Below are 105,460 nucleotides of genomic sequence, written 5' to 3' on the forward strand. Positions count from 1 at the left end.
CCTCAAACCAGATGTTGGACTGGATTTTATTTCAATGTCATTTGTGAATGTTAGAGCCTCATTTTCAACAGTGGAGCTATAAAGTTATTATTTTGGAGAAAATCTCATCAACATCAATATTTCCACTAAATAATATATATTATTTGAAAAAGGAAAAAGCCTCTCAGAATCTGAACCCGACAGCACCGAACAATTTTTTTTATATTAGACAATTAAATATCAATTATCGCGGTAGAAGACATTTGTTTGTTGAATACTTAATGAAACATATTTACAGTGTTTGATGCTTGTTGTAAATGACATATAGTCTAAAGAACGAGGTAATTAGTCCAAGTTTGTCGTTTACTTGTTCAGAAACTACAGTGGCTGTAAAGAGCCACAGCAAAGACAAACAAAGGTAAAACAACCTGAACAGGTGATCAACTCTAAACCACTCGCACCTTTTTACTCTCCGTCTTTCTCTGTCGTTTAAGCACACCCGTTGCCATGGCAACCTCATGCACTCCACAAACTGACCAAAGATTACGTTAAAAACAAAACAGTCGTTACGATATCAGGTTTTCAGGCTTGATATTTATTTTGCTATCATTAATAATCCTCTCTTGAACACAGCGGTGGTTGATTAGTTAATTTTAAACTCCTGCTCTGCTGGTTATTTTGGTAATGGAACCAAAACGCACAGAATTGCGCAACACCATGTTGAAACAATAATCACGGAGATCCTCAGACAAGAAGAAGTTCCAGCTGACAGAGAATAAAACCATCCGAGCAGCAGGTAACTCACCAGGTTGCTTCAATCTGATGTTTATGATTGGTGTTTTTGCTTGATCAAGATTTCAGGAGAAGAAAACTTTGTCTTGGAAGTTCGTTCACTTAAAGACAACATCGGACGTCTAAATGTGGAGAAAAAGTTAAAGATGCTTCCTGTTATATATCTAATTCAACACAATAAGAATAAAATCAACTGGAATAAGTTAAATGGTCTTCATCAGAACAGTAACTTGGTATCAAGTGATGAAGAAGAAAGACTCAGACTGGCTGAAATATTTGCCAGCCTCTATGAAAGTTCAGGAGCCGAGTCCAGTGTGTTCAATCTTCACCGCTACCTGACAGTGGACAGCACGTCTCTTTAGCGGCTTGTTCTGGAAGGGGATGTTTGTCAACCACTTCTGCTGGAAACTGATGGGTTTCAACACAATGAACAAAGATGATGAACATGTAGAGATGTTCAGGAAGGTTTATGAAGCTCAGTATGCAGCCATAGACTTCTGCCTGCAGAACTATACAGATTACATGAAGAAAGATGTGGAGGAGACAGCCAAAGGACTCAGTGCTGATGACAAAATGGCCATTGCTCTTAAGGTGAAAACATTTCTGGACAGTAAGTATCACTGATATAACTGACTGGTGATGGTAACAACAAGGCAGACAAAAACAATCATGTTGTGTTTGATGCAACTGAGATTACAGCGGGAGAAATCAATTTGCTTGTGAGCCTCACACTGCTAATCTGTCAAATGAAACATGTATTAGGAAAACTACAGAAACAAGTTTCAGCAATAAATACTCCACAGAAATCAAAATAGACCAATGTGTGGAACGCTATGGAGCCGCATATCCCGAATTCACTGAATATGCCAAGGCAACACATGTCACCTACAATGAGGACTTTGCAGAGGTGCCGATGCCTCTGCATCAGGTGGGATGTGTAAGGATTTCCATACATTTCTCCAGGAAGTTGCCCACCTGCACAGATTATCTATGCCATATCAACAGACGGTGCGACAGTCAGACTTCTGGATTCAAACGAATATGTTTGTCGATGTCCCACTGGATTCTATGGAGAATATTGTGAGCAGTGCATCGACAAAAGCATAATCCAGAAACCGGACGCCATCTTTCCCCCCATTAAAACTGTACAGGACAGGCTGAAAATCCTAGAGGACGGCCTGAAAGAACTCAGATGTCACAATTTTTAGAAGATTTTCACAAAATCCTGGAAGAAGAAAGAAACCATGGCTCGACAGAATCCTAGCGCATCCCACTGTGATTCAATACATCACCACCAGATGGCGCCAAACTTCAGTCCTGCCAGTTGGAATATAGTCACGTTTCAGATTATGTTAATATTCACCAACAACTGAAATCTTTTGTTTTTTTGTTGACAGGAACCACTCATGTTTCTGAATAAATTCTGAATAAATGACTGAATTGATGATTTACTGCTTATTCTGAATAAAAACACATTTAAATGCAAATATTTAAGTTGAATGTCTCTTTGCTCACCTGGTTTTGGTTCTGTTTAAGTTTATAAGACGGAGTTAATAAACCAGATCTTTAATAGAATTACTCCAGAGTAGAAAAAATATGTAAACAAATCACATTTTGTTCAATAATAACAACGATAAAGGAAAATTAAACAAAAATAAATTAATTAATTTCCCGAAATGTTTACTCTCAATAAATGAACAAAAAACTAGTGCTTATTTAATGTTTCAATTATGAATCATTAAATTATTTTTTTAAAAAGCTGATTTAAAAAAGAAAAAAAATCACAGAAGAATGTATTTCGCTTGTAACAAACCAGGTGACAAACGAACCTGCAGTGCCATCAAGTGGTTAAACTGCAGCACTGCAGGACATTTTCAGATGAAATAACAAAAATGTAAGTTTGAACTTTGTTATGTATATTTTATAAATATTGAAACCTTAATAAGTGGAGCTGGATGAATCCGTCCAAAGCAGTTTAGCGTCTGGATAAGAAAGACTTTCCCCCCTCCACCAATCACAGCCGCTCTGTGAGGAAAAACCCGCCTGATAAAAGACACTTTGCGGCCGCATTTGCGCAGAATCGCGGTGCCGCGGCTGCGCAAATGATCCATTTTCTGGATCGTTTGTAGTAAGTTCGGTTATTGAAGTAATCTGAAAACAATCCTGCTTGTGTTTACTGCTGCTGTGTGTCAGTCTTGTCTCAGTCAAGCACTTAAATCTTTTTTTCGCGCTACATCATGGAAAGAGTGGAAGTATTCAGCGAGTGGCGGAGTCCTTCTCAGCCTCAGAGCCTCTAAAACATGTAAACTTTCACTTTCCCCCTGTTGAGAAAAATTATTATTTTGAGTGTTTAACACAGTTTAAACCTTTTTAGAACGAATTTCTTAAGTTTGAACAGGTTTGTGTTAGTGATTTAAAACCCGAAGAACTATAGGATCTGCAGGAGAGCTTCGGCTCAGACCCCTGGAGTCTTATCATTAAAGACAGGAGGTCATAAATTAACATATGCAGGAAGGTGGAGGACATTATCACTTGAATTACTGTGAGAAAGGGAACTTTGGTCGGTTCACGTAACCAGGATGAGAAGTCTTCCAAACTAACATCTGACATGGTGCAAAAACTGAATATAACATAAAATGTTTTAAATCACTAACATTTAATTTGTAAGACATTTTTCTTAGTTATTAATAACATGTTTTGACTAAAAATTCTATTATCTTGTTTTAGAATTAATTTAGTTAATGATGAATGTATTTGAAATTGTATTATTTCTGACTATATTAGAATCACATGAAAATGTTTTGTTTAGTATTAGAAAATACTTAGGTTTATGGTGAATGAATGTCTTAATTCTTATTTGTTTCTAATTCCTAATTAGAAACAGGAATTGTACTTCATTATTTTCCGTTGATATTATATCTATTGCTTTTGGTTTGATATCAGGACTAAACTTTGGAGATGCTGAGTGCAGAAGAACAAATTGGGTTTTTGGAGAACTTTTCATTGAATTAAAATACAGTATTAAAGGTTTGTTCCTGGCAGAGCAGAAGAGAAACCAGAATTTCACAGCTACCTGTGAGGTTCCTGCATCTGTTTCTCTTTGCCCAGATGGCTGTAGAGCCGGATAGTGTTAAGAAAATAAATTTAAAATAAGTTAGTTTTAGAATTTATCATGACTTGATTGAAATACCATAATTATAGTTTTAAAATTTATAACATATTCTGACCTATTGATATATTTTACTGTAGTTAAAGCAGATTGTTTGCCAAGATCTTCTGATCTGCTCTTTGTCTGTTGGGAAACAATCAGTAGGAAGTTCTAGCTTTTCACACTGATCTGTGAAAGCCATAAACCACCATGAATTCGGAGAGTCTGCTTCCACCTTATTTAACAAAAGGTGTTTGATCTTGCGACCAAACTGCGGGACTTTTTCTAAAATTTAAAAGGGCCAGAGATGCCTTCCAATTGGTCAAGTAGAGATACGCCTTATTTGAATACATTAAAGAGGTAAACACACCTACAGGTATAAAAGTTTGTGCACAAGGGAAACAATTCAGAAAAAAGCTGATTTATTTTACTTCTGCACCAGCTCTTTCTCCAAGGACGTCCTTGATATTTCTTTGTCTTCTTGTCTCAGGTAACAATGTTTGTATCTGTCTTTCTTTAGTTTCCTGTACTATCTTATTTACTTATTATCTTATTTACTTCTGATTGGATTAAATCCTGTAATTCTGTGACGTCAACACGCATTGTTGTGTTTTTGTCCCCGCACGTGGCCACGCGAGAAAACCCGGGATCAAAAGGAAGTATCAGAGCCAGAGTTTTGCTAAATTTACCAGTACTATAAAATTCTTCCTTAACACCCCCTTTAAATTAGACTTTATTTCTCTGAGCTGCACACAGCTGGTGACACCTAGCAACGGTTGCTGAGGTGACGCAACGTTCTTGGATGGAATCTGGTCCTTTATGACATCACAGAGTTTTCTGAGTATTTTGTCTTTCCTTCTGCCACTTTCTTTGTGAGAGACAGTTGAAGTTTGGTGAGAGACTGAGATAGTTTGCGATTTAAACAAAATTTGCTTTACCTTCCGTTACAAATCCAAGAAGCTATGAGCCACTTAAAGAATCCAAAGCCTCTTGGATTACCGGCTTTAACCGGGAATATGATCACACCGATGATGGAAGAGTTTCTTTTGTCCTTTTCATTGAATCGGATAATGGATTTGGCCATGGGGAAACCTGATTGTGACACAAAGTCCAGCTTGAAGGATCTGTTGTTGAAGTTACTGGATAAATGTTACACTTTTATTCTCTGCAATATCCCTAAACAGGACATCAGATCCCAAGATGTGGACACGATCTTGGGCAATGCGCTCCTAACATCATTTTCAGACATCTTTTCGATTACAGGGAAGATTCATCCCATGAGCTTTGACATTTTCAATGAGTTATTCATTAAATATGTCAAAGAATCGTTGAGCTCTGTCTGCTCCACGCACGATCCTGATACTTCTGTGGTCTGCCACTTGTCTTGGTCGGAGGCCGTGGATTCCATCTTTCCACATGCACTCCAGCTGATAGAGGAATTATCACTGATTTACTTTGAAGAAAATAGTGAGACAGAACCAGAATTTGCTGAATACCTGCAGCGGAGAAACGACCACCCAGGTGCCGGCTCTGATGTTGGTAATGTCCAAGCTGTGGAGAAATTTCCAAGCCCTGAGAAATTAGACTCTGAGGAGACAACGGATGAGACGTGTGACAGAAATCTTGTTTCTGAAAATCAGGAATCTGACTTGAAGATGGTGGATGAATTCATTTTGGAGGAACTTTCAAAGACCGCGAAAGCAAATGATTTGATCTCTAATGAGAGGGAATCAGATTTAAAGATGGTTGATGAATTTATTTCTCAAGAGTTTTCAGACCTGACAAAGACAACTCATCTTACGCTTAAGGAAAAGGAGTCATGTCTGGAAATGGTGGATGACGTTATCTTTGATGTGCTACCAAATATCAGGGAAGTGAAAAAGTCAATCTCTGACCAACACCATTTAGAGATCCCAGATGATTCATTGGATGCTCTTCTACCAGCTGATAACCAAGGGTCCAGAGATGAAGAGGCTTCTGTTGTGCCTCTTCCCATAGCACAACAACAGAACGAAGCAGCTGGAGTCGAAACGAAGAACCACCTTCAAAATGACAGCAAAGATCAATGCAAGGGAGTTTCACCAGCACCAGGACATAAAGAAACAAGAGTTTCATCAGTGGAAAACATTGTTTCCACTGAGCAGAATCACTCAGAGGAATCAACCCTCTCAAAAGGGAGACAGTTAGTTGATGCAGAGCTGGAGTCAGTGGTTACCACAGAGCTTGAGGAACCGCTGCCAGTGACCTCAGACGCAGAAAAGGAGGAGCAGCAGTCATCCATCATGCTGCTAGTTAATACCATCATTACCAAGGCCCTAACAAAATCTAGGATAACCTGCAAGTACAAACACCTCCAAAAAATCACAGAGAGGTTGTCTGAGAAAATCTGGGCCGAGGTCAAGGAGCAAGAACTGAAGATTATTCAAAGTAAACTGGACAGTCTCAGCAAAGACATTCTGAGAGAAGTCACCAAAAAGATAGGCTGCTCAAGAAAAGACATTTTCTTACTGTTGGGCTTAAACAACTCAGTGGTAGACGAGACATTAATTTCCATCTGCAAAGAGAAAATAGTAAAAAAAGCCAAGAAACCCAACCTCATCAAACGTTTCTGGACCTCTATAGGCAAGACTTTCAAGTCCCTATAGATAATTTTCTTATTTTTATCCCATCCATAATACAAATGTATGTTGGTGTTTACTGTTTCCCCTGAGACAGACTGGCGACCTGTTATGTAGCGACTTGTTATGTTTTTCTCATTTGCACAATATTTTGGTCAATTCAAACACAAAGGGTTAAATTGTTAGGGGCTGCACAGTGGCACAGTTGTCTTGCAGCAAGAAGGTCCTGAGTTTGCATGCGTGGGTTCTCTCCGGGTACTCCGGCTTCCTCCCACAGTAAAAAAAAAAAAGCCTGTCAGGTTAATTGGTCTGTATAAATTCTCAGTGTGTGTGTGGACATTTGTCCAGACTGTCTCTGTGTTGCCCAGAGACAGACTGGTGACCTGTTATTATATAAATCTAATTTGCCCAATTTTTTGGTCAATTCAAACAAAAAGGGTTCAATTGTTAGGGGCTGCACAGTGATGCAGTAGAAAGAGCTGCTGCATTGCAGCAAGAAGGTCATGGGTTCAAATCCTGGGCCGGTGTATTTCTGCATGGAGTTTGCATGCGTGGGTTCTCTCCGGGTACTCCGGCTTCCTCCCACAGTAAAAAAGAAAAAAGCCTGTCAGGTTAATTGGTCTGTATAAATTCTCAGTGTGTGTGTGGACATTTGTCCAGACTGTCTCTGTGTTGCCCTGAGACAGACTGGTGACCTGTTATTATATAAATCTAATTTGGTCAATTCAAACAAAAAGGGTTACAACTTAAGGGGCTGCACAGCGGTGCAGTAGGTAGAGCTGTTGCCTTGCAGCAAGAAGGTCCTGAGTTTCATGCGTGGGTTCTCTCCGGGTACTCCGGCTTCCTCCCACAGTAAAAAAAAAAAGCCTGTCAGGTTAATTGGTCTGTATAAATGATCAGTGTGTGTGTGGACATTTGTCCAGACTGTCTCTGTGTTGCCCAGAGACAGACTGGTGACCTGTTATTATATAAATCTAATTTGCCCAATTTCTTTGATCAATTCAAACAAAAAGGGTTACAATTTAAGGGGCTGCACAGTGGTGCAGTAGAAAGAGCTGTTGCATTGCAGCAAGAAGGTCATGGGTTCAAATCCTGGGCCAGTGTCTTTCTGCATGGAGTTTTCATGTTCTCCCTGTGCATGCGTGGGTTCTCTCCAGGTGCTCCAGTTTCCTCCCACAGTCCAAAAACATGATTGGCAGGTTAATCAGTCTCTCTAAAATACTCCCCAGGTGTGTGTGTGTATGGCTGTTTGTCCAGACTGTCTCTGTGTTGCCCTGAGACAGACCGGTGACCTGTTACTTATATAATTCCAATTTTTTGGTCAATTCAAACAAAAAGGGTTACAACTTAAGGGGCTGCACAGTGGTGCAGTTGGTAGAGCTGTTGCCTTGCAGCAAGAAGGTCATGGGTTCAATTGCCAGGCCAGCCTTTCTCCATGGAGTTTGCATGCGTGGGTTCTCTCCGGGTGCTCCGGCTTCCTCCCACAGTAAAAAAGAAAAAAGCCTGTCAGGTTAATTGGTCTGTATAAATTCTCCCTGTGTGTGTGTGTGTATATGGCTGTCTGTGACCTGTTATTATATAAAACCAATTTGCCCAATTTTTTGATAAATTCAAACAAAAAAGGTTACAACTTAAAGGGCTGCACAGTGGTGCAGTTGGTAGAGCTGTTGCCTTGCAGTAAGAAGGTCATGGGTTCAATTCCTGGCCAGGGTCCTTCTGCATGAAGTTTTCATGTTCTCCCTGTGCATGGTGGGTTTTCTCCTGGTACTCCGGTTTCCTCCCACAGTCCAAAAACATGACTGTCAAGTTAATTGGTCTCTCTAAAATATGCAGTAAGAGAGGGGAGCAGCGGCCACTAATCAGCCATGACTGATTAGTTTATCTAAAACATGACGAATCAGTTAATAAATAGCTTCTTTTTTTTCATTTTCTATTGTTTATGAACAGTTTGTGCTTTGCTAGAGTAGGTGACAAACTGAACGCCACCAGGACGCTGAGAGCAGCACGTCCTCATCTAACTCCTTATCAAAAGGTTTGTAACTTTATTAAATAACAACAAAAAAATCAACAAAACGTTTTCAAATTAATGACCCAACAACAATAATAATCTCAGTGATTATTGTTTCTACATGGTGTTGCGCAATTCTGTGCGTTTCGGTTCCATTTCCAAAATAACGAGCAGAGCAGGAGTTTAAAATTAACTAATCAACCACCGCTGTGTTTATGAGACGATTATTAATGACCGCAAAATAAATATCAAGTCTGAAAACCTGATATCGTAAAGACTGAATGTTATGTTTTTAATGTAATCTCTGCTGGGCTTGCGCAGGCGGTTGCCACGGCAACGTGCGTGCTTGAATGACAGAGAGAGAATAAAAAAGTAGAAGTGGTTTTGAGTTGATCACGTGTTCGGGTTCCATGTTTCATTAAGTATTTAACAAACAAATGGCTTCTACCTCGATAATTATGTGAAATTAAATCAATTGTCTAATGTTAAAAAAAATAGTTTGATGCTTTCTGGCATCTCTCTTTGAGCTCAGAGTCTGAGAGGCTTTTCCTCCATCAAACAATTTTTTTTGCCTCTTAATTAGTGAAAATATTGCTGTTGATTAGATTTAATAAGTTTTTTCAACCTTTGTAGCTCCACTATTGAAGATGATGCTCTAACATTCATACATTACAATGAAATAAAATCTAGTCCAACATCTGGTTTGAGGTGATTCCTCTGGAACCTGTTGGAGGAAAAACATCCCAACTTCAGAAGATGAGCTTTAACCTAACAGAGCTCTGTGGTTCCTCCTGTCAGTATTAGAGTCAGGGTGAGGAGGCGCCATGTTAGGAAGAGAAGTGGAAGCTGCAGGATCTTCAGAACAAACAGGTCATGATGCTGGGCTACTGATTATCCCTCTGTCTGGACACAGGATCAATATAACCAGTTCAAAAGCTAAAATGAATGGTTATATGCCAGACATGGAAAACTGGGATGCTCTCCATGCCATGATGTTCAGGATTTAGGTCTCATGGCATCTCAAGGTGTCAACATTGCAGTCAGTGGGCTGAGGGAGGAAAATACAGCTTTATTTTGTAGCAATTCAAGAGCTACAAGATTTTATCGTTTCGCAAAAATTTAATCAGCACAGAAACTCCAAAGCACACAAAGAAGCAATACAGATGCAACACATGCATTTTTTTTGGTCACAGTACCCCCAAGAATTTAAAACTACTTTCAACCCTGTATATATATGTATATATATGTACAATGCCATTATCCTGGCACAATGCTGCCAGGAAAATGTATTCTTCTCATAACTGCCGCAGGAATTTTCCCGGCACGCAAAAAGATAATCTCGCGTGGTCTCGTGTGATTTCCCATGATCTCGCGTGATCTTCCGTGATCTCTCTAGTCGTCTTCAGCACAAGATCAGTCTGACTAAAATGACTCATGTTATCTCAACATGATTAAATTTCATAAAAATTAAGTTGTTGAATTTCTTGTTTATCCAACATTATTTTATCACGTTTTTGTTTGAAACATGAAGTTATTGTTAATGTAATAACCCTCTTAGTTCATTTTTTTTGAGTGTTGGTCTGCTTTAACACGAAAACTATTCCCTCAGTCCCCGAGTCATCACCCGGTTGACTGGAAACGATGCGTCTCTTTCCACAGGCGATAATAACAAGCTGTGATGTCATCTCCTGACGTTTATTTTTATTCTGTTTTAGCTGAATGAAACAAGTTCACAAAACATATCCAGTTGCAGCCAAATCTTATCACTCGTTCAGTAAGAGTGATATTTTGTTGTATTTTATAAAATAAAAAATATCCCAACTTCAGAAGATGAGCTTTATATATATATATATATATATATATATATATATATATATATATATATATATATATATATATATATATATATATATATATATAAATTGTGTAAAAGTACTTCATTGCAAGCAGATATTACTACATCTGCTCTTGAGTATTAATTTTTCTGAAGACCTTTTACTTTCCCTCCAATGTCAAGAGAAATAAATGTATTTTGTATTCTTTTTCCTTTTGCAAATGGCACTAAGTTACATTATGATAAATAATTATGCAATGCAACCTGCCAAACTACACTAGTGTATTAGGACCACTGTCCAAAAAAATGAGTAAATTTCAGCCAAAAAGTCAAATTTTTAGATTAATCTTGGAAATTTTTTGGGGTTTCAAAAGTTGAAAATTTCCTTGAAAAAAATACTTGAGATTAATCTCAGAATTTTCTTTCCTTTCCTTTTAGAAAAAAATAAAATTTCTGAGATTCAAAAGTCGAAATTTTGCTAGAAAAACAATCTGAAATTTTGAGCTTAATCACAAATTTTGTAATTTCTGAGTTTCAAAGTTGAACATTTTTGACTTTTGAAACTAAGTAAATAAAGTAGAAAACTTCCAACTTTTGAAATGTATATGTTTTTCCAGATATTTTCTTAGATTAATCTCAAAATCTATGACGTCTTTGTTGAGTATTTGCCCCTAGTTTTTCCATCTGCAGTGACGCTAACACGACCTCATAAAAGCCATAAAAAAAACCATTCAGTTGGAAACCATTAGCTAAGAACTCTGAGGTTCTGGACTTCAAGAATTTTGCTCAAAACTAAAAAACAAAAAAAAAAAATCAAAAACAAAACACTCATACAGGTAAGCTTGTATTTTTATCTAATAGTAAGAACTAATTTAGCATGTGCTGTTGCTCACTTTATAACGTTTATAATGGTTTTGAAACATGCTAACAGTAGCAGCCGTCAAACTAAGCTAATGCTAATTAGCTTCGGATAGCACTCAATTCGTTGCCGCTGTTCTGATAGTTATAAGGTTTACCGGGGAAAATGTTATACAATTTTAAAAGACTAACATTTTACAGTACTTATGTTCGATTAACTACTATTACTTTGTTTGTATGTCGGTGCCTAGCCTTGAAGAGGATTGTTCATAAGAAAACACAGAAGAAGCCATTACAGCTTTCCGCAGTGCACTAAAAATTACAGTGTAAGTACAATAACTTTTAATTTTCATAACTTCGTGACTTAATTGCCGTAATACTATTAATACATATTCCAGTCTGTGTTTGCATGTTGAACAAGTGCTAATAATATCCAAAATCTGGGTAAGGTTTAAAAAAATGCGTTTAATGCTTACTGAAAAAATAATGGTAGACAAAATTATGCATAGAATATTGGATAACTACAATAACAAGTTAAAACCACATGCATTTCTGCAAACCTCAACAACTGCTAAAGGATTTATGACAAAGTAATTGCTTAATTATTGGAGGGTAGGTAGCTAAATATGACAAAATTCCATTAACAAACAAGTTACTATGACTTCACATGATTAGTTCACAATTAGCTGCGTATGAATTAAAGGTGTAAAGTTATAAACTAAAAGAATAGGTGAATACTGTCCTTTAAGTCCAAGAGAACCACTGATTAAGGCATTATGAAGGTGGGTCATCTGGTGAGAAATCATACAATTGTTTGTTTTTTTTGTCATACGTCTTGCATTCAACAAAAAACATCAGAAAACAAAATGCACAGTTACAAAGCGACACAATTTTCTATATATAAAAAAAACAGATATAAAGTTTATATGTTAATCAAAATGTGTTAACTTCTTGCTAAAATGGAGAAGTGGTTTAAATCAATATTGTTATGGTGTGGGGTTGTAGGCGGTCAGAGAGACGCTCGTAGGCCCAGGCTGACATTTTAATAGATATTTAATGAATAATCCAGCACAGGAATCCAGAAACACAGGACGCACCGAGGAGACAAAACGTGCAGCAACGAGAGACGTATTGACATTAGACAAGGACCCGACAATGAACAAAGACAACAGGTGGACTTAAACACACAAGGAGGGTAATCACAGGAACGAGACAAACCTGGGAACAATCAGGACAGGACGTCACAGAGACTCACAGGGAACAGAACTAAATAAGCACAGAAACACCTAGAAATAAACACAGAAAACACAGATCTCAACAGACACAACGTCTGTTAAATACAAGTTTGGTGGAGTATCAAATTTTTCAAAAAGTATCCTGCTGGTTACATGTGCATTTCAATTTGGTTTGAAGGAAAACTGGAATGTATCAGTAATTTAAAAAATCTAACAGGTTGTGAGCAAAAAATAAAAGCTAATGTATTTTGTATGATTTTAACTTTTTTTTTTTAGTTTACTAGACCTCTGAAGCCCTTTTGTGCCATTGGAGGTGAAAATATATTTTTTACTTTTGTACTTAAGTACCTTTTTAAAAGCTATACTTTTTTTTTACTTTAACTCAAGTTAAGGAGTACAATCTATACTTTAACTTTTATTCTTTCTTAATATATATGAAAATTAGGGTTGATACCGATATCCGATATATCGCCACTGTCGTATATATTTCACTCAAAAAATACGACCACACTGCTGACTTCAATTAAACTTCCTATAATCCTTTGCTGCATCACTATCATTGTCATCTGACCAAACCCACACTAAATGGCCAAACTCCTCCACTTCCCTTCCAGAAACAAGATGGAAATAAATATTGGTTATTAATATCGGTGCAGTTTTATATGTCTATCAGCCAATACCAATATTAGAGCTGATATATTTAAATCTAAAAAAATCTAATTTCGTGATTTTTAGTGGTAAGAGGTGAAATCGCAATATGACAAGTATCTTCAACATTTCTTCGAATTATTGTTGATGAGAGCTGAAGTTAATTGAATTTGTGGAAAATTGTGTAAATCAATTGGTACAAGAAAGAGTGTTTGTCATTAGGTCACTGCTTAATGTTTGTTTTCACTTTATTTAAGTGTGATATACCAATATCTGCCTTATTGCAATATCATTCTCTGGTGGAGACAGATTGTCCCCCTGGCCGCCCGTCCCTCTGTCTTTTCTCTTTACTGGTAGGACTCCTGCTTGTTCACTCGCTGCTGAACGTGTCTCCTGTAGGCTCTGCCATCTCCTCGTGTTTCTTTCGAAAGGTGCTGACAATTGGTCTTAAACTCTCCTGAAAAAGGAAATAACTATATAATGCAGTTGCATGAATGATCTTTTAAATATTATGTACTCCATGAAAAATAACTTAGATAAGTCAAGACTGAAACGGAAATAAGATTTTGATAAAACCTCTGAAGCAATGTTGGCCATGAACTTCCACTCCATGGTAGACTTCAGTTCGTCTGTTGCCTGGGATTCACCAAAAACCTGAAATTATTACAAAAAGAATGTTCACAGAACAATCTGTCACACTTTTTAGTTCCCAATTTTTACAGAAGTATAATTTTATTGTCACAAGATTTTTAACCACAAATTCAGACCGACTGCAAGTGCAAGTTAAAACTTGATATTGATCAAACTGAGTACCCAGAATTGTATTGATTTTGCCTGGGAATCAGTAAAATTACAGATCTATCTCAATTAATCAATTAGTCAGTCAATGAAAGATATTCCTGACTTCATGTGTCCAAAGAATCAGTTTACCAATCACTTCTACAAGATCAAGAAAGTTGTTGAAGGACAAGGTATGTGGTCTTCACAAAGCATCAACGATCTAGAATATAATCAACTAGTGCGGAGAAAAGTGGGGGCTTTGAAGGGTTGCTACTCTACAATGCACTGCACTGCACTACGCTATGTTACTCTACATTATACTACTCCCCACAACACCGCAGTCACTAAGAGACCCACCTCTAACTGCTGCAAAGGTCCTGAAAATCCCAGATACAGAAGCACACACAAGTGTTATACCCTTACATTTCCTGCAAAAGTACATACAGGTTAGCATGGGTATGTTAAGCTCCAATCAGTCTTAAAGGAGCAGCAGTATGTTTTTCCCAGGCACATAGTGCCATTTTGTAGCATAACCAAATAGCTCGATTCCCACCTCTATTGTTTTCACACCTGATTGTCCGATAGACTCGGTTCAGTTACAACATTAGTTACATTTTCAACCACTGCATTTTTTTTTCACGCTGCAATGTAAAAAAGAGCAAATCTGTTTTCTAGAGAAAATATTATATCAGTGATGTTACCTCTTCAGTGAGAGCTATCAGGACATCCAGACAGTGGACCCTGTCTCCTTGAACCAAAGGCAGGTCCATTTGTAACAGGTTGATGGTGTTGGGTTTGGGAATCCTGAGAGGATACGGTAGCGCATCACAGAGGTCTGACAGCTCACTGCGAAACAAATCAGATTACAATCAGGTTCACCAGGACAAGAAGCCAAGTCTCACAAGAGGTCATTCACCTGATGGGACTCACCTGTAGTGTATGAATTGCGAAGCTTGTGGGTCAAACTTCTCCCAGGTTTTATAGAACATATCAAAGTCATCCTCAGAAAGTGGGTCGGCGCTCTCCTCTGTGGCTATGTTAAATATCTCCAGGATGATGGTGATGTATATATTGATCACCACCAGAAAGGACATGATGATATATGAAGTAAAGAAGACAATGCCCATTGCCGGACTGCCGCAGTTTCCTCTGACAGATGTGCCTGGGTTTTCAAAGTCTGGATCACAGTCTGGAGGTGTGTTCATGATGGGATAGAGAAGACTGTCCCATCCAGCTAATGTGGTGATCGTAAACATGGAGATCATACTGTTCCCAAAGGTCTCAAAGTTAACAATGTCATCAATCATGGCCCCCTTCTTCACGTAAGCAAAATTAGACATCCCAAAGATGGAGAAGACAAACATGATGATGAAGAGGAGGATGCATAGGTTGAAAACAGCAGGAAGAGACTTTCTTAATGCAAACAACAGCTTTCTAATTCCCTTCGCTCTGCGAATGAGACGAAGGATCAGGCCAATGCGAGCCCCACTGAAGAGAGCGGGAAAAACAAAGTACTTCTCGATGATATCAGCAAAAGGAATGCCTGAGAAAGAGAAAAGACAAAAGAAAGGAAGGTGGAAATATATTGTTTTTTCTCTAATTGAAGCAAAAGTTTAACAAAACCTTGAAATGTGCTTCCTCCTTACCAACAATAGACAGTAGAACCACCACAAGGTCAAATATGTTCCATCCGACATTAAAGTAGTGCTTTCGTAGAGCGATCATTTTGAGACAGCACTCTATGCTGAAGATCATGATGAAAACGAAGTTGACCCAGTAGAGGATTTCTTCCATCTGAGGACTCTGCTCGTCTGTTTCCACCATCATCGTCAACGTATAAAGGCCGATCAACACCATGATGAGAATATCAAAAAATGGATTGGTCACAAGGTCGAAGACTAGACCCTGAAACTTGTTCTATAGAGAAACAGAAGTTGTTCAAAATTCTACCAATGTTAACAGTTTAGTTTTATTCAAGCTCCGTAAACATACTGTCGGTCGGGAAGGAGGCTCTCTGGGGATCCATTTTATCGGGGGTTCTATTTCTATAGGGTAAACACACAGACATAAATATTAAATGACTGACAGAGGGAAACAGAGAAAATAAAAATATTCATTATTGGGTCATTAGCCGTTTCTCCACTGCCAAGTCTCGATCTAACCGGTACTATCCCGGTCAGTTCTACCCCAGACTCCATTAGGGACGTGTGCCTCACTGTTTTGGGCGGGCAGCGAGTAAGCATCAGTTATCGTCGACTTTCCAATGAGGATTTTTGTTGCAACGCTTAGCAATGCAGAACCTCGAGCTTGTGGTTTGATAAACTCAAATAATCCTAGGTATTTCATTTTGTCTTATAGAAACAAAATGTAATGAAAATAATTCAGTTCAACTGATTATTTTTCATATGTGTACAAATCTATCTATAGTGTGGCATTTAATTCTTTTAGTTGTTCAACCTTTTGGATTTTGGTGATGCAGTCAAAAAATGCACACCAATATCCACGCTTGAACTTTATTTCAAGGAAAATTCCAAACAAAGAATAAAATGCACATCACGGAATACTAATATTAGGGAGTTGGAGATTTTCACACTGACTGGCACAAAACTGTAACTCTGACAGATTGCTGACTAGAGCGGCATAGTTTCTTGCTTCTTCATTGCTATCGTTCATTAGAGAGCTCTGCTACTTACACGGTTATTGAATCCAAAAGATTAAACTCAAACTTCACTTCTCCAAACTGTGGCGCTCTCTTTCAGTCAATGACATGTCCACTGTTCCTCTATTTGGACCAATCAACGAATGCCATTTGTGTCAATTAAATCGCTTCTGCGTGACTTGTACTACCCCCTTAAGTGGGTGTGAAAAATGGAGGACAGCTGCATAGGATCTGCAAATGAAGATGAATCTGGTCAAGGCTGACTGGGACAGAACCGGTTAGAGCTGCTCTAGTGGAGAAGCACCCATAGAGAAGAAACTTATCTTTGGTTTACGCTGGTTGAAGTTGATGAGTGAGGTGATGAAGAGGCAGAAGGGAAAGAAGGAGCCAAAGATGACGAAGCAGATAAAGTACATGTACTTGTACAGGCTGTGCTCATACGCTGGCTGGTCCTCCACCTAAATCCCCATAGCCATCGACAACATAGAAGTTAGAACACCTTCAACGGTTTTACCATGTTCCACACCAATTCCAGTGTGAATAAAGCTATAGCATTAACATCAATATATCATCAAGTCCTGGTGAAACTTGGAGTAACAAGTGGCGTGGATAATCCATTACAAAATTTACAGGTGCATGACCAGGCTTCATAATATGGAAATTGTCCAACAGGCTTATGATATACTGGGGGAAATGCTAAGCAAGACCAGGAACTGTACCAGCACCAGTACGAGAAGTTCTGACCATTCTGGAGTCCACCGCTGCATACATGATGTCCATCCAGCCTTTAAATGTGGACTGAAGAAAAACAAAAACAGCAATTTTTCAAATTTCAAGCCATGTGAGTTCAGTAAACCAGTATATTTCCCTTAATGTTGGCCTTCTTACTGACCACTTGCAGCAGAGACAGGAAGCCCATTCCAACATTGTCAAAGTTGAGTTTTGTGTTCTTCCAACGGACCTCGGGGAAGTTTGTCTGAATCAGATCGAAACACTGGGTTTTATTGTTGACTTCCTCAGGAGAGAAATACTCCTCTGATGTTTCGTTGAAGCAGTAATAAAACTTCCCTGCAAACAGGTTCACACCCATGATGCTAAAGATGAGCCAGAGGACCAGACAGATTAGCAGCACGTTGAAGATGGAGGGGATGGCACCAACCAGTGCATTAACCATCACCTACAGGTCAGTAGATATGGCAGCAGTGAGTGAAATGCTAAATCATTCAGACAGTAATCTATCTATCACTATTTTAACTGCCAGTCTTACCCTCAGGCCCTCAAAGCAAGACAAGACTCTCAGGGGCCTTAAAGCTCTCAGAGTCCTCAGAGATTGGATTGCTCCCAGCTCAGAGTATCCCAGGATGCTTGCTGACAGCAACACCAGAGACACCTAAAAAACAACATCTGTAGATGAGCTAAACCTTTACAGGAAGGCTCTTGGTGAAGGTATGAAGGAGTATGTATGCCTTCACAGAAGGATTAATCACAGTTCTTACATCTGCAATGAGGAAGTCCAGCCAGCACCAGGCATTGGAGAAGAAGGTTTTACACCCATAGGCAACCAACTTGAGAATTACCTCCACCACAAACACAAAGTTGAAAACCTGATCTGCATAGTCAAGAATTATCTTGATGTCCCGGCGCTGGTCAATGTAGATGTCCTCAAAGGCCTGTTAATGATACTTGGTGTTACCAGCTGGACAGTTAGTGCATTAAATGGATAAATCTCATTCATTTATGGTTTGATTTTCACAATCATCATCTAATAGAGGGATCAGTTGAAGTGTCAGAGATAGATGCTAAATGAAAGACACATTGGAGTGAGGAGGTTCTATCAGACCCATGTTATGAGAATTGGTACCAAGCTCTATTGAAAATCCCTAAAGATATTTAATTTAAGGAAGGGTGACCTGAGAGCCAATCACGAACCTACAACAAGACTAAGAAATAAAAAAATATCCTGAACATTTGTTGATGCAGTTAAGGCCAAACCTATTTATACCCTTGGCATATTTAGGTCTACAATACAGTTAGACCTAAATATAGTCATTGGTTCGAACTCATTATCTTAATCATCTTTATGTTTAGATTTTAATCTGTGAATTCAATCATGACCCCTCTCTAAAATCTCAGTTGCCTGTTATAATTGTTCAAACACCAAACATACCTTAATATGTATGAATGCATGCAGTGGGAACCAGGGGTTCACAGATTTCTGTTTTCTGGACAATTGCAGATTACCGATTTTTAAAAAGTTTGAAATCCAATTTTTATTTTGTTCAACACCCATTTTTTTGGTCTGAAATATTGCTAAATATAGCAAGGAAGTCACTGCAACAGTGGGGTTACAAAAGAGGACAGTGGTACATGTTTAGATCCTTGCTGAAGTAGATAAGATCGGCTTCACATGTAAGTATCAGCTGATCACCAAACTCCAAAAATGAAGCAAATTGGCTGGCCGATAAATTGGTGCACCCCAGGTGGGAACCCTCTTAGCACTACTGCAGAAGGTAAGATCGGCAGTCTTCCCTAAACAGGCAATTGGTTCCAAAGAAAAGGAATACTGCTCCTGGGCTGGGTGCTTTGCAAACTCCAGCCAATAAAAAGTCAAGTAGCATTAAATTTTAGAGTTTCCATTACACAGAAAAATAGAAGGATCAGATGGGTCTTAGTCTACTGTTATTTGTTTTTATAACATTCTCCCTTTTTTAGAAGGGGTTAATAGTCAAATCTCACATGTGTCTGTTTAGCAGCCATGTTAGTAGTCACACTGTCAGCCATGCTTGTAGTCCACAGCTAGTTAAAGACATCAACACATCAACTACAAGGGATTAGATCAGCTAAAATTATCTTAAACATTGTCTGATGGAGTTTACCAGGACTGCACTGCTCAGCAGGATCACGATGATGATAAATGACTTAAAGTACTTGGACTCTACGATGGCGATGGAAGTTTTCCTGATATATAACCAGATCCTTCCTATGCTCTGGGACGTGTCTATGTCCAGGCATGGACAGCAACTGTAACACTCTGAAATAAAAACATAGAGTTTAAAAATATTATTGTTTATGGGGCTAAACGACTGGATAGAATGGGTCTTCATACTGCTGTTAAAATACCAGCTGAGGACCAGTCCACACACAAGCCCAGTGGTAGGGGCACTACGACAGTCCACCAGCCCACTGCTTTTGTGTTAAAAAATGTTACGGCCAACGGGCAGGTTCAGGGACGACGCAGTTGGTGTTCCTGGACCTGCCTCAGGCCAGTTCAATGCCTCAACTATAATCTTTACTATAATCTTTACTGTCAATGTTACTGGTGTATAAAAAACCCTAAACAAACAATGCTTCGCTTGTTGAGGGAGCAGGTAAAGCCTGATGGCCCACCAGACTGATAATACAATGGGGCATTCTCTGAATTATTTCTGCAAATAAGTTAATGTTCTCATTCTATAGATAATCCACTAGGTCCAGTTAATTTTAAATTCAATGATCACATTCTAAGGTAGAAGGTATTTTTCTTTCAGTGCACTTACTTTCTGTGAAACAATCATCAGGAGTGTCTTCTACCTCTTTTATGACTGAGATTACAGGAAATCTCTCGGTGTCGCTGCAGTCCAAAGACTTGCCACCCTAAGCAAAGCATGAACATCACACAGTATTTATTAAGAGGTTCTTCCTGAATGCATTTAAAAGACTCCACAGGCATTTATTCTCTATGAATGTGAAGGGAAACCACTGCAGCACAATCAAGACTGTAACAGAACCAAAAACCTCAAATTTTACTTGTGCAAGCTGTTCATCTTGGTCGTCCTCCTCATTATCTTCATCATCTTTATGTTTAGATATCTCAGAGTCACACTTGGCTTCGGAGCAGATTTTGGTTACTGTGGAGTCTTGGACTTTTACCACCGACTGCTCTGAATTCACGATTGTCAGAGGTAAAACTTCCTTTGATTTGTTGCCTTCTTCACAGGTTACATCTAAAATCATAAAATACAAATAAAAAATTACTATGAAGACCAAAAGATAAACCTTAAACTAATGTTTATGCTTTAACAAGTATCTGTTCCCACCATTTACATCTGAGTTTACATTTGTTTTCTTTCCCACTAAAGTCCAGAACCAGGCCTTGGTCCTTGCTGTACCCTTGCTGATCCGGTTTATCACAATCTGGAGATTGTTTTCTCCTTCATCTTCTGTAACTGCAAGATTGTCCCCACTGAATGAGCTTAGCAGCAAGGCCAGGAACAGATTCAGGACCTGAAACAATGTCAGAAACATATTCATATCTTGAAAGTGTTTAGCAATTGACCAAACTCAGATTAGAGAGAGACTTAGACTTACCACTAGTTTTCCAATCACCAGTACCATAATGTAGAAAATTAGACACATAGGTTCCCCTGCAACTTCCATACAGTCCCACATTGTCTCGATCCACTCGCCACACAGAATCCTGAAGATGACGAGGAAGGCATGAAAGAAGTCGTTCATGTGCCAGCGAGGAAGCTCACAGTTCAGGCTGATGCGGCAGACTCTGTCTTTGTAGCTATTTGCAAAAAACTGCATCCCAAATACAGTGAAGAGGAAGACAATGATGGCGAGAACCAGCGTCAAGTTCACCAAGGCTCTCAAAGAGTTGCGGATGATCTTTATCAACATGTTGAAAGCCGGCCACGACTTGGCTAGCTTAAACACTCTTATCTGGACATGGCATAAGGAGGCAAACAGAGACATTAGGACAGAGTAATACAGAAGCAAGGTCACTTTTTAATCAAGCTGAGAAAATGATGAACGAACCAATCTGAGGGGCTGCCACACAGCTACACTATGAACATCCAGCAGTCCTAGATTCACCAGACTCATGGTGACAATGATGCTATCAAAGATGTTCCAGCCTTCCTGTAACCAAGACAACAAGAGACTGTAACCACGGGAGTTTCCGCACACCATCACAACTGTGCCATTAGTTTTGAAATGTAATCCTGACCTGAAAGTAATGATATGGATCCATCGCCAGAATTTTGAGAAGCATCTCAGCTATTAAGATCCCTGTAAGCACCTGGGGGTCAAATATCACGTTAGATCATTTCTCTACCTCTTTAACACTAACATTACAAGCTTGTTAGCCTAATGTGTTACCCAATTTCTTTCCCTTATCATAATGCCAGAACCTGCTACCCTGCTACCCTGACCTAATCAACCCCACATGTCAGCTCTATCTACTACCTAAACTTGCTACCCAAACCTGCAACTCAAACTTGCCATCACAACCTATTACCTAAACCCACTATTAAAGTCTGTTATTAGGACCCAGCACCCCATCTCCCACTCTCCTCTTACCCTAACATCCCACCTTAACCCAATAGATTAACCTTTTACTTGAGTTTATACGTGCTGGTGAAAGTGTCTGAACCTACTATGTTAGTGTTTGGTTCTAAGTCGCACACAAAACTAAATAACTTTGTTAAATATTACACCGAAACCTAACATCAGTCTTGGCCTCACTACATGCACTCTGACTCAGTTTCTTCTCTCTGTTACTGACCAGGTTTCCAATGCTGATAATCTCTTCAAACTCCCCAGTCATCGGATAGTGCTCTGTGGCCATCAAGATAGTGTAGAGGACAATGCACATGGTGATGGCGACGTCCATAAATGGATCCATGACAATCGTATGCAGAAGCTTTTTCAACCATCTCCAACAGCCACAACAATCCCACTTCAGGAAGGTGTCAGCAATGACGTGCCGGCATGAAGAACGTGGCTCCTGGTTGTCCTCAAGGTCTGAAACACAAAGCTGCTGAGTAAGTTAACGTTTACATCCCGTGCTCTGAATAATTAAGTGTTTCTTAATCTGTTTATTGTTACTTTTCAGTTTATTTCATCTTTGGGATTTTTCCAGAAAACTTGAGATAAACATAACTGAATGGCTAAGTTTTAAAGTACTTGTAATTGAGATGAAGCCAGTTGACAAATGATTGATTTCACAGATTTCCCCCATCTTGACCAAGCTTAAGTAGGGTGGACTTCTTTCCTTTTAACAAGAAGAAACCTCCTGCAGAACCAGAACCAGGCTTAGTACAAGTCCCAAAAATAGAGACAATAAGTCCAGTGTTGGATTTCCAGGAATGGAATAATGACAGGAGGTTCAACAGGAAGAGGAATCTCAGTGATGTCATGAAAACTTATGTCAAGGAAAAATCAAAAATCATATTCCTCTTTCACTTATTGCTTGGGAGAGCAGCATTGGAGAGAAGGCACACTACCTTAAAACTTTCCAGCAGAGAAAACGCTGCTGCATGTCCCAGGAGCTTTGGGTCCATTATTAGGTATTTTATTGAACTCAGAAGTCTGCAGAAGGAACCTTATGAATGCAGGTTGTATAGATTTTTTATGTATTTATATATTTGAGAAATGTTTTTGTATTTATGCATAATTATGCCTTCACCTATTACTTTAAAATCTATGACTTATCAGTCAACAATAACCGAGACTGAACTATTTAGCGAACATTTTTTTCTGATGTTGAGGTCTTGCCCTGTCTCAGTAGTTTAAATTACTAATTTATAAATAATTGTTATTGTTAGTTATATGCAAAACTAGACACCGATTGCTGCACAACACCAAAATGATCAGTGTGTCTGTGTACCATCCGTGGTAGTATCTTCCTCATGGCTCTGAGATGCAGAGCCGTTTTTCTCCAAGGGCGCCGCCCTCTTGACCTTCTGATGTAAAGAAAGCAAACAAACATTCAGCTTTGTACTGAAACGTGATGGAAGCTTTCTCTTCATCACATTGTACCTTCTCTTCTCTCTTCTTTAACTCCTTAAGGATGCGGGCATGCTCCTTTTCTCTCTGTTTGGCCTTGGCGATGTTAGCCCTGTTTTGCTCAGCGTACGCCATGGCAACCACCGCCAGGATGAGATTAATGAGGTAGAAGGAACCAAGGAAGATGACGACCATGAAGAAGATGGTGTAGGTTTTACCTGCAGCTCGCAGCGTCTACGCAGACAAACAAAGGTGAGATGATGCTAGGACTAGCCTCAGCATTAGGGAGCTGCAGGGTACTGACCAGGTGGAAGAGGTTTTCCCAGAAGTCCTGGGTTATGAGTCTGAACAGAGATAGAAACGCCCAACCAAAACTGTCGTAGCTGGTATACCCATAGTTTGGGTTTCTCCCTGCCTTCAGACACATGTATCCATCTGGACAGGTCCTGGATACACCATCATCATCATTATCACCATAATTAATAATGTTAATAATAGTAGTAATATTTACTTGAAGCTACCCTGCATCAGAGCCGTTTCCACACAGCAGAGCATCAAGTTGACCAGGTAGGTGGTAATAATTATCTGTGAGACACAAGGACAGGTTGATGTTTGCATCTGAGCAGGTGGATGATTACGATTTGTGAGGTAAAATACTCAACATGCTACCTGAGTCGTTAATGTGTGTGTAGAAATCAAAGTCACTGATGTTTTCGTTGGAATTGATGTTGAAAGCTCCCTCTGATGTGTTGCTATTGCTTGATAGGGTCAAAACACATTTGTGTCTGAGGTCTCCCATAAAAAGCTGAAGACCAATCAGAGCAAAGACACTGACAAAAAAGACAATCAGAATCATGACATCACGCAGCTTCTTCATTGACTGGATGACGGCGCCAAAGGTTGTCCTTAAGCCTGCAGAGAAAGTTACAGAACAATTAGTTACAATTAGTCAGTTCATCATGAAGGGTTTAGTTTATGAATGATATGTTTTTTTCTAGGTGCAGTTGTATATAAAAAATATATAAAATGATCTGCACAAAGTAGTAATCATATGCTTAGCCACATTATATAATTTATCAACAGGTTGTTTAGATGGCTTCTGGAAAACACGCTGCCCTAAAGTGATAATTGAACATTTTGCAAAACGCCTGTTCTGATCTAAATGCCCTGGCTTTATTTACAGAAAGCAAGAGAATATTCTTGTTATGCTCCTCTGTGGAGTGTTTGAATTCACTGGATAATTCAGGGGTGTTGTGAGTTTGGTGAGTTTCACGCTGTGCGCTGACGAGGGGTAGCTTTTAGTGCTAATGATGATCTGGTGAACTGTGTACATCTCCTGGCAGGACACCAACTACAGGCTGCTACGCTACAAAATGGAGTTTCTCTGATTGATTGACACTCCAAACCCAGCTGCAAAAGTTCTGATTTTCCACCCCCAGCGTCGGCCGTCTTGTAGCTGACCACTCAAATGCTTCAAGCGCGCAACGCCAGATGCTTAAAACGCTCAGCGAGACGAGCCGTAGATCTGCCTCCACATAGACTTTGCATGTAAATCAAACCCCCCCGACACTCAGATTGTATTCGTTCTGAACGCAGCATTTATTCTGTCAGTTCCAACAACTTCATGACTCCTACAGACAGGCTTGTTTCTGTAATGAAACGGACATACTGACCAGAGAATACTGTGATGATTTTCAGGACTCGAAGAACTCTGAATGGCCTCAGTGCTGATACATTTCCAAAGTGGACAAACTCTGCCAGGTATCTATAAAACAGAGACATTCCTCATTATCTTGTCATTTATCTTCAGCATCATAACTAAGTTAATATCAACAAATCGGAGTGGGATGCAACGTGTCCAAGAATGTTTTAATTCTTACATCATGCTGATGACCATGAAGTCCAGCCAGTTCCACGGGTTTCTGAGGAAGGTGAAGTTTCCCACACAGAACCCTCTGGATAAAACTTTGATGATTACCTCAAACGTGTAGATCACCATGACCACATATCTGTCCAACAACAGGAAGACATGATCTGAGACAAGACCCCAACATACTGAGCATCTGTTCACATGTTCTGCATAGGTCATAGGTCACCTTTGGCGTTTAATTACTGATAGTAATGATATTATGGCGGATAACCAATATTAACTGATATGATATATATTATGGTAGAAATGAGCTTCCATAAATTGAGCCTATGTGTTTCAGTGTGTGCGTGCGTGTGTGTGCTTACTCCACTGTCTTGCGCCATTCTGGGGGGTTACTCATGCTCAGGAACACACAGTCGGTCAGGATAGTCGCCATGATGAAAAAACTGAATAAGGTTTTAGTTTTAAGGAAAAGGATCCGTTTTCAGCTCATCAAGAGCCTTTCTGCTTCTTTCAGTGGGTTCTGAATGCTGATTGGTTACTCTAAGTCACATGGTGCTTTTATTTTGTCATTTCTTTCAGGTTTCTTGGTTCTGGCTCTTTCCAGTTCTGCCCCTGGTTCTCCTGTGACTTTGATTCTGACTCCATTCTGGCTTTTTGTGGTTTATTAAAGGTCTGTTGCGGTTTAGTTCTTACCCTTACCTGGTTCTGTTTTGGCTCCATCTTTTAGGGATTATTATTTGTTGTGGCTCTGCTCATGTTTTTCACAATAGAGCACAATAATATATCACATCTCTACAAACTTAGATGGTCTCCATAATGGTTTCAGTAACGACCAACATTCTAGAGGTAAAGTAGGTTAAACTATCCTGAAATGCGGCGGTCCAAATCTGCAGTTTCATGACGCTCCTATCACAACTCTACGGAATTTACCTTGGAAAGTTTTTACAATATATATGTCAGTTGGTCAACTGATGATTAGAGCTCATTATATCATCTTCTGTCCATTTCTTTTGCTCTTCAGCATGTTTATTTATCTCAGATAAAATCAGAAATCAAAACCATGTTTCTTTCCACAGGAACAACCTGCACTGAAAAAAGCACAAATCTTACCACGTATTTTGGGTCTAATTTTTAGTTAAAATATTTTAGTACACTTGAAGTAAGATAAAACTAGCTTACAAATGACATTTCAGCAATATTCTAAATTTTGATGAAAATGTTCCTGTTCCATTGGCAGATTATTTCTCGTATAACATGGGAAAAATGTCTTGTTATAAGTTAAATAATCTGCCAGTGTAACTAGAACTTTTTCATCAATATTTAGAAATGATTGACTGAAAACAATCTCCTACCTGTGAGTTAGTTTTGTCTTATTTCAAGTGTATTGAGATATTTGCTCTAGACAAATTTTACTCAGCAAGATTCTGTGTTTTTCAGTGCGCAAGTGCTCTCTTTAAAATGTAACTATTGGCTTATTAAGGAAAGGAAAGAATCATAGTTACATGATAAAGACATAAAGGATATGAATGGATGAGGATCCTGATGGAGAAGATCCTCAGAGGGTTGAAGGGACTCAGCAGGTAACAAGCTGGTTCCGCGTTGAACCTGTAGATGATTTTGTCTTTACTGAGAACGATGAAGGTCTGCAAAGACACAGAGGAAAAGCAGAATTACATCCTAATTCAACTCAAATCATTTATTTGTATAAACCAAAACCAGAGTTATTTTCATCTTTGAAAGTCAACCTTATACAGGCTGACTGAAAACCATCACAGGTAATTTGATTGCAGTTTTAAAAATCATATGAAGTGAGTTTAAATTGACTCTCCGGATAATTTTGTAAAGTTTCTTAATTATTAAATGTAACTTTTGAACATCATTGTGATCAGAAAGTAAGAAAGTGCAGAAGTCAAATGAAAAAGATCAGATTTGACAGATAATGGGAAGTTCAATTTGTTGAACTTCGATATTGTCTAACAGTTATTGATTTTGTAAAATAATTATGTTTTAGGAAAAAAGAAAAGCATTGTTTTTTTTCCAGTTGCCAGAAAATAACAATAACTAAAGATTGAGTTTTGTGCTTTTATTTTCTGTCAGAGGAAGTCACACACTAGGAAGCCGCTTGCACAATACTGTTCGGTTTTCAGAGCAGAAATGCTCATTTAGGTTTGGAACATTTTGGAATTGCTCTGATTTTTTTAAGAGAACTATTTCTGATTTCTCAGAACATTTCAGTGGAGAGTGCCACCTTGTGTGATTGGTAGAAGGGATCCATGTCCTCCAACGGGATGTTGAGAAACTCCTGGGCCCGGTCTCCAAAGAACAACGGGAGGGGCTTCCCATCCTCCAGATCACCTGCTGGTTTAGGAAGATACTTCTTTGCTATCTGTAAGAGAGAAACCAGTCAGATCAGGATTAGGGTTTGTTATTGTCATAGTACTCTGATCGATTGACTATCCATACCTTGATGTTCTTATCCTTTCTGATTTGCTGCTGCTTCGCTTCAGCTTCATGCTTTCGCTGAATTTCCTCCAGTGAGGCTGGTGTGAAGCGTCTAAACACCTCCGTACCAACTGGGGGCAGCAGAGGGGCCATATTGACATTTTTCGAGTACCACCCGAACTTCTGTGCTGCCTAGCAACCGCCTCCTGACAAAAGGAACGGAAAGGGTTTAAAATATCCCATAAGACACATGTTGGTGCTGTTTTCCACACAACTGAGCAAAAGAAATAATCTAAGAACGTCGACAAAATCTTAAATGTTAAGGAAGGAGAGGAGTGGGTAATTTTATCGATGCTGTTGCAGCCAATAGGAGGGGATGCGTTGGTCCTTCATCACCTGAATCACTAATAACACTGGTCACCTGATTCATCTGATCACATGACTCTCGTTTAGTCATGTAATTTAAGACATGCAGTTCTTAGAGATCTGCCGATTGGTTCTTCCAGTTTTGGTGTAGTAGACTCAGTCCGGTATTCGAGTAATAGGTACAGTTCTGATGGGTTTGGTCTGATATGCAGCCCGGTTCTCGTACGGTCAGTCCAGTTTTGGTGTGATTGGTACATTTGAGTCTCATGACAGTACAGCACCCACTCGAATAAAAACACTTGGTGACACAGAGCACATTGTTGAATTTCATATGATTTGGGAATATAAGAGCTCTCTTTGTCTCTGCCAGAAGTCGCAGTGAGGATTGGGAGTGAGGAAAATAGGAATTTTGTTTCTCTGGCCAGATGTGGATTGTGAAATTACTGCAGATCCCTTCTGTTTCGAAATAACAGGAAATGACTGAGGAGTTGGACGTTCAAGAAGACAAAGTTTCAGTTGTTCTGATCTACAACAGATGTTCACCAGCGATGAGCCTTCCTGCTGTGTTTTCTCCCATGAGCATCAGAAACAGCTACAGGACCTTTGATGCAGTTGTATTTCAATTCACAGTGTAAAATTATGGGAAAAGTTAAATGAGGAGTTGAAACAAACATTTTATACATTTTTAAAGGAAATATAAGAGGTCATTTTCACAACATATAGAAATATGGGCAGGAGTTGGCACCAATGTGTAAATTGAGGCTAACGCATATGAGTGTGTGTGTATGGATGCACCACACACTGTAAACACAGATAAAATGGAAACTTAATTAACCTATGTTTGTTATTTTTTGATTTAATAATGAGGGTCCGTCTGAAAATATGGCATGAGTTTATGGGGTAGGAGTTCATAAGCTTTACTTCTTCCTGCTCCTTTTCGAGCTTGTTAAGATTATTGTAGTAGAAAATATGAGGTTTTTTTTTTTTGCATTCCTTGCTCATGTGCGATTTTATACTTCTATCATGTTCAAAATAAATCAAATTCATTCAAATAAATTAATTAATTCAAAGCAGAATTAGTAGTTTATCAAAGAAAGTTTAGGTTGAGTTCTGGTAAAATTCACCCAAGTTTGTCCCCATGGTAGCTTAACAAAACCCTATCATGCTCCATTGCAAGTTAGATTTTTCCAAAATCAAGGTACACAATCTTGCTCAGAGATTAAGACAGAGCTTTTCTCTGATGTGCTACATCAGACGTCTGAATCATTTACTGCAGTTTTCATCCTGGAGCTCCACGTCTGCCCCCCTTTATTCTTACTTAACATTTTAGACATTTTCCTTTTGTCCCAGCTGAAGCCTGCACTGATTCCAGTAGGAGTTTAAGATAAATCACTTCGACATCCCTGCAAATGCTCTTTAATAATGACTCAGTCAGGAACCAGAAACTTTAACTATAGCGCAGAGGACACTCACCAAACAAAACTCCTAGATGCAAGGATTTGTAGATATACAAAGAAAAATGAAGGAAAATTTATCAAAAGCAAAAAACAATTACAATTCCAGGAACGTCCTTAAAATCCACCTCCTTAAAAAGTGTCAACCATTCTAGAAGTCTGTCTAACATTTGTTTTCTAAGCTTTTATATGAGTAAATATGCATGATTACCATAAAGGAGGGATTCGAGTGAAATATGAGAATTGAAGGCAGAGTCTCTGAGCTGATATACACTGTGCTGATTTCTCAATCCCTAATCCTGCTGCCTTATATGGAGTTTCTTTCCATCTATTCTGGCCGGATCTCACTTCCACCCTTCTACTTGGATATGAGTTGTGGGAAGATCCTCGGTCTACGACTCCATAACTCCCTTTTGTCATTCAGCTCCCTCTCTGCGGCCTCTCCTTGAACAAAAGCAGCTTTATCCAAATGTCAGAAGAGCACCTATAGATTCAAAAAGCATATCGTCACCTGGTTTTTTTTTAATCTCTACACTCTGGATCTGCCAATGTTGTGGGGGCTGCGGCACCTGAGTGAAGTTGGCCCCCCCACCTTCATCAAATCAGACAAAATTGGTGACGTTCGTGCAGCAACATTTTTTTTTGTGCTACTTTGGTTTTGAAAATATTAAAGTTTAAATATCAAAACTTTAAACCTAATCTCAAATCACACATTAGTCCTAAACCTAATTCAAACCCAAAAAACAGGACCTCTGCTTTGGGCCCCTTAAGAAGCTGTCGCTCCTCATAACGCAGTATTTGTTGAACAAATTGTCCTTACAATGTATGAAATACAAGGCCATACACACACACACACACACCTTTGTCCTTGATTCAGTGTGTTCCTACATGGCTGTCATGCAGCTTCCCCTCACATCCCTCTAACATCCTCTGACCTCTTCAACATCCCTCCTTCCTTCCTCAATTTAATCTGTTGATGGTTTCTCTGAAAAACATCCTCCAACCGTCCCGTCAGGGTTCAAAATAAGTTCTATTCACTTGTGGAGAAAACATGATTTGATATCGAAGCAATATCAAATTGCTTCGATATCAAATCATCGATATCGAAAAGAACTGTCAAAAGATTCAGATTTCTTTCTTTTCCTTTTTTTTCGAATCTAAACTACTTTAGGTGGTTTTAACGATGATGATGGTGGTTATTGTTGTAACCCGAAAGGTACATTTTGTGTGATTTATAAAAACACATGGCGTGCTTAAACTGCGTCTAATTTAAAACTAAGTCAAGATTCTCTATTTTATTTTTTTTTTAGCAGAATACCTAAAAAAATACTTAACACGTACATTATGCACTTGACACAGCAGCATATATGCATATCACTTTATTTTAATTTTCGCTTTGGGAAAATTTCCTTTCAGCAAGGTTAGAGAAAAAAATCAATTTAAACAAACAGAAGCAATCACTCAACACTGTGAAAACAATGAATTGAAAATAAATTATTATTTTTTAATATTGGTATCGAAGCAATTGGAATCGAAGCAATACCTGTCCATGGGGGGGCTTAGCGCCCCCCCCATGGACAGATTTGTGTGCTATTGTGTGTTGGAGTACCGTCAAGAAACTGTGGTGGCACATGCGTGTTTGTTTTGTTTGTATCTACCCAGAATGCCCTGCATTATGGTCCACTTCCTGTCTTGGAGCGGGTTCCAAGACTTTCGCACCAGACTTCATTCCAACTGAAACGAGTCAAACGTCTTTAGAGTTGTTTTCACACCTGGTAGTTCGGTGGACCTGGTTCTTTAAGAAATAATTTAATATTAGTAATACTTTGCCTGCATAATATCAAATTATCCAGAGGACAGCTATCAGACGCACACACAATGGAGGGGGATGGGGGACCGAGGCTGTGCCAATTGCAAAAACATGAGGCTACATTAAAAATTATATTTACATTATTTACCTCTGCAGCTTTCATCCAGTTGGAAGAAACAATCTGAAAGGGTTTCTGCTCACTGAGTAGAAAGCCCAGGAGTTTTCATTCCTCATCACTCTGAGGGAACATGCTAATAACACCAACATCCTTCCTTTTCTCTGGGATGTTGCTTCACATACTCATGCATGTGAGAGTAATTGTAGATGGCAGAATGCTGGCAGACGAGGTCAGAAATGTTTGGTCTTTACAGTACAACTTGTGTCTCAGTCCATGACTGAGACACCCAGGACAAATTACAATACACGATGCACACACTCACACCTAATTAACCTGAAAGTCTTCTGAGATGAAGCCGGGTGCATGCACAGGGAGAACATCCAGGATCCATACAGAAAGACTCACAATGCATCACATGACCACGTCACATAAAAACCTATCAATTCAGACAAAGTGTGGACCAGTTTGGTGGTTTGACTGGACTAAACTTTGACACCACTGTTTATCTTTTTGACAATTAAATACATCTTACCCCTTTAAGCCTTTTAACAACTTTATGCTCATGCTAGTCAAACAATCTGGAAACAAACCTTCAGCTTGATGAGGTCTGGAGAAAACCACTGATTCCCAGTCAACTCCTTCTCTCTCCTTCTGTTGAAGCCAAATATCTGCAGTATAAACAGCCAAGCAAAGAATTTGTGCTGAACTGACCCAACACCATGTGTATCAAACAGCTGCAGATGGTGTTCTCAGGAGGGTTGTCATCTAAATGCTGGAGCTGGATTTTGCTGGATTTGCCTCTGAGGTGGCGTGAGAGACAAACACTCTGACAGTCCATGCCTGTTTCCCCAGCTTCCCTTGGAAATCTCTGTGGAGAGAAACGATCTGCAGCGCAGAACTGCTGCCAAACAGGAAAACACACACACACACATTCACTCACACAGACTTGGTGCTGCAATCACATGTGTGTTGGAGAGACTCCAGATCAGTTTTGCCTCTGAAGCATAAAACTTTAGGTCTGCTGGAGCAAAAACAGAAAGAAAAAAAACTTTCTGAGACTCTATTCAAACTCCACTTGGGACTTCATGTCAGGAAGAAGTTAGAGTCAGACAGGAAATGTTTGTCTTTTTATTGGAACACACAAATTATTCTGGGAAAGTTGTCAATGTTTTGTTCAGTTAACAGAAAACAATTGAAAACAACTCAACTGTTAAAAATATCTGAGCTCTTATAGTATGTAGACTAGTTCTAGGTCCATATGTGTCAGATGAGCATCACTTTCCCCTCTTTTAAAAATTAAATCTTGTTTCATCGTCTTCTCAGCAGATAACTTTCTGCTGAGAAGCACGTCCACTTCGTAACATATTTGTATATTTTAGAGATAACAGAACAATTCCATCCTGATTAATTGTATTACATCAATTAGACTGAATTGACCAGCATAAGTGAGCTGGAGTGAATCGTGGTTAATGGCAGAATTGAACTGCAGTAAGTCTGTGTTTAACACTATATGGAGGGCAAATGGTGCAAACATATGGTCTTCTGTTTTTTAAAGCGAGTTTGCATCGCTGTATACTTCCTCTTGTTTTTTCTTGTTTCTGCATTTTTCTTTTTGCTTCTATCTGTGGTTGCATTTTTTGCACTCGTTGACACATTTTTATTTGAGATTGTTTTTTATATTGGTTGTATGTTTTTACTTCTATTTTCTGTGACTGCAGCATTTAATTTGCTGTATTTTCTGAGCAGAGCAGAGTTGAAGAAAACCACCTTTTTTTTCTTCAGATATCAGTTTCCAGATACAAACTTTCCCTTGGGATACCTCAGGGGTCAGTTCTTGGTCCTCCTCTGTTCACTCTTTGTTTTTAACAAATATAACTCCAGCTGTGAGACTTCTGTTAATTCTTTTGTTTTTTGTTTTTAATTCAAAATCACTCAATTAGGTGTTATTGCGCAATAGTTAACCACACCTGCATCCTCACTGACTAACTACTGACCAGCTCTCCAACTACTGGGTCCAGAATGTCTGTAACTCCTGAGTGTTACTCCAGCTAAGTATGTAGAGAACAATCTGTTTACGCTGGCGTAGGGAGAGCTGCGTCCTGACTCTAACTACCTCCTATTCCGAAGCTCTGACCTTTTTCAGTTAAAGAAACAGTCAGTTGAGTAGCCCCGCAACTGCATAGTTTCAGAAACCGCTTCTCTTAACAGTAGCTCTCTCTCTCTTTCAACAACGTGCACTTGTTACAGTCTGGATACATTTTAGAGACTCGGCGTGAGTCCCAAGGTCAGTTTTTTATAGTCACCAAAGAAACGTTCGAAGCACCCTAATTTATGGAATCATGACCACTGATTTTACTTTAATCAGAAGAAGTAACTCATAAATTGACTCAATTAATTTAACTGTCCACAACATCGATCAGGGGCTGCACAGTGGTGCAGTTGGTAGAGCTGTTGCCTTGCAGCAAAAAGGTTCTGGGTTTGATTCCCAGCCTGGGGTCTTTCTGCATGGAGTTTGCATGTTCTCCCTGTGCATGGTGGGTTTTCTCCGGGTACTCCGGTTTCCTCCCACAGTCCAACAACATGACTGTCAGGTTAATTGGCCTCTCCAAATTGCCCCTAGGTGTGAGTGTGTGTGTGCATTGTTGTGTGTCCTGTGTGTCTCTGCATTGCCCTGCGACAGACTGGCGACCTGTCCAGGTGACCCCGCCTCTCGCCCGGAACGTTAGCTGGAGAGGCACCAGCACCCCTCCCGACCCCACTAAAGGATACGGGTGCAAGAAAATGGATGGAACATCAATCAGACCTTATTATTTTATTAGCAAGCTTTAGAAGGGGAAGATTGACATACAGCATCTATTAATAATGGAATTATAATTGAAATACCAGGTGTGGCAAGATCCTTTTTAGAACAGAACGAAGTTGAACTGCAGACTGTCCTCCGTGGACTCAGTTCCTTATCACTGCGTGATCTCCGTCTGTTCTCCAAGTCTGCTGTAGCATGGGGGTGATCCTTGGGTTGAGCGTAGGACAGCTGTCTGATCAGAAACCCGGGGTGTGGGCTAACGGATCTGGTTCCGTACTGAGCAGAGTGAAGTCTTCACCTCCCCGGGGTTTCAGGGCGCGGCCCTCCGTGGGTTCAGCATCCTCATGTGGCTGCTGACTCTAGCACTGCGGAACAAAGAACGCCTGATTCCGCTTTCTCATAATCTTTATACTCTCTGGGCTTTCTATTTTAAGAGTGGGCGGTTATCTGTATCATCCGATTCAGTGGAAAGGAGTGATGGATGCCTGTGTCATCAGACTCCATGGCAACAGTTAACCTCGTTTCCTGCTTGTCCCTCTCACTCCTCCATCCATGAGCTCATGACACAACATAAGGGATCTAAGTTCAGCTCCAGTAACTTAATTCCTATCTGCTACAGTTGAATCATCATCTTCACTAAATCAGATTTTATTCAGTACTGGAACAAAAATAACCTCCTTCAATCATCCTTAAATCAGAATGCAAGATTACTTAAATCAGATTATAATCATTACATGACAATGCTGAAAAGAAAATATCACACTTCAATCATCTTTAAATCAGAATGCAAGATTACTTTTCCACTCTCAGGTTTCTTGACGACCTGTTTTCTGCGAGTCCTGGAAAGATCTGACCAGCCCTAGCCAGGTTTCACGACCAGGTGTAGAAATAATGCCCAGTCCAAAACTTGAGTCATTTGTCAGTGCTGTGGTTCAGTGCTCTTTTTTTAATTGAGGTGGCCCGTCCGACGCTTTTATCATGTCACGACTGGGTTACTGTAACTCTCATTTGACTGGATTTAATCATGCAATGTTCAAAATGCTACTTTTTAACTGGAACAAGGAAAGAAAAGCTCACAACTCTGCTTTTAGCATTCCTTCACCAACGTCCCCAGTAATTAAGTAAGATTTTTTTTATATCAGCGTGATTTTGTGCTTGTTTCTGATTGTCTGCTTCAGTTCATAATGAGTCCTTCCTTTTGCTGCTTAAACAGCTGCATTTGAGCTCTAAATCACTGTTAAATTATCTCACATAAAGCCCAAATATAATCGCATCTTTCATAAATTGGAGTTTTCATTAGGAGCACAGCTGAACCAGAACTAGTTCTTCCTGGTTAGTCTTAAAAACCAGGGATGCTTTTCTACTTTTACATCAATAAAATGTAAAAATAACAATCCATACCTGTGGAAAACAAGTGATTGACCTAAAATAAGGTGTAAATTGGAGAGAAGGTTTCCGGATGAAAGTGGAGAAGCTGTTTTTAGAAACCACAATTATCAAAAACAGATAAAGGTTTGACCCCACTGTGTAATCTCAGCTCTGCATGCTCCTCCACACACACACACACACACACATGGTTCATATCACACCTCGCTTCCATCTGAAACACTTGACTCAAGCTTACCTTCTTCTGCTTTTTCCAAACTAAATCCGGTAAACATCCGATTCCCGGCAGGGAAAACAGACCTATCGGTCTGCCGTCTTCAGCTTTGCTTCTTCTGACTGAAACATGAGAGGTCAGGTAGTGTGTCTCCTCAGACGCGCACACAGAAACACACACACACACATACAGGAAGCAACATAATCATCAGTTCCCAACTAAAAGGTTTTATTTCCTCCAGTCTGATGCAACCTTGGAGTTGTGTTCTTATGAATTCATAAATACAGGCACATATTTATTCTCTTCAAGAAAATATTTTGTGAATTATTTGGAAAATATGAATGTGGCTCTGCCACTGACTAGTGTGTGTTTCTTCAGGTGTAGCGCTGTGTGTTAAAGTGTTGGAAGGAGGAGCTTCTTAAGGAGACATCGGCTAATTTTAAGGTGTCAAGTTGCAAAGTTGAATTACTTTCAATTCATATTTGATATACTGTATATAACATTTCAACCGAAAGCATCATTGTTGCTTGTGCTATAAAGTGATACTATGTTCCTGGAAAATACATAATATTACCCCTGCAGACAAATTGCAGCTCTCACTGGAGCGGTTCGCAGCTGAGTGTGAAGCGGCCGGGATGAGGCTCAGTGCCTCCAAATCCGAGGCCATGGTCTTGAGCCAGCGCTGTACCGGTCCGTTGTGGTGAAGAGAGAGCTGAGCCAAAAAGCGAAGCTCTCGATTTACCGGTCGATCTACGTTCCCACCCTCATCTATGGTCATGAGCTTTGGGTCATGACCGAAAGAATGAGGTCACGGGTACAAGCGGCCGGAATGGGTTTCCTCCTCCGCAGGGTGGCTGGGCTCTCCCTTAGAGAGAGAAGCTCGGTCATCCGGGAGGGACTCAGAGTAGAGCCGCTGCTCCTCCACGTCGAGAGGAGCCAGTTGAGGCTCGGGCATCTGGTAAGGATGCCTCCTGGACGCCTCCCTGGTGAGGTGTTCCGGGCACGTCCCACCGGGAGGAGGCCTCGGGGAAGACCCAGGACACGCTGGAGGGACTATGTCTCTCGGCTGGCCTGGGAACGCCTTGGGATTCATGGAGGAGCTGGAAGAAGTGGCTGGGGAGAGGGAAGTCTGGGCCTCCCTTCTGAAGCTGCTGCCCCCGCGACCCGACCCCGGATAAGCGGAAGAAAATGGATGGATGGATGGACAGACAAACTGCAGCAGCTACAGTTTGTCTGCAGCTCCTTCAGATTGTGTTTCTCCAGAAGAACATAACCTCCTCCACTGATTTACCAGACCAGCTCCGGCACATTTGTGTTGGACAGAATCTTATTTAACAGAACCTTTAGTCAGCAATAAAACTATTATTTTAAATATGAGTTCAGGTCAGAGATGAAAGTAAAGGCAGGTTCAGTATCCATGATGCACACAAAACTATTTAAACAAAAACTCCAGAAATCATGCTCAATACAATCTGAAGCTTTAATCGCATAGATGTTATTGCAGGTGAAATCTTTCAAATATACTGATTCATCCGTTAAAGTCAACAGTTGCATGATGCAACATTATTTCATAGGGGAAAAAAGGTTGAATTCCTTTACAGAACAAAAGGACAAACATTTAATCTGAGTACAGATTCGTGCACTGAAGCAAGAAAGAAAAGGGAAGGAAGAATAAAGCGCAGTAACATTGTCATAACATTCACAGTAACATTCTTTGGTTTAACCTTTATTCAGCTACGAATGGCCCACATTTTACACTTGTGATGACATCGCAGTCAGTTATCGTCACCTCCAGCTTGCAGTCTGCTAGGTGACAACTTGGGGACTGATGGAGGAGTTTTCCTCCTTCATGCAGGGCTGGGTGTCTGCCGGTGGACGGAGGTGCCTCACCTTAAACCAGGTGTGAGCTGTCACAACTCTCTGTGTTCATTTCATTATTACTGTACGGAAACAAAATCCCAAACACCTGCTGATTAACCCACTGCCTGGATCTCCTGCTTTCCAGCAGATTAACTGACTTTACTCGTTAATTTAAGACATTTAGGTTCTGCATTAAGCAGCCTGGTTATATGAATATGAGTGACATGGTAAAAGTGGGCGTTCATGCAGCCCATGCTCCAAAGCTCCAACTAGCCGATGCTCCACTGGCTGGTTAATGGTACATAACCACTTTCTTCACCTAATCCAAACCTTTCTGAATGGCTGTTTGCTACTTCAGTTTTAGCAGCCATTGATTTCTTCAGCTTTTCATCACATCAATATCCACCAATCAGAAGAAAGAAACAAGGAAGGATAAGTACAGATGTCTTGGCTTTGAAGTGATGAGCAGTGAAGTGAAGAGCTGTTTGGAAACATTATTATTTGTTTCTTTTGTGGCATTAATAACCCAGAGTCACTTTCCTAGTGGGTTTCCGTGTCGAACTGAACTGAAGAAAGTTCTGTTAAAACAGAAGAGTCATCTGGGTTAGTCAGTCTGCTGCTCCTTTGACAGGAAACACTCCTGATTTGAGTTTGTCTGCAGCTGTATCATCGTCTCTGTCAGGCTCTCATCGTGTAGGAAGTTGCAGTCGCTGTGCGGAGGAGCAGAGTGGAGGAGAATGTCCCTCTGTGGTTCCACCTGGACAGTCCGGTCCTCAGCTGGAGCAGCCAGAGCCGTCTCACTGTCTCCATACAGCTGGTCCATTCGTTTACAGAGAAATCCTTCCGTCTCTGGTGGAGACAGATCGTCTCGCTGTCCCCCTGTCCTCTCTCTGTACTTGTAGGACGCCAGTTTGATCACTCGCTGCAGAAGATGTCTCCTGTAGGCTCTCTGGATCACTGCTGCTGCCAGATCCTCGTGTTTCTTACGCAAAGTGTTGCTGATTGGTTCATACAACTTCTGCAAAAATGAATAACAACATTAAGTGCAGTTACTTTCAATATACAAGGGCTATCTTTTGGAGATTATATTGGTATTTTTTTCAGGGGTCTTCAATGTGTTGGTCAGGTCCCTTTAGTGAGGTCACTGAGATTTTTTTGTTTTTGTTTTTTTTTCATTCAAAGTTATACATCACATGAATCCAACATAAAACAAACTGATAAAGGCATAAAATAATGTATAGACACACACATTCTAGCTCTGAACATTTTGCCAAATAACAGCTTGTTAATGGCAGTGTCATTATTAGGCCATAACTAGGGCTGAGAAAACATTAAAGACCCCTGACTTTGACTATGACAAAAAAATAAGGATAAAAACCTTTGTGGGGTTGTTGGCCATGAACTTATCCTCTATTGTGGCCTTTAGAGCGTCCATTGCCTCAGATTCACCCAAAACCTGGAAATATTCAAAGAAAATATGTATACAGAGGTGTTCAAAGATCTCACACATTAGTTTAATTCTGTTGTTGAGAGAGAAATCCAGACCAACTAGAAGTTCAAACTTGATACGGATGACCGTAAGCGGAAAAGGTATTTAATCCTAACCGCATCTGTCCAGAGAATTGGTTCTACTAAATACTTCTTCAAAACCCAAAGAGACAGACAAGGCAGATCAGCTAGTAGCTTTGATCAACTTTGTGAGTGTCGGTGGCAGGGGTGAAGTGGCACATTTATGACTTGAAGATACCTGGAATGACAAGAGAACCAAGAGACCCACTGCTAACTGCTGCAGTGGACTGATCTGCAGCCCCCACAGCTCCTGCTGGTTTGGGTTCAGAAAATACTAAAATCGACATGTCTATCCATCTGTTATCTACCGCTTATCTGGTGTTGGGTTGTGGAGGAAGCAGCCTAACCAATGAGGACGAGACTTCCTTCTCTCCAGCCACTTGGGCCAGCACCTTCGGAGGAATCCAAAGGCATTCCTGGGCCAGCCAAGAAACATAGTCCCCTCAACCTGTCCTGTGTCTTTCTCAGGGTCTCCTTCAGGTGGGACATTCCCAGAACACCTCACCAGTGAGGTGTCCAGGTGAGAGCCACCTCAATTGGCTCCTTTCAGTGTGGAGAAGTAGTGGCTCTACTCTGAGTTGCTTCCAGATGACCAAGCTTATCATCCTATCTCTGACAGGCGAGACACTCTTCAGAGGAAACTCACTTTGGCCGCTTGTGTTTGCAAAAGAATGAGATCAACATGTCTCAACGTGTCTCGCTTGTAATCAACCAAAATAAAAGAGGAGCATACACCCAAAGCAACTTTCTTCAGCTAAGCATGTAGATGGAAACACTGTACTATATGGATTTTAATACTGTGCTCTTTTTATGTGTTGTGTAATGCCCCCTGTTGATGATGCATGCTTGGTTCCTACAACGGATGGAAGTAGATGTGGGCTCTTAACAAAACACCAACATTCAAAGGCACAGGAACGTAACTACTCAGAGTATCCTTTTGTGGAAAAACATTACATATGTCTCCAAGAAAAAAGATAATATGGGTGATATTACCTCTGCAGTGAGAGCAAGCAGGATGTCCATACAGTGGATCTTGTCTCCGGGAACCAAAGGCAAGTCCATTTGTATCAGTTTGATGGTGTTGGGTTTGGGAATCCTCATAGGATCCTGTAGAGTATCACACAGGTTTGACAGCTCACTGCGAAACAAATCAGATTACAATCAGGTTTACCAGGACAAGAAGCCAAATCTCACAGGAGGTCATTCACCTGCTAGGACTCACCTGTAGTGTATGAATTGCGAAGCTCGAGGGTCAAACTTCTCCCAGGTTTCATAGAACATATCAAAGTCATCCTCAGAAAGTGGGTCGGCGCTCTCCTCTGTGGCGACATTAAAGTTCTCCAGGATAATGGCGATGTACATGTTGACCACCACCAGAAAAGACATGATGATATATGAAGTAAAGAAGACAATGCCCATTGCCGGGCTGCCGCAGTTTCCTCTGACAGATGTGCCTGGGTTTTCAAATTCTGGATCACAGTCTGGAGGTGTGTTCATGATGGGATTCAGCAGTCCATCCCATCCAGCTGATGTAGTGATCATAAACAAGCAGATCATACTGTTCCCAAAGCTCTCAAAGTTAAAGATGTCATCAATCATGCTCTCCTTCTTCACGTAAGCAAAATTTGACATCCCAAAGATGGAGAAGATGAACATGATGAGGAAGAGAAGGAGGCCAATGTTGAAGAGAGCAGGAAGAGACATCATTAAGGCGAACAACAGTGTTCGAATTCCCTTAGCACCACGAATGAGACGAAGAATCCGCCCAATGCGAGCCAGTCGGATCACACGGAAGAGAGTGGGAGAAACGAAGTACTTCTCAATGATATCAGCAAGAAGAAGGCCTGAAAAGGAAGAAAAAAAGGGGAAGTTTTTAAAAATGTTCTGTTAGACATAACAAAACCATCTAATCTGCTTCCTCCTCACCAACAATGGACAATATAACCACTACAAAGTCAAATATGTTCCATCCGACATTAAAGTAGTGCTTTCGTAGAGCGATCATTTTGAGACAGCACTCTGTGCTGAAGATGACAATGAAGACAAGGTTGACCCAGTACAGGATGTTTTCCTTTTCAGGACTCTGCTCATCTGTTTCCACCATCATCGTCACCATATTGAGACAGATCAACACCATGATGAGGATATCAAAAAACTGCTTGGTCACAAGGTCAAAGACTAGACCCTGGAACTTGTTCTAGACAGAAACAGAAATAGAGTTGTTCAACATCCGTCATACTAATATTTACAGGCTTGGTTTATTTAAGTTCTACAGAAAGTCCTTGAACCTACTGTAGGCCGGGGAACAGGCTTCTGAGGCTTCTTGGATCCCAGTTTCTTCATGGCGTTGTAGTATTTCTTCTGTTCTTCTGTCATAAATATGTCTGTTCCTCCGAGGTAAACACCCAAACATAAATATTAAATGGCTGATAGAGGGAAACAGAAAATTACTCAATATAGGGTCATTGACAAGAAACTTATCTTTGCTTTCTGCTGGTTAAAATTGTCGATGATGACTCCTATGAAGAGGTTGAGGGTGAAGAAGGACCCGAAGATAATGAAGCAGACAAAGTACACGTACATGTACAGGTTCTCCTCATACATTGGCTGGGACTCCACCTAAACCAAAAGGATGAAATCTCAGTATGCAGAGAAAACATAGTTACATCTGACAGGATAACAGCAACAGTTTTCCCAGTTCTGGGACTAGGAAAGCTTCTGGTTACAGCATCAATATCATTAAAAACTAAATTCCTAGGCACACATTAATAAGACCAGGAACTGTACCAGTAACAATATGAGAAGTTCTGACCTCTCTGGAGTCCACTGCTGCATACATGATGTCCATCCAACCTTTAAATGTGGCCTAAAGAAAACAACATACAATTTGTTTTACAAATTTAAAGCTATGTGAATGCTAACTGGTAAAAAACAGTATAAATCCTTTAATGTTGGCCTTCTTACTGACCACTTGCAGGAGAGACAGGTAACCCATCCCAACGTTGTCAAAGTTAATCTTTGTGTTTTTCCAACGGACCTCGGAGAAACCTCTCTCAATCAGATCGAGACACTGGGTTTTATTGTTGACTTCCTCAGGAGAGAAATACTCCTCTGATGTTTCGTTGTAGCAGTAATAAAACTTCCCTGCAAACAGGTTCACACCCATGATGCTAAAGATGAGCCAGAATATCAGACAGACCAGTAGCACGTTGAAGATGGAGGGGATGGCACCAACCAGTGCATTAACCACCACCTACAGGCCAAAAGATACAACAGTAGTGAGTGTAATGCTAAACCAACCAAAAACAAGACAGTTGCCTATCCATCTGTTTAACCTGCCAGTCTTACCCTCATCCCCTCAAAGCGAGACAAGGCTCTGAGGGGCCTTAATGCTCTCAGAGTCCTCAGAGACTTGATAGCTCCCAGCTCAGAGTATCCCAGGATGTTTGCTGTCAGTGACACCAGAGACACCTGAAAAACAACGTGTAGATGAGCTAAACCTTGACACGAAGACTTTGGGTGGAAATACGAAGGAGTAATTATGCAGGATTAATCAGTTTCTTACATCTACGATGAGGAAGTCCAGCCAGCACCAGGCATTGGTGAAGTAGGTCTTGAATCCATAAGCGACCCACTTGAGGATCATCTCCACCACAAACACGTAGGTGAAAATCTGATCTGCATATTCCAGAATTATCTTGATTACACGGCGCTGCTCACTGTAGATGTCCTCAAAGGCCTGTCAACAATATTTGGAGTTTTTAATGGATAAACCTTCATCATTTAATATGTCATGAATTAATATTCACAATCTTCATCTAGTACTGACAGAGGTGTTTGTGAAATGGATTGAATATTATAAATGCTTTCTCAGCTAGATAAATCAGAGTTGGGGATGTATTATCAGGCCAATGTTCTGAGAAATGGTACCAAGCCCTGTTGAGAAGCCCAGATAATATTAATTTAAGCTTAAATGAAGAGATAATCCTGGATCTATTCTGTTTACCAGTGTTACAAAATAAAAACTCTTCTAAAATGTATCAGTAGTTAGGCCCAAAATTATTCATACATCTTGCAACGTAGGTCTAAAATACACAAATACATTGCAAACAGGCAGGGTCTGCTGTAATCTTAATTTTACCAACATGTTTTCACTCTAATCAGTGAGATTAGGGTGATGGCAAGGAGACCTTTCAACCTCTAAACACTGATCTCATCACCAATGATAAACTGTCAAAATATCGGTGAAAATGTGAAAACTTTTCCGACACTAATATTTTTTTATATGCAATTTAATTTTATCAAAAGCTCTCCATGCTTGAACAATGCTTAAAGTATGTTGTATAATTTCGACTAATTGGATAAGATGGGACTCAGATTATTATCAAATAATCAGAGTAAAAGTTGCAACCTTCCAGTTACCAAACAAGGTTCTTTTGTTAGTCATTCATATGACTTTTTGTTTTGAAGGGGTTAATAGAGTCAAATCATCTCACCTGTGTATGTTTAGCAGTCATGTTAGTAGTCACACTGTCAGCCATGCTGTAGTCCACAGATAGCCACCCCAACCATCAGATTAGTTTCCTGAGACCTGCTCAGCCCCATTGAACCAACCAATAAAACATCTCAGAGTAAAACCCTAAGATGTCAAAAACATCAACACATCAACAAGCGATTATGGTTAGAGTTAGTGCTAATATTATGTTAAATATTGTGGGATAGAGTTTACCAGAGCTCCACTGCTCAGCAGGATCATGAAGATGATGAATGTCTCGAAATAGTTGTGCTCTACGATGCTGAAACAAGTTTTCCTTAAATTAAACCAGATCTTTCCTTTGCTCTGGGTCGTGTCTATATCCAGACAGGGACAGCGATTGTAACACCCTGCAATAGAAACTCATACAGTTCAAACATAGTAGTGTTCATGGGACTGAATGGACAGCAGATGTATGATGTTTACACACTCCTGTTACCAGCTGTTTTTCATGCAAAAATGTGCCGAAATAACTTCAGAACATTTACTTTACATAAGTCAACTGAAAAACAACCCAGGTTGTTTGATCATAACTGTTCACACCCTTTTAGTTTCAGCCTTCAAGCTTCTGGGTCATCCAAAAAGTATGTTTGGCCCAAAAATAACACAGAGCATCACCAAAAGAACCGCAGTCCCAAAGTGAAACATGGCCGCAGCTATAGAAAATTGTTCAGGTGAACACCTAGGTACTTATATAAGAGTCCACTATCTCAATGTCCACTCCCTGGATTTTCATCACTGTTAGTTATGTGGGTCTGCGCCTGTGGAAGTCCACCACCAGCTTGGATTTCCTCCGCATTGATCAGGAACTGGTTCCACCAACACCAGTCCACAAAGTCCTGAGTCCAATATCTGTACTCTGAGTCTATGATGAAACCAGCTATGGGAGAGACATCAGAGAACTTCTGAAGTTGGTAGCATGGGGAGTTGATGTAAAAGACTGCAGTGTAGATGGGCAAAGAGGAACTTTCCATTATTTTCCATTATATCCATTTTTATCTTTTTGTTATCCATTTCTTTCTGGTGTTCTGTGTAGTTGTGAAACTTTCCTTGAAGTTCCTTGAACTTTCCATTGGTTGCTAAAAACTTAATATTCTTCTATAGCTGACACACTAGGCCCTATACAACCTAAATTAAATGGATACAACACATTAGTTTTTCTCAGTGCACTTACTTTCTGTATAGCAGTCCTCTGGAGTTTCTTCTACCTCTTCTATTTTTTGGACTTCAGGAGCTCTCTGCACAGTGCTGCAGACCGAAGACTCGTCACCCTGAGCATAGACAGATCTTAGCATTAAAATGTTATTTTTAAAAGCATTCAAATGACTTCATAATTTAGCCACTGTGACAAAAAAGTAGACTACTGCAGGAAAATAAAATTCCCCAACAGAACCCCAAACCCAAGATTTTACTTGTGAAAGCTGTTCTTCTATGTCATCCTCCTCATTATCTTCATCTTCATCTTCATCGTCTTCATTTTCAGGCATGTCAAAATCAGACTCGGCTTCAGCAATGGGGACCTTCAGACACCTGATGTTATGGTAGTAGCTGCTCAGGAACGACAGATCAACTTTGGGAACTTGAACCATCGGCTGCTCTGAATTCACGATTGTCAGAGTTAAAGCTTCCTTTGATTTTTCGCCGTCTTCGCATGGTACAGCTAAAAACATTGATTTCAAGTACAAAGACAAAAATAACTATTAAGAACAAAAAACAAACCTCATATGAATATTTATATGTTAACAAATAATGTCTGCTCCCACCATTCGTGTCTGAGTTCATGTTTGTTTTCTTTCCCACTAAAGTCCAGATGTGTTTCAGGAACAAGGCCTTGGTCCAGGCTACAGCACTGCTGATCCGGTTTATCGCAATCTGGAGATTGTTTTCTCCTTCATCTTCTGTAACTGCAAGATTGTCCCCACTGAATGAGCTTAGCAGCAAGGCCAGGAACAGATTCAGGACCTGAAACAAGATCAGGAACATGTTTTGAAACTTTTTAAAAACCAAACAAACTCGGATAAGAAAGAGTTTTTCTGCACAGACTTACCACCAGGTTCCCAATCACCAGTACCATCATGAAGACAATCAGACACATAGGTTCCCCTGCAACTTGCATACAGTCCCACATTGTCTCGATCCACTCGCCACACAGAACCCTGAAGATGATGAGGAAGGCATGAAAGAAGTCGTTCATGTGCCAGCGAGGAAGCTCACAGTCTTCTGCAATGCGGCAGACACAGTCTTTGTAGCTCTTTCCAAACAACTGCATCCCAACGACAGCGAAGATGAAGACAATGATGGCGAGAACCAGCGTCAAGTTCCCCAGGGCTCCCACAGAGTTGCCGATGATCTTTATCAACATGTTGAGAGTCGGCCACGACTTGGCTAGCTTAAACACTCTCATCTGGAGATAACATGATAAGATGAACATATGAGGACAGAAATATACAGAACTGGGGTCACAGCTTAATCATGGTGAGAAAGTGATGAACGGACCAATCTGAAGGACCGCAACACTGACAGACCCTGAACATCAGCCAGTCCTAGCTCCACCAGACTCATGGTGACGATGATGCTATCAAAGATGTTCCAGCCCACCTGTAACCAAGAAAACAAGAGACTGTAACCATTTGAGCGGTTACTCAACATTAAAACTGTTCCACTTTTATTGATATATAATCCTGACCTGGAAGTAATAATATGGATCCATCGCCAAAAGTTTGAGAACCATCTCAGCTGTAAAGATCCCAGTAAATACCTGGGGATCAGACATTAGACAAAAAATTATTACTTTGGTTCTTTAGGAGTAACATCACCAGCTGATGCAGGGAAGCAGGAACTGAGGACCAGAATTGAAAAACACCAGCCTAACCTGTTACCAGGCCCTGCTACTCAACCTCAGCCCATCTAAGCCAACCTTCTACCAAATGTTACACCAAAATACAATATTAACTCACTGGACTCAACCTTACTCTGTAGACTTTGACTCAGTTTCTCCTCTGTTACTGACCAAATTTCCAGTGCTGAGAAGATCTTCAAACTCCTGAGTCATTGGATAATGCTCCATGGCCATGAAGACAGTGTTGAGGACAATGCAGATGGTGATGGCGAGGTCCACAAATGGATCCATGACGATAGTATACAGAAGCTTTTTCAGCCATCGCCAACAGCTGCAACAGTCCCACTTCAGGAAGATGTTAGCAAACACGTACCAGCATGGAGGACATGGTCTCTGGTTGTCCTCAAACTCTGAAACACAAAGCTGCTGAGTAAGGTGAAATGCATCACTGCACAATAAGTGTTTGGAGTAACTAAGCACCAATTAGTTTTTTTTTCTTAATCTGTAAATTCAGTTAATATGGAATCCTTACAGAAACATGTAAAGTAAACTCAACTGAATGGTGCAAATTTTTTGAATACTTCAAATTCAAACATCTTTACCAGAAGAAACCTCAAGACTTATTATGAGTGGTAGAACCAGAGTCAGTAACCCCAGTTTGTTCAGTGTGTCTGAGTACCTTCCTTGTTCGTATCTTCCTCTTGGCTTTGTAATGCAGGGTCTTGATTCTCCAAGAGCGCCGCCCTCCTAGCCGCTTGCTGTAAAGACAAAAAACAAACATTCAGCTTTGTCCTAAAATGTCATGGGGGGGTTTCTCTTCATCACATCTTACCTCCTCTTCTCTCTGCTTCAGTGCCTCCAGAATCTGGGCATACTCCTCTTCTTGTTGTTTGGCCTCGGCAATGTTAGCCTCATTCTGCTCAGCGTACGCCATGGCAACCACCGCCAGGATGAGATTAATGAGGTAGAAGGAACCAAGGAAGATGATGACCACGAAGAAGATCATGTAGGTTTTACCTGCAGCTCGCAGCGTCTACGCAGACAAACAGAGGTGAGATGATGCTAGGACTAGCCTCAGCATTAGGGAGCTGCAGGGTACTGACCAGGTGGAAGAGGTTTTCCCAGAAGTCCTGGGTCATGAGTCTGAACAGAGATAGAAACGCCCAACCAAAACTGTCGTAGCTGGTATACCCATAGTTTGGGTTTCTCCCTGCCTTCAGACACATGTATCCATCTGGACAGGTCCTGGATACACCATCATCATCATTATCACCATAATCAATAATGTTAATAATAATAGTAATATTTACTTAAAGCTACCCTGCATCAGAGCCGTTTCCACACAGCAGAGCATCAAGTTGACCAGGTAGGTGGTAATAATTATCTGTGAGACACAAGGACAGGTTGAAGTTTGCATCTGAGCAGGTGGATGATTACGATTTGTGAGGTAAAATACTCAACATGCTACCTGGGTTGTTAATGTGTTTGTAGAAATCAAAGTCACTGCTGTTGTTTTCGTGGAGACTGATGTTGAAAGCTCCCTCTGATGTGTCGTTGTGTAATAGCGGTGGGATCAGTACGCATTTTTGTCTGAGGTTTCCCATGAATAGCTGAAGCCCAATCAGAGCAAAGACACTAAGGCAAAAGACAGTCAGAATCATGGCATCACGCAGCTTCTTCACTGATTGGATAAGCGCTCCGACAATCGTCTTTAAACCTGCAGAGAATGTTGCAAAGGAAATATCAGAGTCAGCTTTAACTGCCAGTGTCACAATTATTCATCTACAGTTTAATTATTGAATTATCAAGATTCCTCTCCTGTGGAACCAGCTCCCAGTTTAAGTCCATGAGGCAGACATCCTGTCTACTGTTAAGACGAGGCTTAAAACTTTCCCTTTTCTTAAAGCTTTTGATAGTTAAGACTGATTTAAGTTATAAAACAGCAGCTGCTATAGGCTTAGGACATACTGACCCATTTTCCTCAGTCTGCTACTTTTACACACTACTGTCCACATTTGCATTATAATCCATTTCACTTTGTTGTTTTCTCTATGTTATTTGGAGTCTATGGCTGTTCATTGTTCCTTGGGCAGATTGCCCCACCTGAGCTTTGGATCTCTGCAGTTCCTTCAAAGTTGCCATATATCTCTAATCAGTGCTGTACTCTCTGACAGTTTAGGTGGATGTCCATGTTTTGGCGGGTTGGTCCATCCATCCACTCTCCATGTTCAGATCATGGATTGAACAGATTTCTGTGACATGTTCAAACCTTGGGATGCTGTAGAACCTAACCCTGCTATAAACATCTCCACAACTTCTTTTCTGAACTGTTTGATGGGTTTCTTTGTCTTCTCGAACCTCAAAATGGTTTCTTAGACTGGGTCACTGAATAGCGTGAAGACAGTTGGGGTCCAAGGATTACTAGAAGAAAACTGTCCACTTTTTTAATTTTTAACCTACAGAAAACATCAGTTTCTCTTTCGGTTCAAATATAATGTAGACTGCTGTCTTATCCATATCGGAACCCATGATATAGATATAAAGTCATGTTTTATCTGGTTTGTCAAGTTCCTCATAAGTTCTAAAAGTCTCAAAAATAGCACAACTCCAACCACCAGGCTCTTTACCGCAATGAAACCGACATACTGACCTGGGATTACTGTGATGGTTTTCAGGGCTCGAAGAACTCTGAACGTCCTCAGTGCCGATACGTTTCCCAAGTCAACAAACTCTGTCAGGTATCTGTAAAACGGAGACATTCCTCATTATTCTCACATTTATCTTCATTTGAAGACAACTCAGAGAAAAGTTAATTTCAGCAAATCTAAGTTTGATGAAATACAATCTCTCCAGGAAGTTTTTTATTATTACGCCATGCTGATGACCATGAAGTCCAGCCAGTTCCACGGATCTCTCAGGAAGGTGAAGTCTCCCATGCAGAACCCTCTGGATAAAACTTTGATGGTTGCCTCAAACGTGTAGATGCCTGTGAATACGTATCTGTGCAACAACAGGAAGACATATTTGAGATAAGAACCCAACATACTGAGCATGTTGTTAAACATGGGGAACCAATATGTAGTTTTATACTTTTACCTTTTTGTCTTTCTTTGGTTTTGTAATTCATGCAAGACACTTAGAATTGCCTTGTTGCTGAAAATGTGCCATTTAAATAAAATTACCTTACCAAACCTATTTACATGTTCTTCTGAACTGAAAATCTGGGCCAAAATTATGTATTTTTTCCGACCCTTTTCACACTGTGAAAAAAAATCTGCACAATATCACTATCACATTACCAAAGATCAGCCATTTTGGAAGGAAGGAAACAAAAAAGAAACAGTATGTCACAAATATAAGTTTCAGAGTGCTATTTCCTTTCTCAATTTTGATTTGTTTTTCTTAACCACAAAATTGAATCTCTTAACTTTTACTTTGCATCTTAAGGTTGGAATTGACTAAAAAGGATCAATGCCATTATCACTTAGGATTGATTCTCAAATTGGTGATTATAAGTCAGAACTCTTACTTTGTTTTCAATAGTTGCGGCTTTGCAAATGAAACACTGAATCACTTAACACTTAATGTTGAGTTTGTATGTTGAGGCCAAGATTTAATGGATTATGGAGGGGAAAGTCAAAATTGTGGCACCTTATGTTTTTGTTTTTGTTTCACCAGTGGCACAAAACGGATTTCCATAAACTCAGGCAGTGTGTGTGTGTGTGTGTGCGTGCGTGCGTGCGTGCGTGCGTGCGTGCGTGTGTGTGTGCTTACTCCACTGTCTTGCTCCACGGTGGAGGGTCGCTCATGGTCATGAACACACAGTTGGTCAGGATTGTCACCATGATGAACAAGCTGAATAAAGTTTTAGTTTTAAGGAAAACAAAGCAGTACGTTTTTAATAATTTATGATGAGCACAAACTCATTCATGTCCGATATAATTGAAACACCACAATTGCAAATTTGGGTTTTCAGACATTCGGGGAATATGAATGAACTTTTGCACACATTTATTATAGGAATGCAGCTGTAGACGGTTTAAAACTCAGACCAGATGCAACACTGACTCTTGTTTGGCACAATTTTAGCCCCTGATGAAAGAAGTTCCTCAGTTTCAAACAGGAAGTTACCACTCGGGGGTAACCTTCCAGCACACTGTGGATTTTAAAAGGATGCAACTACGATCAGGAGCTCAGAAACCAGAAAAAACTGCTGTCTTAGTCCAGATGTTTTCAAGACCTTTGGACTCTAAAGAAAAGCTTTAGCAGCAGACAGAGTGACGTGATAGAGGATATGAATGGATGAGGATCCTGATGGAGAAGATCCTCAGTGGGCTGAAGGGACTCAGCATGTAACAGGCTGGTTCAGCGTTGAACCTGTAGATGACATTTCCCTTACTGAGAACGATGAAGGTCTGCAAAGAAACAGGAACAACAGAAAGAATGGAGTCAAACTGATTTTCTCAGATAAGTTTATTACCTTCAGTTTGATTTTTATACATCCTGATTCAAATGAGAACTTTCATTTGTAGAAACCAAAAAAGTTATTCCAGTTAGTTTTTATGTTTAATAATATCTAAAGCTTTAAAATCACACGACTTGAGTTTGAACTGAACTTCCTGATATTTTTCTATCTCTGAGTTTTTAGCCAAGACTGAACATCAATGTAAAAAAAATGTCTGACGTCAAATAAAGATCTGATAACCAAAAGGTAATTGGAAGTTCACTTTGTTGATGGAAAATTGATCAATTTAGTGTGACATTTACGGATTAAAAGGTTGCACAGTCAAATTCCAGTGGAGAGTGAAACCTTTTGTGATTGGTAGAAGGGATCCAGCTCCTCCAATGGGATGTTGTGAAACTCAGCAGGCGGGTCTCCATAAATAAAGGGGAGGGGCTTCCCAGCTTCCAGGTCACTTGCTGGTTTAGGAAGATTCTCCTCTGCTATCTGCAAGAGGATAACCAATCAGATCAGGATTGGTTATTGTCGTACTGATTGATTTTGTTTCTGACAGCTAATAGGCTATCAATACCTCAATGTTCTGCTCCTTTCTGATTTGCTGCTCCTTCTCTTCAGCTTCATACTTTCGCTGAATTTCCTCCAGTGAGGCTGGTGTGAAGCGTCTAAACACCTCCGCACCAACAGGGGGCAGCAGAGGTGCCATATTGACATTTTGGAGAACCACCCAAACGTCTGTGCTGCCTAGCAACCGCCTCCTGACGAAAGGAAGACAAGAAGTCTAAAATATCTTTCCACATAATTCAACAAAGAAAAGAAAAAACATATAAACAGGAAGGAAGCAAATCTCCAGCAGCCAATAGGAAGAGATGCTTTGATCAAAACAAGAAGCGAACTGCGATCCTTTGTCACCTGAATCCCAGATTACACCAAACACCTGATTCATCTGATCTCATGACTGCAACACATCCAGTTCATTGTAGATCTGTTGACTGGTTCCAGTTTTGGAGTGGGAATTCCAGTTCTCGTTCAGTCAGACCAGTTTTCCAGTGACAGTTGAGTGTTGGTGTTATTGGTTCAGTTTTGCTTTGATCGGTTAAGTTCTGATGTGGTCGGTTTCGTTCTTGTGTAGTCGGTCCAGGCCTTGGAGCCAGGCATGACTTGTATTGGTCAGGGTTGGTTGTGTTCTGGTGTGGTCGGTTTTGTTCTTGTGTAGTCGGTCCAGGCCTGGTGTGGTCGGACTAGCTGCAATATGGATGAACAACATCTGAGGTGGTCAGTCCAGTTCTGGTGTGGTAAGTCCAGTCCAGTTTTGGTGTAGTCAGGCATGTCTTGTATTGGTCAGACCAGTTAGAGTGAAGCCAGTCAAACTCAGGGTTGATAGTGTTCTGTTGTGGTCATACCGGTTCGGGTCAGTTCTCAGGATGTTGCTGCATTTGAAAGATGATAAGCTAGCAATAAATCAACCACATAGAAAACTCTAGGTGTTTCTCTCTCATCTTATCTCCAGCTGAACAACCACTCCACACTTAATATTTAGTCTCCACTTTCATTGGCCCATTAAGCTCCGGAAGCTTCTGCTGTGGATCAAAAGTTTAATTTATGCATCCTCTACACGTTGACTCATTTACTGGCCTTCACTTTGGAGAGGTTTGGTTTAGACAGATAAATTATTATTTTTTAAATATCTCAGAAAAATAATCTGCATAAGAAAAGTGACAGGTAAAGTTCTGAACATGTTTAACTTGCTGTGCTCAGAACCGATCAGGAAGATCTTCCTGACAGGAGAACAGAGTACTGCTATTCCACATGAAGTTTTTTACCGTCCTTCATCGGCTCATGTGTTTCTTTAGATATTTGTTAATATCAGACTTGCAGGTGGGCCGTTCTCGGCTGGTTTGTTCTCATTTGAACTGCTCCTCTCTCTTTGTTGCTCCTCCAGAGTTCATGAAACAATGTTTCTCTCTTCCTGGTCACCATGGTTGTGTGCACCTGACTGACCGTCTCTATCGCTGCCCCTTTAAATCTAAAGTTTCTTCTTTTTGCTTTAATCTGATTCATTTTACCTCTCCCAGACTTTTCCTTTCTTGATAACACTTGATAATCAATGTTATTTAATTTGTGAATACAAGAGCTCTTTTTGCCTCTGCTAGCAGTAACAATGAGGATTGGTTTTGATTTTGAAGCCAGATGTGGAGTTTGAAGGAAATGACAGCGGGGTCAAACGTTCAAGAAGACAGAGTTTCAGTTGTTCTGATCTGCAACAAATGATGTTCACCAACAATGAGCCTTCCTGTTGTGTATTGTCCCATTAACAGCCTCTGATCAGAAACTACTGACCATAATCTACACAGACTTTTACTGCCAAGCAGAATTATTATCAAAGAAAACTTATTTGCAGTGTATGTCAATATGGTGAAGACCAGATTCAACTAGTGCATGACACTGAATAAACCCCTCTACCTTAATGTGGTGAAGGAGTTTGAGGACTGCAATGATCCAAACCCACTACTGAGGTGATATTTCATGTCTCTAGACCCAAATGGTGATGAGGGAATTGGCACATCCAGGTCCCGAAACTCCTCTGACCCTCAAATCCCTTTGCTCCCTTTGCTCCTGGGCCCCCATGGACATGGCTTCCAGAAGCTTTTTATAAATGGGCCCTTCTGAACCCCTGGAGCCAAGATCTCATCAACAAGCAACCTCCTTCCCCATGCCTGCCTTCAGGAGGGTGTCCCAGTCGTCTGGGATAAAGTTGAGCAATCACAAAGTCTTCAAATCTTTCTTTATCTGACCTCTCCACTGAGGATGGATCCTTGAACAACCTACCAGGAGTAAGGAGATTGAATTTGCTTGAAAGGATGAGCTATACCAGCTTGGTACACTTGGGTTCCTTTCCATATGCATCGTCAGCTCTGGAACCAAACTTGTCAAGATGGGTTCTCTTCTCCAAAGCTAGGTTCAGCAGTACCAGGCATTTTACTACCAGGAGTAGGAGTGGGAGGACTAGTACCAAGCCACGTTGGACCAAAAGTTGATGATGGATTTTTAACTGTATCATCAGATTTGTTGCGTTTCGTCTCAGATACTTGTATGAAGGCTGTTCGGTGATCACCGGCTGGTGGCCTCTGTCCATTAGAGAACATGGAATCTGAATGAGCCGTGTTCAAGACCTCCATTACAGATGTGACTTCCAGAAGATGTGAACTGAACCTCATTGGTTCCTGAAGGTGGAGGCAGTTAAGATGAGCAGATCCGAGTCTGTGGAGTGTGTGATGATGAGCGTCTGATCAGAAATTGTTGTGTTGTGATGAGCAGAACTGTAATCATGGAGGCAGATTCAGTCGGTATAAATCTCACACACTCGGCCCCCTGTCTCTGGTTTCCTCCTCATTTCCAGGTTTTACTCCGCCCTCTCGTCTCCATGGCACCAGCAGCTGTTGGGAGTCATCAGTTTTACTTTCTGGTGTAAAATTACAAGGAGGACGATGACCCGGCTCATTCCAATACCCACACACACACACACACACACACACACACACACACGTAGGAACACATCATTCCTTCATGTGTTCCTACATGGCTGTCTTTCAGCTCCTCCTCACCTCCCTCTGATCAGCCGCTAACCTCCTCCTCCTCTGACCTCTTCACCGTTCCTCCCTCCTTCCCCTCTGTCCTCAGATTAATCTGTTGATGCTTTCTCTGAAGCCTCAAACTAAACTGAGCTTAATGTCTGAGTTACACAGATGTGTGAAATATTCCTTCACATATTTTCTGATGAAGATCGTTCAACCCTCGTCAGTCCAAGCCAAGTCAGTCCAAGGACTTTGGAGAGCTAAATTCCCAATCAGCAGCTCTTTAGTCCATTTGAAATAAACTCTGCTCTCTTCCTCCCTTATTACAGTTTGTTTGAGGAGATATGAGGACAGAAATCGCACTGGGATGATTCATTGTGCTATAAAATGGCTACATGTATCTTTGAAAATGCATAACTTCAAAATTAGTTTTTGCAGTTTTAAACAACTTTACCAGAAATAAAACCCAGAAACACACAATGTGATTAAATTCTGCATTTTTTTCTACTTATTCATGAACTCAGCCTCGGGTTTCTGTATTTGCTAATGGTTTTTAGAGACAGGTTTTTAAAACTACGTCTAAAAACAGTTTTAGATGCACAAAATGTTGCAACACATCCTCATCTCCAGAGTTGAACCGATTCATCCAGAAGAGCAGAAAAGCCTGGATTTGACCCGACTCGGGAAGCCGTCTGCAGGAGCCACGTTGTACCACTAATAAACCACGGGGTCACGACCTTTACACGCAGAAAACCAAACAACATCTTCAGGAGAATGTGGATAAACACCAGAAGACAAAACAACTCAGCTGAACCTGGAGAGGTTTGAGATCCTTTGGTGGTGTCTTACTACAGATGTGGTTACCACGGCAACTAATTAGAGGCCCTCATTATCCTTTTGCTGCATTTCTGCAATGACATCCGACATGAAGCTCATCGCAACTCTCGGTTCCAACGCAGTTCTTTTGGTGGAGATCATTTCATCATGTTCACCAGCTGTGTTCCCAGCAAGGTGTTGATAAATTCACACACTCACAAACATTAACATCACTTCCCAAAACAGCCAGAGCGCTCGCAAGGAATACGAGACGGGTATGGACGTATTTAAGGTGCATCTGCGAACGCGTTTATGAAGAAACCCGAGAGTCCTACTCCTCCAGCTGCTGTGATCCTCTCCACTGATTTAACAGGCCTTACAGTGTGCATGTGTGTGTGGGTGTGTGTGTGTGCGTGTGTGTGTGTGTGTGTGTGTGTGCGTGTGCATGTGATTGGAGTGCATCCATCACCAACAAGTCACAGAGTCTCTTGTCATGCTGATAACCGGCGCCACACACAAACTGCCAGTCTGCTTTAGTCCTCATCATGCTCGTCTCCGTTTCGCCACTAGATGGGGACGTCACATCTACAAACAATTTCTATTTATGGTTTCAAGTTCAACTATTTCAACTTCCTGAATATCATCTGACCCCAGCCCCCAAAACATTTAGTCATTATGGACTTTCAGAAATATCTGTTGGCATCTGTTGTTCAGCTAAAGCAGAATCAGTTCATAGTGATAGTTGGGTAGTAACAGAGTATTTTAACTGCGCTGTATTTTATACTTTTACTTGAGTAAATTTACTTTAAAGTATCGCTACTCTTAATTCAGTAACATTTCTGGATCATCTACCCTCTGTGAGGAACTTTACTGAATATCTGTAGTTTTTGCTAAAATTTCATGAAAGAAATAGATTTGGAAAAAAAAATTATTTTGCCTGATTTGTTATTTTGAAATTGTGTTATTTATATGAATTACTTTCATTTTGATCTTTAGAATCTCCACATAACTTGATATTATGGTCTGTCAAATAATGTAATTTTTAAATATTAAATTATCGATGTTTTGAGTTACTCCAGATGCCTTTTTACTCTTACCCAAGTAATTTCTTGAACGGCTATTTTTTATTTTTACTTGAGCAATTTTATTATGAAGTATTTCTGCTCTTACTTGAGAAAAATTTCTGGATTTTCTACCCACTGAATGAAGAACAAACACGTTTTAACCAGACAGACACACACCTGCGCTCTGCCTATAAATGAGGACTTTTGCAGCATCAAGGACTCAGTTTAGATGTTTTGTCTGAAGAAACGATGTTCTAACAACTTTTTTTCTTAAGTAAAACAGTTTTTAAATCATGCAGTTGTGTTGAATTATCTTTGAAAAAGCAATCAAAAACAAGAAGTCACCTCTGCAGCTTTCATCCACTTAGAAGAAACAATCTGAACGGGTTTCTGCTCATTCCTGCTGACATGAGACACTCGTCGCTCTCAGGGAACATACTGACAACGCCGTCATGCTCCCTGAGCCGCTATCAGGCTGCTGGTCCAGCTCGCTGGGATGTTGTTTCACACCGATAGAGAAAAGTCTTCCTGTTTCTAATGGAGCCACACACTCATGCATGCGAGTGTGTGTAACTGTACACGGCTGAACGCTGCTGGATGAGGTCAGAAACGTCCGGTATTTCCGCCCTTGCAGTTGGATTTTCACGCTAAAGTCAGCTGCTGAGTTTGAGCAGGAAGCCAATGATGGACCATTGAAGTCCTCCTGCAGGCAGGGGGCGCTGTTTAACTGCACACATTTTCAAACTTATTGATTGAAAAAACTTTTTTTTTTTAGGTTTTGGTCTTTTTTTTAGCATTACAATCAATAATAATAATAATAATAATAAATGCAACAGATCTTTGCACACTGCACTAATAAAGCTGATTCAAAGCAACAGTCTGTACTATTTTCAAAATCCAGCAGCTTCAGTTGAAACATCTGGATAAACAACAGAACAAAGATTTGTAAAAATCCAAGTTTTCTGAACTGACCGAGCTTCAGAGGAGAAGTGGAGACAAAACAAACTGCAGTCTAATTCAAGATGAGTTTTCCAAACTGCAAAAAAGCCAAATATCTTTAACAATTCACTGGATCTTTACTTCCTAACAACATGCAGGAGGAACAGTTCAGTCCACTGCAGGACTGAAACACTCAGTCCGGCTCCTACAGCAGCAGCAGCCATGAAAGCTGAAGAAAAATCGGGTTTCTTGGTGCTCTAAAAAAACCAAAACACCTAAAAACCAAACGATCCCTGCTCTATATATACCGGAAAAACAAAAACTAGAAGCTTTTTGGATCTTTTTCATTCCAGTTTCTCTGTAGAGGAAACAGAAAGAATCGAATTGTTGATATTTTCTGAACACTGCAAAAACACAAAATCTTACCAAGTAATTTTGATCCAGTTTCTAGTGCAAATTTCTCAGTACACTTGAAATAAGACAAAACTAGCTTACAAGTAACTTTTCAGCAACATATAGCTTTTCTAAGTTAATAATTCCTTAATATTGATGATTCTTTTCATCAATATTGAGGACTTGCAGATTATTTAACTTATAACGAGACATTTTTCCTTATAATCTGCTGGTGGAACTTGTACTTTTTAATCAAAATTAAGGAATTATTGACTATAAAGTCCTGAGGCTTGTAAGTTAGTTTTGTACTAAGACATTTGCACTAGAAATTTGACCAAAAATACTTGGTAATGTTTTCTGTTTTTGCAGTGAATGCAGCTGTGCACAAGAGCAAACAATCCTAACAATATCTTTTGGTTAATACAGTTAGCGTAATCTCAGTGTAATTATCTTAAACATTTTGATAGTTGTTGTGTTTTTGATTTTTTTTTTTTCTTAAAGATGGAATCAGGATCATCTCATCTCTTCACACATCGCTGAAGCTGCAACATTTTAACTTTTGTTTTTCTGTTTATTTGCTTTTTATTGCAGGATGTTTGGAATGAGATCACAACTCATCATACAAGCGTTCTGCAGGTAACTATACTCCTGATCACACAGGTAGGAAAGAGGAGAGAGACTCAGATTGCACAGAGATAAATTACAATCTCTTGAAAAAGTCTTTAGTTTCAATCTATCTAATATAGCAGTAAAGTTTTATGAAGGAAATGAGTTAAAAACTTTTAGACTTATTTTCTCTGCTTTTCATCTGTTTTCTATTTTAACAGAATGCCAATAATTGTTCAGCTGATCTTGCTGGATCCCTCTTCCTCTCTAAAATACTTTAAACATGTACTGGACTTCAGACGTATCGGCTCTGGAGTACCACAAGGTTCTGTTCTTTCACCCTTTTCACTCTCTGTGACAGTGAACGCCTCACCAGAGAATCGACTGGGAAAACTTTAACGATTCCCTGCAGCTGATATCTTAATGACATGTCTGCTTAGAGACAATTTATCTACTCAGTTTAACGACTTTGTTTATGCCTTCACAGCAGCAGGAAGAACTCATTCATTGCACCATCGGAATATTTCACAAGATGTCGAGCCCATTTATCCATGTAATAGTCATTAATATAAAAAAGGATCCCAAAGTCTCCATCTGGCTTTTGAAGACAACATTAGACCCTGCAGGCGGGCGTAACACCAGCAGCAGCTTCCCGCACGGCTCCAATGCTGCTGATGCTCAGGCCTCGCTTCGGATGCCGGCAACTGGAGAACCTGGAACCAAACTCTCACCACCTCACCGGGACGGCTGCGTGGACGACGGAGCTGAGGTGTGAGGAAGAGGAGAGCGAGTCAGAGATCTACATGACGAGGCGAGTCTGAAACGGGTCGATGTCTGGATGTCTGGGACAGGAAGTGCTGCAGAGTCAAAGGTAAACGCTCCTCGATCTGCTCAGCTGGAACAAAACATTGGCGTGTTTTCTGTTCCGTAGGATTAGGCTGTCAATGTTTTTACACCATTTTTTAAATACCACAGCAGATTTTCCCAACAATTTAACAAATCCTCTAAATCAGAGTAAAGGTAGAACCAAAGGTGAATATTTTGGGTAAATATCAACAAGTATTTTTGTCTCGTTTCTAGTGCAAATATCTTATTACAATCAGGATTCCTTTAATGTTATTGTGCAAGAAAGCACAAAAATAAATTTTAAATAGAAACTCAAATAAATATGAGTCAACAAATATAGCAAATACAGAAGAATGTTACAAAAATAAAAAATGATTAGGGTTTGGATGAATTTGTCCTGGTGAAATTCAACAAAAACTCTGGGTTAGAAACTGTTTTAGTCTGTTTTTCCTGCCTCTATTACATGTTGATAAAACATAAAACTAAGATGCAAGTAACTTTTCAGCAAGAGATATGAGCTCATATTAAATAAATAATTCCTTAATATTGATTAAAAAGCTCCAGTTCCTCTGGAGGATTATTTCACTTATAACAGAAAAAATGTCTTGTTAAAAGTGAAATAATTTGCAAGAGGAACGCACATTTTTTTTGACAATATTAAAGAATTATTGTCTTAAAACTATCTCCTATTTGTTGCTGGGAAGTTACTTGTACGTTAGTTTTGTCTTATTTCAGATCTAATAAGATGTTTGCACTAGGCATGTTGCAATAAATCAATTAATTGCATGATAAATTAAGATGGACTCAATAATTTGCATGTGCATGATTGTTTTTCTCATTTCTACCAAAAGCTGGATGACTGCAGTTTTCAGCCTGGTGTTGTGGTTTCAACTGGCCCCTTTTTTGAAGGATTACAGAGACTCTATCATTCTTTTTTTTGTTTATATGTGATATTTAAAGTGTCTTCCAGTTCCATTTTTGTAGAATGTAAAGTTTATTGATCTTTGAGAATGTGTTCCTGTATTATATTACTTACAAACGGTCTCAAAACAGCAATCGCAATAAATTCTGGGACAATTTATCGTCTAGCAAAATGTATTATCCTGACAGGTGCATCCGTACACTTGGTAAGATTTAGTATTTTTTCATACACTTCTTGACGATTAAATGCATTTTCACGCCAAACCAACTTCAATCCCTTTGAAAACCTGAATCTGTTAATCAGAGTCAATGACCCCAGCAGCAGTTTCACCTTCAGGTTGATGAGGTCAGGATAAAACCTCAGACAACTCCTTCCCTCCCTTCAGTTCTCGCCTAATGGCTGCTGGCGTCTGCTGACATCCACTAAATAACAGGCTAAGTATTTGTGCCGAACTGATCCAGCACCACATGCATCAAACAGCTGCATGGACTGCGAACAGACGCATGCAGCAGCCGGGTTGTGTTCTCCGGAGCGGCGGCCCTGAATGCTGGTGTTGGATTTTGCTGCGTTCGCCTCTGATTGAGTCGTCGCGAGAGACAAACTCTGCGACAGTCCACGCCCGTTTCTCCAGTTTCCCTCGGAAATCTCTGCGGACAGAAACGAGCCGCGGTGTGGAGCTGCTGCCAAACACCGACACACACACACACACACACATGTTCACACACACACGCCAAAAGGATCGCATTGCAGTTCAGATGCCAAGAAACGTCTAACTCCTAAAGCATATGTGCTGCCGTCACACGTGTGTCAGAGACTCCAGTTCGGTTTTGCTTCTGAAGCAAAATGCTTGAAAAATTCATAAATCTCTTAAGTTTTATGGCTTGAGCCAGAAACACACCTTCAGAGACGCCTCTCAAACTCTGATCGGGCCAGGAAGAAGATACAATCAGAAAACATTTGTCGTTTTATCTGAACGCAGAAATCACTCTGAGGACGTTAGAAATGTGACGTCCAGTTAAAATGAAAGTTTACAAACGTTACAGGATCATCAGGAAGGAAAGCAGAGGGATATTTGTCTCTAAAATGAGGCTAAATGTCAATATTAGTAAGACAGAAATTAAGTAACAATGACTGAGTCAGCAGCAATTTTCAGGAAATGAATATACAGATTTAACAGATTTAATTTTATAGAAGATCTGAAATATTATATTTGACAGAAAATGTAACTAAAGAAGTTGAAATGTAGAGAAGCAGTTACAGAAACTGACACAATCTTAGTTTAATCAAAGTCTGTTTTGATCATTTATTTACTGTTTATTCGCTTATTTCTTGCCATCTTAGTTTATTTCTTGTGTTAATTCAGTCACTCTCATTGATTCGTTTCTGGATTTAGTTTAGATTATTTACTGTTTCAAGATGTTTGTGTCTTAAAATCAGAGATTGGATGAGGAGCCAAAAATTATACTCAAGTAAAAGTAGCACGACTTCAACATAAATTTACTCAGGTAAAAGTAAAAAGTAGCCGTCCAAGAAATTACTTAAGCAAAAAAGTGTTTCAGTTCAGTGGAAATGTTGGTATTTTAAGGGCTAAAATGAAAATAATTCATATAAATAATGTCATTACAAAACGACAAGATCTGGCAAAGTATTTTTTTTTCAAATCAGTTTCTTTCAATATGATATTTATAAAAATGTATAAACTGCAGCTGTATGACTTTATAGGGTCATAGACAGAAACAAAGGTAATATCTGCCAGAAAACTCAAAATGTTGTGAGAAAAAAGTTCAGAAAAACCGAGATTAGAAATTTTCTAGTATTTTTTTACGTTTGAAACTTAAATCTTAAGAAAGTGGGAAAAAAAATTCTAGAAATTAATAGTTTTTGTTGGAAATTTTACTTCAATAAATTGTGAGGAAGCAATACTTCATAATAAAATTACTTAAAAGTTAAAAGTGCAGCGTAGCAAATATACTCCTAAAAGTAAATTTTTCCCCTCAAAAAATACTCAAGTAAATGTAACTAGTTACTACACAACTCTGCATAAAAGCCTTTTTTATTTCAGGTAAACATGACGGTTCTGCTTCTGACTGTAGGTTTCTTATTCTGCTGCGATTCCTGCTGTGGAGGAGGAGTGTTACTCCTCTCAGTAGTGACGCCTAGTGGTCGGGGAGAGAACTGCTGCTGGAGTATCAAAATAAGTATGAAGAGATTTTTTGTCTTAATAATGTGGAGGAAATTTTGATCTTGAAGAAACTCTTCACTGTTGCTGTGATGTTTCAATAAATTTCTGCAAAATCACCAAATTTATTTCCACATTTCCCTTAATTTTTCACTCATATCTTGTTTCGTATTTTCAGTCCTATGAATTCTTGTTTTGTCATCTTGGAAAATTTCTGCGTTCAAAGTTGGGTAGTAACTAGTTACACTTACTTGTGTAACTATCTGGAAAACAATGTACTTTTAGGAGTATTTTTACTAATTTCATTATGAAATTAGTAAAAATGTAATTAGTAAAAATTTATGAAATTTTACTGAAGTGAAATTTCTGGATTTTCTTCCATGAATGAAAAACAAACATGTTTTAACTTAAAACATGTTTGTTTTAGGTTAAAACCTAAACTCCACAAACTCAGAGACACACCTGCAGTTTCTATTTCTGTTAAAGTTTCACATTTTCTTTATTGAAAGAAACTGATTTGGGAAAAATGATTTTATCATTTTTTGTTGTTTATATGAATAATTGACATTTTCGTCTTTAAAATACCAAAACTTGCACTGAACTTCATATTTTGGTCCGTTTGAAGATGTAATTTTTAAATATGAAATGATTGATAATTTGGTCAGTGACTCTGTACTTGAGTAACTTTTTACCAGTAATTTCTTGGACGGCTGGTTTTTACTCTTACTTGAGTAAAATATGTTGAAGTAGTGCTGCTGACCTCATAATGCAGATGAACTTTGACCTGAACAGCTGCAGTAAACACCAGGCCTGATGGCGGCATCACTTCATCTGCCTCCTGTCTCACCCTGAGGCGCCCATCACTCAGGAAGAAGGTAAATCTGGACTCATTCGCGCTGCAGTTTGTAAAATCTTTATGTTTTCTTGCAGACTGCAGCCATTTTCTCCAGCTGCCTCACTGGTTTGTGTTTCTCTTCTGTTTATTTCCATTCACATATTTTGCAGAGGATCGATGATGGAGATCCAAATGTTTTGGTGAAATGGAACAATTCATGTTGATTGTATTGCATCTCATTCATTTTGTACATTTTTCACTCTACTCATTATGAATGTTAATATTACCTGAGGTTCACTGCTTTGTTTTAAATCAGAATGTATTAAAATAATGCTTCAATAAATGTATTGTATAATCAATTTAAACAAACTTGATCATTTTCTTGTTTTTTGTTTTTCTCTTTTTGCCAAAAACTGGATGACTAAAGGCTTCAGTCTGTTGCGATGGTCTCAACTACACTGTAAAATCACAAAATCTTACCAAGAATTTTGGTTTACTTTTAGTGCAAATATTTTACAGCACTTAAAATAAGACAAAAGTAATGTACATGTAACTTTTCAATAAAAAATGGTAGCTTGTTTAAAGCCAATAATTTCTTAATATTGATTTTTAAAAAGTGCACTGGCAGATTATTTCACTTTTAACAAAACATTCTTCCCATGTTATAAATTAATTCATCTGCCAATTGAACTTGAATGTTTCATCAATATTAATGAGTTATTTACTTAAAACAAGCTGCTATTTCTTACTGAAAAGTTAATTTAAATTTTTGATTTGTCTGATTTAAATTGCACTGGGATCTTTGCACTAGAAGCTGGACTAGAACGACTTGGTAATGTTGAATGTTTTGCAGTGCAGCTGGAGACTCGACCTGCTGACCGCTCTGTCCCGCAGGGCTCACCTGTGCAACCCGTGCTGCTCAGCTGCAGCAACCCGACCTGCGCGATAATTTGCCCAGATTGAAAGTTTCCCGAGGAAGAAAACGTGAGCTCACCTCCTAGCTTACATACCAAGCTAATGCAAAGCCTGCCGTGCTAATCTGACCGGCTAACTGCTGCTTCCTCTGGCAGATGGTTGACCTTTCAGCGTGACCCTGTGCAGTTAGCGGTTAGCCGGGCCACAGCCTCACTGAGCTAATTTAAACCCCAACAGTTGTTGGTGGCAGCAGTTGTTAATATCTGATCTCTGATCGGTAGGTTGAACACAGACCGACCCATAAATAACTTCTGCTAGTTTATGCTAACCCCGGACCAAACTGAACCTGAAGCTCATCATCATCATCATCATCATCCTCCTCATCAAGCGGCTCCTAAACTATTAAAAGTCTGAGTCATATTTAGTGATGGATAATGTGGCAGAGCGTAGCTCCCTGCTGCGGTCTTAGGTTTACTGTCACGGGATCGTCCTGCTGATGTTGCTTCACACGTCGGGCCCAGAACCATCCGAGTGGATGGTTCTGGGCCGACTGGAGCTCCGGCGCTGCTGCTGGGATCCGAGCTGCTGCTCTGACCAGCAAACAGAGGCAGAAAAACACCGTTTCTCTTCTCCCTTCAGCCTCCAGGTCCGGTTTCTTCACCGCTGGGAGAACCGCAGGGCTCAGTTCTAGGGCAGTAGTTTTATTTACTAACATAACTTTGTTATGTACTTTTAGGAGTATTTTCACTATGCTGTACTTTTTATTTTTACTTAAGTTATTTTATTATAAACATCTCTACTCTTAATTTGAGTAAAATTTCTGGATTTTCTGCCCACTGAATGAAAAACAAACACGTTTCAGCCAAAAATTCACCACACCTGCAGTTTTTATTAAAGTTCCAGAATTTGATATGAAAATTTTTGAAAAATAAATAAATAAATAAAAGAAAGAAATAATAGTAATCTTTTGCTCAATTTAATAATTTTTTGTTATGAATTATTGTCATTTTGGTACTAAAAATGACAAAATTTCCACTTAACTTTATATTTTGGTCTGTCTAATATGTAATTTTTAAATATTTAATGATTTAATCAGTTACTCAGCACTTGATGTTTTACCAAATACTTTTTACTTTTACTTGAGTAGTTTTATTTTGAAGTATTTCTACTCTTACCTGAGTAAAATGTTTAGATTTTCTAACCACTGAATAATTAAAAAAAACACGTTTTAAATAAAAATTCACCAGACACAGACACACACCTACAGTTTCTGTTAAAGTTTCATAATTTTTAAATGAAATAAACTGATTTATTTATAATATTTTGCCTAATTATATTCTTTTTTGCTACTTCTATAAATTATTGTTATTTTGGTCCTAAAAATACCAAAATTTCCACTTATCTTTATGTTTTGGTCCGTCTCATGATGTAATTTTCAAATATTAAATGATTAATAGTTTGATCAGTTTCTCAGTACGTGAGCAAACTTCGTACCAAAGACTTTTTCACTCTTCAGTAATTTCTTGTCTACTTTTTACTTTGACTTGAATAAAAATATATTAAAGTATTGCTACTTTTACCTGAGTAAAAGTAATCATCAGGTTTATTTATTTATTTTAGGTTTTTGTTTTATTATTTTGTATTTTCAAAGTTACTGTCAATTTTAAACATTTTTTAACTCAAAAACACGATAAACACCCCCTGCCTTCAGGCTTAGCAAGTTTCCTGGGGGAACCTTCTTCTTTATTTTTAACAAATTTATCTCTTCTTTTGATTTAGTCCTGCATAAAAAAACCCAACATCACTAACTTTGGTGTAAAAATGGATCCCAGCCTAAAAGTTGACTCACTTGTCAACGCTGCGGTCCAGTCCGCTTGCCTTCAGTCCTGTCTAGACGCCACAGAGAGACACTGATCCATGCTTTTATCACCTCACGCCTGGATTACTGTACCTCTCGTTTGACTGGATTTCATCAGGTGTCCCTCTCACTGCTACAGTACAAAATGTGTCTCTTTAACTGGCTTCCCCTTCAGTTTAAAGTAAAACAAAAAAATTTTTCATGTTGTGTAACAGTTAAATTTGCCCCATAACCAAATTAAGAGCAAAATACAACTTACTCCTTACATTTTCCTTCTTATTTTGAGAAGTTTTTAATTGAATTCATTAGGAGTGCGACTCAACCAGAACCAGTTTAAAAACAAAACCTCCAGGGAGGCGCTTCTATTTTCACTTTAAAAAAAATGTAAACATAACAATCAGTTCATGTGGAAAACAAGTGATTTGAATTAAGACCAGATGTAAATCGGAGAGAAGGTTTCCGGATGAAAGTGCCACTTGGAGCAGTGGAGAGGCTGTTTTTAGAAACCACAATCATCGAAAACCCATCCAACAGATCAAGGTTTGACCCCACTGTGTAATCTCAGCTCTGCATGCTCCACCACACACACACACACACACACACACGGTTTATATCACACCTCGCTTCCATCTGAAACACTTGACTCAAGCTTACCTTCTGCTTTTTCCAAACTAAATCCGGTAAACATCCGATTCCCGGCAGGACAGTTACCTATCGGTCTGTTTTCCAGCTCGTCTTCCTCTCTGTGGGTCCGTCTGCCGTCTTCAGCTTTGCTTCTCTGACTGAAACATGAGAGGTCAGGTAGTGTGTCTTCTCAGACGTGCACACACACACACACACACACACACACACAGGAAGCCACATGCTCATCAGTTCCCTACTAATCATTTTTTTCCCTCTGGTCTGACGTGACCTGGGTTTAGTTGGTGTCATTTTTTTGAGAACTAAAACCCAAACCTCTACCAGAACCACTTGGCATCGAACCTCCTCTGCACAGACATCACCGCCTCAGACTGGGGCTTTGGAGGATCCGTCTATGCAGAAGCAAGAAGAAATGATGAATCCAACCTGGTGTCTTCTCTGCTCTGTCATCCGTCTCTTCTGCATCATACTCAGCTTCATTATTATTCTTGTCATGTTTGTGATTTGAAGTGCAGCAACAGTCAGAAAGAGAAGAAATGAGGGAGTGAGATTAAGTAACACAACAGCTGAACTTGAAGTAAAACTGAAAAGAAACTGAAAACCAATAAGAATGGTCTGACAAAAGAATAAAGTAAGAGCGTTTTCATGCCTGTTAGTCTGATAAATCACAACATTTGTTACATTTTCAGTTGCTGCAGTTCTCTTTCTCACTGCGTTGTGTCAAACCAACCAAACTCTAAAAAAACAGTTCCCCTCCTCGCCTGCGGTGGAGCTGCAGCAAGAACCACAGAAAGAAACACACAAAAACCTCTAAGGAAGACAACAAGCGCAACTTCACGAAATGTAAACAAAAATGGACTAACATCAGATTTTAGCGGTGGTAGGATTTCTCTTTAGTCTTTTTTAAAAGAATAAGCGATTTCTTCCGCTAGAGCTAGCTAGACTTGTGGTTTTCCTTTGTGGAATTTACCCAGAAGTGCTTTTGGAGCAGGAAGTGCTCCAAAAGAGGTCTTGTTTACATAATGCATTTGAACCGCACCAGAGTTCACTTCAGCCGGACAGAGTCCTGGGTTTTCAGGTGGACCACAGTTCATTCATACCTCCCCAAACAAACGGATCTGCTGTCTTCCTCAAGAAATGCAACAGGTATTGGCATCACACTTAACTCAGAATGTTTTTGAACATTGAGGAGTTAAAGGGTTTGACATGAAATCTCCACCCGTCTGTTTTCTTTCAGGAATCCTCCTGGACCTTCACCAATGGACGGAGACCTTCACCAATGGACGGAGACCTTCACCAATGGACGGAGACCTTCACCAAATGGACGGAGACCTTCACCAATGGACGGAGACCTTCACCAATGGACGGAGACCTTCACCAAATGGACGGAGACCTTCACCAAATGGACGGAGACCTTCACCAAATGGACGGAGACCTTCACCAATGGACGGAGACCTTCACCAATGGACGGAGACCTTCACCAATGGACGGAGACCTTCACCAAATGGACGGAGACCTTCACCAAATGGACGGAGACCTTCACCAATGGACGGAGACCTTCACCAATGGACGGAGACCTTCACCAAATGGACGGAGACCTTCACCAATGGACGGAGACCTTCACCAATGGACGGAGACCTTCATTGGTTCCAGTGGATGGAAGGAAAATGACAGAACTTGAAACATTTAAGCTCAGTTTTTCTTTTTCTACGAAAAACTGGACAAGTCTCCAGTGAAATTGAAGGACAATTTTGTTTAGAGACTTCATAATTCATTTTATTTATTATACATATTTTAAATGTTTCAGTGTTGAATGTTATAATTTATTGATCTTGGACTATAAATTATATAGTCCAAGATATATAATTTATATTATATATCTGTGTGTAATTATGCAGCTGTAGGGTTAGATTACTGGAGAACAAATCTGTCACTTTTCTCATTTTCTTTTTCTACTTATGTATTTCAATGGTTAACTTCTTGTTTTCTGTTTTCCTCTCCAGAGAAGCTCCACCTGGTCTGGCGTTCTGATTGGCTGTGGTTCCTTCCTGCAGGAGGGCATTGGCTGGCATGATGCTGCCGTCACCTAACCGTTCTTCTGTTAACGTTCCACTTCCATGAATGTAGAAAGTTCTCCTGACCAGCTGACCTGTTGTCTCTGCTCTGTCTTCTCTCAGCTCCAGTCGGTCGTGGCAGATGGCTGCTGGGTCTGAGCCCGGTTCTGGTTCTGCTGGAGGTTTCTTCCTGTTGGAGGGGAGTTCTTCCTCTCAACTGTCGCTACATGCATGCTTGGTCTGAGGGATTGCTGTAAGGTCAACGACTCAACATGAGCGACTTGCTGTCGCCCCCTGCTGGTCAGGAGGAGTGACTGCTGTAAGTCAGGGACTCCATGCAGTTTGCTGGGTTTCCTTTGGTTCAAACTGTTTAAACTACTTTATTAACTGAGCTTATTGTACTGTTAACTAATGGCAAATAGAATATACGTGGTTGAACTAAAATTATTTCAAAGTGCATTGAGAGGACTTTTGTTGTGAGTTGGCACTGTATAAAATTAAGCACTTAAACGAACAAAAATACTGCAAAACCTGTGCAAAACTCCACCCAAAAAAATATCAAAACCACAAGACAAAACAGAAATTAAACATCAAAATAACATATAGTGTTATTTCACAACAGTGTCATCAAGGCATTTTAGAAAATCATTTTAATTCATAGATTCCAATTGATCCTAGTTATCAAAGCATCCAGTTTGGTTTATTAAAGTAGTTTAAACAGTTTGAACCAAAGGAAACCCAGCAAACTGCATGCAGTCACTGACTTTCCGCAGTCACTCCTCCTGACCAGCAGGGGGCGACAGCAAGTCGCTCATGTTGAGTCGTTGACCTTACAGCAATCCCTCAGACCAAGCATGCATGTAGCGACAGTTGAGAGGAAGAACTCCCCTCCAACAGGAAGAAACCTCCAGCAGAACCAGAACCGGGCTCAGACCCAGCAGCCATCTGCCACGACCGACTGGAGCTGAGAGAAGACAGAGCAGAGACAACAGGTCAGCTGGTCAGGAGAACTTTCTACATTCATGGAAGTGGAACGTGAGCAAGAGAACGGTTAGGTGACGGCAGCATCATGCCAGCCAATGCCCTCCTGCAGGAAGGAACCACAGCCAATCAGAACGCCAGACCAGGTGGAGCTTCTCTGGAGAAGAAGAAAACAGATAAAACCTTAGCGGTAAAAACCAATTCTATCCATTCATATGTTCTTATTCACTGTCTAGTTTGTCCCCAAATGTGATAAAACCTTCTAATTCTGATGGTACAATGTCGGCCTGTAAGGAAAAGAATAGGAATAAACCACCAGAGTCTATTCTGTCGCAGTGTTTTAATCTGATGGAGGATCCTCTGCTTGCTCAGAACAGAACCGCATTAAGTGCATTTTACATCCTACATCGGACTGTTCGGTCCATTTCTCTAGCCTGTTCTGGTAAGGGCGCCATCTTTGTTTCTTGGCTCTGCTTAAGGATGACCAGTGGCGCCCCCTGCTGGATGGTGGCCAAACTACACCAGTTAAAGAAGCAGTAATCCACAGGTGTCAAAGTCCAGTCCTCTGCTGTCCTGCAGTTTTTAGATGTGCCACAGGTACAAAACACTGGAGTGAAATGGCTTCATCACCTCCTTGTGTATATCGGTTAGTCCTGCTAATGACCTAATTATTGTCCTCAGGTGGTGCAGCAGGACAGTGGCCCCCCCGGACTGGAGTTTGACACCCTGCATCGATGGAAACTATTGTTAATCTAATAAACCATTAGTCGACATCCATAATAACTTTATATATTTTTCAAAAACACTACTTTTAAATTGAATACACTGAACCAATAGAAAGAGACTACTGCACCAAACTGACATCCAGAATAGATTTAATTTATAGTTCTTTAAGCCGTTTGGCATCACATCACAAAGCAGCGACCAGCTGGACACAACTGGAGCGAAGACGAAAGTGCGTTGGAGACGGTTGGACAGGAGGCGGCGTCCAGAGTCCCTTCTGTCGCAGCGTTTTAATCTGTTGATGGAGGCTCGCGTTCTGGCGTTCCTCCACCCTCCGGTCGCCCTTTGTCATACCACCTCCTCTCTTCCCCGCTCCACCACCTTGTGCTGGAGGCCCCGGCCGTAATGGCCGCGCCGGGGCCCGCCGCCGCCTCGACTTCTGGGCCGGCTGTCCCGGTGCTGCTGCGGGGGCCCAGGAGCCCCGGTGTAGTGTGGGGTAGGCCGGTAGGGGCCCCTTCTTCTCCCTCGGTGACCCCTGGCTCCATCTTTTGGGCCCTCAGAGTCCAAATCAGTCGGAGGAACCCGTTTCTCTGGTTCTTCCCCCGACCCGGTCCGGGATTGCATCTGTTGGCCACCGTCTCCCAGGATCATCTGTGATTGGTCGGTGCAGTCTGACAGAGCAAGACGATCCAGGTGCTCTGTGATGGGGGGCCCCTGCCCAGGATGGGGTTTGGGTCTTCCTCCTCTTCTCGGCCCTCTGGCCTGGTTCTGGTGCCTCTGGGCCTGGAAGCCTGGGAGCTGGGACAGTCCGGGAACAAACCGCTCCGATCGGACGCCGGCTTCATCAGAGGAAGAGGAAACCGGGGGCGCGGGGGAGGCATCGACCTCCGGGTTTATGTTTTCAGCCACTGGAGGCGCCTGCAGGAAAAAACACAACCAGAACCAGAGGCAACTCAGACCCGGTCTGTTTACAAACTGTCCCAGAAGTTATTGCAATAAACAATATTGTTTCCAGACCGTTTTGAAGTAGTACAATATTCAATGCCATCATAATGCAAAAAAACTCTCAAATATCAATAAGCTTTCAATTCTAGTGGACATTTAACCCTGGAACTGGAATGAATACATTTTAAATATGCAAAATAAAAGCCAAGATTTCTGTCCTCCGCTTTTTGGTAGAAAAAGGGAAAAACGATGAATCATTGAGTTGGTTTTAATTTATTGTGCAATTAATTGATTTCAGAGCTTTTTTTCCTCAGCAGCTTCACACCTTCAGAAATCCATTTCACACGTTCTGTTTGTTCCAGCCAAACAGGAGATTCAGAACAAGAGGCGTCGCTAAAAAACCAGCTGAAGGCGTCAGCCACACAAATTAACAAATAATATAATCAATTCTGTGTTATCGATCTAATCTACAGTTGAAAACGACTAAATCTGATAATTTACTTTTGGTCAGGATAGTTCAGATTAGCTAAACGGCAGAAAAACTGGGGAGTTTTCTTTCAATTATTTTTTAAAAATCTTCTAATATGAATGTTTACGTTTCATCAGAGTTGAATTATTTCATCTTCAGAGGATAAACCTCCAGAAATTGGCGGCTAATAGCTTTTCATGATGCCTTTGTTGTGGCGCCGGCTTCTCTGAGCGGCATTTCAGCCCAGGCTGATGCATGGCTTGTTTTTTATTTTATATAATTATGGCCTGGTGTTTCTATACCAGATGCATCATTTCTTGGTGTTACAGCAGCTTTGCTAATTCTCAACACCTGATCATAGGAGGTAAAGAGAGAAAGATGTTTGAACTGAAAATTAACCCAAATGTTGAAGAAATAACTGAATCTTATAAGGCAACAGTTTTGCTTTGGCTGTGTTTTTTTTTTTTCAAAGGGCATAGTCAGCTATTTTTATGTAAATTTCTGAATTTTAATCATTTCGATTTTAAGAAATAGCAATTATTCTGATATGTAGCCAGTGAAAATATTAAATCTGACCTGAAACAGGATGTTCTTTTTTAGCGATTAACGTTCAAACAGTGAGGAAAAAACAGGTTATGTGTGTAAATATGTGGTCACTGACTCGGTTTTAATGAGACTTGATGAATTAATCAGGTGGCTGAACGTCGTCCCTACCTCCTGGATGTGGATCAGGAATCGGTTGGATTCCTCCTCCGGGTTGATGATCCCGCCGTTGCACCTCTGCTTCTCCAGAATCTTCTGGAGCTGACCCCACTTCCTCTGAAAGTCGGAGCCGATCGCCGCCTGATCGAGCTGACAGGAAACGGCCGTTAGACTCCTGACCGCTACGGTCAGCACATCGGCACAGAAATACGCAGACACACAGGAGAACATTTCCACAAAGAAAGGCTTACATCTTCCAACCAAAAACTATGATAATTTCTAAGATTGTGAAGTGACAAATTTGCAGGAAGTTCTTTAACTCAAGTAGGAAATCTAGGAGATACGATTAATTTTATAACCAAAACCAGTTGGGTGATTTTTTAGCACTTAGTCTGTTTTTGGAAGCAGTTGTAACCCAAATGTAAGTGCAAAATGTGTATTTTGCGTAATAGGTCGCCTATAAAATTTTTCATATTCCAACCTTTCAACATCAAAAAGTTTCCACGTTTTCTGGATAAATTTTAATCGTCTGTTGCCAAATATTTAGTGTCTTTTACCTACAATAACCCCAATGCTCCTGATTAGCTTCCTGCTAGCTGGGTTTACCTCAGGCAGCTCCGGTGCAGGAGATTTCAGAAGCTGGTTTCTGTCATACATGAGAGGCTCTCTGCAGACCGGACACACCACCGTCAGCTCCTGTCGGAGGAGAGTCCAGATTTAGGGAGGATTTTGATTAAACTGTTTGAGTTTTTCTGTCCAGCTGCAGGTATCTGACCTGAACGCTGCTTCCATCTCTGGTTTTATCCTCCTCCAGCTCCTTCTCCCTCTGCCGCAGCTCCCGCTCTGAGTGGACCACGTAGCGGCCGAGGCAGTGGGAGTGGAAGTAGTGGTAGCAGCTCGTCTTGGTGAAGGTCTCTCCCTCCTGAGAACCGAAAACGGGAATAAACTCTCATCAGAACTCCAAAAACACATTTTAAAAAGACATTTTAAATATTCAAAATAAAAAACCAAAATGAGCACTGAAATCTCTAAACAAAATTAATCCCTTAAAAAAACCGAAGACTTTTGTCATCCAGTTTTTGGTAGAAAGAGAGAAAAGAGAATAACAATAAATCCTGAAAATGGAATTTATTGAGCTTATTTTAACTAATTTATTGTGACGGCCTAAGCGAGCAAATTTAAGGCATCGGGTTGATGACCAGATCTAACCTTCAGAGATGGAAACGCCTTACCTTGAAACCATAAAGGCATATGACACAGTTCCCATGAGGAATATTGCTTTCAGTCAGGATTTCTTTAGCTTTCTGTGTAGATATAAAAGCAAATCAGAGATCAGAGATGACAAAATGTCTCCAATAATCTGATTTTTATTTAAAGCCGTTGTGTTCTGACCTCGATGAGTTGATACAGAACTGGAGAGCCGATCCAAGATTCAGCCTCCGACTGGAGACACTTCTGGACGCTGCGCAGAAACAATCACAGATTATTAAAGTCCGAGTCTCTGGGCTGCAGCGACGGCGGCGCAGGACAGTTTTTACCTGCTGAGTTTATCGTCGGAGAGCCCGCGTGGGTTATGGATGGAGATGAGCGGAGATGACGAGGGATACTGAAGAAATGGATGAAAGAAAAGACGTCAATCACCTTTAACACTTTCTGAACTAATGATGCTAATTAGCTTCATACATTTCATATTGTGAATGTAGTCAAATGGGGGAAATAGACTCTAGAAATTATTGTTCAGACAGCTTTGATGCCATCTAGTGGTCAATGTGTGAACTACATGTTAAAGCGTGCAGTGGGGCGACCACATTCAATTTTGCTGGTTGAACTCAGTAAGCATTAATCCTAAAGCAGATTCTGTAATAACCCAAAATTACTTCTTTAGATGGAATGGTGCTTTCTCTGTGAATAAGGAATGAGTAATATCATTATTAAGAAATGTAGAAATAATTAATTATGTGCATGTTTTATGACCATGCAACTGAGAAAAAGCTTAGAGTACCGTAATTGTATCTTCCAATATTTATCATAATGGGAAACACTGCAGGATGAAAACCAATTGTTCAAAAACACAACACATGGAAAAGTGCAGCATTTTTCATTATTTAGCTGCATTTAAAACCCTACTGTGGTTCAAACACATTTTGACTCAAAAATAATCAACATACTGAGTTTGAAGAGTTTGTGTCATTCCTTAAGTGCCATCATACCCAAATTTACACTAAAGTGGCTGCAATTTTCACATGTGATTGACAGCAAAAACAAACTCAGATTGGAGGCACAGAGAAAAGAGAGAAAATTCAGGAGTGGCTCAGCCGGGTGGGAGGTCGACGTACCTGCAGGTCGAGGGTCAGAGTCAGAGTGAGTCGGACAAACTGGGAGACGGAGTCCTCAGCAGTGGATGGATACAGAACCAGACTCACCTGCCAGCCCCTGCAGCAGCACAAACAAGACACAGGCCACAACCTTCAGACCATTTAATGCATCATAACGACTGGAAAAACCAATATTATGTTTTCTGATCTGAATGACCTGGAAAATACCGTCATAAAATTATATACCTGTTCAGCTCTTTGCAAACAACAGCTGACATATTGAAGCAATAAAGATTTCAAGTTCTGCTGCGAATGAACTTTGACCTGATCTCCAACATTTTCCTGATATACCTACTGTTTCTGGTGATATTTATGGATGATTAATAACATTCTACATTATTTTTTAGCCTTTTCTTTTATAACAGTTTATTCCATCAAAGGCATTATTTTCTGCCCAGATCCCAGCAGGACTGCTGCTTCCTCACCCGTCCTCTCTCCTGTCCACCTGCAGCTCCTCCAGGTAGATGGACTGCAGCACCTCAATCTCAGACTGAACCCTGTGAACACAAACAAACTTTCAGCTTGTTTACCGTTTTATTAACAGTAAAGCTAACCGGTTAGCTTCGCGTTAGCTGGAGGCTGCGGCATATTTCCAGGTATTCCCATGGAAACAACGACCAGTTTGGAGCTGGAAAAGGTAAAACAGGGTCTATCTCTGTCATTTGTAATCTGTGAACAAATATTAGAAATATTGACGGCAAACTCACTCGGACTCAGCTGCCATCGTGATGTTTCTGATGCTAGCTGGAGATAACCGGAAGTAGCCTCAGAGTTTCAGAATTATGGCTTCAAAACAAGAGCTAACATTACGTAATGATAACAGATATACTATTGTAGATGCTACACCGAATTAGCTTGAGAGAACCCGACCACAGTAGACGCATCTACCGGAGCTTTGCTGGAATCAATCTACAACAAAAACCCCGCCCCTTCTTGTCGTGTGGAACTAATGCGGCTGCGCGTCCGCCATATTGTGGGTGTCAAATTCGCTTTGACAACCAAGAACAGAAATGAATAGTGTACCACTTCTACTACAATGAAAATATATATATATTTGTGACATCTAAGATTAAGATTTTGCATCAGACATATAGACACATTAAACGTACTTTTGAGGTTGACATTTCTGCATAAGAAAATGTATTATTTTGTATTTGTCTGATGTAACATACTAATCCTTAATATAATATTTTAATTTGCTAGGAAGCAGAAAATCATCATAACAGAAATAGAGACTTGAAACATCAGTCTGTGTGGAATTAAATTATATGATGTCTTACTTAGTATGTGTGTGAGAGATGGTGTGTATAGCCAAGAAATAAGCAATCTACTTTTTCCTCAAAATACTGAATCTCTCACACCATTACAGTGTTTCATTTGCTTGCAAAATAAAATTTACTATAATCAAAATGACAATGTAACATTTAAAGATTGAAGAAAAATGAACAGTTTTACTAACCTTTTAAAACCTTACTTGGCAGTTGTTGCATTTTAGTGGTAAAGGTGTGTAAATACAGCTCTTGGAAATTGTGTTTTTGCACGCAACATCAAATTTAATCTCAAGGCAGTTTGCTGACAGGTCAAGTAGAATCCATATTATCCTGAATTAATTTAGTCCAGATTAATAGAATCCATTCATTTCAATAATATTGTCAAATTTATAATATATATGTTTGGTAATTAAATATCTATTACTTTTTCTGACTTTGCATCTATCTTTCCTACTGAGCAAGCACAGGGCAATGGTGGAAAGGAGCAACCATTTTGAATTGAAAATATCTCCAGCAGAATCAGAGAACACATCTGTGATAAGACTGAAAAAATATCCCATACAAGCCCCGACCTATGCTAAAGGCTAACATGACGCAGAGCTAATGTCTCCAGAAGCTCAGTTAGCGTTCCTGTGATGGTTAGTTGATTCTGAGCTGATTCTGACGGAGTAGCAGGAAGATGGAGGCTGTTTTCCTCCTCCAGTAGAAACTGCCTACTCTCTTACAAACTTTTCTGGTTACATAAAATCTGGAGCTCCAGACTGAAAGGGTGAGGAGATATTCAGCGATATTCAGACACAGGGGAACAGGAGACGGGAGGCAGCGGCATTTAAAACAGCGGATGCCGAGTGGGTGAAGATTGGCATTATGAGCGCGTTTGTGCTGCCTTCACTGCTGGCTGTGTAGGCGGACTCTCCATAGAAACCAGAGCTGGCTGCAACACAGATCAGTATGGAGTGTTGAGAGACGATTGCCCTCAAAGCTGGTTCCTCTTTTCTTTTCTTTTTTTCAAATGAAGCTCCAACTTTATTATTTTATTAGCTAGTTTCTTTCTTTTCCCCCTCATATTATGTGCATCTCCCCCCTGAGACATGTATCTCTGTGCAACTGGGGGACTTAAGAGGAAAGGCTTTCGCACACATTTTCTTTTTCATTCATTTGTCCTTAAAACCCATTTTCTGCTGTTTGGACTTTTTGGTGTTTTTCAGCGTGGCAGAGTCTAAATCTGGTGTCAGCTCTGGGAGGAAGTGGAGCAGAAAAGCTGCCTGGGAGCTGCACTTAATTTCACTTACTTCTGTCTGCCTGATGTTTTCTAAAGACAGAATCTCCTTCAGGTTTACTCCTACGATTCAGTCTGTGGTCAAAAGGACAAAACACACAATCAAACTGGAATAATTAATCAAATTAATTGCGATTAATCGATAATTGAAATAATTGTCAACTAATTTAGTAATAATTTCATCATTAACTGGAATATATAGACTCAAAAAAGGTTAGTGACTGAAAGAACAATACACCCAAAACAGTATTTAAGCCAAAACTGTACAAAAATATATACATTTTGCATTTAAGATAAATGAAACCTTTTTCTGTAAATATGTTCTACTCAGAACTTCTCTTTTAATCTTTTCGGATAAAAAAATGTCTTTTTTAAACTGATTAATCAGTGGAATTATTGATAGATTAATTGATAAGTTGCAGCCCTAAATCTGAGAAACTGAAACTTAAGATTGTCAAAAAAATTTTGCATTCTTCTTCTGTCATCATCTGTACAAACATAATTAATTTTAAAGTGCAGAGCTATTGCTGATAAAAGTTCCAGTTTCTTTTTTCTCTCATTGTTCAATCAATACTTTTGTTTAGCTGTTATTAAAAGTGGAGACCACTAGGAGGCACTAGAGAGACCAGGAAACTTTGACGGGAAACGAGAAAAATGCAAGACAAAAAATAATAATAATAATAATTTTTTAAAAATAAACAGCTAAGTTTTTAAATAGTTACAATAAATTAACATTAGTTAAAATAAGTATAACTTTAGCTTGGTTGCTAAATATTTAGTTTGGAAAATAAATATTTAGTTTGAAGCAACAATAAATAGAAAACAAAATTTGAGCTGCAAACTTATATTTATTTTAGTTAGTAAAATAAATATTACATTTTGACATAAATATTTAGTTTGAAACTAAATATTTAGCTTTCAAATTCAATATTTAGTTTAAAACTTGTAAGACTAACTTGGTGAAAATATGACTTTAAAAGCTTAACACTCACATTTTATAAAGCAAATTATTGCTGTTCCTTTTTTGCTGTGTAACCTTTCAAATAACACCCCATTCTTCTTCTTCTTCTTCTGATTTCAATGCACAGCAAAACATCAGATCAATACATTCATCCATCTATTGATTTTACTGATCATCAATTAATAAGATAAACTTTTGCTTTTGGTTTTAATCTGCATCACGCACTTTTTTCAGAGCATCCCAACAACCTGAGGGTCTCTTGGTGCAGTGTTTACTCCTGACCACATGGTGGCAGCACATAGCAGCACATTTAGCTTCCACTGACAGAATAAAGCCTTACTCGTGGCCTAGATTAGACTGTTGCAACTCCAGCAGAGGTGCCACCTCTGCAAAAGCTGTCCGGGCCTCTGATCTGCACCCAAACATCCGAGAGCGGAGGCGGGAACCGGTGGAAGAGAGGCAGGGAGCGGGAGATGTAGGCGGTGGAGAGGAAAAGATGTTCGGCTCCAGGAGGCTGTGTGGGTGTTTGTTGCTCTCGACGGATTGCAGGATGATCCGAGCTGCTGGTGGAGCGTTTCCACACCTGGCCTACAGCAGATCCCAAACATCCAGTCCTCCATCTGTCTGTTTAAAAGCCTCTCTAGCTGCAAATGGATGCTGAGAGCACTCAGACACCCGCTGATCTCTACATGTTAATGGGATTCAGAAACAACTGAGCTATAAAATTAGCAGTTTTTCATCTGTCTGCCTCTTTACGCGACATTTTAGACCTACAGTGCTCTGCAATGGAGGATCAAAACTGGTATATTTAAAAATAAAAGCTGAAATATATTTATTTTGTTTTCTCTTTACCTCGGTTGGTTAGCATCACACTATTTGGCTTCAATAAAGATGGCGAGGGGCTAATCAGTGAGCTGAAACTTTGCAGCTTCACTAGAAAATTATGCTATAACTCCTGACTTTATTAATTATGCTATTTCTCAAGCTTCTTACATGTGCTTCCTTCTCCAGTGGATGAGTTTTGATATCTGTCCTCTTGAACCAGGTGTCAGAGGGTCAGGCTACGTCTCCGGTTCATGAAGAGGTTTCAGAAACATCACATGAGATGAGAGGCGCCTCGGAGGGATTGCGGTGAGTTTATCTGTCCAGTCAGGCAGAGAGAGAGATCATCTGGCCTCTTCACCATATGTTGGTGTCCGCCATGTCAAAACAAATGGTTCAACAGTCATTTCACCCATTCAGTCCTGGTACAAATGACCTGGCCTTTACTAAGTACTGACAAGTCACGTTTCTCAGTATAGAAGGCTGTTCAAAGTGCTTTACTCAGTAGCCAATCATGAAACAAGCTAAAAACATCAAATTTTTGTCAGAAATCATCACCAATTAAATACTGATCGTTTCACTGAAGGCAACTATAAGCAGGGGGGAGGGGGGGGGGTGTTAGTGTTTTTTTAAGAACTCAGTGTTTTTGGCTGTTTTGCAGTTTTCTGGGAGTTTGTTACAGAAAACTTCTCAACACAAAGAAGCTGAATGTTGCTTCTCCATGTTTGGTTCTGGTTCTGGTTCTCCGGATGAAAATGTGTATTTGAGTAATGACAGAACTAGAAGACCAACTTTGTAACCGTCTTTATTTGACTCTGAAGATCCAGGTCTGAGCCAAGACCTGAACCTCGCAGCTTCTACCTGTAATAACTGAAGTTTATGAGCTTCTTGATAGCAGTTTCCGCTGCTAGCATGTTTATCCTGGTTGTATTTACCCAGAATACCTTGCACTGTAGTCCACTTCCTCCTTTTGGTGTGGCCGCTGGTCCACTTCATGTTCAGATATGACTTTAAACCGCACCAGAGTTCACTTCAACCGGATCAAGACCGAGTTTGCTTTTTGATTAAACATGGCTGATGTGAATCCAGTCTAAGAATAAGAAGCTGAGAAGATAAATTCAACCACATGTTAAGTAGAGAAAATGTCTTGTGGTTGATTGGTGTAAAATCATTACATAGTGATTCCAATAAATTATCCAAAATTAATGATATTTAGAAAACAGATGAGACAACTACGTTCTATAGGAACATTGTTGAGTTGTTTGGATGGTTGATCTAGATGATATTCATCATCTCTGAGGATTAAAACACTCATTATAGAAACCAACACTGATTGCTCTTCAGTTATTATACAGAACCGGAGTTTTAAATGCCTCTTGATGTTTTAAAAGAATTATGTAAAAAGTTCCTGAAGTCCTTGAATCATTCAGAGCTCTGCTGCCTGTTCTGTTTTAATGACATTCCTCTCTAAGTGACTCAGAAAAGCTCTTCATGATAATTCACCGAGGCGACGTGAGAGGCAAAGCGCCGCTGCCTTTCTCACCTCTTAATTGGTCAGTGTCACTTTCGCCCGGCATTCGTCTTCGTTCCCAAGGAAACAGCAAAGCGGTTTTCTCCCAGACTGCACCAGAGATGCTGGTTTTGGCTTTGCAAACCGCTTCAGAAAAGACTTTCTGCTGAAGATCACATCTCACCAGCATGTTTCCATTTTGTAACGCTGACCTGTTGCATCACGTCTCCACGGCTACCGACTCTCTGATGATGAGGCTTTTGTAACACACGAACCTGCTGGTGTTGCTGAGAGGAAGGAGCACCTGGAAACCTGCTGCTGAACTTTCATAACCCAGACCCCAAAAACAAGCTGCTTCCTCCCAGTGAATTTGATTTCACATCCAGAAAAAACATCACAACCCTCCTTCAAATACACACACACACACACACACACACACACACACACACACACACACACACACACACACACACACACGCACACGCACACGCACACGTACACACACACACCCTACCTCCCAAAACAAATGAAATCTGAACTTCACTGAAGGATCGACTGAAACTGGATGGATGGATGGATGGATGGATGGATGGATGGATGGATGGATGGATGGATGGATGGATGGATGGATGGATGGATGGATGGATGGATGGATGGATGGATGGATGGATGGATGGATGGATGGATGGATGGATGGATGGATGGATGGATGGATGGATGGATTTCAACAACACGTACTTAAAAATAATTTAAAAACCAAAAGTTGTACTAAAAAGATTTGTTTTTTGGTCGTCCCAGTCTTCCATATCCTTGACACCCTTGGCAGAGAGCCATATATATATATATATATATATATATATATATATATATATATATATATATATTCCAAAAAACCCAAATCTTTTTGATAAGAAACTCTTCCAGGAGCTTTTGTTTTACTTTCTGTCAGGTTGTCAGAGGAAATCACGTCCGGCTTTGTTAAAGGTGACTTACGCAACCAAGATGGATGACATCACCACGGCGTTCCATCAGAGAAGGCGACTCCCCACGGAGAGATCAGCGACTAACGAGGCTGATTAAGGAGGACAAAGTGTCTAAAACCCAAACATTGATTACAAAATGTCAAGTTTAGGTTCCTGCTTCATGTGTTCCGCTCGTACAGGAATCGCTGAGGTACATATTTATACTTTTACTGGATAGCTGTATGGTTATAATTTCAATTTTAAAAAAAATTCAACTTGACATTTTAAATAATCGGACAGATTTAAATCAATTTGAATGTTATTTTGAGACTTTGAGAAGAAAAACTTCTGCTTATTTTATACTAAAATTACTAAAATAAAATATTTACTTTTATGAGTAAAAATACTGTTAAAAGTACATATTTTCAAAAAGTTACTCAAGTAAATGTAACTAGCTACGACTCGACTATGATCCTGGGTAAAAACAACCAGAACAAACGTTTGTTTAGTGCTAGCAGGAGAAATCCTCCAACCGCCTAAATTTGACGCTTCTCCATTTTTCAAGTTTTGTGAAGAAGGAAGTTGCATTTGGTGTCTTCTTCAGGTCATTTCCTTTACTGCAGCGCCCCCACAGGCGAGGAGGGGAACTGGTTCTTCAAAGGTTTTGGTTGGTTTGAGTCTGTGCCAGGGCCGGTCCGAACTTTTTTATGCCTTATTTCCACATCAGCGGCCGCAGCGAACAACACCAAGATATTGACCTATTTGTGTGACAACTGAAAAAAACAATGTGGAAATTACTTTTTCATGTGTGGGGGGCCTTAAACAGCGGCATAACTCGCACACAACTTGGGCCAGCTACTTAAAAGTGAACCACAGCAGCTGGAAATGTAACAAATATTACAACTTTGATCCCCAATCGACCCGAATCTCCTGGACTATCAGGTGTGATTCTCTTCCCTCCGGCGGTGGGAGAGGTGAGCTCCAGACAAACATTTTGGGGGCTCAATGAGGAGGAATCCGGAGCCAAAAGGTGTGCGGCGTTGCTCAGGTTGATAGTGTGACACATGCCCTGATACCCTGAACTGCATTCCTGGTGCAGGAGGCCTCCAGCATGGGGGCTGCTGCTGTATCCCTGCCTGACTGATTTAATCACATTTAACGGAGGCTGCAAGCCGCGGAGCTGGATTAAAGAAATTCCCGGATGGGATTCTGGCTCTCACATGGCAGGACACGCTAGTTGCGCACATTTCAATCGATCTGGTGGAGTTGAAATCTTTGGAGCTTTCACCAGATTTGTAGAGTAAAAAAGTAAAAGTACTCGAGTATTTATCTTTCTGAGGACGTTTTGTTTTCAGAGAAATAGCTGTACTTTCTGAACCTTACATTTTTACAAACATACATGATGAAAAAATGATGAAGGAAAAAGTCCACAGTTTGCACAAAAAGTGTTTTATAGTGTCTGTGATTCAGCGTTCAGTTGGATGCAACCAAAGCAAAGCAGCAGAAGAAGAACAGACTGCAGCATGAGAAAAACAACATGGATGGAGACTTTAAGCTGAGTAACGTCCCAAACAACAGAGGAAACGTTCAAACATTCTCCATTTAAAAGATTCTTCCACGATGTCGGCTCAAACTTTGATCAGTGACGAAAGCACTGAGTTTGGTGCAATCTCACTTTGGTTTGAAGAAAAACTTACCATATCAGGATTTTAAAATATTTCTATTGAAAAAAGTTATATATTTTTTATGACTAGATCTTTTAAAGTATTTTAGGCTTATCTGAAGTCATTTTGTATTTTTGCAGGTGAACATTACACTACAAAACTGAAAAGTTACCTGAAAGTTAGTTTTGTTAAAGTGTAATAAGATTTTTGCACTAGAAACCAGACCAAATATACTTAAGATTTAGCGTTTTCGCAATGTACTTTTTACGTTTTGTACCTAAATATCAAAACTTGTACTTTTTTTTACTTCTACTCTTTTAAAAGAATTCAACATATACTTTTACAAGACTTTTTTTATTTTCATACAAGTATCTGTGCTGTGTGAAGTAGAAAATGTGAGTACTTTTGACTCTCCTGCTCATCCGCCTGTTTATCCGGCTCCGCTCCGCTTCCCAGCAGAATCCTGCTCCGGGTTTTCTCTCCAGCTTGTTCCCTACTTTGAAAGTAGGTCACTGTTTGCTTTGTATTATTCAGCAACTGGAATGATTGTGCAGTGAGGGTTCTTGACTGTGATCCTGGTGACATGGCAGCAGCTCGGCGCCCTGCCCAAACTCACTTCATATCTGCCATGGAAAAGGGGGACGGGATTTTCCCCTTCAGCTCGGCTTCCTCATACCTCAACTGCAACCTCAGTGCCTGACAAACAGAGGCAGAAACAGAAGCAGAAGGTGTCAGAGTGCACGCCCTGGGGTCATGAAAGGCTTAACCACTGCAGAGGTGAACAAATGCTGAGTTCAGTCTGACTGTGTAGATCCAGAATACCTGCCCCGCTGCTTTTGATCCGACTGAATTCATGCTAAGTCCGGGCCGGGATCCGTACCTGGAATGCAGGGCTGTTGCATAACTCAGAGGACTTTGGATGACCCCCTTGGTGATGCACGTTTCATCCTCTTGCTTTGATTCCACTTATTTATTCCAAAAAGGACACAATATGCAGCTTTGTCTGCAAAAACACCAAATATTACCAAGTATTTTTGGTCTAATTTTTAGTGCAAATAAATGAGTACACTATAAGTTACATAAAACTAATTTACAACTCTGCTTTTTTTAGTGATTTATTGGCCTCGACGACATAAAATTGGCACTAAATTTCAATTTCAAGTTGAGAAAATATAACATTATTAGATATTTGAAGTATTCAGCAAAAACACTGAATCTTACCAAGCATGTGTCTAGTTTCTAGTGCAAACATCTTTTACACTTCATAAAACAAAACTAACTTACAAGTAACTTTTCAGCAAGAAATAAAACTTTGTTTTAAGTCAGTAATTCCAACAGTGCAAAAATCTTAGTTCACTTGAAATAAGACAAAAATAACTTGCAAGTAACTTTCCAGGAGCTTAAATAAATAAATCCTTAATATTGCTAGAATAAAAAAATGCTAGATCCGCAGCCAGATTAGTTTATTTATAATGTTTAAGTGAAATAATCTGCCAGTGGAACTAGTACTTTTAAATCCACATCAATAAATGATCGACTTGCAGTTTAGTTTGACTTATTTCTAGTGTAATAAGACATTTGAACAAGAATCTGGGCAAATATACTTAAGATTTTGTGTTTTTGCAGTGTGGATCTCCATCAACTCTCTTTTCTCAAGAAAACGACGTGAAACCACATTCTGAACTGGGATGTCATCAACAAAGAATGAGTGGAAAAAAGGCAACCGCAGCCTCCTGCTGCAGAAAAACACCTGAAACTCTGCTTGGTTTCCTAAATTCAGACAGAAAAATTGATTTAAATGTATCTGCGTATACACTGAGCTGCATTAATCCATGTAAATAATCAATATCGTAATCAGTCTGATGTTTTTTTTGAAGGAACTAAATATATTTCTCCATATAAGGTTAAATTATCCTTGATAAAATAGGTTATGCTATCATTTTTATTGGGAAAACTTGTTTTTCTTCTAATTATTTAATTAAGTGAAAAGAAACTTAAAAAACAAACTACTACTGTAACAAGGAGGAAAAGAAAAGAATAATATCTATTAAATTGGTGTTTAGTGGTGTGATAGAGCTAAAAGAAAGCAAAACATTATTTTAAAGTTTCATAAAAACGCCACATTACGGAGCAGAACGCCTTACTGCAGTAAAAATAATAAAATGATAAATAAAAAACTTCCACTTGTAGAAGACCAGGGAAAAATACCTGAGGAACACAAGGAGACAGACAGAGATCATTTATGCTACGTCCACATAGCAGGTCTTGATGCTCAGTTCTGAGTTTTTGCTGAAATGAGATTTTTGATCTTTTACATGTTTTTGATTCATTCACAATAAGACATATTTTGTATTTTAACTTTCAACGATCATGAACTGCAGAGGGGTTTTCTATTATTCACAAGGCGACAACATTGTGAAATGGAGAGTTTGTTACTGAACTGGGAGGAAGTTGATGAGGAACTGGGATGTGACGGACAGGAAGTAACTGGAGAAATGTCAGAAACACGGAAACGGAAATGCAAAACAAACCAGACGACCGACATACAGGAGACACAGAAGCAACAAGGAAGTAAAAGACGGATTTTCAGACTAAGATTGTTACTACAGGGAGAATAAAGACGTTTGAAAAACAAAAATCCGAAGAAGAACCACCCTGATGGGAGCGGCTGGTTCCTCCGGCCCGGTTGATGTTTGGATCCAATCACTCGGCCTTAAAAATGTCTGAGTGGCGCTGAGCTCATCGGAGGCGTGGAGGAAAAAACAAAAACAAACTTTGCTGGAACTTTACACAAAAATTAGGAATAAATTAGATGTTTAGAAACACGCATCACAATCACATCTGGGAAATTCATCCGATTTGGTTCTGCTCTGGACAAAAAAAAAAAAAAAATCCCTTCTGATTTTTTTTCTGTGTGTTGTGTGTAGCCCCAAGTATGGAGGAAAAATACTGGGAAAAAAAGAAAATAAAAAATTTTATCTCAGCATTCTGGCTTTAATTTCAAATTTCAGATTTTTTTTCTCAGAATCCTGACTGTAATCTCAGCATTTAGACTTTAACCTCATGTTTCTGACTATTTTCTCAAAATCCTGACTTAATAGCAGATGAACACTGTGATGTCATGACATGACAAAACTGCCTCTGGCCAAAAACTCAATTAAATTAATCATGTTCCTCCAGAGAGTTTGTCGTTTTCCTCCACAACTCGCTTCTTGGTCGTTGAAGCTGGTTCCTCCCATCAACTTTAAAGTCAGAAATCTGAGATTAATGTACGTTTTTTTTCCAAGTGGCACTAATCTCCTTCCATACCCAAGTCCGCATAAGGTTATTGTTATGAAATAGATACATAGAAATGTTGAAAATGTCTGGTTCTGCTCCAACTTGGCTACTTCTGGTTGTGTGGTTCTCTTTCTGCTGATGGACGACGTTGGGTTTCCGTCATCTGCAGGAAGATGCAACAAATCTGAAGGTTTTATTCAAAGAAACGACGGGAATGTTTGGACAAAACTTTCACAAAACAAGAAGTGCAAAACTAAAGTTTTCCCCTCAGTTTTAGACATTTGTAAAGCTGTATCCTGGGGACTAAACCCCCAGGATAATTACACAGCTTTTTGTGTTTGTTGGCTCTTCTGTGGAACTTTGTCCAATCTGTTGAGCTCAAAATAGCCCCAGTTGAAAGACCGTAATTCCAGTTCCAGTCAAGGTGGGGCTCGCATTGCAGAATATTCCAGATTCTGTTTTTTTTCTCACAACTTTAAGTTTCACTGCACATTGCTTAAGTATTCACACACTTTACATGTTTCACCTTTTGCCACCCCAAACATCTGGGCAACAAATCAAAGTAGAAGAAAAAAAGGATGCGTAGTGAAGCACATTTATTACAAATAAATATCAGAAAAGTGTTGAACTGAGAATCTGAGGTGATGTTCACAGATGTTCTTCACAAACTGTAGAAATAATAAATAAAACTTATTTTTAATCTTTTAGTTACTGGACTAACAATTTAGAGCAATCTGGGTGAAGAAAAGAAAAATGATAAATTCTCATATTGTAAATTAATTTAATGAATTTGGCCAATTTGTAGCTCTATAGAAAAGGGCAGGTTTATAGAATATTTTTCTCCTTCCTGCTCCCTTTTCACTCTTGTAAAATAAATAATCTTAGAGTATCTTCATGAAGCGAAGATAAAATCTGTGAATAAACTGATTGAATATTTCCTGATTTCAGCATCATCGCTTAGAAAAATGCCTTTTTGAACCCCATAGAAACCTCTTATAAACGACTGCACTGTAAAACAACGAGCCGCTTCAGTTACAAATACTCAAATTAAACAGAAAAGTGTTTGACTGCAATTAGGAGCCCAATCAAAACGCTTCACTAACAAGCAGAATGAAAGGTGCATTATGTCTCCTTCCTTCTTCAAGATGGGAATTCATTATTTTTTCCAGCAGCTGCAGAAAATAGAAAATGTCTGCTGATGTGAAGCTGCTGATGTGAAGCTGCTGATGTGAAGCTGCTTCCTGCTGCGACCCTGATGACCTTTTCATTTCCTCGTTAGGAGATTTCAGACGATCCCAGGCAGGACTTCATCTGGCTCTCTTTTAGCCTCAAGCTTTCTTCTTTCCTGACTTTTAAAAATGATTAAAATAAAGGCAGAGTAACACAACCTGTGGATCTGGAGAAAAAACACGTTGAGCTGCTCTAAAACGTTTCTGTGGTTTTATTTTTAACCTGAAGTGAAACGGCTCACCCAACAGGTTCAGGTGTGTCACAGAGAAATGCAAATAAAACATGACGAGCGTAAAACATAACTTTAGGTTTTTAGCTGAGATTGAAAGAAAGAAAACATTAATGGTTTGGTTTCATGCATTTGTTACTTTAAGGCAGAAATGGTTTAATTCTTTAATATTAGCCTCCAGATTATCCAAAATCTCGCAGCAAGAGTTCTGATGAGACATAAAAATTATTTTTCTGATGTATTTTGTCTCTTATTGGCGTAGAAAAAAACCCTGACCTGTTTATTCTTCTTCTCAAAGCAGGAAGACGTTTATCTTCAAAATCTGAAGGAAAGAGCTTCAAAACCAACAAATTTCTCCACATTTTTATAGCACTTTGTCAAATTTGAACAAACAAAACAACATTTAGCTTGTTAAGTCATTTAAAGGGGCGGTATTGTGTATTTTCAAGGCAGAAAATAACATTTTATAATGCTATTAAGTAACTATGTTACCTTCAGTTGCTTTAAAATGACTTAAAATACATTTGAGTTAATTGAAATTTTGTTTCTGTCTCTTTAAGAAGCTCCTACTCTTTAGCACATCGTCACATCAATGCGCCTCATTATGCAGGTGTTTGCTAGTATAGAGGAGCTGAGGGGAAGTAGGCGGAGCTTTGTGTGAGCAAGTGTTTTTTGCGTAGCCAAATGGTTTCCATGGAGACTAAATGACCCTCAAACATGCATGAAAGAATCAAAGCAACATTTTGAGCATGTTTTTGATGAGGGAATAAGATTATAACATGATGTAAAGCTGAAACAACACCGTCCCTTTAAGGCTCCGGCTGCTTCTTGGCAGCAGCAGGAGCTCAGGTGTTTTCAGCGGGAACATTCGGCCCACGCGGCCTTCGTTCTGAGACGCTCGGCTCACAGCTGAGGTTGTAACAGCTTCTGTTCTCTGTCTTGTTCTCGGCGGGGAACAACAGGAAATCATCCACGGCGTCCCGCAGAGCGGCGGCTCTGTCACACCGGCTCTGCTCAGGAGAGACGACTGTTTCTGATTCGGTAAGGTTTGAAGGATTCAAGCCGTCTTCTCTCAAACACAAACATTACATTCATAATTCTATGTCTTTGTAGTTTCTCGTTACTTTGTCTATTTTGACATTTAAGCTGTTGTTATTTTGCATATACTGTAGATGTCGTATTAAATCAGACCTTCTAGAATTAGTAAAATACCAGAATAATGTTTGAAAGTCTAACTAGTAGCTTACATGCATTTATTTAGAGTTTGATAAAGTTACAGTGTAAACTGCATGACTTTAAACTTACATTGTCTGGATTTTCTTCTCACCAGAGTTTGCTGGGGTTTGGGCCCATTCCTCTCATTACTGGTTAAACTGGGTAAGACTGACTCACAAACACATAAATCTCCTCTGTTACCATGGTTACCTTGAAAAAGTAATCAGTCTACTGATCACTGATCCTTTAAATGCAATGTTTATTTCTTGTTTCACAACTGGTGACTGAATGATGTCCCCAACTGTCACTTTGTTTCTGAAATAGAGTATACAAATAAACTTTAATTTTGGCTTTAATATTCACTTTTTACACATTTTTATTCTTCTATTTGGGTCTCTGCTGCTTCTAGAAACAATCCAACCCTTTAAAAAACATCCAGTTGTTTTTTGTTTTTTTTTGGTGTTCGGAAGAAAAGCTGTCTAAAAAACCTTCAAAATATGACCAGAATTATGGCAGTTGCCTAGCAACCGAGCCCAGCCTGTCACCTAGCAACCGAGGCAGAGTTCCAGCACTTTTAGTAGTTCTTTCTTCGTAAAACGTAAACAAAATGAGCGGTGTTAGTTTTTAGCAGTTGTCGGATTTCTGTTTGGTTTTTGGCAAAAAAAAAAAACAAACCACGAGACATAAAGTGTTTTCAAATTTATTTAGGTATCGACTGAAAAATGAAAGAAACAGATTTGGTCTTTATTTGAAAAATGCTTCCTGTATTTATCCAAGTTTGGCAAATTCACGATTTGGTTGCGGCAAAGTAACAGACGTGGATCTTGCAGGAGAAAGAAAAAAGTCTGTTTAACTTAAAACATATATTTTGTGTTGTTGCCAATATTTTCTGTTGTAAAAATATTTTTAATCTAACTAAAAAAATTGTCCAGTCAAAAAAAGTTTCCATTTAAATCAGAATTTTTGCTTATATACTGTCTGCCATGTGTTTTACATGTTCATTTCCTGTTTTTGCCACTAATAAATCCCACGAATGCCATTTTCATTTTTATTTTGAGTGAATCGTGTGAAATAGCTTTCAGCAAATTTTACATTTATGTAAGAAGATGAGAGAAGACACGAATATTTCCTGGTGGAATATGTTTTATTTCAGACACACTCCTCCGTTTCCTGCTGAACAAAATCCTCCCACATTGCAGTGAATGAATGTAGCATCACTGGAAAAGACAAAAATAGTCGTTTTATTAAAGTGGAGCTGACCGAGCCGCTTGAGAAAAGCTGCTGGGTGAAAAACTCCTTTGTTGTTGTTAATTTATCCTGCAGGAAGCAGACAGAGAGCAGCCAGAGCGAGGTGAGCAGCCACCTAATTAAGAGGTGACTGACTCAGAGGCGTCGACCAGAAGACGTTCAAGCTGCAGAGTGAACTTCCTTCTGATCCTGGGAAATCAGCAGAGGCGATGTTGCTTAGAAACAGAAAAACATCACGTCTCTGCGGCTTTAAATGTGATGAATGTGACAAGTAAAACCTCAACATGAAACTCATCTTTGTGTTTCCTCTCGTCTTGACCCGATCTCCTAAATATGCTTTGTCATCACATTATTTTAGCTTCACACGCAATGACATGACAGCATTAAGATCATTGCAGTCGACCAAAAAACTGACATTAATCTCAGATATTTTCGTGAAAAACTTGAAAAATTCTGAGTTTCAGAATTCAAATATTTGCAAGAAAAGAATTCAGAAATATTGAGATTAAAATAAACTTTTCTCTTGTTTTTTACAAAAAGGACATTTTTGAGCTTCAAATGTTGAAAATTTGCAAGAAAAAACTCTGAAATTTTTAATTTAATCTCAGAAATATTTTAGAGAAAACATGGAAATTCGTAAGTTTTAGAAGTTGAAAAAATGCTTGAAAAAACAGGAGATTTTTAGATTTAAATCAGAAATTTTCAAAGGTCAAACCTTTAGGACTTCTCACGCTCATTCTTTTTTTTTTTTAGAATAAACATTTAATTTAACTTATTCTGTTGACTTATTGACTATTGTGTTCTTTAGTCTCATTATACTGTCTATTTGTAATTATTAATGAATTAGATTCTATTCATCACTGCGCAGATTTACAGCAATATCAATAACTTCTATAGATATTTTATTGGCCGTACTTAAATTTTTTTAATCACATCTTTTTAAAAGCTACTTACTTTGAAGTTAACCAATCATTGAAGAGTCTGTTTCAGCCTTGGAAGAATCTCTGGATGTTTAGATTAATATGCAGCTGCATCTGCTGAAAGTTCACATGATGTTTTGAGCGGATCGGGTCACGTGTGTCTGTCGTGGTTTTTGCGTCCAGTGAGGCTACAGGAACATTTCCTAATCCCTCATTACTGGTGCAGTAACGTAGAACCAGCTGTCGCTCTGCTGTGAAAACCAAACCGAAACTCAAAACTATATTTATGACTTCATATTTGTGCAACTCTTTGTGAACTTTGTAGTTTTATTGACCTACAGAAACCTCTGACATGCTCATTTCCAGGACACCCGGGGATTTACTGAGTAATCCTCCAATCAGCTCGTCAAACTACAACCAGTCTGCTGAGTCTGGCCTCCTTAACACAGAAATGTTGTTTTTTGTTGTTGTTGTTTTTTAAGTTGTTGACCATTTTTGCTTTGCATCCACGCAAAAACAGTTTTTTACGGAAGACGATTAGGGCCACTGAAAAAAAGAAAAAAAAAATCTGAACTATTTTTTTTTTTTTTCAATGGCCCTAATCCTCTTCCGTAGTTTTTAATGGACAATTTTCTTTCTTAAAAGCGCTCATGCATTAGCCAAACCTGGAACCTGAACTAAAACCTCAAATGCGCCACACACAGCAAAAATGGCCGACTAGTTTTATAATCCGACACGAATAATCTGAATTTTGCTGTCACATAAAAGACTCTACTCACGTTTATTGTTCGCCGTTCTTGTTTTCTTGTAGTATTTAACACTAACCTCATGTAGCAACTTCACCTTTAGCGCCATCTACAGGTGTGGGGGAGTAAAAACAGCATCTTGGAACATTCTCTGTGCTTTTCGACCTTTGAAACGCTGCGCAGATTTCCAAAAGTTTTCAACTTTTCAAACTCAGAAATTTTCCATGTTTTTTCTAGAAAATGTTCTAGACTAATCTAAAATATTTCTGAGTTTCTTTCTAGCACATTTTCAACTTTTCAAACTCAGAAATGTCCTTGTTTTTTTTCTAGACAACTTTGGAGATCAATTTCAAAATATCTAAATTTTTCTAGCAAATTTTTGACATTTCAAACTTAGAAATTTCCTTATTTTGTCTAGAAAATTTGTGAGATTGATCTCAAAACCCGTTCAGGCTCTGATATGCCGGGTTGATTTTACAGTCATAGCAACAGATGCTGTTTTCAGTCAGAGAGCGGCCTATGCTTCACTAAACTTAGCTGAATAAACTGGATTCTCTGTTTTCTGTGAATGAATAGATCCAATTAGCGGAAACCCAGTTAGGATGCTTGGCCCGCGTTCACATTATATCAGAGCCTGCAGCATGGAAACTTCATGGACTCAAACTGGAGTTCTGCCAGCGGTCGGATTAGTGAGAGCATGCAAACACGGTTAATCTTTAGTGTTCATTCATTACGTTTCGCAGCATCACACAAGGTTCGCTCCTCTGGATATGAGTGGACAACAGTGGAGAATGATTATGTAACCTCTGATGATCTGTCCAATCAGAGACCTGAGAGGCAAATCAGGTGAAATGCTGAAGGATCATCAGTTTGCAAACATGCAACTACAGCAACTAGGTGTATTATTTAGTAATAATTCAGTTCTGAGTCGGTCCAAAGCATGTGCAAGTTAAGTGGCTGCTTAACTTGAGCACAAAGCTAGCATGACTTAAGATACCAGTGAATAACACAAACAAATACTGTAACACATGGAAAAACTATTTCCATGTTATTTTTATGGCTGTTCCACACATAATAGGCTGATTTCTTCCTGCTGCCATTGTTGCAAATTTAGTATTTATTAGCTGATGCTACTTTAAAATTGTTAAAATAATAAAATATATTTTTTTAGTTCCTTTAAAGTTAAAATCAACAGCCATAATTACACTGGTATGATGTCAGCTAATTACAAATGATGCTAATGATAGCAGGTACGCTACACACAGATCTGGTGTTGACATTTTGGTAGGGGGTCCCAAATGAAAACCTGCTTAGGGCCCCAAAAAGTCTTGGACCGGCCCTGGTTCTGGTCTGTTTTTCTCACCTGCATCATGGCGGTTCTGGCTTCTTTGTTCAAATTTCTCTCTGACATAATGTTGGCCACAGAAGAGCCTATTAATGGAGAACATGGACTACATAATGGTGCATCCCCTGGTGTGTATAATTTCGGTCAGGAGGACAGAGTGTGACGCTCCAGTTAGCGCTGCCGTGTCCCTCTAAAGCTTTCTTTATACAAGCAGGGATGTTTTCAAACTGGGCTTTTCTTTCATGATCAATCAGCTTCACTTGATTACTTCTAAGTAACTCCAAACACGAGTTTGATCCAAAACTGTTAATTAAATTCCAGCTCAACCAGAAGTCGATGTGTGGGATTGAAAAAAGATCCTTGAGTTGGCAAGTCTGGAAATGTGGCCTGTCATTTTGATGAATAAATGAGCTTCATAATCACCAGAACAACACGGTTTCAGTTTCACGTCTGAGCTGCATCCAGTCGGCGCATCAGGCTTGAATCACGACCAGGCCGTCCCAACGCCAAAACCTGAAATGGAAATTCTCACTTTTGATGAAGTTTTTCTGTGTTCTGCAGGTCAGAAACATACGGGACGAGTTGGACCCCAGCTGGAAACGAAACGTTAAATCTGAGTTCAGAACGGCAACGTGGAGCTAAACGCTACGAGCAAATAAAGTGTAAAGTGACACTTTTCTCCATGTTTAAGCTAAAAATTTTGTTTGGCGCTAAATATTTACACTGTCATGAATTGTGGTTAGTTAATGTGCACTGTCCTAATAAATAAAATCCAGATATTTTCAGCTCTGCAGCATCATCTTTATCTCCTTTCTGCTCAGATTTATTCCAGATCCTCCTGCTGCTAAAGTGCAGGAACCATCGGGGATGGATGGATGGTTGGATGGATGGATGGATGGATTCTTCCTCTTGTTACTCTCACATCGTAGTCATACCTCCACCTCGCTGCAGCGGCAGCAGCTTCACCCTTCACCTGGCGTTAAGCGGCGGCAGACAGCGGCCTCTTAACGAGGCGCTCTGCTGCGTCCAGATTGTTTGCACTCCATGTCATGGAAAAAATGAGGCCCAAATTAAACGTCTCTGCTCGGGCCGCACGGATGCCCATGTTTCCCTGCAAGAGACTTGGAAGTGGAAACACAGGGAACCACAACAGCAACACAAAAAGAGAAAAGAATAAACAGCAGGCGGAACGTCAAAACAGAGAATCTAAAAATTGAGAACAGAGAGAAAAACAAGATAGGTGGGGAGGCAGAGCTCATGTGTGGGGAAACGTGTCGGTCCACGCTGACAGCATGTGACTGAGCAGACAGCAGCGGTACGGAGAGCGTGTGTTTTAGTCTGTCTGCCCTTTTATGGCCAATCCTCTGCAGACAGAACCATGAGCAGTGTGGATGAAACTCACCCAGAATAAAATCAAACCAGGTAGCTTACATCCACCCAATCAGAGGAGACGATCTTGGTCGTTTTTTTAATGTCTGCAGGCTGATGTTTTGGCTTTCCTTTAAACCTGCACTTTGACTCACACAGCAGGGAGTATTAAATGACCACAGAAAAGACAGAAAGTAGGTGAACTAAAGGTGACCTTTTATGAATCCGCGAACAGATCAGGACAGATTTATGGTCTATACAAATAATGTTCATTTCATTTTTGTGCCCAAAATCTTTCTTAGATAATGAGATTTCAGTCTGCTCAGTTCACAATGAGCGTCTGTCACTTTAAATCCAAACAAACACAACTCAGCGTTTACACTCACACATGAAAATGGCTGCAAACAGATTCAAAATAATATAACTGCATATCTTTGAAAAGCAAAAGTAGAACCTCCTGCACTACCAGTAAGAAAGCAGAATTAACAAAGTACTTGTCTTTTCCAGCAGCCATTGTACAGAGCATACAGCTAACCAAATGTGCTGGACCTTAGCTTAGGTTGCTAGGTAACAACCCAGTTCAACAAAAGAGAGATTTTTCAAAATGGCTCATTTTCCAAATAGCAATAAACATGAACTTATTTCCAAAAACAGCTAAGTGGGTCTTTGGGCTCTTTCTAGAAGCAGTTCAGACTTAAATGGATGTGAAAAAAGTGAATTTTGCATCACAGATCCCCTGTACTCACAATTCTACGGAACAGAATCAGAACCAAACTATCCTCAGTGCAGGTTCACATTCAGCAAATGTGCAAGTCTCAGCTTGGTGAGCTAATGCGGTTTCGCCGCTTTGTTAGCTTTTCTCTCCTGGTTTTGGTTGGCTTTGGGATCTCCAGAAATGAGCTGGATTCTCTTTGGGAACAGGAATGTCTGGGTTTTCCTCCCAGATTTGTTACCGTGACGACCTGATGGGAAGACAACTGGCGGATAGATATTTTCAGCCTCTTTTCATTGTTGTTTTCCAAAAGTAAAAAGGCAACAATCCAAACTCATTTTAACAGCTTAGCTGCATGATGCTTTCCCCAAACCGTTGGGATTAATTAGCAAAACGTGTGAAATGCTTATTTTCTTGGTGCTAAAATCGAGTTTCACACTTTTTGCTTTCTGCAAATTAATAGTTTTCCCAACATTTTGTCCAGTTCCCTCCAGCAGAAATCATTTGCATTTCTCTGATTGAATCTGCGCCGCTGCATCTCAGCAGCCAGTCATCCATGCGTCTCTTTTTCCTCTCTAAACGGACCGCAGCACATTAAAGGATCCAGAAATACTCCGCAGCCGTCAGCCACTTGTTTCACCCCGGGCCCTCTCGACGTGTGTGTGGGCACTGGAGTGTGTGGCGGCGAGTGAGGGGGATTGCGGGAGTGATTTTAATGCAGTGTGTGGGAAGGGGAGATGAACAACCCGAAACCTCGGCATCTCTCACCTGCTAGTGGAGATGATGAGCGGGTGGGTGGGGAGTCAGCGGGAAATGCGCGCAGCGCCGTCACTTTTCTCCAGACTGCAAAACTCATTATCTTCACTCAGATGTTAGCCATTTTCTAGACGCTTCAGCAACCGACCCTGACATGTGTCTGCATCAGGATTAGCTTGTTTTCTGAATCAAGTTGTTGAGAAATTTCCCCTGAAATTAGAGCTTGCTAAGATATTCCTTTGTTTGGTTATAACAAGTTTGTTCTTCATCAAGTGAAGTTACTCAGAGCGGGAAGAGAAATTTTACTCATGTTAGAGTTGTGAGTAAAAGTAAAAAGTTGTGCGTTGTAAAAATAATCATAGAAGCACAAAAAATGACTCAAGTAAGTGTAACAGTTACTACCCAACTCTGCTGGTGATAAATGCACAAAATAAAGATCCACAATGAAGTTCTGTTTTCATGAAAAACCTCCAAAGTTTGTAGGCGATTTAGCATTTTAATCACACTTTCTATGCAGATGACAATTTTGTTTCTTCGCCTAGAACATTTGAGGACAAAAGTCTTAGAGTGAGTGTATCCAGAAAGGCTGAATCCCTCCCCAGTTATTGTCTGAGTCTTCTGTGACATTGAACATGAATTATTCATTTCTTGGTCTGTCTGAGCTGAACGTAGCGCTACATCTGGAGAGAAATGTCACTGCCTGCATCTCAGACGCTGCTTCCTACACCCACATGGAGCTGGAATGTCTTCATGGAGGCATTAGCCTTTCCTAAACCAAAAATACACAGGCAAAAGTACAAGGGATGGATTAACCTGTGCTGAAAGTTTGTTTGCTCCAATCTTGGCTCCAAACGTAAGCTTATTACCGGCAGCACAGCCGTAACACAAGCTTACAAGACCAAAGGGCATTTTGGGCTCCAGGAGTCTGAGATTAGCCCAGCTGTAAGGATAACGGTGTAAGCAACAGACAAACAGAAATGTAAGCAACAAACCAGACCTTGTGAAAATGAGTTTAAATGTTACACTGCTTGGTAACCCACAGAGAAATGCAGTTGATTCTCGAGAGCAGATGTCCAGACAGATTACAGACGTCAACAAGTCAGTTTGTAAATGTAGCATCAAAACTAAAACACTCAGAAGCTGCATTTCCATTGACCATATCATTGCTCAATTTGATATTTCGAGAGAAAATTTACTCTGGAAATATGGAAACATATCAATAAAAAAAACAACAACTCAGGGATGTCAAGCTCATTTTCCTTTTGGGCCAACTCAAGATCATGAATTCTCTTAAAGGGCCGGTGTGCCAGAATGCATTCACAAAACCTTTTCACAAAATGTTAAAATATCAGTGGATTCTTAAAACTAAATAATATCATTGAACATTTATTTAGTCCCTGCAGGACTCATGATTCTTTTTGTGATTTTTTTTGCAATAAAAATCAAAGTGTTTGTGTTTCTAATTTGGAAATATTTGGATATTTGCACTTATTTTGGTAAATGTAACTTTTTAAGACTCGCTGTATAGATCATGGACTATAATCTGACATAAGGCTGAGGCAGTAAGACAAGTAAGAGGTTTTGACAATTTTTGAGAAAAATCTGCAGTAAATGTCCAATTATATATAAGTGCAAAATGTGTGAGGATTTGATGATTTTGCATGAATTTCCATGATAATTCTCAAAAATCTGGAGGGACTGATTGACATAATATGGTAGAAAACAGATAAAAACCGCATTGATTTGATTGATAACATAATATTTAAGCACACTTAGTGTTTAGTCTAGAGTCTAGAGGGCCACATACGACAGACCGGATTTGGCCCGTGGGCCTCGAGTTTGACACCTGTGCACTCGGATCAGGTGGATTTTATTTTTTTGGTCGTATCAAATTGTATTTATTTTGCAAAACTGCAATGGAAACGCTTTTCTTCCGTATCACACAAGTAAGATGATCAACAACTGAATGTTGCCACTGACATAAACCACAAAGAAGAAAACAGGAAGTAGTTGGAGGATCATAGCTCTGCATGTTTTTCAGTGATTTACTGCTTTAACTAGCTTATCCATTTGTGATTTTAGTTGCATTTCTTATTTAATGGAAACTGAGGAATTGCGGAATCGGGAATATTGACCAAAGTTTTGTGTTTAAATGGAAATGCAGCTATAGTAATCTCTAAATGATCCAAAAGGAGTTCAGAGCAGCCAAGATCTTCCACTCTGGTGGACCTCACAGCCTGCAGTCATTCACCCTACAAGTTACAAGCAATAAATTGTCCAAAATGTCTTGGTATTTTGAAGAATTGGGTCTTTTCACTGGACCTACTCTGTTCTTTTGAGTTCTTTCTAAGTGTGTAAATTCTCCTATGGAGGGAGACGGTAAGTGTGATGGAGACCAGGGGTTCCATCCCATGTTGATTATTGATATTATGTTATTTATTTTCAGTTCAAATGTATTTTGTATCAGTTCTTTATTTCAGTTACTTTGACATTTGGTGAACATTCTTTTTGGGTAGGGAGACTGGCCATCTTTCCTGTTCAGAGAATGTGGGGGGGGAATGTCAGTTTGTTTTGATTTAGATTAGTCAATTTGAGTTAATTGAGTACTTGCCTTTCTGGGTGTGTCTCAGCAAGGTGGAGCAGAGAGGGAGACAAATGCTCCTGGAACATACCAGCTTCCATTAAGAGGGGTAACACTCTGAGGATTTATTTTGTTACCTTTACTTTTTGATTGACCTTAGAATAGTTTAGTTTTAATAATTTGCATGCATGTAAATATTTGTTGGATCATTTATTGTTGTTAGGTTTGTGTAAATAGTGTTTGTTGTTTGTCCTTTTTTGATCACCCCTTCACCTGGTGTAAGTGGAACTTGCCTCAGGTATAAATGTGAGCTGCTTTGTTTCACTAAAAGATGATGAGGGTGTTGGTGTAACTTGGAGCTCCTGAATAAAAACACCTCAAAGACATATTGTCGCCTCACTTCCTCCTTACTAACGCAGAGCCTCCGCCGGTCAAAGTGACAGTAAGTTTGACTGAAGTAGCAGTTCGTCCTGTAAACGGTGTGTTGCCATTTTGAACTGCTATTGGCCCTTTGAACGTAACTTCAGAAAGACTTCAAAAACAGATGTTACAGCAACTCTGCTTTTGGTCGCCTTATGTCGCTTTTATTTAGCTGATTTCACTGTAAAAACGGTTGGGTCAAAACAAGTTCAGGTTATTTTCTATTTAACTCAAGAGGATCACAATCTCCTCTTCGTTAACACAGTGGAGTCAGAAAAGTGTGGCATCACTTCATACTAGAAAACAATAAAAAAACATGAGCAGATCTGTTTGATTAAACATGTTAAATCTCAGATTTATGCAGCGTTTTCGTGTAAACCTCCCTGCATGTGAGCGGACGTCCTTTCCCGGCTGGAATATCGAGTCCTGGTTGGTCTGTGTCAGTACAGCCGAAGCACACTGCTGTGATTAGAGCAGGATAACCGCCACGATCCGTGCAACTGACTTACAAAGTGTTACATAACATTTTGTTGACAAATCAGGATCATTTTTAGCAGAAGCTGCAGATGGCTTAGAGTCTCTGCTGCTGGATTAATTCATACAGCTCTTTCATTTCAGATCCTTCTTGTGGAGAAAGACTCATCTTGACCAGATTATTACATCAGATCAGGCTGGAAACTGTTGTATTCTAGTCAGCACATGTTCATGTTTCTTAACTCATGCTGTAGGAAATACTATAAACACATTCCAGGAGTGTTTTAGGGAAAATTAGCAAAGTTACAGACTTTTAATGTGGAGATTTACCAGATAATCCATGTATGTAGACAGAAGGAGCTCACAAGCTAAATCCTGCAGCTCCTAATGGTGAAGGTGCAGTTAAGGAAAATCACCCTTTTGAGCTTTATGTCAAAAAAGCTGACATGAATTAAGTTTTTATGTTTTTTAAATGTTTATGAAGAAATGATTCCCTCATTAAAAGCACACCTGGAGCTTGGTTCTTTCATTCATGTTTGAGAAATCCTTTCATTTCCAGGCGCAGCTCCTCCTCAGAGCTGCAGTTTCCATTATTAAGATATTTGCACTAGAAAGCAAAGTAAAATAATTGGTAATTTTTTGTGTTTTTGCAGTGAAAGTCTACATGTCTGTGTCCTTTTCTCTCAAACTCTTTGTGATCTGCCAACCTTGACTGAAACTTAAGTTTCACCACTGAAGAAACATCTGATTACGCTGAATTATCTTGTTTGCTTTACTATCAAGATTGTCTTATTTTGTAAAACAAATGTCCAAAGTCAGGCCACAGTTCCTGTCCTAGTGAGTGATGTGTGCTGTCTTACACGTTGTTAAAAATGTCCTTCTCAGAATCTCTGAGATCCCCGTCTTAGTCCAGCATGTGTGGTTAAACTCTGCAGAAGGAAAATTAGTGACGTGTAAACTGAACAAAACCTGTATTGTATGAAAGCAGTCAGCTGAACAGAGCAGCATACTCCTGAATCACTGAGTTAGTCAAGGACAGAGAGGGGAAAATAGACAAATTCAAGGAACATCAGTTCTGTGAAAATGTGATTGCAGGAGTTTTGTGTGGAATCAGAGATTTCTCAGTTTGATAAAAGGGTAATCAAGTCCACTCGGCTGGATTTCTGTTTGCGACAAGAGAATGTGCCAACTTTGTTTAGTCCTGCAGAAAGCAATAGAAATGTTTAGTTTTTGTTGGTTGTTTGAATGAAAATTCACAAGTCTGGGGTCTGCTCTGGGGAAGTTTTGCAACTCTTAGATGGATGTTTGGAAACAATCCTGAGGCTTGTTAAAAAGTAAGCCTCATACACGATGAAGTTGGATGCTGGAAAGTAGGACAGCAACACGACTCAACCTTAAACTGCAATATTTTTAAGTGCATGTCTGGACTTCCACAGAAAAAATGAGAATGAAGTCTAATCAGATTGAGGCAGAGCATGAAAGCAAACCACAGACAGTAAAGTTTGGGGGAATATCCAGAGGATTGAGGAATGTAATGACTCTTTATTCAGGATGAACACATGATGTTATGATCTGGTGAAATCCGTCCTGTACGAAAACATGCAAAACATTAAAACCACCCACCCATCATTGTGGTCCCCTTTAAGCGACAAAATGAACTGGGTAGGACTTTAACTCTTTAATTTGGATTAATGAAGTTTTAATTTAAAAATTAACATAATTAATCTCATTTTTTAATATGGTTTTATCCTTTCAGACGTTTCCGGTGCACTTGGGTTTAATTTTGGCTTTAAAAAGCGATCTGATGGTAATTTTATGTAAGTTGTGCTAAAAGGAGTTAGCATATCAGCGAAATTATTCAATATATAGAATCAAATTCGGACCAAAAAAGTGAATTCTGGTCCACTTAGAGAAGTGAACTATGAAGCTGTTTAAATGCAAATGTGAACACCAAGTGGACCAGAAACCGCTCCAGATGTAGGAAGTGGACTATAGCGCACGGCATTGTGGGTAAATGCAACCAAAATAAAAGCGCCAATAAAATGCTAGCATGAGAAATGGCTCTTGGTTTCTAGCCAAAGACACAAGAGAAATCCTACGACTGCTAAAATTTGATGCCATTTTTGTTTACATTTTGTGAAGAAGGAACTTGTGCTCAGTGTCTCCTTCGATGTTTATTTCTGCAGCGCCCCCACAGGCGAGGAGGGGAACAGGTCGCTTAAATGTTTTGATTTGTTTGACAGTGCAAGGTGAAAGTGAACTGGCAGAAACTGAAAATGTAACAAATATAGCAGTTTTGTTGTCCACTGGACTAAAAGCTGTGAAAACAAACCACTCAAACTCTAGAGGACAAGAAGATATTTGCCTTTTTTCCCTTTTGGGTTTAAATGAGAACTAGACAGCATACTTTTCCAAAGTCAAACTGTTCATAGAGTGAGTCTTTTTTTGGCTTGTTTATAATTTTAGGGTCACATATGTACTGTTAATGACGTACGGTAATTATTAACAACAAACAAACGGGCCGAGCCAAGCGAGGAGCCTTAAACTATGACTCAGCCACTACTACGCCGGACAGCATGAGCCTCCATGTGTCACACAGAGCAGCAGCCAGACGACACCCATTGGCTGAAAATAGGTCAAAGATTCGCGTCATCTCTGGATGTGGGAACGCGGCGGATTACTTCCTCTTTCCTCTGATTTACAGCAGATCGCTGCGGCGACGCGCAGCGCTGGCTGCCAGTTTCAACAGGCTTTACAGGCGCACAGCGGTGTAAATGTGCCAACACGGTGGAGACGGCGCAACAGTTCGGCTCCAGATCAGTCAGTGTCACTAGAAAGGAAAAGATAGAGCAGAGATGCTGCTCCACAAAGTATTTACACCTCCTCAGCCTTTTGGGCTGATAATTAAAGATGCATCAATTCGGAATTAATATCTGGACCAGTTCAGTGTAGCCTATATATAAAATAGATTTAATTAATGTGACTGTTGGGTTTAATTTATACGCTAATATTCCCGCATCAGAAATCACTGAATTTACTAAACAAAATATGTTAAAAGAGCTGAAAATACAAAATTTAAGGGTATTTCCTAGTCTGGTCCAAAACTGGAACATTTGTTACACTTTCAGATGGTAATTTGTTTTGTTTGTAGTTCTGCTTTAAATCAAGAACCTTATGTCAGTATGGAGAGTGATTTTAAAACATGTCAACCAGGAAAAACGAACATGTTAAATGTGAAAACGTGCCTGCACCCATACTATTTGTGCTGGTTCACCAGTTCAACCAGTGCAAAAACTGGTTTAGAGTCCTGGAAAGGCTCAAATTTCAAACCAGTTAAATTGGTGCAGCTCAACTGGGAAATCCTCCCAATGTGGTTGAATTTAAGCAGATTGAGTCAAAGCTCCTAAACAAACTCATCTTCAGTTATGAATGCAACATATTAGTTCCTCACATATTGGTTTGAAGAAGTTTTTTATCTTAATTATTAAAATTTTGATTTAAAAACTGCTTTTGTATTTACTCAGGTGGCAAATATGTGAAAAGTTATAGTATTTAGATTAAATTGGAAGATCTTCAGGCACCTGAGCTTCATTAACAGGTTTAAAACTTGATGTGTCTCAAACTTTTCAGTGATTTATTGGCCTCAACTTTATAAAATTGGCACAAATTCAACATTTCAAGTTGAGAAAATACATTGAAAAAACAAAATCACCAAGTATTTTGTTTAGTTTACAAGGCAAATGTCTTTGAAATAAGACAAAACTTTTCAGCAAGATATGTTTGTTTTGAATCAATAAGTCCTTAAAATTGATTTTAGAAAATATACTAGTTCCAGTGGATGATTTTTTTAAATAACAAGACATTTTCCCATGTTTATGTGAAAAGAAATCTGAAATTAGTATTTTAACTAGCAACCAATACTTTTTCATCAACATTAAGAACTTATTGACTCAAACCAAACTCCTATTTCTTACTGAAAAGTTACTTGTAAGTCACTTTTATTTAAAAGTTTACGAAGATATTTGCACTAGAAACTGGACAAAAATACCTGGTAATATTTGGCGTTTTTGGTGCAGCGCCACCACAGGCGAGGAGGGGAACATGTTTTTCTAATTTAATTTGTTTGGTAAGTTTTTAGCAAGATATCGGAGCAAGTAAAATGTCTTGTAATAAGTGAAATAATTTGGCAGTGGAACAAATATTTAAGCAATCATTTACTAAAAATAAGCTCTTATATCTTGCTGAAAACGTACTTATAAGTTAATTTTGTCTTATTTTAAGCGTAAAAAGGGTATTTGCACCCAAAACTAGACAAAAATACTTGTTTTTGTAGTGTGTTTGCGCCTTGTTCCAGATTAAAGTGATGTCCAGGCAAATCATATAAACCTCACAAAGTTGTTTTCTTGCTCTGAACATTTCTGAAATGCTTTCGGCTGCACAGAACAAGCTGTCAGAGCTGGCGTGTGAGCGCAGCAGAGCTGAGGAGGTTCAGTCTGTAAACGCCGACATGGCTCTGAATACTTTGCATAATTTTGCAAATGCAAGACAGTTGCATGAAAGCCAGGGAACCATGAAAGTGTTTAGAAATAGGTTACAGCATCGGCTCACGCCCAGCAGAAAATACGATGACTGTCTGTGTGAGTAAACAGGAGTGAGGCAGTCAGTTTATTATATGAAACATCATGAGACCACAATAGGAGCTGGATCAGGGTGGTTACTGTTTGCTTTGGGGTTTACGGCCGAGCTGTGTGCAGCACTCGCATAAAAAAAGAGCAGAGATTTCCTGTGTGCATAAAACACAACATATTTGGAATAAAAACATCTGTATTATCGTTTACAACATTGTTAAAGGGGCATTTTTACTGACTTTTCCATGTTTTTCTTTTACATTCTTTTGTCGCTTTTTGCCAACACTGCAAATCACAGAATCTTACCAAGTATTTTAGTTTACTTTCCAGTGCAAATATCTTAGTACACTTGAAATAAGACAAAATTAACTCAGAAGTAAGAAGAGAAGAGTTTGTTTAAAGCCTCTAATTCATGAATATTGATTTAAAATGTCATAAATCCACTGGCTGATTATTTCACTTATAACATGGACAAAATGCCTTGTTATGAGTAAAATAATTACAGGTGGAACAAGTTTTTAAATCAATATTCAAGAATTATTTACTGGGAAAAAAGCCCATATATCTTGCTGAAAAGTTACTTGTAAGTTAGTGTTGTCTTATTTTAAGTGTAATAAGATAGAAAAAAAACTCTGAAAAACTTTTCTAAAAAAAAAAACAAAAAAACAAATTCTGAGTTTGACATGTTGAAATTTTTCGAGAAAAAAAAAACTTTTGTAATTATTCTCAGAAATGTTTTAGTTTATTTTCAAAAGTCTAACATTTTGGAGTTTTGCAACTGACATTTTTATGGTTGTACAATTTGAGCTGAAAGTTTTTGAATTTTAAAATTTTGAGTTTAATTTCCAGAAATTTATAGAAAAATCACGGATTTCGATTTTTTTCTAAAAAAAAAAACAAAAAACAACCTTATTTCAATTATCTAGAAAAATCATGGATATTTC

General features: G+C 39.6%; 4 protein-coding genes, 1 long non-coding RNA gene and 1 pseudogene across 7 annotated transcripts; 3 read left to right on the plus strand and 3 right to left on the minus strand.

Moving 5' to 3' along the window:
* Positions 1–917: 917 nt before the first annotated feature.
* On the plus strand, positions 918–2,333 carry LOC145552682 (uncharacterized; annotated as a pseudogene).
* A 9,349-nt stretch (positions 2,334–11,682) lies between these two features.
* LOC103469035 (sodium channel protein type 4 subunit alpha B-like) lies at positions 11,683–29,639 on the minus strand. The gene is made up of 31 exons (XM_081610319.1): positions 29,485–29,639; positions 27,667–27,851; positions 27,452–27,589; positions 26,728–26,846; positions 25,566–25,655; positions 25,211–25,339; positions 25,004–25,095; positions 24,000–24,242; positions 23,852–23,915; positions 23,635–23,776; positions 23,364–23,564; positions 23,212–23,287; positions 22,108–22,346; positions 21,550–21,621; positions 21,360–21,461; positions 20,907–21,263; positions 20,636–20,822; positions 20,346–20,542; positions 20,096–20,192; positions 19,436–19,590; positions 18,056–18,229; positions 17,827–17,949; positions 17,452–17,736; positions 17,304–17,357; positions 16,883–17,017; positions 15,893–15,952; positions 15,547–15,817; positions 14,831–15,443; positions 14,602–14,746; positions 13,697–13,774; positions 11,683–13,577 (listed from the first exon to the last, which is right to left on the minus strand). The coding sequence occupies exons 2-31, from the start codon at positions 27,796–27,798 to the stop codon at positions 13,491–13,493; spliced, it is 4,857 nt and encodes a 1,618-aa protein (XP_081466445.1). The 5' UTR covers positions 27,799–27,851; positions 29,485–29,639; the 3' UTR covers positions 11,683–13,490.
* A 7,618-nt stretch (positions 29,640–37,257) lies between these two features.
* Positions 37,258–66,795, minus strand: LOC103469033 (sodium channel protein type 4 subunit alpha B-like). The gene is made up of 31 exons (XM_008416503.3): positions 66,660–66,795; positions 51,632–51,815; positions 51,409–51,546; positions 50,895–51,013; positions 50,373–50,462; positions 49,470–49,598; positions 49,249–49,340; positions 48,067–48,315; positions 47,919–47,982; positions 47,702–47,843; positions 47,431–47,631; positions 47,278–47,356; positions 46,770–47,008; positions 46,446–46,517; positions 46,256–46,357; positions 45,807–46,163; positions 45,523–45,721; positions 45,172–45,419; positions 44,934–45,030; positions 43,955–44,109; positions 42,791–42,964; positions 42,574–42,696; positions 42,194–42,478; positions 42,038–42,091; positions 41,707–41,844; positions 41,518–41,622; positions 41,152–41,422; positions 40,448–41,069; positions 40,219–40,363; positions 39,035–39,112; positions 37,258–38,674 (listed from the first exon to the last, which is right to left on the minus strand). The coding sequence occupies exons 2-31, from the start codon at positions 51,761–51,763 to the stop codon at positions 38,261–38,263; spliced, it is 5,313 nt and encodes a 1,770-aa protein (XP_008414725.1). The 5' UTR covers positions 51,764–51,815; positions 66,660–66,795; the 3' UTR covers positions 37,258–38,260.
* Positions 66,796–67,454: 659 nt separating this feature from the next.
* On the plus strand, positions 67,455–68,940 carry LOC145552639 (uncharacterized). Its single transcript, XM_081610320.1, has 2 exons — positions 67,455–67,793; positions 67,885–68,940. Exons 1-2 carry the CDS (start codon positions 67,785–67,787, stop codon positions 68,326–68,328), a joined length of 453 nt encoding a protein of 150 aa, XP_081466446.1. The 5' UTR covers positions 67,455–67,784; the 3' UTR covers positions 68,329–68,940.
* A 1,600-nt stretch (positions 68,941–70,540) lies between these two features.
* Positions 70,541–75,813, minus strand: rnf25 (ring finger protein 25). Its single transcript, XM_008416505.3, has 10 exons — positions 75,604–75,813; positions 75,322–75,393; positions 74,858–74,954; positions 74,060–74,127; positions 73,914–73,983; positions 73,754–73,825; positions 73,297–73,443; positions 73,128–73,217; positions 72,534–72,671; positions 70,541–71,323 (listed from the first exon to the last, which is right to left on the minus strand). The coding sequence occupies exons 1-10, from the start codon at positions 75,618–75,620 to the stop codon at positions 70,754–70,756; spliced, it is 1,341 nt and encodes a 446-aa protein (XP_008414727.1). The 5' UTR covers positions 75,621–75,813; the 3' UTR covers positions 70,541–70,753.
* LOC103469038 (uncharacterized) lies at positions 75,388–94,580 on the plus strand. 3 transcript variants are annotated; one of them, XR_014088763.1, is made up of 5 exons: positions 75,388–75,533; positions 79,453–79,538; positions 89,066–89,144; positions 89,434–89,480; positions 90,642–94,370. It is a non-coding gene; the product is annotated as an uncharacterized LOC103469038 (long non-coding RNA). The 3 variants fall into 3 exon arrangements; XR_014088764.1 differs by having other exon boundaries at positions 94,139–94,370; XR_534292.3 differs by lacking the exons at positions 75,388–75,533; positions 79,453–79,538 and adding an exon at positions 94,399–94,580 and having other exon boundaries at positions 88,584–89,144; positions 90,642–94,239.
* Positions 94,581–105,460: the final 10,880 nt, after the last annotated feature.

Source organism: Poecilia reticulata, chromosome 8 (genome assembly GCF_904066995.2).
Source record: "Poecilia reticulata chromosome 8, P_reticulata-male-v2, whole genome shotgun sequence".
Lineage (NCBI taxonomy): Eukaryota > Metazoa > Chordata > Actinopteri > Cyprinodontiformes > Poeciliidae > Poecilia > Poecilia reticulata.

Coding starts and splice junctions, on each gene's coding strand:
- LOC103469035 (XM_081610319.1), bottom strand. CDS start 27,798: ATGGCCCCTCTGCTGCCCCCAGTTGGTACGGAGGTGTTTAGACGCTTC. Junction 21,264..21,359: donor TGTGGCAGCCCCTCAGATTG/GTTCGTTCATCA, acceptor TGCCATGTCCAG/ATAAGAGTGTTTAAGCTAGC. Junction 15,818..15,892: donor AGCCTCCTTCCCGACCGACA/GTATGTTTACGG, acceptor GTTTCTCTATAG/AACAAGTTTCAGGGTCTAGT.
- LOC103469033 (XM_008416503.3), bottom strand. CDS start 51,763: ATGGCACCTCTGCTGCCCCCTGTTGGTGCGGAGGTGTTTAGACGCTTC. Junction 46,164..46,255: donor TGTTGCGGTCCTTCAGATTG/GTCCGTTCATCA, acceptor TGTTATCTCCAG/ATGAGAGTGTTTAAGCTAGC. Junction 38,675..39,034: donor TGGCCAACAACCCCACAAAG/GTTTTTATCCTT, acceptor TCATTTTTGCAG/AAGTTGTATGAACCAATCAG.
- rnf25 (XM_008416505.3), bottom strand. Junction 73,984..74,059: donor TCCGACGATAAACTCAGCAG/GTAAAAACTGTC, acceptor GTTTCTGCGCAG/CGTCCAGAAGTGTCTCCAGT. Junction 73,444..73,753: donor TATGCCTTTATGGTTTCAAG/GTAAGGCGTTTC, acceptor TTCGGTTCTCAG/GAGGGAGAGACCTTCACCAA.